The sequence below is a fragment of the Varanus komodoensis genome, unplaced genomic scaffold (genome assembly GCF_004798865.1).
Source record: "Varanus komodoensis strain SLA01 unplaced genomic scaffold, ASM479886v1 scaffold11, whole genome shotgun sequence".
NCBI lineage: Eukaryota > Metazoa > Chordata > Lepidosauria > Squamata > Varanidae > Varanus > Varanus komodoensis.
The window spans coordinates 18,981,270-19,113,666 of record NW_025335317.1 but is presented as its reverse complement, the minus strand read 5'-3'; the positions used below and the strand labels follow the sequence as shown (position 1 = coordinate 19,113,666).

The following is a 132,397-nucleotide window of genomic DNA, read 5'->3' as shown; positions in this document are numbered from 1 at the left end:
GCGCTGCCCCCACGCGCAGGCGTCCGGCGCGGGGCGGGGGGGGGGGGGGGGGGGGGGGGGGGGGGGGGGGGCAGAGATGCAGGGGGTGACTGGACAACTGCATCCACCGAAAAGGGATGATGATGATGCCTTGTTTTCCTGCTGGAAATCAAAGGCAGCTCATGTGGCTTGCCTCCTCTCCATTTTAACTTCACAACAAACTGGTGAGGTGTGTTGCGCTGCGAGTCTGTGTCTGGCCCCAGATCACCCAATGGGCTTCCTGGACTAGCACATGTATCTCTTGAGCCTTAATCCAACGCTCTAGCCAGGATGCCACAGCAACTCTCAAGTGTTCTGCGATGTTTCCTGATGATCAGGACTTCAACTTTTTGTATAATTTTCAAGGGTACGTGGGCAGAAAACTCAGCGTGAAGAATTGGAGTGGCCCTTTTGGGGTCTTCGAAGCAGTAAGTGGAGTGGCTCCTCTTGGCACAGGCTATGCAGGCTTCAGTCAGGAGCACACAAGCCTTATGGCCTGGCAGGCTGCAACACACACTCCTCAAATATGCCACACTCCCCTCAGGGCCAACAGACTCAGCGCAGGAGCAGCACCAAGTCCTTGGAGCCTCCTCCTCATACCAGCCACCTTAGCCTGATTGCCAACAAGCAACGGGGAACAAAATTGTTCTAGAAAGAGTCACTCCTGCCATAAAAGTCTGATTCTTAGCATCTTCTGGAAAATTGGAGGTTCCATCAAGAGTGCTAAGATTAATTAAAGCTTTTTCTCCTCCTCAACTGACTTTGTGTACAATTCCTCCCTCCCTCCCACAGATACTAGGGTAGTGTGCCAGGTTCTACCCCAACCAATTTGTCCTTATAAAAACCCTATGAGTAATGGGTCCGAGAATGGTTGGCCCAAGGCTTCCCAGTGAACTTCATGGGAGAACAAGAATTACCGCCTGGTTCTCCCTGGTCCTGACTGAACCCTCGAACTCAGCCTTCCGCAAGCTGGTGCCTTCTTAATGTCTCTCACTCTGGCTCCTTTGCTTCCCAGCTAGCAAGGCCAATGGGCAGGAATGAGAGGAAAGATTTGCAGCTTACTGGGAGGGCACCAGATGGGAACTCTTGCTGCAAGCCCTACGTCCCACTGGACAGCCGCTGCCTTGGATGCCAGGGGCCCGCCGCACCAGTGCACAGGACAGCTGTGTGGGTCCCGTGCTTTCTGGCAGCTCCAGCAGGGTGGGGACTGGCTCCTGGCCAAGCGGCCAGCCCGAGAGCCAAGGAGCACCCTCGGACAGCACTTCCTCGCCATCCAGCTCTGCCATGTAGAAGCTGGTCCCAATGCAAACATTCCATCATCACCCAGCATGCACAGGTTGGCGCCCAGCCACTCGATGTCGTTCCAGCAGAGCTGCTCTTGAAAAATAATTTCCATGTTTTTATTTCTGTGATGTACCACCATACATGAAACCCTGTTAAATTCTTGGCCCCTAGTGCAAGAAAGCCATCTGGGTTTCATTGAACAGTGAAAGAGTATGATAATTAAGAAGCATTTGTGGAGCCAGGGCTTGGAAGGCTAAAAATAAAATCAATTAGTGCATGATACTATACCTCTGAGCTTCATCAGCTTTCCCCCCTCTGCCCCCATTTCGTTGTTCCAGTCCCCTTGACACCCCCGCCCACAACACAGCCTCCCTTCTCACAATAGGACACCCCTGCCAAGGCAAACATTTCATGGTCTTGGGAGTAAAATCTGCCTCCTGGGTTAGAAAGCAGGTTTGCTTTCAAAATGCATAAAATGTGATTATGGGCTCGAAGAAATGAGAAATGAAACTGTGGACGCAGTGCGTTTCCCGTGCAGCCAGCGCTTCAGCATGCATGCATGCATTTTGGCTAGTTTTTGCTTTGGAAGCAGTTGTACGTAGAGGCTAGTTCATGAGCTGAGAACTGTTGGCTCCGAGCTGGTTGTGGCCTCTCTGGCCACCCGATTCAGCCTGCCGTGTCTCTCCTTCTTGGACACCCACTGCTCCCATAGCAGCTGGGCTTAGAAAATGCCTTCCACAGAGGCCCACAGAAGCAAGTTGCGGGGACAATCTTGGGTGAATTGAAGCGGGGTGGGGTGCAGCTGGATGTGTGCGGATGCATGTGACACTGACTGGGTTCAGACAACCTGTTAATTCAGGTTTCAACAGCAAGGCTTGGTTCAGCAGCAACCCGCACTCAACCCATACTTAGCCCAAGAATAGGTTGGGTGGCCACTTCCTCTTGCCATTTGACCCAGCCCACATTTTGCAGGAAGCAGCATTCCTTGGCATGTGTCCCCACCAGAAAGGAAAGAAAAGCTGCCCTTTAGTTGAAAAAGGTTCTTACCCCATTCTGGTTCAGCTTCTCTCTGAAGTGACCAGCCCATGTTTGGGCTGTACCACTTTGGCCTGCCTGCAGTCTAAGTGCAGATGTGCATGCGTGAAGGTTTCTGCATACAAGCACAACTACATGGAAAAATAAATGCCAGGGAGAAGAGTCAGAGGAAGCAAGTCGTCTGATGCGCTTGTCTGGACATAACAACCATGGTAGTTGCATACTTAATTTATAATCACTTGGTTCCAGGTCAAGACATCCATTTTTACCCAGACATTTAATTTGTAGTAATTCTCACTGTGCCTGCACTGCAGTTTGAATGTATCAGAACCTGGCTGAAATGCGCTGTAGCTGAAAACAGTAATTAATTTTTATTTGTTTGCATAAACAAGAAAATAATATGAGAAGCATGCAGTGATGGTTGCTGTCTTTTATTATGGCTGTGGCTATGCATTGCATTGTGCTGTATTATGACTGAAAATAATTTCTCAAGCATACCCAGGATTCTCATGCTACGGAAGTGGTCTGGAAATGTTTTAAATAAATGAATAAAACACATAATAAAATGTGTGCTTACTGAAGACAGCAGCTTACTCATAAAACCGCCTTGGATGAAGTGTTTGTGCACTGATGCACATTTTATGAGTCTTTTAAAGCACACCTGTTTTGTGCTGCAGGGTTCCGTTCCACCCCCCCCCCGCCCCAGATGCCAAAATGAGAAAGTTTCACTCCTCACTGCCACGCAGATAACATCTCAACTGACAGAAACATCTTTGAATGTCATGCACCACAGCCTGATTTCATGAGTCTTCTCCCTTGGGAAGACGGGAGACGTAAGTCCGCCACACCATGGGCTTCCACAGGTAGATCTTGTCCCACCTGAGATCTTTGCCTCCCAGGTCCGTTAACGTGGGAGAACCAGGGTGTCGTCTGACATAACTCTTCTTGTTTGGTATGTACGGCACCTGAAGAAGATGCAGCTGCTGTGAAAATAAAAATGCTCCCATTGGACCTTGAATAATGTGAATTAGGATGACATCGGTAGCGGTGATGGAAGAGCATTTGTCCTTAGCTGGTGTGATCAGTGTGCAGAAACAGAAACCCTTCTAGAGGGGTTTTTGAGCACTCATTTCACAGAGGTGTAGGAAACCTTATATCCAGCACCTGGGTCTGCATTTGAAATGATCTGTGCAAGTGTGAGTCTTTCTTCACTTTAACGGAACAATCCTTGGCGTCACACTCCATAGCCCAAACAGGATCACACCCGTCAAGCGGCACACATAGCTCCTTTAAAACACGGAATAAAAGCAGCAATGGATAAGGACAAGGTCAGCTCCTGGAATGGGTGACCTTGCACACTAACCAAGCAAACCAGGAAAAGTGAACACGCACACACACAAAATACATTTCTCTAGTGAAAACATGGCCATTGCAAATACTGTTTGAATGCAAACTGTTTCTGGAAAAGCAGCATATCTCCTTTGTAGTTAAAAGAAGGAGCCATTCTAAGCTTCTCTCTTTGAAACTTCTTCCATACATTGTATTCCACTCTGATAAGCAAAAATCGCAAGAACAAAACATAACGATCTGCAAATGTGCTAAGAGGCTTGGGGGAGGTGTGGGAACGGGTGGCCAGAGAATAGATACGTGGTCCAGTCTTTTTTAAATACCAGTTAATGCTCTCATTTCCTCCTCCTCCCAACTCCTGAGTCACCCCACACACTGCAGACTGCTCAGCTCAACCACGAAAAGGGTCTTGCACATTGACATCCTGCTTTATTTTCTTGGGTAAGGAAAGATGATGAGTCTTGACTAGCTGACAAGCTGACCAGCAGACCTTGACAAGTAAAAGGAAAATTTGCATCGTGTCCCAACTTCTGTAATTAACATAGTCTTCAATAATTTCTTTGTCACTATCATATTTGATAAAGAAAGGGTTGCTTTCAGATGGTATCTTTATTCCAGGGTGTTTGCAATCATCACAAGATGTTCTACAACATCTGGCAAAAGTGACAACATGAAAAGAAAACAGTTCAGCAGCTTCAAATTATTATATGCCTCAGTCAGGGAAAAATCATTCAGAAGTGTTCCTCACTTTAACTGAGCACTATGTGTGTGGAAAGTGGGGTGGACTAACTAACCCTGCCGTTAATATCATAAGCAAAGTGTAGCCCCATTCCCTGGTATTCACACATGTAATCACCTGATTATGGGCTGTTGCCTTACCCAGAGATTACTCATGGTTGGTTTGCCAAACAATTGCACAAATTGCAAATTGCTTTTTCAAGTGTTTGATTTCCTACTCTTTTACCAGCTCCTTCCCTGTACATAAGCATTCTATTCTGCAGCCGTTATAGCTTAGTGAAACAACCCATGAGCAACCCATGGTTTGGGGTTAACATGTAATGAAAACCCATTAACAACCCATAGTTCCAAACCCAACAATAAACCATGGCTTCTTTTCCTGGGTTGTTCATGGTTAATAACCCACAGTTAACTCATCATTCTGGGTTCACATGTAACAGCAACCCAGGATTCAACAGCCTGTAAACAACCCATACTCTGGGTCATTGTTGTGTGCAAACTAAGTGTCAGTCTCTGACTTTGTACAAACAGCTATAACTTCAAACAGCCTAGAGCTGTTCCAGTGCATAAGTGCTCATCTATCTTATTAGTGAAATAAGGGAGACTTTATTCCATTTAAAAAATATTTTATTAAGACCTTGGAAAGCCAGGACCTTTACCTTTTTAGTAGTGGACTGTGCATCTTTTATATTATTTACAAAGTGGTGAGCAGAGATAAGGCAACGGAGATACTTTCTCCATTTTGTTCTCTGAAGAACTTTAGACTTCTGACATTAGATCTATGTGGGCATGAGTATCCAGCTAACAGTAAAGGATCAGATTTCTAATTATTCAGAACAGCCTCCCAGAATGGACACAAATAAGCATAAGCTGTGAAGTGTGAGAGAGTTTAGGCCCAATGACAATGACATCAAAAAATTTTCAGCCTGGTTATGCTGTGCACTAACCTTAAGGATACGAGTTATCTGGAATCAGCATTATTGTTTCAGTGGGACCATGACTCCTGGAGAAAATAAATTTTGGGAAGCAAAAGCCACTCTGAAAGAAACTGCTGAAGCTTCCTGTGCTCCATTCTTTTTGAGCATCTGAATATAGAGCACGGTTTGATGCTAGGCTATCGAGACAGATCAACACCTTTAGAACAAAGCACTCTGACTTCGCCAAATGGAAGCAGAGTTCATCTCCTACTTGCATGTTGCCATTTCTTCTTCTGCATAGCCTCAATCTGATTTCCATTTTTTTTGGGGGGGGGTCATCCTTGAACATGCCTGCTCTGTTTCTGTGGGTATGGACCAGGACTGTAGAACTTGGGGGCCAAATCTGGTCCTCTGAGTTTTCCCAGAAGGCCATGCCCCTTTCCCCTAACCCCTGCCATCTCCATCTGGTTGTTTGGAAGTGTCCTGGCTTTTATGAAGCTTTCCCCAATTCTGAAAGGCTGACGTGCCTCCCCCCCCCCCCCAAAGATCTGTTAATGGCAGTAAGTGTTTTTGGCCCTGCGCCTTTTGCTTTCATCCCTGCTCACCACTGGAATGTGGCTTCCAAGAGCTTCTCCAAGTTGGAATTTGAACTGAAAGACGTCCAATATTCCCAGTGTAGACTGATGGCTGGATCCGGTGTAACATGAAATGGCCAGCGTGGTGGCTTTTAGGAGTCCATGCGCGCTTCATAGGAATGACCAATCACTTCAGTCTTGGACAGCACCTTGAATGGAGCATGGATTCCTGAGGGCTAAAAGCGAGGTACATCTGGGTGAGTTTTGTCTGTAGTGCCTGGCAGCAGCTTTTCAGGGTTTCATGCAGAAACCTTTCCCAGCTCTACCTGAAGATGCTGAGAATTGACTCAGATCAGTGAGCCATCTCTGCGGCCCTCCTGTGGATCTAAAGTTCCAGGTAGGGAAAGGTCCTAAGAAATGGGAAGCAGGCAAGCGAGCAAGTCTGGGATATATTTCTCTTTGACATGGGACAGAGGTTGCTCCCCCGTTTGCCACAGGCATGTCTACAAACAAAAGGCAGACTTAGAGAGGGCTATTTACCCAGAAAACCCTCTGCAATTGACCTGCGCTGAACAGTCTGCTGGATGTTGTGGTGGAGGTTTTCTTTGTTCCTTGCTTGCCCTAGCATTAAGGCACTGATGACTCAAGGGTGACTCAGCATAATCATAGCCATGAATTCCAAAATACCGAGGGCTAGAAGTTGGCCCCTGTGTCACATTTCCACAGAAGTTCATTTATTACTCCATGGCAGTCCCATTTCCTTATTCATTCAAGTCAAAGAATGTAGCCTGGAGATTTTGCTGATCAAATTTGTGGCTGGTACAAACCTAAGAGGGATCTTGGATTCCTGAGAAGATAACAGCAGGATTAAAACCATGGCATAAATACCATTTCATTAATGAAAAAACCTCAAGTGATATAAATAAATCTCTATTCATGTAAGAGGTTTGTACGGGGCTGAATTTCAAATGACAAGCACAAATATAGGATAGGGGAAAAGAGCCTAACGGTTTTTAGACAAGCATTTCAGGCCATGATTGGTAATAAATTGGACATGAATCAACAGTAGGAGGCCATGTTCAAAACAGTTCCCAAACAGTTACACTGGATTAGAAAAGTAGGACGTGTTATCTGCAAAATAATTACTCTGTAATGCTCAGTTCTGGTAAATGATATTTTGAACACTAGAAGAGAAAGGAGGACCGAAAAAGGTCATTTAAATGTTTAAAGCAAGTGCAAAGAAGAAATATGTAGGCTTCAGATTTTTAGGACCAAAACTGATGTCCTAAATTAAATAAAGAACTGCAAATATGTGGCAGAAAATACCATCGTTTAAACAACTGCAGAAAAGCAAAAGTGTTTCAAAATCACTGACTGTGTAACAGTATGGAAAATGAGCTGGTGGAGTTGCACTGCAGAAGTAGGATTTTGCTGCCAGATAAGGTTGCCAGCTACCTAGTGCATACTTATTTGGGAATAAATTCCTTTGAATTCAGCAGGACTTATTCCAGTGTAAGCTTTCAGAGGATCATGTGGATTTCCCAATGAGCATCACAATTCCCTTTCCTTCTACAACTGCCTGAAAAGGTGGTCTGAAAATACTTGGAAAAGCCAGTTTTTCTCTCCTCCCTGGAGGTATAATGGGATTATTAATTATTTTTCCTCAATTACAGACCACCTGAGAACTTTTCAATCCATATTGTCAGGAAATTGGTTGCTAGATGTAGGAGCAATTTCTTCTCAAAGTTGTGGGTGGCAAGGGAAGAAATGAGTCCAGAGGTCCTTTCATTTCCTGTGCATTACTGCTTCTCAGCAAAGGAACCTCAATATCTAATGGTAATTACAAACACTATGGCTAAAAGGTCGTATGTTGAAGAAGGAAGCTCACATCCCCAGAGTGGCTTATTTTAGCCCTGTGACTGAGTGGGCAGCTGTTCCTTTTCTACTGTATAGGCACTGACTCAGCACCCCGGCACAGCTCCTCCTGATGCAGGCAATGGAGAAGACAATATTGCCTTTGAAACTGTTGGCCGGCACCATGTCAGAGACTTGCCACTGAGTTCTGCATCAGAGAAGGAGCTTCAGACAGTTACTTCCAAGACTTCTGGAGCTTCACAGCTGCATCAGACAGTGAGTTGTGTCTTTATACAAGTGACCAAAGCGCAGTTGACCAAGAAACCTCATCATGCATTTCAGATGCACAATGTCTCACTGTGCAGCCTTCTCTGACTTGGTGCTCTACAGATGCTTTGGATCGCACCTCCCTGGAATCCTGACCACTAGACCATGGGAAGTGACAGTCAAAGTATCCGGGTTTGAGAAGCTGATTGACACTGTTCCTATGCTGATCTGTGAGGGCAACTGAGCAGTTCCTCAGAAGGGTTTGCTACTTGTCCTCAGAGAATCTGTTCCTAGAAGGAGAGCAAGCCTCTCCTTTTTCTCCCCGTCTCCAACCCAGAGCTCTCTCATGAAATGTTTACAGTAAGGTCTGGAAAGCATTCCAGCTTGTGAATGTGATTCCTACTGACCCCATTTCAGTATGTCTTGCTTTGCAATCAAGTTTCCAATTAGCTGGGTTTTGTTCCCACTCTTTCTTTCCCCCGTGGCCTGGCCTCTTCTTGCCAAGACCTTCTGTCTTGTTAGGATTCACCTTGCCTCAGGGGTTTTGTCTTCACTGGGCCTCCCTTCTGCCTTGAAAGGGAAACTGAATTAGAATGAAGTTCGCAGAGAGTGCATGTAGGCTGCAGTAAGTCCTACAACTCCCAGCATTCCCCTACCAGCTTGAGTGGCTGGGGGATGCTGGGAATTCAGGAATTAGCAATGTCTAAACATGCATGGGATGGCACACCCAGTATCTTCCTGAGATTCCTTTCATATTCAGAAGCCACCAGAACTGGTTATGAACAAAGGCCCGATCCTGACAAGCTGCATGAATATTGTTTGCTGCAAAAACCATTCCAATATCAGAATTTCTGCCATGCACTTTGTACCCAGGGTGGTAAACCACCTTGGGGAGGTCTTGTTTCAGAAAGCAATACAGAAATATTTTGCATAAATAAAATTTAGTGTAACAGCATTTAAGTGCAGGGAGAAATAGGCAGAGTACCAGGCATGGAGTAGACTTCTTTGCCATGATATCACTTGACTACCCACTGTTACCACTAAATGGCGGATATGCAATAATTTTCTTGCATGTGGAAGGCGGATCATTAATGTGTAAATCTTAGCACAATTCCCCATAAAATCTGTGCTGGTAACTTCTTCAGTGTAACAGCAAAAAAGTTGGAGTATTACAAACCTGGAATAACTTACAAAATTTGGAGTATTACAAAGGGCAGTTGAACAAGTGTAAAGTCGTCTCCCACACTTTTTAAATAAGGTCCCACTCTTCAAATACAATCTAATCAGAAGCAGATTCAATGGGGCTTCCTCCCAAGAGAGTAGGCAGAACATTGTATCCTGTGCCAAGTGGCAATCAAAAAGCAAGAATGGAAAAGGCAGAAGAGATAAAAATTCCCCTATCTACGTGTTCAAGAAGCAAGAGTGATCAACACTTTCTAGGCTTTGTTGGATGACCAGCACATTGGGTACATTTTCATGTTATTTCTTTTTCCATAACCCATTCAGGGAGAGAATGTCTCTATTCAGAACAGAGAGGCGGTTGTAAAGAAAGTGCATCATAATTAAAGCATCTTGCAGTGCAAAGGCCCACTGAGGTGTTCTTGGCAATGGTCTGAAACAAAGCCAAGAATTTCTTTTTATACCCTCTTACCTGGGAGCAAGCCCCACGCAATTCAATGGGACGGAAGCGCAGAACTGTGCCGTCGGAGTTGGAGTCAGCCATGGACGGAGCACACGGTGGGCTCCAGCGCGCAAAGCAAAGAGAAGGCTGGCAAAACCTACATGCTAGTTCAAGGCAGCTGCAATAGTTTCCTAATAATATAGCCTTCCACAGGAACACATGCAGTTCATTAAATACAGTGGCATTTTTTCATTTTTCATTTTTTGCATTTGAAGCTCAAGGCACTCATTTAGTAGCAGATTTACGACTTTTGGGAGGAATCTGCCTGTCACCTGTATGTATTTTATTCCTAAATCTTCTTTGCCAATACTCCATTTCATGGTTTCTAAATTACTGGTTCTAGTCCGTGTAGCCATGAAATCGCTCACTGTAGAAGATGGGCTGATCTATGGATGAAAGGGAACATCCCCCCATTTCCAAGGAGCAGGGTGAGAGGCGAGGGGGCAGAGAAATGACAAAATGGCAACAGCTCTGTAGAGAGGACTGCTATTGTCACAATGACGACAATAACCACCGTGCTGGCAGAGCAGTGCTGCAGCACACACACAACATCTATTTATTCATTCATTATTTTATAGGCCCCTTCAATGTTTCTGGATGACTAGATACATTCTGCCTGGACAGGATTGGTCAGAGATCTTTTCAATATGATTTTGTTCATCAGGCCTTACTCATTTTACTTATGCATTGCTACATTCATATCCTGCTTTTGCTCTGCTTGTGAGGCACACCAAGTGGCTTACATGCTCCCCCTCCATTTATGCTCACAACAACCCTGTGGGGTAGGCTAGGCTAGGAGTCTGTGACTGGCCCAGAGTGATGACATAGCTTTGAAATGGTTTGGGCCCAGCTTCCCCGACCTGGTGCTCTTCAGATGGCTTGGACTATCAACCCCAACATCGTCGACCATTAGCCATGGTGGATGAGAGCTGATGGGCATCACTTTGAAAAAGGCTGCTTTGACCAACAGTAGGCTCCTGAAAATACTGCATTTTTAAAGTCAAAAACAGTATACTGAACATTAAGCTGTAACTGGTGTAAACTATGTTTGAACCATTTCAGAAGCAGCTAAAGTTACGTGTAGACACAAATCTACATTGCTCTTTCTTACAGACTCTAGTCTGCCTATTCCCTGCTGAGCTGCACAAGAATGAAATCGATAAAGATAGGAGAAGGAGAAAACACACCCGCATCCAAAATAAGAACAGTCAAGGAATGGCATCCAGTTTTTGCAGCCCACAAAAAGGAATTGCTTAGCATATCAAGAATACAAGAACTTATTATGGAGAGTCAAATGTATTTCTACCCCCCCCCCCCCCCCCAGGGCAGCACACCTGATTCTCACCTGCACCATTTAATGCTCTCACTAAGCTTGTGAAGTCAGGTCAACGGATATAGTGGCAAGCCAGCAAGCTTCATGGCCACACAGGAAACCAGTGCTTACTTTTCATCATTACATGACATTTCTATTCTGCATTTGTTCCAGTTGCGAGGAACCAGCATGGCTTGCACGACTCCAGCTTTATTCTCCCAACATCCCTGTGAGGCTGGATGAGAGCTGGGCTGAGAGTCTGGGGCCAAAGTCACCCTCTGGTGAAGTGGGGACCAGAAACCGAATCTTTCAGGTGGGCAGCTGATTCAGCTGCACCTCTGATTCCTGCCTTGCCTGCTGGTGGGAGGGGACCACAAGGCCAGAACAGTGACTCAGCTGGACTGTGGGCATCTCCCCTTGTGATCTGGAGCACCGGGTTTGCATGAACTGCCTTCCCCTTGGCATGCTGGCAGCTCTCTCAGGGTCAACTGCTGGAAGGACATCTCCCTGGCCTTGGCAAGCTTCCCTCCTCAGCGTTAGCATGCTTGCGAAAGCTGCAGCGTGGCTTCCTGAAGCCTAGAAGATTCCCTTTCTTCCCTTTTGCACAGGCGAACTTTTGATGTGGGACCCTTCCCTCTTCGTTGTTGGGGCAGCAGCCATAAATATTTTCCGTTCTTGTATAATCCCGGCTCTGCACGTCTGGGGCATGAGATCATTCCCATTCACGGGGATACTGCTGGCGGCTTCCCTCTAGTCCCTTTGGAAGGGATATTGCATTAGGCTGGTCAAGGCTAGAAGACCACAGATACTGCAGAGAGCTTGGCAAGAGGGACTGAAGGGAAAGCTGCTTTGACAACCAGTGTGACCATCCAGAGACCGGCCACAGGAGACCTGAAAGCAAAGCAGATCTCATGGCCTCGCCTCCTTTTGTCGGCTCCTTGCTTTTCCTTCCCTGGACGGGGCAGCCTGAGCCCTCTGCAGGGTCCAGCTGATGGCTGGTCATCAGTGGGGAAAGGTGGGTAGGTACCTCTGGGTCTCCACGGGTTGCGGGTTGTCCCCGTGGGCTGGATGGCAGACCTCTCACCCTTCTGTCCCCTGGCCGTCGTGGCCCAGAGTCTTAAGCCTTCCCAATCTACTTTGCTTGAGAGGATCACGCTTAGAATATAATAGGCATTTGCTAATTTAGATGCAAGGCTGCAAATTTCAAAAGGATTTATAATTTGACTAGAAAGGGGATGCATCTCTCCATGCTGTGAAAGGCTGTGACCAAGTGGGAGCAGTCCCCTTTTCGGATGCTGCCGATGAGCATCCTTAAGGCCCATCTCTTCCTCCTCTTCCTTCAAAGAAAGGGCTCTTCTCTGTACAAAAAGGGACACACTTAACACATTCAGGCCCACTTCTGGTATTGAGACTGCCTTGGTTGCTCCGAAGGATGACCTGTGCCAGGCAAGGGGTGCGTGTCCATGCTATCGTCTCAGTGGTGTCCAATACCATCTGTTATAGCACCCTTCTGGCATGGTATTTTTTTAAACCAATGAAGATAATTGTTAATGGATCTGAAGACTATTTAGGGCGAAGGGGGAAGGGATGCAACAAATCACACACAGAGACTTTCAAATCAAGCCCACAGGGCAACCAAAAGTAGCTACATTTTGCCTACATGAATAGCGTTCTAGGCGTCACAGCATGTGCAGAGTTTCTTGCAGGAAAGATGGTCTGAGAGCCATCCAATTCCCATGATTTCAAATGAAACAAAGGGACCTCCTTAGATAGGAGCTACTATGAACCCTCTCTGATATGAAGGGTCCAGTAACCAATCAGAAATTTACTTAGAGAATGATCCCATCTTAGTGATTTTGGACTTCCCTTACAAAAGGGCCCAGTTGGACTATCGTGAAAAGGGATCAAGCTGAGAAAGTGGATTAAAACCAAGTATATTTGTCTGTTCAGAGGGCTCTCCTCAGAGGCCCAGTGGCTCTAGATGGTACTGCTGATCTGAATTCTAATATAGGAGCTTATCACATCTGACCACTTCTTGCTGCAAGTAGTGCCCAGTCCCATTTCTTCCTTCTCATTTCGTGCCCGTCCTCCTTTCTCCTTGGCTTCCCCTTTCTTCAGTTTCCAGTCACCACCAGCCATTCATTCCTCGGGTCCTAACTGCTCAGGCCGCTCTCTGCTTTGCCCCATGTTGGCTAACATTGTTCTTGGGAAGCTTCTCTGCCCCCGTTCTTCCTTTCTGCCCTGTAGAACCACGGTGGGCAGCTCCTTTTGGCCTCAAGAACTGGGATGCTGCTTCTGGACCTCCCCCATGCCTGGTGCCTTCTTCCAGCAGGTCTCCCTCTTCATTGCCCTTTCCTCAAGTCTTACTAGTGTGCTAGTTGCAACCTTTCCTGAGTCAGTCGATTTGGCAACTGTTCCCATTCCTAAATCGCATCACGTCTAGACTCTGGTGACGCCCTCCATGGAGGGCTACCCTTGAAGAGCGTTCAGAAGCTTTAATTGGTATAAAAGGCTAGGCTGCCAGCTGGCGCACAGTATGGGGGTCATATTTTTCTGATATGCAAGCTCTTCACTGATTGGTAGCAGTTTTCCAGACTCAATTTAAGGTGTTGGTCTTTAAAGCCCTAAATGATCTAGGACCTGCCTAGCTAAAGGATGGCTTATGAACCTTTCTGGCTGTTAATAGCTGCAGGAGAGGCCCTTCTGGGGACGCTGTTTGAGAGGCATGTGTGAGAGAACCTTTTCCCCGCATCTCTTCTAATTGGGAAATGCATTCCCTTATGGTGGGTCCCCAGTCTCAGCTTTCAGAAAAGGTGTCCAGACACATCCTCTAAATTCAGCCTTTTAACTTTTTAAATGGGTGCAATGATGGTTTTAGTATTACTTGTAAAGTAGTGATATTTTTTGTTTTTGTTATATTTGATATATTGTGTACCACCTTGGTGCGTGTTGCGCTGTGTTGTGTTTGCAGAACAGCAAGATAAAAATAGTACTAATAGTAATTATTCCTATTGATCAACCCTTCCTTCTGGTTCCTGTTCCTTGCTCTGTTGGATGCTCTGTACCCTCTTCCACCTCCTTGCCTTGGGAATTCTCCTCTGATATGTAACTGACATGCTGGATCATTTGGTAGTCCTCCACCTGCCACTGAGATTTCAGTCTTAGCCACATTGATCCCGGTCAACCTTTCCCTTCCTCTCAGAGGCTGGATTGCCAACATGAGCAGTTGAATAGTATTTCGCATCCGAGAAATTTTTCCCCAAACCCTCAAGCTCAATACTGACATTAAACCAATAGCTAATGAAAGAGATTCCAGGTGTTTAAGTAACCCATTTGACACTTGTAGTGATCAGTGTACAAAATAGACCCAATCCACCATAATTAGGTAGGCTTAAGTCCACTGAAATGCATCCAGGTTGAGTGTTGGTTGTGGCTTTCTCATAGGCATCTCAGTTGGCAGAATTTATTTATTTTTTAAACAAGCTGTTATCGTCCACTACAATTCATTCATTCAGTAATACGCAGAAGACTTTCTGAGATACAAGAGTGCACTCTAACGTGATGCATGGGCACCAGTATTTTCAAAGATCACCAAGGAGAGATTCTTGAGTTGCCAAATGGAAGCAACTGCTTTCCATCTCACCTTGGAGGTCTTAAAATACTGGCTCATATTCATGAGATGCTTCCAGATAGGAAGTCTATTTTTGTAACCGTTAGAAAGATGTCTCTAATTCATTCTTTGGAGCTTGCACAGCTGGGCTTGCGACAATTTGCACTCATGGATTTCACAGATGAGGGTGCTTGGGGGTGTGAGGTCTGTGGAAAACCAATTAAAATTTATTTTAGAACTTTGGCCAACATTTCTAAAATAGGCTTTGGTAAAAATGTGGCCTATGCAAAATGCATTATAGCACTGGGTGAAGGACAAGTTCACACTCATTTGGGATACACATTTGTTCAGATGTCCCAAATTCATGGCCATGAAGACCCTCCTCACAATATCCCAACATATGAACTATAAAAATGTGGGTGAGAGAGTATTTGGTATTTATAGAACTATATTTCTATAAATGCAGTTGAGTGCTCAGGACAGAAGGCATTTTCTGAGAGCCAGTGTGGCATTGTGGTTAAGAGCATGGGACTGGGACTCGGGCAATCTGGGTTCTAGTCCCCGCTTGGCCATGGAGCCAACTGGGTGACTTTGGGCCAGTCACAGACTCTCAGCCCAAGGGTTGTTGTTGTGGGGATAAGATGGAGGAGGAGAATGATGTAAGCTGCCTTAAGCCCTTTGTAGGTAAAAGGCAGGATATAAATCGATAAATAAATAAAAAAATATTTACCAATGCAGAATGGTGGCAATCTATTAAAATGAGCACACACAAGTATGTGGTCATTTTGCTGTTCAGAGATGATCCTGCATTTTGCACGCTCCTGAAAATGCTCCACAGACTGACTCAAGTCTTCAGACAGCAACAGAACTTCCTTAGCCGATTGTTTCATCCCATATGCATTTTTGTTTACATGATGCCCTCTATTATGCCTCTATTTACACCCTAAATTTGAATTGTTTTTACCTCATGATGGACAGTACCCCTGTCCAAACATTAACTTTCCAATTGGTGCGGAAATCCTCCAACCCTGGGATAAGCAACCCAGTACAGTCCAGATGTTCTGATTTATAACTCCCACCAACTCCAGACAGTATGGCCTATAGGGAGGAAGTCTGGGAGTTGTAGTCCAAAACATCTGGAGGTCACTAGGTTGCCTACCTCTTCCCCAGCCATTTTAAGATCCAGTTTTAAGTCACTGGATTAAGTACATGTGATGTACTGGATTAAGTACATGTGATGCTAAACATGTACTTAAAACTATGCCTAGATCGGCCACAATGTTTTGCTCACACAAAATAGAGCTACTTTCCCACCCTACCTGAGTTGGGGCCACCACACGGGGGGAATTTCTGTACCTTTTTTTCTGTTAAATATTACCTCCAGAAATGATTTGCTCTGATTTTAGCAAATATTAAACATCAGGGAAGCAGCAGGTATGGCAGGGATCTGGTGGAAATCTGCAAAGGGGAAAGAATTGAACTCTTTCTCCCCCATGCAATCCTTACAGTCCTAAAAGCACATAAGCCACGCTGGATCAGATCATCGCCTCCAGCATTCTGATTACACACCGAGTGACTAATCAGCTGCCCAGGAAAAGCCACACGTAGCACATGAGCACAATAACATCACCCTGGTCCTGCTCCCTAGCAACTGGTGTATACAGGCATGTTGGTTTTGATCTTGCAAGCCGAATATGGCCATCATGCCTTGTAAGCAACTCCTGTATAAATTGGTCTTATCCCATTTAGGGCGATCTAAATTGGTGGCCATCATTACATATTGTGGTAGCAGATTCCATAGCTTAAGTATTTTCTACGTGAAGAAGGACTTTTGTCTGCCCTAAATCTCCTGCCAGTCAGCTTCATGGGATACTCCATGTCCTGGTACTGTGAGATATGATGTTCCAAACTGGAGCAAACCCCTTCAGCAGCTGCTTGCTTGCTTCCTTCCTTATTTATTTAATAACTGAGACATTCATAGTCCAAACACATTTTTGAATCACGTACTTAAAGTCACATCTAGTTTGATTCTGACTTCCTTGTTTTCAGTAAAAGGTATATTAAATAAACACTCACTTGTCAAATTTGTTCCGACATAATTGTCTATCCATTGCCCTGAGAGTAACCCCTATGGGCCTCAGTGAGAAAAACTTCTGAACAGACATGTCTAGGACTGTATTGTTAGGAACTGAGATGTTCTGTATTGTTTGTGAATCAAATGTCAGCTTTATAAATCGCATGTTGCATGCGGAGCACACAGCAAATAGGGAGAATGCTGGGAGCCAGTTTGGAGGAAGTGCAAGGTAATGGATGACTGTGGGCATTTATTTGGAGGTACATGAAGCAACATTACTTTCTCTTGCTTTGGGAAGCTTGCATTTCGGATGTGACTTTGTTCTGGAGGGACAGAGCCAAAGCATCATTTGAAATGAGACAATTTCAATAATCAAAAGCCTGGCCAGTATTCTGTGTTAAATAAGGGTTGAAACCAATGTGTAACTTTTATCACATTACTTTCAGTGGGATTGCAATGGGACTAATTTCAACTCTAATTAGAACTAATGTCAGCTACAACCCTAAGAATGTGTCCAGGAGCAAAGTGCCTCCTTGACTGCTCAAAAAATAATCTATGTAATGCTATTGAACAGGAATAATGATAATTCAAGAGTATTTTTTTTACTTTCAAAGTCACCGCAGAAATTGTTTTAGCTGATAACAATTAATACATGTATACAGTGAAATTCAGACAGTTATATTTCTTCCTGTGCAATACCAGCTTTGAGCATTAGGCTTTTAAATATTTCTTTTTGTGTGTTCAATTTGTTAGTAGTGATGTTTTTATGATTAATTTTTGTTTCTATGGTAGTTGACACGAGAAGGAAATAAGTAGGAATTGGACCACAGTCATATGCTTCTTGTTCCAATGTGGCTATTTATGTTGTCATAATGTTCCGCAGCTTCCTAGGTGATCTTGAAGGAGATCTGTACAAAATTTCTGAGTGATTGATATTGAAATACCTCAATAATTTTAGGGTATATATGCCTTAGGATAACATCTCAGCCTCAATTGTTCATGGAAAGCCCTATTCTCTTGGCTTCTAAGTATCAGCTGTAATCACTACTTCCTGAAAGTCTGGTCTGGTGTGCCATCCTTGACCAGATCAGCCTGAAATGCTCTTGGACATCAGTTGCCTGATGGATCAGATATTTAGGATAAGGTTAAGAGATCTACATTGAAATGTGAACTTACCGAATTTCTCACTTTCAGACATATTCCTGAAGTGAAATCCAGTTACTGTTTGAAATATGCACTTCTCCAAATTTTGTGATTGAATTCTCAAATCAAAGAAATGTATACAAAACATGTGCCTATTAGGGAAATGTATACTCCCAAATTTGCATCTCAGTGAACATGGGATTAAAAATCAATCATACTCAGGGAAATGGCTTGCAAAAAATTATATCTCGTTTATTTATAATGAAATTTTAAGTTACCTTTAAGGATTGAAGCTTCTTCACATTGCATTGAAAAGTATGTATTAGGAGAGATGCATACAATTTTTCATGCAAATATTAACAAAAAAGAAGACACAGGCTGATGTGAAACAGGGATGAGCTGGATTTAAGACTGGAAAATGAAAAACAGAAAGAAATGGAAATGGACAGATCTGCCCATCCCTAAGTTAGAATTCTGGCTCCAGAATCTTGTCCTACCATGATCAGGACCAAACAAAGAATGATACAGTTGCGGTGGGTTATTTCCAGAGACAGATCTATTCTAGACCATCTGAGTTCCATAGTGCTCACTTGGTCACACATATATTTTAAACATTTGCTTCAGTAATCCTAGGAGTTGCCAAATTCCTACTGGGATTCCAGGGACCCTCTCCCCCCTGGAGATTCCTCTGCAGACAGCTGTTTGCATTTAAGATCATACGGTGGTTATGGTTTACTGCTCATCATTTGTATCATGCAGAACAGATGTTGTAAAGTCTAATCACCGAATTGTACATGAAGATCTCAGTAGTACTGAAATGGGGGGGGGGGTCTTTAACTTCCTTGCAGCTAGCCTGCAGTGCATGTGGAAGTGTATGGGGATGAAGGAAAAGTGAGGGCCAGGATCATACAGCTTAAGAGCCCATATTTGAAGGCTGAGTTAGTGTGTGATGTCACTGAACCATGGGCTGTTGATTAACCATGGGTTGCAGTGCTGTCTGAACCAAGCTGAATCAACAAACCATGGCATGTTAGCCATGAACAATCTACACTATATTCTTTTTAGCATCAGGTGAAGACCTTATTTTCCCAGGAATTCTCCCAGGAGTTTTATTTCATTTTGTTTAAAATTTTGTATTGTATTTTATGTCTTTGTACTGCTGCTAGGTTTTAGTTTAATTTTCACTCTTATTTTATACTGTAGTCTTAACTTTTAAGATACTTATACTGTATTTTATGTTTTAAACTGTAAAGAGGTGTGGTTACTGGATTGTATAACAATGTAATAAATCAATAATTTAAGGAAGACATTGGTTTGCTACTGGGTTGTTAACAATGGATTGTTCACTGTTATCTTGGCTGGTTTTGGATAACATGATAATCCATGTTTCAACAATAACCTCTGGTTCAACCACAATGCACATTCAACCTTTAAGTGTCGAACCCAGTGTTGAACAAATTGTGTTATTTGAATCCAGTCAGTTGTGCATCTGGGCCTTAAATGAGTGCACACTATCACTGCAATCCTCAGCAAGTTTGCTCAGAAATAAATTTCCACGTTCCACTGAGCTCAACTGGAGTTTGCTTTCCAACAATATGTGACTTAGAATGGCAGCCTTTGTTTAGTGAAGCTTATTCTCAACTACACATGCATACACAGCTTGAAACTTCAGTTGCCATCTCGACAAATGTGAGAGGTGATACTATGCCTAATTTAATCAATATTGCTTTAACAATGCACCGTTTGGTTTATGTGATACAGAATGCAATTTTTCCAAGTGTGCATTTTTTATTCTTCACTTACGCTCATAATCTTATTTTCTAAAAAGCCATCAAGGTGGCACTTAACGATGATCAAGATAAGGTATGTGTAAGAGCATATAAAAAGGGAGAAAAACCTTAAAAGCATTTCAGGGGAAATTTGAAAAAAATACGCATTTGTGAGGGAGACAAACATTACTCCAGCGCAAAACTAGAGAAGTGTTTTCATTCCTTTTCCCCGAGTCACTGGAAGTTCAGGGCAGACTTTGTAAGGGTTCATTTCCTTCAGAGGAAAAGGCACTGGAGTCTTTATGGTTCCTATAATCATTTCGTTTCCAAATGTTTCAAACGGAACATGAATGGAGGCAGGAGGGGGCGGGGGCTGCAGCAGGAGTCACAGCTGCCTACCTTGTTGGAATTCCATACCAGATGTGTCAAGGAAGGCAACTTTTCATGGGTTTGACGATGCTTTGAACAGCAGCTCAAATAATATTCAGGTTTTTCTGACTGATTAAAGCCTGTGGCAGCAACTGCTGGAAAACTTAGGCAAATTCATTTTGAAGCTAGAATGTTGCCAGTATACCAATTTTGCAGAGAGACGGGAGCTGCAGGGAGGTGGCGATCACTCTGCTATATGTAGGAAGCTGGGAGACTTAGAAGCATGGACGATGCAACCCATAGGGTTGTGCTGTGAAACACTAAAAGGTCTGGGAAAGTAAGGTCTTCACTTGGCACCAAAAAGGCACCAGATCGGCACCTAGAGAGATGGGACTTCCTGTTGGAATACTAGTTCTCTGGTGTTTAAAATGAGATTGCTGACTCAGGGCTACAAATCAGTATGAACTCCTGTGGGTAATGAATGGCATACATGTACATACCTGCTGTTATATGGTTAGTGCAAGTGGGAGTATCTTGCACCTGCAGTGTTCACACTTGCAGGACTGTATCCATGATAAAGAAGGGGAAGCAGCATCAAACGAAAGGAGGATTTTATCTATCTATCTATCTATCTATCTATCTATCTATCTATCTATCTATCGATTTATATCCTGCCTTTTTCCTACAAAGGGCTCAAGGCAGCTTACATCCCCTCCTCCATCTTATCCCCACAACAACAACCCTGTGAGGTGGGTTGGGCTGAGAGTCTGTGACTGGCCCAAAGTCACCCAGTTGGCTCCATGGCGAAGTGGGGACCAGAAGCCAGGTCGCCTGAGTCCCAGTCCCGTGCTCTTAACCACTACGCCACACTGGCTCTCCAGCTTGGCTGCAGAATACAGGGAACAGTCTAGATGCCTCCTTTGTACCACAGTGCAAATTTGAAGAAGCCGCTCTTGTGGTCGCTATTTCTCTGCTTGGACAGATGAAGTGCACTTGAGCATTTAATATATTTTATAATTTAGCCCAGAATCACCCCCTGTTCAGGGCTACTTTTCACTGCCAGATAGGTTTGAGTCATCATTCCGGTTTTGCATTCTTTCAGCTTCTGTATTCAGCGAATGAAAGGTATGATTCTGTCCTTTTCTTTCACTCACCGACTATTATTCCCAAACTTCATGCCCATGTTAGCGTAAGGTCTGTTCCAGGGCCAGTACGAAGGACAGCCCCAGCTGGATACCTGCCAAGGGACTCGCTCCTTCTCTTCACCACTGCAACCCGCTTGTCCACCAGCCTCACTCTGGCCTGGGGAACCATGGTAGGGAGCAGCAGATCCTTCCACTGCTCCAGGTCTTCTGCCTTTCCTGGGGCCAAGTGGCAGCCGCAAGGAGAAAGAGGTTGATAAGCAGTGGCTTGTTTTCCAGGAACGCTCCCAAAACCTAGAGCCAGCTCTGCTTTGCACCATCTTTTAACAGGTGCAGAATGCAAGATGGCCATTCCAATTACTCAGTAAACTCTTTCAGCTTGTGTGGAACATGGGACCTGTAATCCCTTTTCTGAATCTTTTAATCAGGTGGCTGTGATTAACCTTAACCCTTTCCTGCCCATGGTCATGTTTTATGGCACACTTCCTGGCATAAGTTAAGTCTAGATCCACTGCTTTGCTGCAGATGTTTCTGTGATGATAGAAAGCTAACCCAGATGTGGAGGAACTGTCCCTCATGTTCCCTGCTAATGAACGTTTCATGCAGCCTCCTCCAATCTGGCACTCTCAAAATGTGATGCACTCCCATTGCACCCAGTTAGCAAGACTAACAGAAAACAGCAGGAAATGTGCTCCAACACATAAGTGCCCCAGAGTGGAGAATATATGCAGAAAACTGTGCAAGATGCCTGCCTTTTTCTAAGGTATGAGAAAATGAAAAAATTCTGATTTTTTTTTTTTTTTGAGAAAAATGTCTTCCAAGAAATTTTGGCTCAATTCTGCTCAGTGATAGTGAACTCCACCTTCTTGGGACTCGGTTTTACCCCAGTGACCACTTTCATCCACTGGAGCAAGGCCTTCAAATATTTATGCAGAATGAGACACCTGCTTTGGGCAGTTGGCTTGCGACTTCGTGAAAGGGCAGCACATTCAATGGATGAAATTTATTGTTATTGTATTAATTCTGCCCAAGAGAGAAAAGGGATTTTTTGCCCCTCAAATACTCTGCGCCTTGACTGAAGTGGGGTGGCCTCAAATACTCTGCGCCTTGACTGAAGTGGGGTGGGGGTGATGTGTGGCGCCATCTCCCCCCACGCCTTTCAGGTAGCAAAATGTTTTGGTCTGGCTGCAATTATGACAGCAGCTCCTGGGTTGATCAGTTAATTAAATCAGTATGTGTCAGGGACACCTCCAGATCCTCAGATCATCTCACTCTGCAGCTTATAAAGATGTTATGCACTATCCATGATACAACCGATACTGGTAGAACCCCACATACCAAAGTTCATGACACTAAGAAGGCAAACCCAGTGGCCCAGTCTACATGCCAACAGACAAAAATGAATGCAACAACAGGAGGTATCTCTTGCACATATCAACTAGATGTTCTAAGTAGACCATCCAAAGGCTTGGTCCTGTGCACTTAAAGACATAAAAAGCCCTGGGGAACTGTAGGATATTTTTCTGTCTAAATATGCATAGAATTACGCTCTGAGGTAATTGCGTTATGCAGTGTCAAAAACTGCACCCTTAAGAACAGTGGTTCCATTTGCCTTTCTAGACTAAGATCATCCACCAAAGGGCTACCAAAACCAGTACCATTTCAACCCCAGACTAAAATGAATTGGGAAGGGATGTGTCCTTCAGGTCTACAACAGCAACAATTCAATAATGCATTTCATCAGATATGCTTGAAATGGCTTGACAACAATACACTTAATCACTTTCCATAAAAATAGAAGACTCGAACCCTAAGACTAAAAAACAGCCAGATCTTATCTATTGCTATTGTGTGTGGATGAACGGCAGCCTCTTTGGAAGCTTGAGGGATCTTAGCCATCCTTCTGGAATCACTGACCACAAGTGTCCATCATCTTTATACTGGTTGCTCTTTACAGGCCCTGATGGACATGCGTTCTTGAGAGACAGCAGATTCAAGTGACCCATCCTCTGATCATCAGACACTGTTGGCAGATTCATACTGTTTTTTGGCTTTCGTTTTTAACGTAGTCTGCAATTCAACATTAGTGTAGCAACGGAGGAAGTCATTAGGGCTTACTTCTGAGTAAATCTCAGTTTGCTAGGGCTGCACATCTTCCCGGGAAAAGAAAAGTCTATTGAACTTCCTTTGTCTATCAAACCAGACGAACCAACAAAAGTAGCAGCCTGGCGTCTGCTGGACATGGCTCGCTCCTCGTGAAGTCCTGCTCCTCACAAGTCTCCCAGATGCGCAGCTCACAGGTGGGACTTTGCAACGTCCGTAGGGGAGTGGGGCGCGGGCGCGCTTGGCACAGCAGCCAGGCGAGGGGCGCCCGGGAACGAGGGGCAATTCGTGGAGGCGCCGGGCGCTGCGCTTCCGTCCGAGGGGCGCTTGCCGCGCCGACAGGAGACCATCGGCGAGGCGCTTCTGGGACCCGTCCCCGGCTGCCCAGGAAAGAGGGCGGAGCTTGGCCCTGGGCTGGCCAATGGCAAGTGGAGCCGCGCTGGAAGCGCCACGTGCAATAGAGCCCCCCCCCCCGTGCCTCCCGCGGGAGGGGAGGAGGGGAAGAGGGAGGTCTCCGCAGCCCCCTCGCCTTCGCGCTCCCCCGGCTGTCACTCACGGGCGGCGACGTCACGGAGCGCGCGGAGCTCCCCGCCTCCTCCCGCTCGCCCGGCTCCCCCAGCTGGCACCAGCCTTGCCGCGGGACGCGGCTCCTCCCCTCGGCGGCCGGCCGCGGTGCCTTTCCATCCGCAGTGCATGGAGGGGACTCGTCCCAGGTCGGGCGCAGTGCAGCGACGGCGGGGCCAGCGGGAGGACCGGCGCCGGCGCTCTCGGCTCTGCCGCTGACCGTGCAGGCGGGAGGGCGGGCGGGCGGCCGGCGAGGCGCGGGGAGGGGCGGGCGGGAAGGAGCCAGGCGAGCGCGGCGGCTGCCCTCGCGCTCCGCGCCGCCACGCGCCCGAAGCAGCCGGGGAGCGACCCCCGCGCCGCGCGCTCCGGGGCTGGCCGGCGTCGCGAGCCTCCCCAAATGGATTATCCTCCTCTGTATGTGATGCTGTCTTGCCTGGTGCCGCTGCACTGCTGGCTCGCCGCGGGCAGGGGAGCGAGAGCCCAAGGTAGGAGCGGCGCTCCTCGGCCCCCGGGCGAGGAGTGGGGGGAGCCAGGAGGGGGCAGCGCCGGGGGGCCGAGGAGGACGCCCCGAGGAGGGAGGCAGGAGGAAGCGGCGCCGCCGGGCGTCGACCGCCGCGCCGGCTGCCCGGAGTCGCGGGTCTCTGCAGCCCGAGTGCCGACAGCCGGGGCGCACTCCCGCCCGCCTTCAGGTGGGCTTCCAGGGCGCGCGCGGCGGGGCGGGGGGCGCACCCCGGCGGACCTCGCTCCGGAGCTCGGGGCATTCTTGGCCTGATCCGGAGTGAAGCGCTTGGGACTCCGTGGGACTTACCAGTGCGTCCAGCTGGATGGAGGGCTCTTAAGGCTTCCTATCGCAAGGCGTTGTGTAGTGATCCGGCCTTTTCTCCCCTAATGGATGCGCGTGTGTAAGCTTGCGGGAGGGGAAAAAAGGCAAACAGGACGGCGGCGACGAAGTTATAGACTTGGAAGACGTCTGCGCCCCGCCGTAATATTCCTGGAATGATGATGGCGTGATACCTGTCTCACCTGGAAGTACCTTTCCTTCTGAGCAAGTAGGCATATGATCTGGAACCGTCTGGCTGCAGTCCTGTGCGTGCTTGCTCAGGAGCAAGTTTTGTGGGCATCAATGGGGCTTTGTGCCAAAATAAACATGCTTAGGATCCTGGTGGCAGCCTGTGGATTTGCATGCTGCATCTTGAAAGCTTGAATTAGATGGATCAGCTGGCCGGTAAGAGGGCAAAATACTGCTTGACTGCAGTGAGCCACAAACCAGTCTTGTGTCTGTCATCGATTGTACATCCAGCCAGGTACCAAACTGCTGTACAAAACACTGCTAAGCACCTGCTGTAGGCAGAGACTTCAAATTCCCAGGCAGTTGTTACTGGGATGTACACGGATGTGCGCTAACCACTTCCTGGTGTATGGTTGATTTGGAGCAAACGTTGGGGAGTTTGTTCATTTAGTACATTTTATCTGTGTTTAATGCTGTTAACAGTGTTGAAGGTTCAGAATATGAAGCAGAGCAGACATATGAGATCCTATTGCAAAGCTCTTTCAAAGTGTGTTATGATGCTGACACACCTTTTTATTTGAATAGGATTCTCTACTTTAGAGGAGAGGTGTTACATGGAAGCTGCACAATGAATAGTTTGGATGCTTTGTGTTAGCTGGGCTTGGAAATGTGTGTCAATGTGAATTTCTTCTGCTGTGTTGAACATACCCAGTTGACACTCCATAAACCACAGTTTAAGAGGAAGAAATAAGAAAGGTTCTGCAATTGGACTTCACACTTTCCGCCTCATCATCAGACACTTAAAAGCTTTTTGCCTCCAGTGTTTGGGCTACTGGGGGAAACAAATTCTAAAGGTCTAAAGGTTTCTCTGCCAGCTTAAAACATCCATACAAATGGAGGGCAGGTCAGAGCAAACTCAAAAACAAAATGCTTTCATCTTTCTTGCAGACTAATACAGTATCAGCTGCACCAACAAAATATACTCTGACATCCATATGTGTGCATTGCTATAATTAATAATAATGCTGTAATTTTCCAAGAGCACAAAAAGTACAAAATGTGGTTTTGAGCACAGAAGTTTTGTTTCATTTGTTTTGTGCAAAAGTCTGTCCCTTATGACTGCAAAGTTATGTTTCAAAGATGTGGGCAGTGCCTCCCAGAAGTGATGTGTGTAGGAGGTATGGCTGAGTGAGATCAGGAGGCTGGACTTCAAGGACTGCTTGGCTTTCCAAATTGTGCAAACCAGTTTTGTATTTGCGCGCATTAATTCACATCCTGAAATTCATCTGTTTTGGTGCAAATTCATTGTTTGTTTATTGTGGTGCAGAGTACACGCAGCCTTCCCTCTGAATTACCAGGTGACTTGAGTGACAGCTTCTGTCACTTGGAAGGTGGTGTGACTTGCTGTGGGCGAATGACTAACAGTGGGACAGAGCTCCAAATTCTGGAGTGCCAGGCATGAGAGTTTCGAGAAGCTTTTCTTGCACAAAAAAGATTTCTGTCTGCTTTGAATGTATTGAAGTTTGTCTATCTGTATTTATTTCCACTAGAGCTGCTCCTGTCTGGAAAACTAAGTGAATATGGTGTGATTGTGCCCTTCAGTACAGATTGCCAGGGACGGTTCCTCTCGCACGTGGTGTCTGGCTCAGTCGCAGCTCAGAGGCAGGAAGCTGCCTATCCTTCTGCACCTCACTCAGGTCGACACAGAGTGGTCCGCAGCACCCCTCTGAATCGAGACATGCCTGGGAATCGTTTGCACTACTTCAATGTTACTGTTTTTGGGAAAGAACTGCATCTGCGCCTGAAGCCCAACCGGCGGCTGGTGTCCCCTGGTGCGCTGGCTGAGTGGCAGGAGGATTTCCAAGAGGTATTTCAGAAGCCACTGCAGCAGGAATGCATCTTCACAGGAGGAGTCTCGGGTATGCCAGGGGCCACAGTAGCCATCAGCAATTGTGATGGACTGGTAAGCAAAAGGGAATCGCATCTCACTGTTCTTCTTTTTTTGGTCACTGAAGAGGTTAATATTCTCTCTCTCCTGTTTTCCAACTAGTAGAACTGCCTTGCTGAAGTTGGAAGCAGAAAGCATGAGTTTCAGGATGAACTCATATTATGCTGAATGTGGAGTCCCTTTATAGTCCAATAAAAGTAGCAAACTTAATTGCAAAAGAAACAAGTTTGAGACAATCATCAGATTGGCATAAGAAAAAACACACTAGGATTTGCTGCATTCGGTTTGATACAAAACTGTTTCTTCCTCACTTATCAGGCTAGCCTCTGTTACAGGACAGAAAAATGTGTCAAGTCCAGCCACCACAGGGCACTCTCCTGTGGGGTCTTGGAAAGCACCACGTGCTTGCTTGCTGAGACCACTCCCAGGCTTTGGGGAGTGCGGGGGCTATGCTCCGACCCAAACGGAAGTGACCCATTGACAACACAGGACCCCGTCAAGCATGATGTGACCATGCCAATAATAATCAATGTATGTAGAAATGAATAAGGAACTGTGTGTGTGCACCTGCCCCCAAAACCTTTGGACCTAATAAGGCATTGCTTCGCATTTGAAAGATTTGGGGCACCGGCCTGCAAGGCACAAATATGCATAACATTTGCCCATAATAACTTGCATCTGTATTCAGAATTCAAAACAGTTACTAGGAATTATTTACATTTCACAGGAGTCAAAGCCAGCTGTTTCCCCAAATAAGATAAACCATTCAATTAAATGGTACATGATTACAATCGATTTGCAATGGTTGCAAACAGGTCTTTGTCACATACATGCATGCCCACAGACAGAGAACTAAAAATGGCAGGTTTCACATGAAAATCAAGTTCCGACAATGTGACAAAGCGTGAATTCAAATTCAAAAGCAGGCCTCCAGTCCCATTTCTCTCCCAACCTGTTCCAAAATTTAATCAGTTTCCCTTTAATTAGCAGGCTCATTACAACCATATATTTAAATTCAAAATAAAATAGGATGCACAATTCTGTTTAGAAGTGAAGGAAAAGTTAGCGTTAGAGAGTGAGGTAGAGGAAAGGGGCAAGGAAGGTTAGTAAGGGGGAAAACTAGAGGGGGAAACTAGAAAGAAGGAAAAGGCAGGTTTGGAGGTAGGGATTAGATGAAAGAGATAGATGGAACAATGAATGAGCAGAGTACACCCACAGTAATCCAAAACCGAAAGTTATTAATGTGAAACATTAAGCACCATGAGTTCATTGGTACTAGGCACCAGATAGCAAACCCAGGCTAGATGCTGGGGGTAGGTCTCCCCCTCCACACATTCAAGGCGACACACCATTCCCTTGCAAAAGCTTTTTATACTTCAGGATGCACAGTCACCACAGAACGAGTCTCTGAACATACACAGAGTGGTTTGTTGAACCCAGTCCAGCAACTTCTTCTGAGAACACTCCTTGACCCCCTCTGGGAGGCCCCTCTTGAAGGCAGGCAAGCCTCTTTTCTGTACACGGCCTCTTTCTTTGGTTAGCCCTTCTCTCCCAATGTTGAGTCATGGGTCAAGAGTCATCCTAAAGCTCCTGTTCTGTGCCCCGTCCCAGGAGCTGTAGATTCGGAGTCTGCTGGAGCACCTGGCAAGGGCAGCCTTGAGATAAGCCCTTCTGCTTCTCCCATCTCAATGTTTGGGAGCGCCAGTTCCCAGGGCCCCTCGTCTGACGAGGCTAAATCTGCCTGACCTTGGTGCACACGTCACAAAGAACTGCCCCTTTCATTTCCAACAGATGGAGAGAAATAAAGCACAAGGATGGCTATGCAGAAAAGGCCCAGATGCAGGACAGAATGGGCATACACCACTTTCCTCTTGCAATGGCCATGTTCTTCTGGTCTTTTTGCTACAGTGTTACCCCTATGCCAATAAAAGCTGATGTATGTAGAAAGGGATACAGAACCATGTGTGTGAACTGCACAGTAATCTTTGGACCACACAAAAGCATGTGGCTGGTCCTCCAGGACGGTGTGTTCAGTGAGATGGCATAAGAGTTGTGTTTTGCTTGTTCTTGTTTTGGGTGTACTGTATACTCAAGCATTCTGGGGTGGCTGAAATCTTAGTGTAGGGAACACACTCCAAGTTCTTTATTAATGTCAACCTATAGTGGCTATTATCAACATGCCCGTACCATACTTGACTACGTCTTAGCCCAAGTTAACTGGTGAGCCATGACTGTAAGCCAAAAGATTATGACGGTGAATACTAAGAGATGTCAATGCTGAAAAAGCAAAGGAAAATCCAAACTAGAAATATTAGAGAGGTGATCTCAGTTATTATTGTAGTGGTATAATTTACTATTATATTTATGAAAAACTGGTTTGGAAAAAAGGATCCATTTGATACCATAGAAGTAGGGAGGAGACAACATCAGGTGAAGGTCACATTTCTGGGAGCACCATTTTCATCCAAATGGTGATGAAAGAATCTTTTTCAAGTTAAGCTGGACATTGAAATCTTTAGTAGGTTTTTCCTTGTGCTAGTTCCCTCTCTCTTTCTCTTTGGAATTATTTCCATTGGTCTATAATCTTGTTATGTATTTTGAGGTAAATGAGCAGCTTCAGATTTCCAAAAATTCTTTTTCCCGATTTGAGCTGGGCAAGATGGAAGAGCTGAACAGGTAAGCAGGTATGATGGGAATTGCTTCATAGCCATTGCTGCTTTTATGAGAAACAAAAGCCTATGCCGGTAGATGGAAGGGAACTACATACACGCATGTTGCAGTCACAAATGGGGTGATGTGAGAAACTGGGCACTAGCAGCAATTGCAGTAATCTGGCACTTTCATACATAGCAAAAATGTTGCTTCTTACAAACAGAAAATTTATCTTTACTCCAGCAGTTTTGCTAACTTTGGAGCGCCAATGTGCTATGGTAGTTAGAACTTCTGAGTGGGGCTCTGGAGAGCCAAGTTCTAGTCTCTTACTCAGCTCACAGGATGGCTTTGCCCAGTCACCTGACTCACAGGGTTTTTGTTGTGAGGATAAAATAGAGAGAAAGGGGGCTAGGTGAGGTACCTAGGGTTCCTGGCAAAAGGAATAAAGGAAAAGGAATAAATAAATGTAGAAATGAACACACAAAAAACTAGCCTGCTTTTCTAGTTTTTATACGAAACTAATTCTTGGAACTGGTCCAGGACAAACAGCTGGTCAGGCTGCTTCCCCATTCAATTAACAGGATCAATTAACCTGTTTTGCAATGTTGTAGCTATGTTAAGGGCTAGCCAAATGACTGCATTTTGTCGTAACAAGGGGAACAGGAGATTCTACAGCTAATACTCAGAAACTGGCTCAAAGAAGTGATGCGAAACTTGACAGTGTATAACGTCAGTGCTGATGTTGTGGTAGAAAATTTATGAACTGATTTCTTTGTAAGAGTTTAAGTCCGATGGATAGCCTCCAACAGTTTGACATGGATTGTCTGTTTTCTTTCTCATAGACCAGGCTTCCCCAGCCTGGTGCTCTCTGGATGTTTTGGACTTAATTTCCCATCACAAGCAGCATGGCTGGTGGTCAGCAATCCTAGGAGCTGTAGTCCAGTATACCTGGAGGGTACCATGTTGGGAAAGCCTGTCTAATTTGGCTGGAGTAAAATGTCTGGGCCCATTTTCTCTCCTTTGGTAGCAACTTTTGGGAAAGTACTTGTTGTGTCAGGTTGTGGGGAAAGTTGGGTCCATGCTGTGACCTAGTAGCATTGTGACATGGTTGTTGGTTTTATTAAAATACACTTTTGGTGAGGATTTCATTCAATGGGTAATTTAGAGGTCAATGTCTTTCCTTGAGTATACTCAGAATTCTGCATGAATTGTCAGACAAGATGATAGGCAATTGGGATCCACTGAGGTTTTGGGGTTGGGAACAGAAGCTGTGCAGCATTAATCCTACCTTAAACCTTTAACGTATTTATGCTATTTCTGTCAAACTGCAGGAATGGAAAACTGAACTGTGGGCTTTTAAAAAATGCATTCTGAAATCTGGCTTTCCCAGTTTTCCTGACATATGCACTCTCCAGGACAGTATATGGAACTAATGTTCCAATAGCCCTTAGTTCATGCTGGCATTTTCTGTGCATTGCAAGGAGCCATTTCTGCTGCTAAATGTATGCGCAGCAGAAGGCCCTAAAAAAAGAAAAAGTAGGCCCAAGGGGGAAAAATAGTTTTGGGCCCCAAAAGATGTGGGAAGATAAGATAATCTTAATTTAGAGGACAAGATTTATGCTGCTGTGATTTTTTGAGAATTCTTTTTCAGAATTTTGGCAATTGATATAGTAGTGCTAAATTTCCTGGATTAATAATAATCAGAACTTGTTAAAAATACATGGATCATACTATTTCTTTTTCTTGGAACAAATATGTATTTTGAAAATGTATGGAGAAATGCTTCTTTGTGAATTCTTACTTTCAAAATGATATACAGTAAGTCCAAAGCAGACATTATTTTAATGTCTACCTAGAAATTGCAGCTGTTTCATTTTTACTCTACAGTATGTGCAGAAGGGCCGATAAAGCCCAGGATCCTAGTGTGGCATATTGAGGCTTTAGCCCTCCCTCCCTCTGTGCCCCTGAGCCAGATGATGGGAGGTGGGAATGCCTGCCATTTCTTTTGCAGCACAAATGACAGGTGTGCCTCTCACAGCCATATATGGCCCAGGGCACGCAGGAGGCCCTATGTCCCCACTGTTAGATCAGGCTTCCTGGAGTAAAAATAAAGTACTGCTTCATGTAAGCATGGTGAAATAAAGCTTTGACTAATTCCACTTTGCCCCAATTCTTATTAACTGTACTATTTCTCCTTGGGCAATAGACTGGGGACATTGTCCCACCTAGTGATACCTGCCGGAATTTCTTGTTGATGTTCATTTTCTGTAAAAATACGGCTATCACATGCAGAACTTTAAATATTTAACACTGGCAAGGATCTGAAGACTTGCCTGCGCATCTCAGGATGTGCTGTTGCCAGGTGGGATAACTTTCTTTCTAGGGTCATCAACTGCTGTGGAAAGCATCTTCATTTTCAAACTTTTCCATGTGGGATGTGGGGCTTCTGTTGAGAGAAAAGCAAATCCAAGGCCTGCTAGCACTCAGAGTTTGTTTCAAAGGGATTTGTTGCATTTGGACTGGCTTCTGAGTATATTTTAGAACTTCATTATTATACCATATAAGTGCAGAATTTTATATTGGATCCAGAATACAGTGCTCTGAAATTGTCAGCTTTTTAATAAGGGTTGATCGAAAGCTCTGTAGGGGTTTTAAGAAATATGCAGGATTGCAAAAGGCTTTCAGTGTCTACATCCTGTACAGTCACCCTCAAATCCACCCAGTATTTGTGCATTAAGTGTCATATTTGTAAAGGGACCCATATGTGTAGAGCCCACCATGTGTAAACTCGAACCTCGCAGCTTCTAGGCTTCTATACAAACATGATTCTCGGTAAGCAGATGCCAGCAGGCCAGGGATGGGTGTATCAAAAGGGAGCAGATTGAGTTGGTATAATCCTGATTTCATATTGCTGATTTGATTAACCTCAGTGTGGGTCTTAGATTTGACAGCTTAAACTCAACCCTGGTTATTTCACATGTACAGATTCATCAAGGTTTTATCAACATTTTCCTCTGTGAAAATAGTCCTCTATAAATAGCAAACATATTTATATGTTTTCCCACTGGTATGAAAACTTGGAAATGCTATATTCAGTTGTTCTATAGCATTTACTTTTACTTGCTTCTTCATCATCACTGGCATTGAGCAAAACCTTTATGTGCCACTGTTTCCAATGCCCTATTATTAGTAGTTCAAAGAATGGACAACGAGGAGTCTTAGCAGCTAAATTTCATTTTCCATCTCACATTCAAACTGGAAGTACTTGGTGAACTTTTGTTCATTGCCTTGTGGTTACTTTTGGTCCTGTAGGACCTCTCTGCATCCAGATAGACCCCACCCAGCCACCTTCAATATATTGATATTTTGCTTCCAAAGAAGCAGGAGGATGGAATCTCAGATTTTTCCCCATCTGCATAATTTTGCCCGGTGTTTCTCAACACATTTCCTCTTAATTGGCAGCAAGGCAGATACTTTTTGATGCAGGAAGTATGTGCCCACTTTGTGCTATACTTGTAAAAATTACAAAGTTTCTCTGTATTTAAAAAAATTGTATCTACTGAAGTGTAACATCTGCCCGTAGATGAGCTATGGAAGTTCCTGGGGGTACTTCTGAACAGGATAAGATCCTCATCAGTTCAAGATACCCCCTTTTAGTTATGTTTAAATGGGTGAATTTTCCGCTTCTGTCCATGCTTTTGGTATGTAATACTGCATTTCTGGCATGTAATATAATATATGCCATGCACAACATTTGGTCCTTCATTGGCAAAATACCTCTTCTTTCACCTGGAATCTGCCCATTTCTCCTAGTGGCTGAGGTGCACATGCATTCTTAATTCACACCAGGTACTTTGAGATTGTTGGTGTTTAGTTTATTAAAGTGTCACTGTATTATAAAGTATTACATAATTAAAGCATTACAGAATTCAGACAGTAAGAAACCTACTAAGAGTTTACAGTCATATTGTCCAAAGGCTATGACAGACTCAGGCTTCTTTCTAACCGAGTTTGCCCCTCAAACAAGGAAAACTTTTAAAATGAAGATTAAGATACCTAGGATTTTGTGCATTGGATCTTTCAGTCCCAGCATCTTTCTCTGCTGTAAATCATTAATGTCAATAGATTAATTTTTGATAGGCAATCTATCACAAATTTTTCAAGGAGAGTTCACTGCATTAGGGGCCCTTCCAGTTGGTATCAGGAGCTTCTGTCCTAAATAAATGGAGCTGCCAGCATGAGGCACTGTATAGAAACATGTGTGTAGATGCTTGCTCAGAAGGGCTAGAGACGGCAGAGCTGTCCAGACAGTGAGGTTATATGGCAAGATGTTGTCATTCGTTAATTTTGAAAGTACTTTTCACAGAAAGTAAGCCAAAATAAAGTCTGATTAATATCTTTCTGAAGTGCTGTTGGTTGGTTTTATTTGGGTAGGCATCTACTTGCGCGGTAGAATCAAGATAGCTTTTTGTTATTTTTCTTCTATAAAGTTTCACACATTGTTTTACTCATGAAGAGCCTCAGGGTTATAGGGATGTACCCAAACAGGGAAATCCAGTTCATTTCCTGCTTGCTTCCAATCTGATGATCAGAAATTGCTGAGTCAGATTTTAAAAGACTTCCATTTCTAACATGGACTGCAATTTGTACACATTTATTTTTACTGTTACTGCTGATGAAATTTGAACGAATAAATGCCCCCAAACTACATAGCTCTAGAATGAGCTGTGCTGAAGTGGGTAATCTGCCTAAAATCATGCTAGAACTACATGGGGATTTGGTGCTAATTTGCATAGATTTATTAGCAGGTTAAAGAATGTGCTAATTGTAGTCACTCCACAGACAGACGTCCATGACATGGCTTAACTTGAAGCACAGTGAGTTGGCACCAGCACAAGTTTAAGGGTTGGGGTTAAGCTTCAGGTTAGGGTTAGGGGTTAGGAAAACCTGGGTTCCTGCACATGTGAAGGTGCTTGAAAGTAGCTTTGACTGTGCAGAAAGAGTCAGTGGTTCAATTGGAACACCCAGAATGCTACTTTTGTGCATGTTGTCTGAATACATTGAGATTATACCTGGGTGCTAGGTTTAGGGTAAGCTTCAGTTTAGGAAGAGAAAAACCTGGGTCTCCATGCATGTCCATAGGCCTAAAATTAAGTGGAGTCAGCACTCAACAAGAACATGTAGTATACCTCACACATACGTAACTGTATATTAAAAAATACAGTTGGTTTCATTTTGGAGATAAAATGTATATGGTGAAAACCAACAGTGATTGTAGGATATATAAGAACAAACATTGTTAGGCTGATTTTTTCCTTATGCTGAGATGTTTTTTTATTTCTCAACCATGTAATTATGCATAAGGGATCAAATCATCTGAAGTGATTTAGGAAATTAGAAGTTCTAATTCCTATGCAACTGCAAGCTTAAGTCTTGCATCAATTTGAAAACAGCAGTGCAGTTGTAATTCATATGTCCCTCTGCCAGCTACTTGTCAGTGTCTTGGAAAGCGAATAAGCAGGCCGAGAAGATGCCCTGGAGTCTTCATCGTGCCAGAGACCTAGATTTTCTTCTTGGCCCATATGTTTCATTTCACTGTCCAGATGTTTGCTGAATTTTCCACCCGTGACAATCTGCAGGGAGAATCAATGGTGATTTCGCACATCCTAAGCAGGCCTCTATCACTGAGCTAAGGCTTTTTTTTTTTTGCCATTTAAATATCTGGTGGTTAGTAGCCTTCACAAAATTGCTGCCTCATCTTGGCATGCATTAGCACCATTGGACATCTGCCTGGTCACAATAGGCCAGTTTCTGCAGGAAACAGGGAAGCTTTTGGCAATTCAGATGCATGTGATGTGTGCAGGAATGGGATGAGAAGGAGATGCTGAACAGCGGCATTTGACGTGGACTGGCAACGTGTTTCAGGAAAAATCTTGCACTTTGTTTTTATTTTGTGTGACTTGTATGACTTGTCCTATGAAAATCGGTGTCCTGAATGCCTTATTGCACATGCTGAACATTTTCCTGCTCGTGGAAGAGAATGATGAAGCCTGTCTCTGGTATCTGCATAAAAGGCCGTCATAATGATTTTTCAGGTCTTGTCACACCTTTTAAGTGCATTGTAATGCAATGATACCAAACATGTAAAAGCAAATGATATTGAATATGCTTTTTATCAGGTAGAGCCAGATTCCCCATTGCAGTGTCTGTGTGCCTCCAAGTACCCTTTGGTTTTTATTTTTCCTGTTTTGATAGATGTACATCAATTTGTGTAAATCTTAGTAATGAATACATATGGAATCCATACATTTTTCTAACAATTATACATAAGCTTCAGAAAAAATATTGAAAGCCTTTTAAGGTGCTTAATCCATTGTGCGATATCCTCTCTTAGTTGTCAGAAGGGCAAAGAATCCATTTATGCTCACCATTTGTTATTCTCTCTGGAAGAAGGTAAATAATTTGAAAAAGTACTATACATCAATAGATATCAATGAGTGTTTCAGTATAAAGTTTATTTTTGTAATAACCTCCCCCTGCCAAAAGAAGCAACTAGAGGATATTGCCAAATATACTTTTAAATTAGTTGGATTAGACAAACCCTTATTAAAGAGACACCACGGTGTCCAAGAAATATGAAGTTTTGCTGAACAAGATATATAAGATCCATAGATGTGACAGGCAGAGACCAAAGCAGCAGTCCTCTTTTTAAGCATTTTGTGGTGACACCCATAGCAACACAAAATGCTTTCTTTCTTAAATTCCCAAATTCCCTTTCTTAATTTCTTAAATTCCGAAATATGCTCGTGTCCAAAAGTATCGTGCCCTCCAGACAAATTCTTTTGTTAAATCTGTTGCTTGTACTTGGAGGAACTTTACTTTGATATCTAAAAAATGGTAAATTAGAGTATCTGAATAAGCACAGTACTGGAGTTAACCCAGCAATGGCAGCTTCATTTTCACTGTCCTGCCTATCATTGCACAAGAAAGGCAAGAGAGTTTGAAGTTTCATTCCCTCTGTGCTCCTTCTGCCATGTTTTTTAGCAGAACCTGCTGCTTGATCACACTCGCTTCTTCCCTGAAGCTTCACTGATGCTTTCCAGCATCCATGACATGACCATTTTTTTCAGCTCTCACTTCCACATGTCTCTGGTGAAACTGATACGTTAAGCAAAAGTCTTGTCAAACTTTCCGGTATGGTGGTGGTCTGTGGTTCTTTTCTGTCTCCACCATTAATCTTCATGGCACCATGGCTGGTACACATAATACTTGCAATTTTGAAACAAACACAACAAAATGGTGAAGTCTATTCTTTGAGTGTTTTTACTACTCTTCTAAGCAAAAAATGTTCACAGATTTTTCCCCCTGATAGATAGAGGAAAAAATGACAGCTCCTGCTCTTGGGCATAAAATCTAAAAGTCATGCCATGAAAATAAAAGATACTGGGAGGGAGGAATGTGGGAATTTTAGGAATTAGATCGGGTTGGGCAATCACAACATGGGGACAGGTGACCACTATTACTCAGTCCTGTGTGAGCCAAACGATGTTAAAGGGGCCCCTCTGGAATGGAGGGGTGACCTTCACTCCTATGCCAGCTCTGCTGCTGCCATAAAGTAGATCTTAGTTATAGAGCTCTTGTAATTAACTGCTGGAATGGGAAACAGTTCAAGGAGGGAAGAAGCCAAACCAATAATAATGTGCATTAACCAAACTGAGCAGAGATTCCAGAATTATCATGAAAACAACATGCAATGCGCATGTGATTTCAGTCTCTTACTACTATCCTAGCTCTTCTATGTTGGGAGGTTCCATTAAAGAACAGTTCCCATTTGCTGCGTGAAAAAGGCTCAGCCTTCCTCTAGAGGGCAAGAGGAGCATAGTCTACAGAATTCATTTTCTGGGTGATAGCTAGATTAGGCTGATCATTGTGGCCTTTGAGAATGTCTGTCTTCTTGAACACCTCTCTTCCTTTTCAATCTGACTGAAATGTTAGCTATCCTGGACTGTTCTTTGTCTGTCAAGGTTGCTTGCCTTGCTCTCTGAAGGTAGGAATTTGATTGGTTTGCTCATATTTCAATATCAGCATTTCCCACCTTGTGTGGAGTGTCATCCTCTTCTCCCTCCCTTCCTCCTATTGATTTATTGAGGACGCACAGAAAGGACAGTAATTTAATCTGTGGCAGAATGAGTAATGCCTCTGCCAATTGCCTGACTTTTCATTAAAGGATTGGCATGCATCCAGCTGGGTGGATTTCACTCTTACGTATCAAAACAGACAATAAGTGAAGGTTAGGCACTCCCTCCTTCCCATGTATTTATTTTAAGGGTATACCATGCTCCAGTCTAATTTCATGATGCCCCCTCCCCATTAAAACTATGTTTGAAATAGGTTTGTTTTATGTTCTGGATAAATTAGAAGTATCTGCCACCAACTCTTATTAGAAGAAAGTGCTGATTTGGACAGTGCTTGTTTTGATAAGCATCCTTGATGACTGCTTCAAATTATACAAAATAGTGCTGAACTGTTTTTCCAAAGCATACCCAGTCACAGCACCCTGTCGCATATTAAAGTGTTCCCAGTATTAGCCTTACTTAGGGTAAAATTACTGAAAAGAATGGGACTTAATTCGGACTAACATTGGATGTAACCAATTGGAAAACCCAAATGAGATGCACTGTTCTCAGATGATGAGGATGAACGGACTCGGTTCTTAAGTGGTGCTATCGGCATCTATGGTGTCACTCTGTTGGAAGGACTAGCATCCTATTCTAGTGTCCAGTGAGCAGTGCTGCTCATGTGGAACTGGGAGCCGAACAACGGAGAACTGAAGCAAAGGGATACATGGACATTTTTTGCAATCCTACTTGGGCATTGTAGTGCATAGATAGGGAAAAGTAACGCACTGCATAGGCTAAGTTTAGGATTTTAGGATTCACCAGATTTCCATATTTACTTTTTTGTTTTGGTGTGACTTTTCTTGCATGATTGGTTGGCACACTGCAATATTTTCAAGCCAATTTGTTTGTTTGGGAAATAGGACAAAAGCTAAATAGGACCCTGAGTATGTAAAAAACAAAAGCAAGCAAGCAACCCCACCCCACAAAAAAGCCAATGTGAACAACAACCTCTTTCTCTAACTCCTTTTCATAAATGTTATGAGGCAAGGGATTTAGGGTTTTTTTCTCAGCATTCAAATTGGCACTTTTCATTTTTGTAATAGGTAGGATCTTTCTTTAGATTTTGTCCTGTTTAGGCTGCATTTATGGGATGTATGCCCTGCTGTACATTAATTTTTTCTAACTTGAAAATTCTCAGCCAAATGGCTTGCTTGCGCTAGGGCTCAAAAGATAGGTTATTATTATTTGACTTACAAATCCATTCTAACAAATTAACATCTGTTTTAGCGATCAGGTGACATTACAGAATTTCTTGTCCAAATCTCTTGGATGACCATGTATTGTTTCCAAGGTGAAACCAGTGCATTAAGATTTCTCCATTTTATTTAGTTTTCCTGAATTTTAAATAAAGCACACGGCAGTTTATGGCAGCTTCCGGTTTCTTGATATTTTAAAAAAAGTATCCTTGTGTTTCTCTCCATATTCCCCCTGTGTTTTTGATAAAATGCAGCAGCAGCCCCTCACCAAAACAAAAAACCATATGTGATTGTATTGTGTGATTAATTGAGGCCCTACCTTGAGTGATTTTATGCAGATGTATACTTGTATTTGTAAATGCAGCTATACAAAGATCCTTTTGTATAGTCCTTTAACAATGTGGAGGGTATGTTTGCTTTGGCAAAGCACTACCCAAAAATAGTCTTGTTGCAATTACAAGATTGCTTAAAAAAAAAAAAAAAAGAGTTTTCCCATTGTGTTGTATTCATGCTATTTAGTTATGTTTCTTTTATTTATTAGATTTATATTGCACCTTTTTCTTATTTAAAGAACTTAGAGAGACTTAGGTCATTCTTCTCTTCTCAATCTTATCTGCACCACAACAACCTTGTGAGGCAGGTTGGGCTGAGAGTCTGTGACTGGCCCAAAGTCACCCAGTTGGCTCCATGGCTGAGCAGGGACTAGAACCCAGATCGCCTGAGTCCCAGCCCTGTGCTCTTACCCACTACACCACACTGGCTCTTTGAATGGTGTTAGAATCATTCATTTCAGTTGGTCCATTTTAAGTAGGCCTAACTTGGTAACATTATGCAAGTGAAGTGAAGGAGACAAAATTCTGTGATTAATTATAAATGTGTGGGTGGAATGAAGTTTAAAGCACAGTACAGAAACAATAAAGGAAACTTCTCTCACTCCCTAAAATGCATCAAGATAGAAGCAGCCTTTTAATCACTTGGACAGGGCAGATGGGCCATGCAAGTGCAGAACTGGCATCTAAGCTCATAATGTTCCCACTTTTAAATTAGGATCAGAAGATATTTTAGGTGTGCAAGGAAGCTTGCCTTAAAATATAAATATGATAAATTTCTCTTCTGGGCATAATGATTTCAAACTTTGATGGTATTGCAGCTGAGCACATGTCCTGTATCTCTGTCAAGACCTCCCAACACTTTATACGTTGATTACCATTTCTCTTTAATATTCCTCACTTCTGAGCAAGGCCCCCTAACATGGCAACTTTAGTATTTGATCATCTGCTGTCACTTAAACATGGAAACAAGTACTGGGAAAGGCTGTAGCTTCCTGTTCCAGCCTCAGGTCTGGAACAAGCCTCCGTCCAAAACCATGGAGAATCTGAGCTGGTCAGTTTGAACAACAGCAAGCCAAGTGGACTAGTGATTTGGTTTGGTATATGGCACCTTCCATATTCCTATGTCCCTCCCTGACTGCGTTGCTGATGTTGGATCAGGCATGAAGAAAATGTTCTGAAACAATCAATAACCTCATTTCTTCCTGTTTTCATTTGCACACAAGCTGGCAAATGGTGTAAACAGAGCTCGCCTTCTTTACGAAGAAGATGAGCATATTTACAAAAAGTTAAGTGCCCAATTTGCCTGGCATGAGTTGAAGGGGTTGTTCTGAGGTTGCTCGGTTTTTTGCTTTTTCAGAATGCTCTCACTGTAAGCGAAAAGTGCACACCAATCATTCCATTTACAAGATAATGGGTACTTTTTGGATTTTGATTTATTAATGGGGATATGAAGTTCCAGTTAAGTTTCCCAACACTGCTGTGTCTGCAGCTGGTACAGATGTTGCTTAATAACTACCTTAAGCAAAACTCCATATGAACTGCTGTTACTTTGCAGGACATTAAGGGCAAACCTCCTTCCTTTAGAACTGAGTTGAAATGGGGCTGGATTGCGTTCATTAACATTTTCAAAGGGACAAAAGTTTCCCCTCCTTTTAGCGACTGTTCTTGGGGGTGTGATAGTGAAATAGGGAGGAATGTTAATCCCTTTGGTAGTGGCAACCACTGTCCTAGTAGGAGCAGAGGGAAGCAGTCTAGAGCCAGTATGAGGCAGCAGGTGGTGAAGCAACCGGCTTCCCTCTCTGATTTGTGTGATACTTGTGATGCTGTTCCATGCTATTTGATCCCTGATGGTTTGAGATCACAGTCTGCAGGGAGAAGACAACCCAGTTAAAAAAATGGACTGGTGCTTTGGTGCCAAGAGGCAGCAGACGCAATGAGGGAGGAGGAAGGAGCACATTTACTAAAGCCTGTGAGAAATAATTCTCTGGACATGAAAGTAAAGTCCAGACGTACACAGCACACCAATTGTCGTTGCAGCATTGCCAGCTCTTGAAATAAGTAATAGTGGTACCTGGGTAACACTATGGGAGGAGTCCAGTTTTTTTTAAAAAAAAATGGATCTGAGGCTGGAACCAAGCTGTCTTGTCACCTTAGTGTATTGGGGTTTTTTTTTTAAGCAGTAGCATGAAAAAACCCCTTGGGTTTTGTGGTAACAAAATGCTGAAGGAAAAAAAAACCTTACAACTTTCTCTCCCTCACCCAGTTGATTGGCATCCCTAATTGGCTTCATTGACACAGTAACCTCACTCAAGTGTTGAGTATGAGTTGTCACTGAATGATGGGTTGTTGTTGAAACATGGGTTATTGTGTTGTCTGAACTCATGTTGTGAAGCTGACACTCCTTCCCAACGAAAGCAATCACTCCAGTTGATACTACAAATGTATTTGTTCTACACAGTATTACAATTACAGTCACATAGGCTAAGAAGTTGTCCTCTCGTTCTAAATACGTTCAACTTACACTGGGTTTATGAACCCTTCGGGGCAGTCCTTCTAAAGGTGGGGCGCTATGACCTGCTTCCCTGCATCACTCAATCAGTCTCGATTCTAGCTGTCCCAATCTGCACCTGCACCCGCGATCCTTGAAAGTTCCTTCCCCATTATCTCTTAAGTTCCCACGGTCCATATCGGCAACTTATGAGACTGTTTCCCCATCAACATCCAAATTGGTCTCTTGATGCTCCTCTGTTATGACTTCTCCCTGAATCTCCTTATCTAGTTTATTCTCATTCCCATTGTCTGTGCAGCTGGGGAGTACAGATTGTTGTCCTGGAAGCAGAAATAGCTCTTCACCAACACTCTGGTTCTCATGGGAAGTTTCCTCCTCTTGTGCGTACGTCCAGGACCCTCCTGAGTCCGTGCACACAACTCAGCTGAGATAACAAACCATGGTGAACAACCCACAGTTCCCAACTTACTAACAAATTGTGAGTTCTTTTCATGGGTGATTCATAGTTAACAAGCTATGGCTTGTTAGCACAGCTGGGTTGGGACAACACAATCACTCCTGTTTTAATGACTATGCAACACTTGAATGTGGCTTATCATGTTTCAACCCAGTCACTGTGATCTTTTAATGGTTCCCAGAGTTGACAGATTCCTGCCCACAAACACAAAAAGTTAAGTTCCTGTGGATAGAAGATTCCTAGATACCAACCTGCAAGTCTATCCTTCTATAATTTGGAGCCGTAATTTATATTAAAATAGCTACCGACATATTTATCCTACTTACAAGTTGCCATAAATCTGAGCTCGTATAAATGAGCAGCTAAGGTTCTATCCTCCCCTTCACGATACATGAAATTTCTACATGAAACTGCTGTGTCGGTTCATCCAGAGATGTAGAGAGAAGTTTCATTAGGATGCTGATCAGACAGGGCCCTCTTTCTTTTCTTTTTTTAAAACAGACCCAGGTAAAACAGTAGACCTGTTTAACCAGGGCTTGGCTGTGGTCATGGACTGGATGAGTGCCAATAAACTGAAACTCCAGATAATGCAGAGTGCTTGCGGGAGAGCAGCTCATCTTTCCGAGGTATTGGTATTTGCTGGGAGAGCTTGCCTTCTCATTAGAGGATCGAATTTGTGGCTTGAGGATACTTATGGATCCAGCTCTGTGCCCTCTACATCATGGCATGTCTTTTACCATCTCTACATGTGGCTGGTGATAGCCTGGCTTCACCTTCCATTTGGATTACTGCTGTATATTGTAGGTGAGGCTGCCTTAGAAAAAAGTCCAGAAGCTTCATTTCATATAAAACACAGCAGGCATACTGAACAGAATCGGACATTATTGGAATCCTATGCCAGTATTTTATCCCCTTCACTGATTTCTAGTTCATTTCAGATTGCTAGTTTTAACCAAAAAGATCTTCAACCATTGGGGCCACAGTATCCGAAGGACCACCTGTGTTTGTGTGTAAGTTCTGAGGTCGTCAGCAGAGTCCCTGTTCAGAGTGTTCCAGAGATTTGTTTGGTAGCTACTTCTGAGCAGGCCTTCTCAGTAGTAGCTTTCCAGTGAGGAACACCCTAGAGAGATCTGCCTGGCTCCTTCTTTGATCATTTTTCTGCACTGGGCTTTCAGCCTGTCATATCATCTAACCTGCTGTATGTTCTATTGTCAGCTGTATTGTGAACTTGTGTTTTGCAAGATATTTTTCTTTCTCCTGCCTGGTATTTTTAGATCCTTTGCGATGTTTGTTGCCTTTAGTATTTATTCTCTGTTTTGTACATTCAGTTCAGTTGCTCTTTTTATAATGTGTGTTATAGCTGATGTATCTATTTTTATGTGCATTGCCCTGAGAGTTTTGAGTTAAGAAATACTAAAATAACTTGTGATTACCAGGTCTTTTCTGATTGGAATCTCACTTCTATTATGAATTCATAATGTGTTTTTAGGTAGGAAACTATCTTTTCTCTGACTACACAAGAAATAATAATTTTAACCTATCTTACATGATTGCTGTAATAATTGAAAGTGTGTAATAATTGAGAATATGCATGCAAAATACATTGAAAGCTGTCGAGTTCTATAGACATTAAGCATTTCATTACTATTTTCGGGATAGAGGTGAAAAGCTAATGCATATTGGGAAATCAGGATGGCTTGGAAACTAAAATTTTGGACTTCTGGCCTGGGTTCAGAATGGTTGGCTCAAATTTGTGCTCAGACATTAATCTACTGGATAATACTGGATGAGTTTTGTTTTTTCAATCTCTGTTTATACTCCTCAGTATAAAGGTGACAGCTAAGCCGGGCCTACCTAGAACCCCTGACTAATGCCAGATACATGGAATCTGATTGTAATCACTTGTTGCATAAGCTCAGACACTCACTTTTGTACTGAACTGCGCAGAGCTAGCTGCAAATACAAATAAATGTTTGGGTTACCACTAAGCTCTGCTTAGTTGATGGAAGGGTTCAGTGAGACAAAGACTGATAGGTATGCACAATATGGCAATAAAGGTAATGGAAACTGTTAGAGATGGTCACAGCACGGAGAAAAATAACCGTGAGGAAGGAAGATAGAGCATATTATTCATACTGTTCCAAGAATGAACCCTGCTTGATTATTGGCCGCTATATATTCAAAGTACAATGGCGGCCATTTTGAATATTGCCTAGGTAGGGAAACATTCAGTTCTGTGGGCTGGCTATGCTGATTCTGGATGTTGGTGGTTCTGATGATCCCAGAAAATAAGAGGAAGTTAAGTTGCGTGCTTGAGTAGTCAGGAAGATAGGCAACTCTACATGTTAGGAACGAGAATGGGGTACCCAATTCTAAAGGTTTGGCTGCTTCCACGAGGCTAATGGGAGGTCCCACTATAATCTTACTCTACTCAGAACCCTTCCATGTTCTCCAACAGCTTCTTATGTCTTTTTGGGGTCGTTAATTAAAAATGGTAGGGCTGCTACATCATGCCTTCTGATTGTTAATTCTAGGAGCCCTCCACCCAGAAGCACCTTTACTGTTAAAACAAAAGAGCAAAACTTGTTGAAGCTTACAAACAAATGACTTATTGCATGTATCTGGAAAAACAAAACAAAACAAAACAGGCTCTGGTCTATGAAAGCTAATGCCACAGCAGGCATTTCTGCGCAGCAGATTTCTAACCTGCTGCATTAGTGATGCATCTGCCTCCAGTGTCTTTCCAGATTCAGAGCTCACTCGCTCGCTTGCTCGCTCTCTCTCTCTGCCTTCCTCTATGTTCAATTGCACAAGCACCAGGTGGCACTGTGGTATAACGGAATTATGCAAATACATGAAGGTTTTTTTTCTATCATTCAAAAATAAGACTAGACTTTCTTCAAACTAAAAACAAAGAAGTGAACGCACACCATGGAAATGGTTGCAAAGGATGGGAGAGGATGAGGAAGTCACTGTGTCGAACACACGCAGACTACTGTGAGTGAGGAATCATGAGTGCACAGTAAATGCCTCATGTGGAAAGACTTGCTAAACGTCTTAGTCTTCATAGTGCTACATGATTCCATTGCGCTTATGGATGGGTATCACTTCTGATGCAGGTGAATGGTGTATTGCATAATGATTGCAAATTTCCTCTCTTCAAAAACTAGGTTGGACTGGAAACGTTCATATGCTGGCTTTCCATAGGTGCTGTGTGTGTTGCGGGGGGAGTTAATATGAAGAACCATTCAAACGTATAAAAGTTGAGTACATGCTTTGCACTCATAAGAACCCAGGTTTAATTCCTGGCATCTCCAGGAAGAAAGTGACAAAGTTCTCCAAATCCTACCTTGAACTCACATGACTACAAGTCATTACTGATTTTTTACTGTGAGCCCTCCCGAGGCTATGTAGCAAGGGGACGGCATATAAAAACTTTAAATAAATAAATAAATACTGATTACAAGTTTTATTTTTTCTTGCTGCATGAAACTCTCCCTCTCTCTCTCTCTCTCTCTCTCTGTGTTCTTGCATTTTTTTTTCAAAGTATGCAACAGTTCTGCAAATCTTTGAAATCTATGCATTCTTTCCCTATTAATTGAACTGGGTTTATGTGCATTTTCAAAAGTATGCATTTTTCATAGCCTGCATGCTGTTAAATGCATTTTTGGTCCACAAATCATATTGCAAATTTGGAAATGTATGGAGTTTCAACACTGAATGTGTTTGAGTCCAGTAAGTGCAAACTGGTGAATCCTGAATTGAAACATATTTCTTATACCTTACTATCTCTAATGCTGGAGAAACACTGCTAGTCAGAACAGACGTTATTGAATAAGATGGACCAATGATTTGTCTCTACATAAAGCAGCCTCCTGTGTTTCCCACCTCTGCAGTGGTACATTCTCAGGACCCCGTGCTATTTCTGAATTTTTTCATTAGCTTTGGTCATATCTGGGTGCATGAGGCGCTTCTGAATTTCTATTTGAGTTTTTAATATTGGCAAACATCTGGCAAAACCCAGAGATTTATGAGCTAACCATAGGCTTATTGCTTCTGCTCTAAGTAAAATGTTCAGGAGTTAACTTTACCAGATAGCTGGCAAGCACTTGCAGGCATTGGCAGGGACTACTGGCGCACTCCCCCCTGCCCTCCTGTGCTGGAGGCTGCCAGGAGTTGCTGCCAAGCAAATCCCTCTCGGCTTGGAGCGGACTCCAAACTCCAGAGCTGCTCAGCAGACAAGATTCCAGAGGAGAAATGCGCTTGAGTGAAATGTCTGGTGTCAGGCTCACTGGGAGGAGTGAAAATAATGAGATTAGGCTTCTGTTTGGGTTCATTTTGGGATATTTTGCTTGCACGTCTATGGCCCTGGCCCTGCTCCAAAAGAAATCTAGAAATACAAGGGCAATAAAACTGCATTTATTTTTGAATAAGCTGCTGTTTATTGTTTTCTGGAGTTTTGATGTGATGTGTTTCAGCTGGCATGGAGTAAGCCAGGTGAATACTCGTGTTCTGCCTCTGTCATTGGCTTGTGTCAGCCTTCTCCAGCCTTGCGACAACTTCCATCATCCCCAGACAGCATAGGCATTGATGGAGCTGTGGCTTGGTACAATTTCAGGGCATCATGCTGGGGAAGAGAACTTGGGAAGGGGAAGGGAAGGGGAAGGGGAAGGAAGCGGAGGACTTTAACGCTACAATTCTGTGCGTGCTTGACCAAATGGATACTGCCAGGATGCACTATTAGTGTACCATTTCCTCACTTTTAAAATAAATTGCTTAGTTTTCAAAATCAGCAACAGAGAAGGCACCCAAGCTGAGGTACTCTCAAATATACACATTTTAAAAGGCTAGAAAGAACATAATTAATCAACAAATCAAGCCATCCAAAATGTAGCTCTATAATATTACTGCACTGAATAGCAAATTACTGATGTTTGAGAAGGTGGGGGGATCTTTAGGGGTCTTCCTCCCCTTTTTGGAAGGGAGGGTTGAACTACTGCTAGAGATGTCCCCCAGATATGCTTTTTTTTAGGTTTAAGCCACATGTAACATGGAAAATTGGTGATTTGATTGCCTTTTTTAAAAAATGGAAACCATGAAGGAGGAACGGTTAAATGCTTTTCCCCAACAAAGAGCTTGGAAGATCCAGCTGTGGATCTCATGCTACATCCCTTGAAACTTGGCGTGGATAAACGTGTCTCTCGCTAGCCACTTGTTCCTTGGGGTGCAATTCTGTGCATGTTTAGACAGAGAAAGGCCCTAGGACAGAACAGCTGCCTGGGGAATGCTGAGAGAGGACGGGGTTTTCGGGTCTAAATAGGAAAGTTGCCTTTAGTCCTAAGAGAAAAGTTTTCTCTTTAGACCCAGCTTGTATAGATTTAGCAGTGGTGACTTTATTGATGGGTACAGGTAAAACTGGCATGTACTGCTGCTGGTCTGAACTATTATTTGGCTTGTTTGTAATAGACATGTTTTCTTTGTTTGCTCTGAATCACTTGAGGCATTTTATAGAGATCTCACTGATGAGTTTTATACCATAAATGGGAACATGCATATCTAGCATCTTTCAGGTCTCCAGAAGTGGAACTTAACCACCTTTGTTGTCCTGGAGATCACAGGGCTAGTATTGGTCATAAATGGGCAGGTCTGCATTGAATTGCGTTCCTAGACAGAACAGCAAAAGACTACACACGCCCATGGGCTCTGCACTCTTGTTCAGTCTTGCAGATAATAACAATTTTTTAAAGCAGCGCTCATTGGCTTGCTTGCATGGATCAGTGTATGTCTGGTTGACACAAGGTATTTTCCTGGAAGTCATGACTGCATCTCAGGTGAGTGGAAGGAGAACCAGAGGAAAAGGAAAGTGAGGCTGACCGGTAAAAATACAGAACTGAGTTTTTCTAGCTGCAACCTTGGAGTGGGGATGTGGGGGGTAATTTGTCTTTGTTTTATAAAATATCTGATCCTGCATTCTGTTCTAATGTTGCAATTGCACTCATTAGCAGAGACACCTCACCCCCTGTGGTTCTGTGACCTTAATCTGTTGAAAGGCACAACTAATACATGGAAAAATAGATTGTCCAGCAGGATACAGATCATTAAAATCAATTGTCTAGATTAGCTTTTCAATTTTTTCAGGAATTTGACAGTATAAAGCAGTATAAATGTGTGCCAGTATTGAACATGGTTTGCAAAAGTAATGAAATACAATTTGGCGCAGAAGAGCTGATGTTGTTATGGCAGCAAATAATAAGCCCACTTTTGCGTGGTCAAGCCCTATTTAGTTCAACAGGGAACTTAGAACTGGTAAACAAGCGTAGGACTGAGCTGCAGTGGCTGCAAGAGAAAGTTCAGCCTATTGGTTTTGGCAGTGCAGTTTTAAGATATATATCGAGGTCCAAAGCAGCTCCACGTCTTTTGGACCTGGGCTTGTTGGATGGATCCCCCAGAAATGCATTGACACTTGCTAGTTCATGGGGGAGGCTGCAGTGCCAAGCAGAGCCCTCAGCCCACTTGGCACGTATGCACTGTTGCCTGTGTTGCCCTGCTAATGATGCCATCTCTGCCTCCAATGGGATTACAAATGCCTTGACTTGGTAGACTGGCTGCTGCACATGCACCGAATGAGCTTGGAGCTCCATTGGATGCATCTCTCGCCCAACTGACCAAGGGACTCGCAGGAGTCTCCTCCAGCACCACAATTCAAGGGCCTTATTCCTTTTGCGCTCAGCCTTCCTCATGGTCCAGCCATAAATTGCAACTGGGAAAACCATAGCCTTGACTATACGCACTTTTGTTGGCAGGGTGATGTCTCTGCTTTTTAGTATGCTGTCTTGATTTGCCATAGCTCTCCTCCTCAGTCTTTTAATTTCTTGGCTGCAGTCCCAGTCTGCGGTGATCTTAGAGCCCAGGAAAATAAAATCTGTCACTGCCTCCATTTCTTCCCCATCAATTTACCAGGAAGTAAGAGGACTGGATGCCATGATCTTCATTTTCTTAATGTTGAGTTTCAGGCCAACTTTTGTACTCTCCTTTTTCACTTGCATCAAGAGGCTCTTTAGTTCCTCTTCATTTTCTGCCATTAGAGTGGTATCATCTGCATATCTGAGGTTGTTGATATTTCTCCCAGCAATCTTAATTCCAACTGGTGATTCATCTAGCTCCGCCTTTCTCATGATGTGCTCTGCATATAAGTTAAATAGACAGGGCGACAGTATACAGCTTTGCCGAACTCCTTTCTCAATTTTGAGCCAATCAGTGGTTCCATGTCCAGTTCTCACTGTTGCTTCCTGACCCGCATATAGGTTTCTCGAGAGACAAATAAGATGGTCAGGTACTCCCATCTTTTTAAGAACTTGCCACAATTGGTTGTGATCCATACAATCAAAGGCTTTAGTATAGTCAATGAAGCAGAAGTAGATGTTTTTCTGGAACTCCCTAGCTTTCTCCATGATCCAGCGTATGTTGGCAATTTGATCTCTAGTTCCTCTCCCTCTTCGAAATCCTGCCTGTACTTCTGGTAGTTCTCGGTCCACATACTGCTGGAGCCTAGCTTGTAGGATTTTGAGCATAACTTTGCTAGCATGTGAAATGAGTGCAATGGTGCAGTAGTTTGAACATTCTTTGGCATTGCCCTTCTTTGGGATCAGAATGTAAACTGACCTTTTCCAATCCTGTGGCCACTGTTGAGTTTTCCAAATTTGCTGGCATATTGAGTGTAGTACTTTTACTGCATCGTCTTTTAGGATTTTGAATAGCTCAGCTGGAATACTGTCGCCTCCACTAGCTTTGTTGTTGCTCAGACTTCCTAAGGCCCATTTGACTTCAAATTCCAGGATGTCTGGCTCGAGGTCAGTGACCACCCCATCGTGGTTATCAGGGACGTTAAGCTCTTTCTTGTATAGTTCTTCTGTGTAATCTTGCCACCTCTTCTTAATCTCTTCTGCCTCTGTTAGGTCCCTGCCATTTTGGTCCTTCATCATGCCCATCTTTGCATGAAATGTTCCCTTCATATCTCCAATTTTCTTGAAGAGATCTCTGGTCCTCCCTATTCTATTGCTTTCTTCTATTTCTTTGCACTGTTCATTTAAGAAGGCATTCTTATCTCTTCTAGCTATTCTCTGGAATTCTGCATTTCATTGTTTGTATCTTTCTCTTTCTCCCTTGCTGTTCACTTCCCTTCTTTCCTCAGCTATTTGTAAAGCTTCCTCAGACAGCCATTTTGCTTTCTTGCATTTCTTTTTCTTTGGGATGGTTTTAGTTGCTGCCTCTTGTACAATGTTGTAAACCTCCGTCCATAGTTCTTCAGGCACTCTGTCTATCAGATCTAATTCCTTAAATCTATTTGTCACCTCTACTGTATATTCATCAGGGATATGATTTAGGTCATACCTGAGTGGCCTAGTGCTTTTCCCTACTTTCTTCAACTTCAGCCTAAATTTTGCAACAAGAAGCTCATGATCTGATCCACAGTCAGCTCCTGGTCTAGTTTTTACTGACTGTATAGAGCTTCTCCATCTTTGGCTGCAGAGCACATAGTCAATCTGATTTCTGTGTTGACCGTCTGGTGATGCCCATGTGTAGAGTCATCTCTTGGGTTGTTGGAAAAGAGTGTTTGCTGTGACCATCGTACTCTCTTGACAAAATTCTACCAGCCTGTGCCCTGCTTCATTTTGTACTCCAAGGCCAAACTTGCCTGTTATTCCAGTTATCTTTTGGCTTCCTACTTTAGCATTCCAATCCCCCATGATGATAAGGACATCATTGTTTGGAGTTAATTTTAGAAGGTGTTGTAGGCTTCATAGAACCGGTCAACTTCAGCCTCTTCAGCACCAGTGGTTGGGGCATAGACTTGGACCATTGTGATGTTGAATGGTTTTCCTTGGATTCGAACTGAGATCATTCTGTCATTTTGGAGATTGTATCCCAGTACTGCTTTTCCTACTCTGTTATTGCCTATGAAGGCTACTCCATTTCTTCTGAGGGATTTTTGCCCGCAGTAGTATACCTGATGGTCATCTGAATTAAGTTCACCCATTCCTGTCCATTTTAGTTCACTGATTCCTAAGATGTCGATGTTCAGTCTTGTCATCTCTTGTTTGACCACATCCAGCTTGCCTTGATTCATGGATCTTACATTCCAGGTTCCTATGGAGTATAGATCTTTGCAGCATCGGACTTTCCTTTTACCACCAGATACATCTGCAACTGAGTGTCCTTTCGGCTTTGACCCAGTCGCTTCCTTCTTTCTGGTGCTACTAGTACTAGCCCTCTGACCTGAGGGGCTCATCTTCCGGCGTCATCTCTTTTTGCCTTTTGGTACTGTCCATGGGGTTTTCATGGCAAAGATACTGGAATGGGTTGCCATTTCCTTCTCCCATGGATCACGTTTTGTCAGAGCTCTCTGCTATGACCTGTCCGTCTTGGGTGACCCTGCACGGCATAGCTCATAGCTTCATTGAGCTACGCAAGCCCTTTCGCCACAACAAGGCAGTGATCCATGAAAGAGGGGAAGCCTTAATCAGTCCATTAAAACAATTCTTGTGCAAAAACATTCCACTGTTTTTATTAGTACCAACTATGGGTTTCCTTGTATTGTATAATTTCTATTGTAGGCCTAACTTAGTTCAAATGTAGAATGTCGTTCTAGCCTCATATTTGTTCCTGCAATCATAGAAATGTTTGATATGGGGACCCATTACAGGTAACTGACCTTGGGTTTGGATACACACTTGAAAGGCTTATCAAAGCCTGCCACAAAGAAAAGAAGCTTTCAAGTCCCCAAATAATCTGAGTTGGAGAAAAAATTCCAGCCCTCCCTGTCACGCTCCTCCACCCCATCCCCTTTCAATACAACTTGCCCATCCAAGGCGGCAGTAATGGATGGCAGCATCCCGATGCAAGAAAAGGGGATACAGGAGATCCGATCCTTCTTTGGCGCACTCCTTATGTGTGCCAGAGAACGGAAGGAAGGGGAGGAAGGAGAGAGCAGGTATTGTTTGTTTCCTTTTTCTGCATCAGGACTGGTGCCGCTGGTGCTGCCTGGGAGGGATAAGCTGTGTTGAAAGGGAAGAAGGGTGGGTTGGGAGGAGGCGTAGGTGGGTGGTTGACTTGGACCATGGCCCGAGTTATATCTGATCCTTTTGGGAAATAATTTGGGTCATTTCCAAGGTGGATTGGCACGAGCTTGCCTATCTGGCATTGGGTCAAAACTGACCTAAATCGGACCAAGTTAGTCAATGCAAGTGTAGCATAGAAATATGTTTGTATATGTTTGTGATGTATAACAGTAAAAAAGGAGAAAAGGTCTGCATAAGTCCTTTGATCCCACCTTAGTTACAATAGGTGTATGGAACTAATTATTCTTCCCAAGTCTGGTGGACCATAAGCCGTCTATGCTGCACAGGTGTGCCTTGTTCATCTGTTTATACCAGGTGAGGCCACTTAAACGTTCACCAAAATGATTTGCAATGCATTCCTATGAACTACTGTACAGCATTGTGCTTGTCCAGGATTGGAACAGGTGATGACAGTGCAGTAAATCCTAAGGCACTCGTGTTGAGCATGCCTAGCAGGGCGAGTATAAGCAGTCAGTTGATACGCAAGCAGTTGCACCGACTTGCAAAGGAGGAGAGGAGGCGCAGAGGTCCTCCTTGGTAATAGCAAATGGCCGACATGAGTGGCATACAGCATCTTCTGTTGTGGTGTAATTACAGCATCCAAGGCAGTTTCTTATCACAGCAATGGTGTAGAAGGGATAGGACTGGGGAAACAGGAGCCTTCCTGATACCATGTCAACAAACTTGATGTGCCTGAATTGTTGAGCTCAGCAGATAAAATGGGATTCACTGGATGGGCCATCAGGTGTTTATGAAGTGCAGTTGTACAGCCTGCTTGATAGCAGATACGTTTGTCTGAATGTGCATGATAAAAGAGGGGTGGAGCTCTCGGTGTGCACTCCCTGCAAGCCAGCTAGCCATAAACTGTGAGCCACGCGCTGTCAGTATGGCGACAGATGGGCATGCAAGGGCAGCTCTGTGGCAACAGATGAACCTGACGGTATGATCGACTGGAAGCCACCAAACATGGCAGAAGGGCTGGTTTTAGTTTCAAATTCCCAACGAGTTTGTTGATTTAACAGGGACAAAAAATATTTCTTAAAAAAATAGTCTGTATTATTACAGAGCTTCAAAGGATACCGCTAATGTGTGTTACAAAAGAGCCCTTCCCTAGCCAGCAGATGAAGTAAAAATGAATGGTGATCAGGCAGACGCTGTAACCGCTAGGTCAATATTATCATCCTTGCCAAAAACCCCATCAGCCATCAGTGTGTAATTTTATTTCCTTTTGAATTCCTTCATCAAATGGTATTTCAGAACATAACTGATGGGCAGTTTCAGCACAGCTTTACTGCAAGCATAATGCCTATTTCAAACAACTGGTATCTGAAGCATTTCGAGTAACATCTGTTGTTTCTTGCATTTTCTTTGGGGACATGAATCTCTTATGTCCTGCATTTTCTAAACTAGAATTTGTCTAAAACATTCAAAGTATACCCCGAGACAGAGAGAGAGAGAGAGAGAGAGAGAGAGAGAGAGAGGATTAATTGAAAGAAGGAAGAAGCTTAAAGATGGTAAGGACACTTGCTGGAGAATGTAAGATTTGATAGCCGGTCCCTGCTAAGCTCTAATGCATGTTAAAAATAATTTAGATACTTTGGGAAAAATATATAGGATCCAACTGAGAGACCAGTGGTGTGAATAAGAATTCACACAAAATCCGTGAGGTTTAGTTATTGACAATTTCCTAGTGTTGTCCCTAATACCATCTGCTGGTGCGGAGCACATACTAGCACTCTGAGAGTAAAAACTGCTTTTCCTTGAAATGGTGTTTGCGGGAGCAGCAGCAGCACCATGCCATTTCTGCTGTTCCTTTATTGCTAAATGAACGTTTTCATGTTCTTGATGACCACTGAAGAAACTGGGAGTTGTCTGCATTGCAAGGATGGCAAAGGGATATATTGAGCTTTTCTACATGCAGCTGTTACATAGAAACAGAGTGAGTCAGAAGGGGTCTCCCTGGCCATCTAGTCTGACCCCCGGCTCCAGCTGGCTCCACTCATGACGTGCCTACCAGCTATTAATTGGCTGCTTTTGGTTTCATTGCAGAACTGAGATTTGCACCATGCAAAGAGCATTTATTTTCCTACCCTTCCACTGCATAACCTCTGGGTGGTACTGTGGTATAGCAGAACAGCACAAATACACAACAGAAATCATACTTTCTATCACTTTTATAAAAAGTTGCATTTCCCTGCTGTAAAGAAAACATGCTGAAAGTGTTTGTTAGACACAGAAGCAAAATAAGAGGGTCACAATGTTGTTGAAAGAACCTATGAACAACCATGAGTCGGGAATTGCACAAATGCCTTGTGTAGGAAAGCCCTATATTTCATTCAGCGATAACATCAGAACACTGTTTTTCTTCTTTTGTGACATGAAAAGGCCCTTGGTGGTGTCCAGTCTTGCAAAAAGTAAATTAGATAATCAGTGGTGTACCTGTATTTCAGTCCAGAAAGTGGGGAATTGCAGTGCATAAGATACTGCAGTGCATAACATTATTATTATTATTATTATTATTATTATTATTATTATTATTATTATTATTAACATTTCTATAGAGTGCAGCAAAAGCAAATAGAGTGCAGCAAAGCAAAAGAAAGAAAACGAAGAAGAAAAATGCGACGAGCTTTCTTACCAGTACTGTAAATGCATAGTTTCTTAGTTTTCTCTCATATTTCCTTTGATGGTTTTCCAGGCAGGTCTGATTCGGATAGACAGCGGTGAGTTTTTTATTGAACCCCTGGAGAGAGGACAGTGGGAGAAGGAAAAGACCGGGCGAGCTCATGTGGTCTATCGCAGGTCTACCATCCACCAGAAGAGAGCAGAAGCATTCAAGGATCATCATAACGAAGGTACAGCCATGTCTGCATATTGGTTAAGTTGGTGTGGGCAACATGTAGACGCTGAAATGTTTTGTCCTACAACTCCCGTCAGCCCTAGTCAACTTTTGAGGATAATGGGAGCCGTAGGCCAAAATATCTGGAGGGCCATGCATTGCCCACCCCAGTTTAGGAGTTTGCACATCAAATAAAGCATCTTGAGTCTTCCAGTGTCTACTTCATACAGGGCTGACAGAGAGGAAATACCTGCTATCTTAGTGTCTCCAGGGCAGAGAGACATTATGCGCCCCAAATGACTCTTGCTTAGGTGCAGCAGTGGTCTCTGAAGTGCCTCACGTCCCTCATCTAATAAAGCAAATGAATAAAAATGTGCAAAACAAGAGCCAGAACAGGGAACGGGAGGCTCCATTTCTTATAAGGCTGCATTCCTTTTGGGGCAATGTGTCAGCTGCACAGCAGCAGCAGGTGGGACAAAAATAAGGATTGGCTGCTCTCTCTCCCTCTCCCCCTCCCTCCCTCTCCCCCTGTTTTTCACACACACACACATGCACACGCACACACCAGTTTGCATTGGAGAAAAACCTCCTATTCATCTGGAAGGAATTCCCACCCAAAGCAAAAAAACGAACCCTGGGGAGCATGGCTGATCTGGACTGGGACCCAGGCATGGATTCTGGGGGCTGTAACTTTTCGATCCTCCCACCTTCCAGCTTGTCTTCCCCCACAACACACGCATCTTACATTTGCAGGCGCAGGCCCTCTGATCCAGACTGTGACGTGTAGAGAGTGGGAGGGCTTTGACCCTTTACCCTCCGCTGTTTCCCAACCCGGTTCCCTGCTAGTCGGCAGTTGTTAGAGGCCGTTCCTTCATGGGCCTTTGGAATTGCGGGGTGCTTGACCACTATCTCAGGATCCCACTCCAAACGGAGCCTGAAGTGCTCACAAGATGGGCTGGGTGGGAGGAGGAAAGGCCCCTGTGTCTGCAGCATGGATGGGAGGCCCTTGGGGCTGGATGGAGGACAAGGGCAGCCAGATCTATCCAATGAGCCAGCGGTTCCCCTTCCTTGTGCTACAGAGATTAGTTCTCTCTGGATGTGAGAGCACTGGAAATTGATATTGTCTAACATTTGTTTTATTTACAAAAATGCATTCATAATATAGTAAAAACAGGCAACAAAATTACTTATCCTGGCTGAGACAAGCCAAGCAACATGAGAGGGCTTGTGAGTTCCACTCCTGCCAGCTGCTCTGGGTCTAGCTAAACTTCATCTTGCTCTAGTCCGCATCCAAATTCAGTCAGTGACCTCAAACCCCATTTTTGTGGTTTCTTTATCTTTGCCCCAAATCTCTGGTGATGGCTGGATTCTGAAAGCCAAGACCTCTGGGAACATTGGGGCCTGTTGATCCAACACTCATTCCTTATCGGGTGACACTTTTAGGAAAAAGGGCCATAGAGCTGCTTGCAGTCAATTGATATAGCCCAAGTCAACGCAGTATCATTTGTGTATGTGTGCGTGTTTGTGCGTATAGCAATTTGAGCATTACTTGCATGTACTGGCTTGCATTTTGGCAGGTAGGAGTGTTGCAATTAGAGAAACAAGGACGGTGTTTGAAACAGTGCTTCTATGCTTGCAGTCATTTCTTAATCCCTTTATATGTGCTCTTAACTTTTCTAGTTCCAGGCTTTAGCCTGGGTCAGCTCCCCAAAACTCTGAACCTGATTGAAGACCAGTTTGGTGAAGCGGATCGGAAGCGGCGCCACGCCAAGAAAGAGGACTACAGTATAGAGGTTCTGCTGGCAGTGGATGATTCAGTTGTGCGGTTCCATGGGAAGGAACATGTCCAGAATTATGTTCTCACCCTCATGAACATAGTGAGGCTCCTTGTTATCTTTTGACGGCTATGGAGGAGGACAGGAAGGGAGAGTGAGCTGGCTGCATGTGAAGACAGTCTTCTTGGCACTGGTGTGTGCTCTGGTGTGTCTCTGCATGTGCAGGCACACACATGTATCCCAGCAATCTGTGTGGCTGAGGTCATGTTATGGGAACCCATGCGGGATTATCGTTCTCTGCTTTAGACATCGTGAAGTCGTCCAGTAGCAGCTGGTGGGGACACACGCCACATTTGTGTAGGATGCAAGCCACTTCCCGTTTCCAGTATCAAACTTTTGATGCTGCATTCAAGGGTTCTTCAGTGCCAGGATCCATGGGTTAAGCGATGAATGGGACTAGGGTTAATGGGATAGACAATCTCCGGCTAACCGAAGAACAGCCCATGGGTTAAATGTTACTAGAAACAGGAAGCAGTCTGGGTGCGGCTTGGGATCATTCTGCGCTCCCACAATCCGTAGGTTCATTAACCTACAAATTACTGATGGATGCGGCTGTTAATGTCCGGACAGTCCTACCGTATACAGAATTTTGCATTCATGAGGAGAAGCCTGCCTTAGTAAACAATAGCTGGGTTGAATGAGGATGGAGGAATTCAAAGCAAACAAATATTCTGGAGCAGAGAAGGCTAAATAACCATGACGATTCCTCCACTGAAAAAAATGTATATAAATAGGGTTGTTTGCATTTTTAGCATAGATGTAGCTTTGAGAATTCCTGTCAGGTCTTTTGGGGAGTGTCTGAGGGACTTTAGAAGCCTAAGACAAAGCTGCTATATTAATTGTTGCTGTCCAGAGCACCAGTTTGGTTAACAGGACAAATTCAGGTTCTAGGCAGGTATTCAGATACAATTTCTTTAGCGTTTTCTCCTGTTGTTGTTCATTGTTATGCACCATCAAGTTGCCTCTGACTTACAGCAACACATGCCCTTCGAAAGGTCCTGCTCAGCTCTTATAAATGCATAACTCCCTTTATGGAGTCAATGCATCTTATAGCTGACCTTCCTCTTCTGCTTTTGACTTTCCCTGACACTATTGTCTTCTCCAGTGAGTTGTGCCTTTTCATGGTATGTCCGAAGTATAACAGCCTCACTTTTGGCTCAGGTTTGATTTGATCTAGAACCCACTTTTTCACTGATCACATTTTTTGGCTGCAGTCTCCACTTGACGGCATGACTGAGTCAAGATACGCAAAATCTTTCACAATTTCAAAGAAAATGCCATCTCTCTTTTGCCTTTTCTTCTTCTTCTGCCAACATTTAATTATCTGTTTAAAGCTTATCACACCTGAGGACAGAACAACATTTTTCATAGACATGCAGGTTGCAGAACAACCCCTAGCCACATTTTGGAGGGGTCTGACACAATTAGCCAGGTGCTTTTCTTCTACTCTTGGCTGAGTCTTTTTATTGTCTTATAATGTGTTTATGCTATTTTGATTTTAATTCTTGTTAAATCTGTTATATGTTACTGTTTTTATACTTTGCTATAAACTGCCCAGAGAGCTTTGGCTATGGGTGGTACAGAAATGAAATGTTGTTGCTGCTAGTCACAAAGTTGCGTCCAACCCACTGCGACCCCATGGACAACATTCCTCCAGGCCTTCCTGTCCTCCACCATCCCCTGGAGCCTACTTAAGTCCACTTAAGCTCACACCGACAGAGACTTGAAATAAATAAACACAATAAATAAAGAAGCATCTCTGTAAGAGTAAACATTTGTATGCTGGAACCCTCCAGGAGAAAAAGCAGCTTGATGGAGAGGATTTCCTAAGGGATGGTTAAGCAAACTCTTTTGCCACTATCCGTCAGTTCCAAATCACCCTCTCCCAATTTTTTTTTTTTAATTAAGCAGTGGATATTGAGGCTTTGTTACATGCATTTCTGTGCAAAATATGCTTCTGCCTTTCAGGGGTAGATAATTCTCATGCATTAAGCTCAGGTATAATGTTTCCAATCTCTAAAGAAGAGCTGTGCAGGACAGGGCATTTCAGAGGGCGTTCACTGTAAGTCAGAGACAACATGACATCACATCGCATCACAAGAAGCCTCCTCCCACCTTGCCAGGTGTAAACACTGGGCTTTTCTTCATGAGCACTTACTATGCTCTTGTGATCCCTTACTCATGGTGGTTTCACAGATGTTATCATCTTCCCATGACCTTTCCTGTGTTTTCTAGCCATTGTTGTGACTATTTTTTAAGAGCAAGAATAATCTCATGGTTTCCTAAATGCTGCTGCTTTTTGCTATGGAAGCCTTTTGTAAAGCCTAAATTGCACTCTATACCTTGTGTTGCATAATGGAACATACAGAAACCCAAAGGAAGCTAGAGGAAAACCCCTGGGGAACAAAAACTTATATTAAAGGATGTTTCTCCTCCTGGAAAAAAAGAAAAGAAAAGAAAAAAAAGCCCTCAGTAAAGCACTAGGTTGTAGAGAAGTGAAGCATCATGTTGAGAAGTGTTTGCTGTTTTTCTGTCTCACTGTTTCCTCCCATCCTTCCCTCTTCGATGGTTCATTTATTTAAAAAAAGAAAATAAAAAAGAGGAAAGGCAAAGAGATGTTTCTTAAATGCTGGTGAATGTGGAAGACTAATATTGAGACTGCCCCTAATTTGTTGAGTATTTGCTTTCCTGTGCTTCTGGCATCTAAATGTCGCTAGTAAGACACTTTTACAACTTCGTGTCGCTGACCTTCTGATATTAATCCAGTGATTTTTCTCTTTCTGACTGGATAAGGAAGATGAGATAGTGGGCTTGGGCACAGATGAACCTTGAAGATCTTCTCTTATGAATATTTTTCTTGCTTCCTGATTGGCTTCCCTTTTGTCTGAAGCACCAAGATTAGGTTTCCATGCCTGGAATTTTGTTTAAAGAATTAAGCAACAAAGGCATATTCACTGGATGAGCAGAGGACAGCCAGCCATTTAAGGCTGCAGATGTTGGTCACTTAATCTGCAGGCATCCCCAAACAGGATCACCATGGTGAGCACCTCTGGCGAGCAGGACAAGCTTGTACCCCCAGCTTGGCCTTTTCCAAAGTAAAGGCCATGCAAATCAGAAGACTGCAGTTGCTGCTGCTGCTGCCGCCTAAAAAGTGCTGTATGTATGTGCAGTGGGACCCAATAGTACAAGCTTCCATGCACCCATCACTCATCACAGCAGGCTGGAGAGTGCTGGGGACGCCTGCTGATACTGAATCAATGAATTAATGAATTAATTTCTACACCGCCCAGCAGCCAAAACTCTCTTTATGGACACCTCTTTCTTGCTGTTATGACAGCAATTGTTCCCAGAGATCTTGACCAGCAGTATTAACTTTGTAATGAATCCTGCTATTCTCAGTAGGAGAGGAATAATGTATTAAAAAATAAAATTTGATGATTTCAGGAAAGAAAGGGGCTATAGATCTGGAAAGTTAGGACTCTGCTGTGTTATCCCAAATGGACCATCTGTCCATACCATAATATGAGACTGATATGAATTTTTCGGATGAAAATGTGCATAACGACAACAAAAGCTATATAAAATTAGAGGACTGGATAGGTGATCCTTTATTTGTAACTTATTTTCTTCTTTTTCTGTATTTTTTCATTTTCAAGGAAAAGAAATAAGATACAAATAAGATATGAATGAAAGAAGAAGGATGCATAGGGAACATAGGGATCAATTCTTGATTAAGGTTTGGCAACAGATTGATTTAATTTATCAAAACAAATGTATGTAATGTCATAACTTTAGCATGAAGTGTAACTTATTTTCTTTGACTCCCTTTTTATTATTATGTTGCATTTACAAGTATCCCATGCCCTTTTTCCTCTTGTGAGGGATCCAAGGTGGTTTGCATAGCTCTGTTTTACCCTCAGAACCACAAAGGTTGGGCCGAGAGTGAATGACTAGCCCAAAGTCACCCAATGAGCGTATGACAAAGTTGAACTAGACCCTAGATCAGTGGTGGAGAACCTATGGCACGCATGCCACAGCGGTAACGCAGCGCCCGCTCTGTGGGCACGCGACCCAAGTCGCCCCAGCATCGCCCCAGCAGCCGAGCATTGGATAATGGCGCACATAGGGGCCATGCGCGTGCTCAGGAAGGAGTAGCGGCGCCAGGCGATGACATCACGAGCCACGACTCATTAGCTGTGGGTCGTCTGAGCTTTTGCATGGCTGATCAGTGCGCTTGTGAGTTGTTTTTTCTAAACTAAAACCTCAGTATTCAGGTTTTATTGCATTGTGGCCACACTGCAATAAATATGTGGGTTTGGGGTTGCAGTTTGGGCACTCGGTCTCTAAAAGGTTCAACATCACTGGGTTAGGGTTAGAAAAACGAGGTGAACTGGCATGATTTTGATGGTCGGAATGTGTTTAGAATGGGCAGAAATGTTGAGCTGTGCAGAAAAAGCTACTCAAGGAAGGCTTTTTCGAACTCGCCCTCTTTTCATGGAATTTTAGCCCTGTATTAAGGTTGGGGGTGTACCTCAGGGTAGGGTTAGGGTTAGAAAAACGAGGTGTCCTGGCATGATTTTGATGGTTGGAATGTGTTTGGAATGGGCAGAAATGTTGAGCTGTGCAGAAAAAGCTACTCAAGGAAGGCCTTTACAAAATTGCCCTCTTTTCAATGGAACTTTAGCCCTGTATTAGGGTTAGGGGTGTGCACCAGGGTAAGGTTAGGCCAGTGGTGACGAACCTAAGGCACGCATTTCACAGTGGGCATGCAGTGCCCTGTCTTTCAGCATGTGACCCAAGTCACCCCAGCATAGCTCCACCAGCCGAGCATCAGATAACAACACACATAGGGGCCATGCGCATGCTCGGAAAGGTGTTGCGGCGCCAGGCGATGACATCATGAGCTGCTTCTCATTAGCTGCAACTCGTCCAAGTTTTCACATGGCCGGTCAGTGCTCTGTCAAGGATATATTTTCTTGGCCTGGCTGTGAGTTTTTTTCTAAACTAAAACCTCAGTTTTCAGGTTTTATTGTAGTGTTGGCACTTTACGATTGGGTTGCAGTTTGGGCACTCAGTCTCTAAAAGTTTCACCATCACTGCCTTAGATCTTCCAGGTTTCCAGTCCAGCACTGGGATCTTCTGGGTTCCCAGTCTAACCCTAACCACCACTTCACACTGGCTCTTGATGTAATTGACTGACTGTAATTGACTTGTAGGGACAATTCTCTTCGTAAGGTTTAGAAATGAAGTGGGCCCAAACAGGTGCATCCATGGCATGCTAGCATCAGGAGTTTCCAGAAGGAGCATGTGTCAGTGTTCGAAGAAAAAGGCAGGGGCATGAGAATTGGAGGAATTGAATGCAGCAGGAGTGCAGAGGGGTGGAAGGCATCATGTGTCCCCCAACATCATCTCCATTTCCCTGCCAGATTTCATGGGGGAAATGTGGGTGAAGTGATAGGAAGTTGCTCAGAAATGTTCTACAAAAGAAAGCATGATTTTTGATCAAAGGTTTTGATCAGCAGTTGGTAGCAAAGAATGTTCAAACTGTTCTTTAAACCAGGCTTGCCATCTTTTTGGCATTTATTATAGTTTTAACACATGGAGGCTTTCTTTAAGACTCTGTGTAATGTGATGTGACTGAAGGTTAAAAGTGGCAAACCAGTTTAAGGATTTGTTGGAGCTCAGGAAAATCATTGGTAGGGCTTCAGTAAATAATGGAGCAGCGTTGAAGTTATTTCAAAGGACTTTCTTTTCTTGAAGTTCCCATTGCAACAGTTACACTCAGCAAATTGTGCTGCTTTTGAGATACATTCAGAAGTGCTTCGAATTATTATTATTATTATTATTATTATTATTATTATTATTATTATTATTTGGTGTGGGGAGACACGCATTGTGGAATATGAAGTCTTATGTGAGACACATGCATTTGCCCTACAGATTTATCTGTCATTGTATGTGCCAGTTGCCAGGAGCAGTTCTGTGTTCAAAAACATCTATGTATAAATGATTAACATCTGCATGCACACTTGCACTCCATATATTCAGATTGTAATACTGGTCTGTAAGAAAATGTAAATGTGAAGGTATTGTGTGTATGTGTAAACTTGATGCTTGAGGCAAAGTATTGATGCAAACCTGTCCACAAAACCCATTAATTTGCTTTTGAAATCAATCCAAACAGTGGAGCAGCAAGTGGGTTTTCCCTCTTTCCTGACTCTGCAAACTCCCCTCTTGCACTGCTGGTGTCATAAATGATGTCATCTTTTCCCAGCTTGTGGGGAATGGCATTAGAAGCTCAGAATTGTCAGGTTTAATCAAAAGCTTTATTTTCAATCCCATTTCATGGTTTATACTCAGCAGGGAATGTTTTTCACTTTGTGAATGTTCAGGATGCTGTGAGGGGAACTAAAAGAGGGCCAGCTGCCTTTTCAGATGGAAAAAAGCCTTATTGGAGAGCTTAATGAGGTAAAAGAAAAGATCAATAAAAAGGGAAAACATGACCTCTTCAGCAAAATGGAATAGTTTACCAAAGCATTATTTCCTTCATCAGTCTTTGGGGGCCAGCCTTTTTCTTCCCTTTTCCTTTGTTCCTGCTTCTAGTTCTGACACTTCCTTTTTGCAGCCTTGTCAAGGCTCCAGCACTCTGTGAGCAGCACCCACAGTTTAATGGCCTCACTGCTTAGTTATCCATCATTGGTGGTGACCTTTTGAGAGTCTTCTTTTTTGGTTGAACTCCCACTGTGCTGTGAAGTTATCTTGCGGGCTGTAGCACATCAGAAGGTGTTTTGGCCTAGCTGGTTTACCAAGCAGCCTTCCCCAGAATTTGACAACTCTGTCTTCTGTTTTCATTACTACTTCCCTCATTAGTATTACTCATTTACATTTATATTCACTTACACAGTCTTCCTCTTCTCTGTTTCATCCTTAAAACAACCACCCTATGAAGTAAGGCTGAAAATCAATGAATGGTTCAAAATCACCCAGTGAGTATTCTGACCAAATGGGGACTAGAATCTAAATTTCCAAGGCCCTAGTCCAGTGATGGCGAACCTTTTAGAGACCAAGTGCCCAAACTGCAACCCAAAACCCACTTATTTATTGCAAAGTGCCAGCACTGAAATAAAACCTGGAAACTGAGCTTTTAGGGTAGAAAAAATAACTCACAGCCAGTCCAAGCAAATATATATCATTTATCCTTGGCAGTGCACCGACCGGCCATGTGAAAGCTCGGATGAGTCATGGCTAATGAGTCGCGGCTCGTGACGTCATCGCCTGGCGCCGCTGCTCCTTTCCAAGTGTGCGCATGGCCCCTGTGTGTGCTGTGATCCCACGCTCAGCTGCTGGGGCGACTTGGCTGGCATGCCAGCAGAAAGGGCTCTGTGTGCCCGCTGCGGCACGCGTGCCACAGGGCCGCCACCACTGCCCTAGTCCAATGGTGTAGCTTTGTTCATTTCATTTGAGGAAGAATCAAATTATAAGGACTGAAGAGGTGAAGGCCAACATAGCAGGTAGTAAGAGAATTAAAGAGAGTTGCTGTAGTTTAAAGTACAATCCTATGCATGTTTATGTAGAGAAAAAAGTCCTATGACTCCCCACATATCCCAGTCCATATGGCTGGCTGGGGCATGCTGGAACTTATAGGGCATTTTACTATCTACATATGCCTGGAACTGCACCCTTAGTGGCTGAGGGGCTGCCCTGGGCGTCAGGTTGTCCCCACATAAAATCTTGTTTCTACTGGGTGCTGTTTGGCCAGCCTTTGCTATCTCAGCCTCATCCCCTGCCCTACGTACCGTCTCCAACATGGATCGAAGAATAATGGTGTCCTGCCTCTGTTGTTAAAGACGTCTAAGATAATACTTGTAAAACAGGGCTGCCCTTGAACACTGTCTGGAAATTTTGTTTAGTTTAGGCTGCCATCTACTCCACCCAGCTCAGCAGGTATGAGCATAACAGACCTGTGCTGAGAGAATTGTGTTAGTCTTCAGTTTGTTTCGGAGACTTTTAGGGTGCTTTGAAACCCTAAATGACCTGCAGGTTGGACAAGTTCAAAGTAGCGCTTCCTCCATATGAGCTTTCCTGGGCACTAAAGTTTTATGGAGGGCACCTCCATTAAACAGAGGCCGAGTTGAGGCTCCTTTAAGCAGGGAGCAGCTTGTGACTTTCAAAATGTTTTGGCGTACGATGCCATGATTGCTTACCATCGGCTATGCTGGGAATTGTAACCTGAAAGCTCTGAAGGACCCCTAGTTGTCACTTCCTGCGGTTGTATTTAAATGTGTTCTTTAGCGGCTGCCAGGCCAGCTTCTGCATGCAAAGCACACGTTCTGTTCCTGAGCCAAGGGTTTTTCTAAGGATATTTTTGAATATATATTTTTCAGCTCCAAATTCTTTCTTTGTCTGGTATGGTTAGTTTAATTTGAATAAGGGGCAAGACCTTCCTGGTAATGGCACCCAGGTTGTTGAATTTCCTTACAAGGGAAATGTGTCTGGACAGCCTAATTTTCATCATGAAATGAATCTTGAAAACTTTGACAGGCAGTGTCAAAGTTGAAAACTTTGAGGGCAGTGGACATTTTAATGTCTTATCAGTGACTGAAAGTTAGTTCATAAGATATATACACTTTTTTCTGCTGTAGTTTGTATACTTGTACATAGGAATGCAGTGCCGCATTTGACCTATCATAAGGTACCCCGTTTGTGGAATAATAATGAAAAGTGGCTAGTAGATGCTGGCTGGCTGTCCATAGGAAAATTTAGGGGGGCAGCTCCAAGCGCGCCAAGACCCAAGCTGAGACTCTAGGCTTGGAGTACCTTTATGCCCCTTTTGCTGTGGCTCTATATACTTGTACATAGCTCTGTGGTTGTAAAACCAGTCTCACAACCAGCACTGAAGGAGGGGTGTCCAGTGGGAAGAACAGCAATGAGGTTCTTCTGGCGTATGATGTATCCTGGTGACCCGTCGACCTCTGCTCCTTGTGAGCAGTCACAAAACACTTAGACATCTTTGCCAGGGCAGGAGAAACATGGACGTGACCTTTGCCACCACACACTTTCCATCCTCCGCAGGATACCTGTAATCCTCTGAGTTTGGAGGGTTACTAGTGGCCACATCAGCTCATGCTACCCAGTATTTTAAGTTGGTCTATAAATGCTGCATGCTCTGTGCAAAGACAAACGCCATTGCATGAGGGAGACTTAACTAGGGAATGAAAGATGAGAGGATGCTTCAGGTTAGCCTTATGGAGAAGTAGTTTATTCTCTCTTTTTCAGACAGGAAGTAAGTTAGTGGAATGCACACTTAAACAGAATGGCCTGTGATTTGTGGGGGTAGGGGACTCAGAAAGACTAAGACGGTGTTCAGAGTTCATCAGAAAGCCAGCAACTGTAAATCACAGCCTGGCCAAGACCACGCAGATGAATGCCCAATAGTGCAAGGCTGAAAAGAAGAGGCATGGTTATGCTATTGTCAGATGGAAAGAAGAAAGGATTTGATGAACTGGTGGCTAGGGCAATCAGAGACCAGTGCATGGATAGAAAGAGAAGAGGTAAGGCTTGGATTGAGAACTCATCAGTAAATAAATCACAGGGTTTTTTTTAAAAAAAACTTCTTCCCTCATTGTTATTTCTGCAACAGAGTTCCTGGGAAAACTTGTAGCTTCAGATGCATTGTGCCAATTGGAGAACCTCACCATGCTGTACATTTATTGGTAGATTTCTTTTGTTCCCCACTCTCCCTCCAATTAGTACACAAGGTGACTAACTGTAATAAAAGCCAAAATTAAAATAAACTTAGGGCTTCTCTGCACAAGGCATTTATTATGTGCTCATCTTTCCTAGTCACGGTTATTTACAGGTATGTTACACTATGTTGTGACCTGCCATTTTCCCCCTGAATAGAAGGAGCACTTTTGATGAGTTTTTTTTTTTAGCAGGGGAAATGCAGGATTTAGTTCTGCAGGATTCTGCTTTTTTCACTTGTTTATTTGTGCTGTCTTGCATATGCCACGGTGCTGCCTAGAAGGTATGTTGAAAAAAGGAGGAAAGGAAATGCTCTGCATGGAGCACAGATATTGGTTCTGTGGTGAAACCAGAAGAGGGCGAACCTTATGGAGAAGTAGTTAGCAGCCGATTAGCAGCCAATGAACAGCCTTGTGTAGGAAAGCTGTTCATTAGAAACAATCATAGAAACAAATAGGTTAAAAACACAACAACAGCAACAGCAGCAGCAGAAATAAAACAGTGCCTGAGTCAATGAAAGCTGCTTCAGCAACTGCTTAAAAGCCAAAAGTCTACAAGAGGAAGCCAGCCTAGCTTTGCTTGGCAGAAAGTTCCAGAGTCAGGGAGAAGCCACCAGGAAGGTCTTCACTCACCTTGGACTCCGGCAGGGGCCCAAACATTGGCTTTGCAGATATAAGGAGTTCTGCTCCAGCACGACTGGAGATGCGTTCCATGCAAGCACCTAGACTTTGTCAAGGGCTTAATTGCACTTGGCATTGATGGCAGTAGTAAAATTTTTGGCTGCCGCTGCTGCTTCCCCTTTTGTGATTGTTTACAACAAAACCAGCTTTACAGCAAAGTTCATGATGCTGACTTTTTAAGGAAGCCACTTTGCTCCTCTGTTGTAATGAAATTTGCATGGCCATTTCAGATTCTCCCCAGAGAACTTTTCCCGCTGCGTTATGCTTTCCACTACACAGGAGGCAAATGTTTTGTTCTTTTAAAAAGACACAAAGGACCATGGCTCTGTTTCCTACATCACAGCAACACATCTTGCTCAGTCCGTTTGAATTTATATACTGCTAAACAGAAATATAGAACAGTTGCATACAAAACTAAAATCATCATAATAAAATACAGAATAAATATGAAACAATCACATAATCAATAAAACAGTATATGTAGCTAGATCATATTACAGGGGAAGCCTGAGTGGAACAGATAGGTTTTAAAAGGGGTCCTAAAATGCAAACAGTTTCTGCCTAATACTACCAGAGAGGGAGATCCACAGGACAGGAATTACAACACTAAAGCTCTGTCCTTAGTAGTTATAAGGCAGACCTTTACAGCATGTGACACAACCCAAAGTGCCTCTCCTGAGGATTGCAGTAACTAGGTAGGGATACAAAGATCCAATGACCTTTACGTCTCAAGGTTTTTTCTTTAAGGTTTGATATCCCAAAAACCAAGTCCTGAATTTGACACAGTAGCATACTGGCAGCTTGAGTCATATTTTATTTTATTTTAAACTTTTGTATACCGTCCCATCACAGATGTCTGTGGTTTTTTTAGCAGTATGAAGTGATGCTTCTCTCAACAGCATCACAGCTACATTCTGCACATGCTGCAGTTTTTGCAGCAGTCCCAAGGCTGGCATAGCACACGTTACAGTGGTTAAATCCTGAGGTTACCAGTGCCTGGACTATTGTGATCAAGCTATCCAGCTCCGAGAACCGCTCCAGCTGTCATGCGGGCTGAGGCTGGAAAAAGGCTCTCCCAGGTACAGAAGGCCCCTGGACTCCAAATGGCACAGATGGATCCAGGAGCACCCCCAGGCTCTGCACCTGCTCCTGCAGGGGAGTGCAGCCCCTTCCAGAGCAAGCAACTAGCCTTTGCCCCGGTCCCACAAACCACTCGCCCACAGAGCCGCAGCTTCTGCTGTGTGCGCATTCAGTTCCATTTACTGGCCCTTACCTTACCCAGCATAACCATGTCCAGACACTGGTCCAGAGCATGGCCCATGTGGTCCAGGTGTTGCAGAGAAATAGTGCTGGGTTTCATCAGCACGCTGAAGAAACTTCATTCTGAATCTCCTAATGACCATTCCGATGGCGTCATGCAGACGTCAAACGGCTGTATGGACATTATCATGCCCTGTGGCACCTTAAGCCAGGAGGCTGGGTATGAATACCTACACAGCACTCCCCTGGTGCCAGTGTCTCAATGGACTCTGTAGGCAGGAATGGAATTGCTGAAGCTCAGTGCTTCCAGTGCCTTTTCCGCAGACCCAGTCAAAAAGTATGCTGTGTTCCATGATATCAAAAACCACAGAAAAATTGAGCAGAGGAAGCCTGGCCATACTCCACTTCTCCCTTTCTTGATAATGGGAGTCCACCAGGCCTGAAACAAGGCTCAAAGAAGTCTAGGAGACCGTCAGGATCTTCCCAGAATGTCTGTACATCCACTGTGTAGATATATTATTTTGCTATTGGAAATGCAAGGAAGTACCATGCAAGGGGCAAACGGCAGCTGTGGCTTGCTTTCCGTGATTGTGTAGATAAAATATTAGCTTTTTCCAGTTCAATAGTGTATACAAAACTAATGTCAGGTTCTTCCAAGCAACTAAGTGCACAACATCTTTTACTGTGTCTTCTGTTCATATGTTACAGCCAACAACTCATTCTTATTCTTCCATAATAATATAAAGAGGTGCACATATTTCAGAACCTTGCACATTCTTATTGCACTGTTTCTTGCCCACTGTACCCATTCCTTAAAATACCTGCTTCTTTCTTACATCATTATTTTCCAATTATCCATTCTTGAGTCCACCACAATATTTGCTACAGTATTCTAGACTGTGAAAAAAGACCACATTATATATTAGCCTTTGAGGAATTGAACAGGTATTTTCTGCCAGGCATTTGCTTCCTCCTCTCCAAGCTGTAGGAACTTAAGGGCAATCTTGGTAGGGTCAGTCTGTTTTAGAGGAGAGAGAACTGGGAATTTATGGTGAATGGAATTCATCCATTCTGTTCATGGATGTGTAGGATGAGATGGAATTACTCATCTTCTCATCTCTCCAGCAGTTCATGGTGCTCAAGCTGGTATAAAGGCTGCATATTTGATATATGCTAGGATTTGACTCCTGTCTTAATTAAAGCATTTGAATTGCATTTGGCATCAGTTTTGTTTCTTTACCCTGCATTTTCGCTATGCTATCAGCCTGTGGCTGCTGATGTTTGCCAGTTCCCCACTCCCACCCCATGTTTCTTACAATTAAAAGTAGGCATCAGAAACTGGAGGTGCACCCTAGTGCGTGGGTTTGGCGTGTCACAGGTTGTAGTCCTAGAAGAGTTATTTGGATGACTAGGTTGGGCTGAAATGCTTCTTCTGCTTCATCATGTCCTTTAGAAGTGGAGAAACAGCGGGGTCAGTATCAAAGGTGGGTATGGTTGGGCACCTGCTAAGGGCCCACACTCCAGGAGAGAGCCCTGGCAAGAATCGCCTGGAATTTATTTATTTATTTATTTAAACATTTCTATGCCGCCCCTTGCCGAAGCCTCGGGGCGGCTCACAACACAAAATAAAATACAATAAAATACAAAAATAACAATATAAAATTCACAATATAAAATAAATAACAATATAAAAGAAGTCGCCCTGGCCAGATAAATAAGCAAATATTGTTAACAATTAAAATGCTGCTTAAATAAAAAGGTCTTCGCCTGGCGCCGAAAAACAAATAACGACGGCGCCAGGCGGACCTCTCTGGGGAGCGCATTCCATAGATTGGGCGCCACTGCAGAGAAAGCCCTCCTCCGAGTACCCACCCTCCTAATTTCTTTCACGGAGGGTTCCCGGAGAAGGGCCTCTCCCACAGATCTCAAGGGGCGGCTGGGCATATATGGATGTAAGCGCTCCTTCAGGTAACCAGCTGCTCCTCCTCCGCCTCCTCCTCACCATGTCAACCTGCCTCTTCTATTTCTTGCTCTGGCCCAGAACACTCTGGCAATGAGTAGAAAGCACAGGATGCCTACTGGCTCTCTACCTACCAAGCAAGGAAGTGGTATCAGGGAGGAGAAAAGGGCTGGGTCACACTGGGAGCTGGAGACAATGCTGGTGAGAAGGCATCTTGCAGAGGGACCAGGCCTGTGGAGGCTGTCTTGCCCAGGGGGTCCTAACAGTTTGGAACAAGCACCAAAACACAGGGTGCCCAGTGTGGCTATTTTTGATGCTTGGGTTATTCCTCCTTCTCCCAGATGGCAACAGCATCTATGCTATGGCTTCATGTAATTTTGCTGTCAGCAAGAAAACATAGTGGCACCTTCAAGGAGTTCTTTTGTTTTCTCTTTCATTCTTTCTTTTTCTTTCTTTTCTGTAGCGTGTAAGAACCTGTCTCTGAAGGACTGAGGGCCCTATTTGCAGTAAATAGCCTCTTTATCGCAAACCATGCAGACTTACATACTGAGTTCCCCTTTGTATTCTACTACCACTAGGAGAGAGGAGGCAGAGGGAGGGGAGGAGCAAGAGAAAGAATCCACATTCCAATTTGTTTGCTGCACCTTTAAAAAAAAGCAACAACAAAAGCCTTCCCTGAAATGTTTTGGGATATTACCTCAAAAGCCCTCTCCCCAATTCTGTTGCCCTTTCAACTGCCTGAACTGTGCTAAACAGTTTGATCTGAACCAATTTGGCCCTCCTTCTGGAATGCTGGAAGCTGTGAAGCCGCAAACAGATCCACCTAGAATTAGAGTCAGTGTAGGCAAAATATGAATCCCCGGGAATAGAATATGCCAGATTTTGCTAAAATGCAACCGAATCCCAGTGCTAGCGATATTTTCCAGACAGTGAACACGTGTGATGTGCAGCACAAGACCTTGTTTGGCAAGAAACAAGCACTGGCTGCAATGGGATAAGACAACTGCTGCCAAAGCGGGAAGAGGAAAAGAAGAGAGGTGTTGAGTGTTCGTTGGTTTGTCTGCTATGCAGAAAGCAGAAAAACACTGTATAACGACTGAATGTGTGCACAAGTTGTGAATTTTCAGGTTGGTTTAATGATTTATTTAAAGCTTCATAAGAAGAACAGTTCATCTCCCAGCCCTGCAGAATTCTCCTCCTCCCTATTACTAAAGCACATGACCTTTATTGCCTGTGTATGATCCCTTTCATACACAGGCAATATGTATGAAAGGAAGGATGAGGGTGGTGTGGGGGGTGAAGGTAGGCTCTGTATTTCTGGACAGTGGCAGGGCATCAGCAGGGGAGGATGAGGTTGCTTATTATGGTGTGAGGCCTGCACACTTGATCACTTCCGGTTCCAGCACTTTGCTCAGTCACGTCATTGCAAAGCAACCTCCTTGATCGCCAGATGTCTTATCCTGGTGGCACTGGAACCAAAAGCTGGTTATCAAGTCTGGTTGTGACACTTACTGGGTACAGATGTGATATTTCTCAGTTGGACTGTGTTACTGAACGCCTAGATACCATGTGTTTTCATTTGCAGCTTGATCTGTTGATTAGTAAGATTAGTAAGAATGGAATAATTAGTCAGAACTTCTGCAACTTACTATAAGTGGAGTACAGTGTTTCCTACCGTTCTGTGACCTCTACATGGGTTAAACATTTTCCCTTACCTTGGAATGATACATTGATTGCATGGGTGATTAGACATATTAAATGCTCATAATGCTAATACAGGGTTTGGATGCTTCACTCCGTGGCATGAATTTTGGAGAAGCTATTGTCCCTTCATCACTGTAGTCCAAGCCTAGCGTGTCCTAATGCTGCAGGGACTTAGGGCCAACACACTGCAGATTCTAGATATCCTTGTAAGTCCAGCCCTCAATGGGCCAGAATCTCTAATACTAAAGTAGAAAACTTGTGGTAGAATTTGACAGTATTTTCATTCTTATTTAAAGTAAGCAACTGTTATCATATGCTATTGAATAACAACATGAAATACAGTACTATTATCCATTTCTCAAACTCTCCCTGTTGCACATTGTTTCCTAAATGCATTATTCCCAGCATTTGTAAAATAAATTCTTCTTTGCATAGAGAAAAAATAGTAGGGAGAAGAGTTCTAGTCTAGACTCTAGTAGTCATGATGGCTCTATATATTACCTCCATTGTTGGAGATATACTCCTTGGAATGCCAGATACTGGGGAACTCAAGAGGGAGGGTGCTGTGGCGTTCATATTCTGCATGTGGACTTCCCATTGGGCACCTGGCACTTGGTGGACAAAGCGATGGACTTAGGCTCTAGCTCTTCTTATGCTCTTCGCTTTCTGTGTGTAGGAAATCCCTTTGTTCCCCGTAAGAGAGCATTCAGTCAGGTGAGCTCTCACCTGAGGCATTACAGACTAGACACAGTTTTACCGCACAGACAAATGGCATTAAGTTCTGAGGGAATGGACATTGTCAGTGTGGATGGGGGTTTGCGGATGCAGAAAGGACTCCCCCGCTCTGCTTAATGCCTCCCCCACCCATTCAACTTGACAGGCCTTTAGCTAGTTACATTATAAGCATGAAGCAAGAGTGTTACTTGCATCACTGATTAGTTTTGCCTATTGAAGTTGAACACAGTCTATTTTCAAGGATAGTAAACTATGCAGAGGGGTGGGAAAAAGCTTCTTTTCATTGATGGAAACAGGCTGCAACCTATGCAACTTCCCATTGTATTTTCCTACTGTTGCGGTACATTAAACTTGGGTGGCAGACTCCCCAGTAAATTTAGTTGACAATAGAAAAACTCTTAATGTTTTCCTGTTTTGGGTTACCAGGGAAACATAATTGCAGATGGAGATCCCCCAGGGGAGAATGTCTTTGATCCAAGTCGCTCGTTAGTCAAGACTTGAACAAAGCTGAATTTCCCTGTGTCTCACTATCCAGCCAAACTAGACACGCTGTTCTTCCATTGTGAACCTACACCTGACTCCTGCATGACAGATGAGGACGTTTGACTCAGGCAGAAACCCATCCATGGAATGACTTCATTCGTTGCGACCCACCTGCAAGTTCCAGTTCCTCAATCAGATATGAACCTCACTTGCCTGTTTTTGTCCTTGGCAGTCTAAAACCTCGAATTAAAATAAGAATTAGAAAGGTACCCCCGTTCTGCTTTTGCGAAATCCCATTTCAGCTGTCAGGAGCTTAACAGGATTGGACACACAGACTGCCTCAAAAGCCTGCAGACGGTGATCTGCTTCCACAAGGTGTGGCCCTTTTAAGAAGCATTCATGGAGCAGTTCTTTGTTATAACTTGCTGCCCACATCTGCGTGGAAAAACAGGGACACCAATTTTCTCCTAGCACTGAAAATATTCTCTGAACAGCATAGCAACAAGTGTATCTTGCATTGCTGCCAGCAGTAGCGGCTCTGCTCTTTCCTTCAGAGCAAGCTTGACAATGCTCCAGGATACTTTGCCCTCTGCTCTGTGTAACTCTATCTTTCCTGTTAACTGGGGGAAAGAGGGCATAACATATCTTGCTGCAGGCTAATAGCCAAAGGTTTCTCCTGCCCACTCCTTTAATGTTTTACTGAATTCAAACCATATGCATGTACAGCAAATGCTTAATTCCCTTAGAGGTGTGGAGAGATGAGGAAAGGGATTGATTTAACAATGTAGAGTGAAGTGCTACTGCTTGGCAGCCAACTTTTGTTTGCTTAGTTTTTAAGATTGCATAGTTTTTGCTCACTCTATCCTTGATTCTTTCTCCCTTTCCTTGACTCAGGCTGAGGCCAACCTGCTTGAGGTTGTGTTTGTAAGCTGCCAGAGTGTCTCTGAAGGCACTTCAAGTCAGTGCTGTTGGGTTTAGGGAGGTGCTAGTGACATTTTTGATCCTGTCCTCTCCTCTTCACCAACAGACTTTTTCTTTTTTGCATCTGAGAGGTGAGCGGTTGGCTCACTTGCCTTTTCTATTGCAAGTTATTACTGTCTGCAACCAGATTTATTGTGCTATCTCTTCCTTTCTTCCTCTATTTGTAAGTAGGCATCTGATTTTATTCATCTGCAAACTTATCTACTTGTATCATTATGGACCCAGTGCTGTGGAGTACATAGTGTGGAACTCCCATGCCTTAGGAGCTGCCTCCTTCCTATGTTTTATAGCAGCCTCTCACCTGGATCCAGAGAGATGTATGCACAGCTGTGAGCCACCCACAAACTGCTTTATGTAGCATGCTAGCATCCAACTGTTCAGCAAAGAGTGTGTGAGTTTTGGCAGTGCTGATCATTTGTTAGAGAAAGAAGGGAGGAAGTGGGTCTAGATTTAGCCTAACTCTCCAAACAAGTGGTTGGCACCACTCCTGCTGATGCTGCTCACAGAAGTTCGCTGCGCACAGAATTCTTGGTGCAAAGATCCCATCCGGGGAATGTTGTATGCCCAGATATTCTCGCTGAATAAGTGCATGGCATTCTGTTACTGAATATGCATCGTTTTATCTCGATCTTTGCATCTGTACTTCCCTGCGAAAAATAACAGTCATAGTAGGTGTTGTTGTTGATGATGATGGTTTAATATAGCATTCGATTATATCTCTGTGCTGCAGGTTAAAATGGCTAAAGTGCAGAAGAAGTGGACCTCTTGGTAGCTGCTCCCTAAAACTGGAAGACCTTTCCCCTAGAAGAGCCTCAGTTTTAATGTAGATTATTGATACTAAGTACTCAAGGAGTATGAAAAATTATGGCTCTGGGTCTCTCTTTAGGCTTATTTATCAATCACCAAATGAAATCTAGCTCACGTATTTACACTAGTCAGACTGGAAATTCGTGATAGTGCATAGGGAAATATTTTTATCCATGATTTTGGAAAATTTAAGAATTAGTTTGTTTACTTGCCCATAATTAGGGCTGCTTTCTCTCCCTAAAAGAAAAACCATTAACTTACATGTAGTAGTGATATTAGTAGCATACTCCATAGGAACCTGGAATGTAAGATCCATGAATCAAGGCAAGCTGGATGTGGTCAAACAAGAGATGACAAGACTGAACATCGACATCTTAGGAATCAGTGAACTAAATTGGACAGTAATGGGTGAATTTAATTCAGATGACCTTCAGGTATACTACTGTGGGCAAGAATCCCTCAGAAGAAATGGAGTAGCCTTCATAGTCAATAAAAGAGTAGGAAAAGCAGTACTGGAATGCAATCTCCAAAATGACAGAATGATCTCAGTTCGAATCCAAGGAAAACCATTCAACATCACAATAGTCCAAGTCTATGCCCCAACCACTGGTGCTGAAGAGGCTGAAGTTGACCAGTTCTATGAAGCCTACAACACCTTCTAGAATTAACTCCAAAAAATGATGTCCTTATCATCATGGGGGATTGGAATGCTAAAGTAGGAAACCAAAAGATAACCGGAATAACAGGCAAGTTTGGCCTTGGAGTACAAAATGAAGCAGGGCACAGGCTGGTAGAATTTTGTCAAGAGAGTACGATGGTCATAGCAAACACTCTTTTCCAACAACCCAAGAGACAACTCTACACATGGGCATCACCAGACGGTCAACGCAGAAATCAGATTGACTATGTGCTCTGCAGCCAAAGATGGAGAAGTGCTATACAGTCAGTAAAAACTAGACCAGGAGCTGACTGTGGCTCAGATCATGAGCTTCTGGTTGCAAAATTTAGGCTTAAGTTGAAGAAAGTAGGGAAAAGCACTAGGCCACTCAGGTATGACCTAAATCATATCCCTGATGAATATACAGTAGAGGTGACAAATGGATTTAAGAAATTAGATCTGATAGAGTGCCTGATGGAGGTTCGCAACATTGTACAAGAGGTAGCAACTAAAACCATCCCAAAGAAAAAGAAAAGCAAGAAAACGAAATGGCTGTCTGAGGATGCTTTAAAAATAGCTGAGGAAAGAAGGGAAGCGAAAGGCAAGGGAGAAAAGGAAAGATACACCCAATTGAATGCAGAATTCCAGAGACTAGCTAGAAGAGATAAGAATGCCTTCTTAAATGAACAGTGCAAAGAAATAGAAGAAAACAATAGAATAGGGGGACCAGAGATCTCTTCAAGAAAATTGGAGATATGAAGGGAACATTTCATGCAAAGATGGGCATGATAAAGGACCAAAATGGCAGGGACCTAACAGGCAGGAGAGATTAAGAATACATGGCAAGATTACACAGAAGAACTATACAAGAAAGAGCTTAACATCCCTGACAACCTCAGTGGGGTGGTCACTGACCTCGAGCCAGACATCCTGGAATGTGAAGTCAAGTGGGCCTTAGGAAGTCTGAGCAACAACAAAGCTAATGGAGGTGACAGTATTCCAGCTGAGCTATTCAAAATCTCAAAAGACGATGCAGTAAAAATGCTGCACTCAATATGCCAGCAAACTTGGAAAACTCAACAGTGGCCACAGGATTGGAAAAGGTCAGTTTACATTCCGATCCCAAAGAAGGGCAATGCCAAAGAATGTTCAAACTACTGCACCATTGCACTCATTTCACATGCTAGCAAAGTTATGTTCAAAATCCGACAAGCTAGGCTCCAGCAGTATGTGGACCGAGAACTACCAGAAGTACAGTCAGGATTTCGAAGACGGAGAGGAACTAGAGATCAAATTGCCAACATACGCTGGATTATGGAGGAAGCTAGGGAGTTCCAGAAAAACATCTACTCCTGCTTCATTGACTATGCTAAAGCCTTTGATTGTATGGATCACAACAAATGGTGGCAAATTATTAAAGAGATGGGGAGAAAGAACACAAGAGCAACCATGCTGGATCAGACCAAAGGTCCATCTAGTCCAGCACACCCTACACAGGGTGGGAAACCAGCTGCCCAGAGGATCTCTCAAGCAGGATTGGTGCGAGACCTCCTCCTGGCCAAGCTCCTCAGCGGCTGGTACATGCAGCCATACCACCTCTGGTGAAGGACGTAGCACAGTCAGCAAGACCAGTAGCCACTGAAAAACTCCTCACTCATGGATCTGTCGAATTCCCTTTTAAAGCCATCCAGATTGGTGGCCATCACCAGCTCCTGTGGCAGCAAATTTCATAGTTCCACTCTGCATTGTATGACAAGTACTTCTTACTATCTGTCCTAAACATTCCACCAGTGAACTTCATGAGATGATCCCGGCTTCAAGTGTTATGGGAGAAGGAGAGAAATAAGGGAGGATTATTTCAAACACCTCTATCGTATCTCCCCTGCCTCACCTTTTTTTCCCCTGAGCTAAACAGCTCTGGTCGGTGTAGCCACTCCTCATAAGGGAGTTCTTTCAGCCCCCGGATGATTTTTGTTGCCCTTCTCTGTTCTTTTTTCAACTCTGTAATGTCCTTGTTCAGCTGAAAGAGAGAGAAAGAGAGCGAATGGAGTGTCAAAGCATGTGCATTACACAACTCTTGTTTATGCAGCGTCTGATCTATGTTCAGCAAAGCTTGTCTTGGTCTTACTGGCCAAGTAAGGTTCTGGTGATCTTGGGCTGAAGGGATAGACCTTGTCTGTGGGTGGAATGAGAGGGTAAGATGTTTCCCTCTCTCTCTTGTCCTCCACCAGCTGTGAATTTTGTGTGTGTGTGTGAAAGAGAGAGAAACAGAGGAAGGGAGGGGGTGTCCTAGTCATTCTTTTTCCCCTTCCTCCAAGCAGACTTGGACAAAAGCCTTCCAGTTAAAAGGTTTTATTGTGTTAAAGCTGACCAGTCAGGCTGACTTTGTAATACAAAAGGAGAATATTGTAGAAAACAGTAACAAAAGAACAAGCAAAGTTAGAATACTGGCCATTAGGGAAATGGGGCCTAATGATAAGAATGATAGGATTCCAGACAATGCTTCTCCTCTCTTCCCAACTAAGAACAAGCACACCTTTCAGGTGGGTCCTCCCAGTTCAAGGCCCATCACTTGAAGTGTCTGATGCTTCTCAACCTGTCTGCTCTCTTAACCCACGTTGCATTCACAGATTAATGATGTCTGTCTGCTCCTCTCCACATTAGTATGCTCACTAAACTTTCCCACAGAATTTGAAACTAATTCTTAGCAACTGCTTGGCTTATCTTTGAGTCCATTGGCCTTGGCGCCTGGTAGATGCTGTTTCCTCTGTGCCCTTTGGCTGGTTCAGAATCTGCCTCCACATGCTTTGAAGGCTCTTTTACAGGAGGATAGAGTGAGTGAGACAGAGGTTAGCCAGGTTTCTTTTTAAGGGAGTTTTACTAAGCACCTTCAGATTTTGGTTTTGGTAGGTTTCCCAAAAATGAGTTGGAGGAACTAAACAGAGCTGGGTGCAAATGAACAGTTTTCTTTGGCTGGATGAATTCCATCTACTTCTTGGCCACTGCCTCTGTTAAATTCTTGCAGGATGTTCCATGACTGCCCATGGGAAACCCAGCTGCTCTTAGTTCCTTTTGGTGATATCATATTCTAGTCTTGTACCCTTATTAGTACATTTTGTTAATTCAAGATTAACTTGTTTATGGTAATGGAAGATGTTCCTTCAGCAGCTGGCAAAGCAGAGGAGGGGCAGTGAGTAATGTCTGCATGTTGCCACTGAGAATATTTTAAAAATATTTAAAGCATGTATGTCTAAATGCATGCACATGAGTTATATATTTAATCTACAGCCACATCTTTAGATTTTTCAATAGAAAGCAACAACCATTCCATTGACCTTCAGAAATAGAAAGTATTTCCATGTGATTTTTTTAAAAACAAAGGCATTAAACCAGTTTTTTAAAAAATTGCAATCCATTTTGCTCCTAAATAGTCCTTTCCTCTTCAGTAAAGCTGATGAAAGATTACTTTAACCTTCCGCTAGATCCAATTCCCACAACAAATGGTAGGTTCCTACTTAAAAATGGAAGACTTATTGAATGTCTGAGGATATAGAAGTGGGACTAAAAGGATAGCGAAGGAGCAAAAGAAGAGGAAGGGAGAGAGCTTTGGTGAAAACGCTTACAAATCAGCCAGCATTTATTCGGGATTCAGGACTGTCTGTAGGAAGTTGTTTGTGCTTGGCAGGTGGAAAGACGTAAAACCACCCTGGGAAGTTCTCTTGGACGCAGTATTAAACTTGGTTTAATTAACTTTATTAAGATGGAGTGGGCTATAACTGTACTCTAGGGCTTCTTTTATACTTTACAAGGAGAACAATGTATTAATCTCATGTTTATCTCAGATTTCTTATTCTGTGAGTTGCCAATTTATGCAACACTTCTGGTGACTAAGTCCCTGTGAAGTGATCCTTTTATTGCATGCGCTTGCATGTCATGTCAACCCACCCGGGCAATCAGCCATGCCTGGTTGGTTGTTGCCTGAATAACCCATAGTGTGCCGAGCAGGTGATTGCTCTCCCCTTGGGTTGTTCACCCCTCCCTCCCATCCTTCCCTCTCTTCTCAGGGGCCCTGGCGGCACACTGGGACAGGACCCTCCCTGCCACAAGTGTGATCAGTTTTCAGCTCACTGTGGCGTTTTTGTCACTTTAGCTTTTTCTTTTGGAGATTGTGAGAGCCAGTTTGACACCTGGCTTTTGAGATCTTCAGTTTGACATCTGCTGAAATTCCCTTCAGAGTGCCCGATGACACCTTGGTGGGGCTGCCACTGCTTAGGAATTCACCTTTTTTGCTGTACTTGTTCGGATGCAGAGTTTTATATTTCTCTAAGCATAGAACTGAAAGCTTGGGTTGAGTCAATGTTCTGAGTGGTACTTGTAACCTAGAATCTAGGGAACAACTGGAACAGTGAGCTCACCCTTAGTCAAAGCAAAGCAAAGCAAAGCAAAGCAAAGCAAAACCAAGCAAAACAAAACATGCTGTGATGATGTTATGAAGTGGATGTAAATTCTAGAACCAATTTTTTGCAAGCCAATATCACCGATGCCTTTGGTTTCCCTTGATAGCTCATCCTTTGACAACAATCAAGACAAATCTAAGAGAAAAGGGCCAGCTGGAGCATCCTTAGGTCAATGCTCAGGTTGGTACCTGTTGTGCTGTTGGATAGCAGGCACCTCTGAGGATATCAGCCCAGCTGAGACTTACAATTACCGCACTCACAGAGCCGCACGCTTCTGCAGCTCTGCAAAGGCCTTTTTTTCAGGAAAAATGTTTTAAATGCTTGTTTCCCAATCATTGACAGCCCCTCCAATGTGTGGTGACTAAAAAATAGGCTGTCAGGCCAGATTTCTCAATCTTTGAAAAGGAAAAAGTTAAAATGACAAAAACTTGTGGTGAGTTGAAATAGTTCATGATCATGGCATCCAGTCAGTGAGTTTGTCCCAAGTACCGTTTCGATTCTTTGGCACTGGTGGGTGTCTTGACAAGGCTGGCAAGAGCAGCAAGGGGGTTTTGCTAAGGGAATTGCTGGCCAGTTCCCAGTACCTATGCTGGGGTCGATCATCTGGAGTCAGATGGCACAGCACCGTATCACGGGTACAACAACCCCTAGAACAGTGGATCAGGTGTGTTGCCTTCAAGCCAGCCACCCTGTGGGAAGCAGTCTGCATATGCACGGCACAACAACCCATTGTGGGTAATGGAGTGCTGAGTTGTGTGAAACCAGTCACAGTGCCCTGAATACTATTGAAAAAAATAACATCTTCTTACCTGGGGTGGTTTCAATTGCCCTCTCTGTTTCTTGTGAAGGCTACAGTCATTGTCCTTATGACAAGGATGTCAGACCAAGGGAATCCCACTTGGAATCTAGTTCAGCATGGAATTCTGAAGTAGATCTGGGTGTCGTCCACTTTTTAGAGGCGAATTTTTGTCTGTGGTAATAACCACAGTGTTGGTGTGAGGATGAATGAGGTGAGGGATGGAACATACTTTGTGCCTAAAATGTCCGTATGTTTTCCTCCTCAGGTAGATGAAATTTACCATGATGAGTCACTGGGTGCTCACATCAACATTGTCCTGGTTAGAATGATCATGGTCGGATACAGACAGGTAAAATTCTAGTAGCACCTCCCTCCCTCCCTCCCTCCCTCCCATGTAGTGGGATTTAATGTGCATCTGTGCATACATCTATGCCTATGATTTAGGCAGAGGACATAATAAACTTTCAAAGAGGTTGACATCGGTGATCTTCCACCCCCCACCCCCCAAAAAAACCCTTTTCACACAAGCTGCCTTCTGATAGCTTGAGATCAACCTCACTCATGCACCTATTGACAAACTTTAATTTTAAAAGAAAGCTTCCCTGAGATGGGATGGGTGGTGAAGGTGGTGGGGGAAGAGCAGAATGGCTTTCAGGACAGAAAAATTGTGTGGAATTAGCCTTGGCGGGTCTGTGTAATATCATTATGTCTAGGGCGGTCCACTGTTCTAAATGCTATACATAAAAACAAACAACACTCTGCTTGAATACACTGATCTGTCTGTCAGGGAGAACAGTGAGCAAATGCAGGGCTCTGAGTCTGGCTGTCCTCTGGCTCGTCACTAGCGGTGTAGGGGGGGTCCCTCTATGCAGATATGCATGTTCATTCCATCATTTGTCAAAGATGGAAGAGCCTGTCTGGATCTTCCTGGCTTCTCTCCCTTGAGAAACTTATGAGCTATTGACTACCCATTTATCATTTAATCTTTGACTGATGATGGCAGAGATGGCAGAGCAAATTTCTGATTAGCTGTAAGCCTTTCTAGGTCAAAAATACGATTTTGCGCTTTTGGGAGCTGCCGGCGAAACTCTGGCATGCTCTAAACTCAGCATCACTGCTCCTGAAAGAAGACCTTCCTCTTCTTCTCTTGTTTTCTGAAGTCCATCAGTTTAATAGAGCGAGGGAACCCATCTCGGAGCTTGGAGCAGGTCTGCCGCTGGGCCCATTCTCAGCAGCGCTCAGATCCTGAACATGCTGAATACCATGACCATGCCGTGTTCCTCACCAGGCAAGATTTTGGTCCCGCAGGTATGCAAGGTACTGTATTTATCTCGATCAGGTATGTGCAGTTTGGTGGACGTAGGAGAGGGAAGCAGCGAGACAGGAAGGCAGTACCTTCTTTTCTGTTTTCAAGAAAACAGAAAAGAAGATATTGTCAGGTGCCTGAAGACCCTTTTTAGTATGGCCAAGAAATTTCAGAATGGAATTCCTTCCTCGGGGGTTGCTTATTTTTCTCCATATATACTGCAGAAACTTTTACTGATGCTTCCTTCTGCTTCAGTATTTTGAACTAAGGCTATGGCATATTTGAAGAAACGTAAGTGGCCCCTGAGGAAGGAAATTCTTTTCTGAAATGCACTGGCTGTAATACATTTTTTCAGGCACCTGACAATATCTTCTATCTGTTTTGAAACTGAGGAGAGGGCCATCAATGGGAAAGAGCTGCCATTGCCACAGTCTGTGGGGCAGCCCTCTTTGTTCAGGTGTTTTGGACTACAGTTCCCTGATTGCTGACCATTGGCTATCCTATCTGGGACTCATGGGAGTGGAAGTCCAAAGTAAATGGAAGGCACCAAGTTGGGGAAGGTTGCTGTCGGGCTTTGCTGAAGCGGCCGCCTGAAAAGGCTATGCAAGCTGGGTTTTAAGTGGGAAGCATGGAAGACATACATCAGCCTAGTTCGTCCTCTTGCATTCTTCATGTACCTATGACTTTCAGAGGTAAGAGAAAGGCACGGCTCCATTTTCACATGCATAACTCGTATCCCACCAAGCCAAATGCAACTCACTGCCATCATGTATTGTGGCCTCCTTGGACCTTTGCCACCCTGTTTTTTCAATTTATTTACTTTCTGTACTGCCCAATAGCTGAAGGTCTCTGGGCAGTGCACAGCAATTCTAGACTTGTTGCAAAAAGAGGAGGTTCACTGAATCCCTGGCAGACTGTCTTATATGCTACTGAAATCCGTCTGACTTGGTTGGTCACAGGTTGTGCCCACCCGCTTGCCCATCCACCTGAATTGCAGCCATGCAGAATAACAAACTAAACCCGCATCTCTAAACAAGTGCTTAGGGTAACCTTGCTTAAACAGGTGTCTTCAAGACGTCTTGGCTTGCAACGCCCTCCATTCCTAGCCAGCAGTCTAACAAATCTAGAGGGCAGCAGGATGGGGACAGTTGGCATTTGGGGAGGTGCTAAACTGACAGATGGGTTTCCAAAATCCCACGAAAGAGAGGGATTTATGGGGAGGATCTGCAGCAGGGGCACTTAATGCTTTTCATGCCTGCTAATTCTTTTCTGGAAGTACTAGGCCTGCCTCTGCTATCCAGAGACAGGGGAATCAAGTCAGGGTTGCACCTGCCCTCCATTCCGTGTACGGAGTCCTAGTGAGCTGGCAATTAAATCTTAACTTTAATCTTAACACACAGCAGCGTCCTCCGTCACAACTAGCTTAGCCGGTGCAGGGAAGCCATGCGGCACAAACTTCCAGCTCTTTCCCACCACTCTGAGTCTCCCAGTGTTTTTCTGCCTTCATGGTATGGGTGCCCCCCCCCCCACACACACACATTGATTTTGCCTGTAGCCTGATACTGGATTTGGGCTGGGGAAAAACACTTCAAAAAATAGAGGTCATGGGGCTATTTGGAGGAGAAAACTGGCAGATGGAAGAGGACCGAACCCCCTTGCAGTCTCTGCCTTGCAAATGAATGCTTGCATTATCATTATGAACGGGAAATGGGTGTGGGAAGCCTATATTTTCCCTTCTAATGTGTAATTTGACCAAAGTTCCTCTGAAATAGGAGGGCTTTACATATAAAATGCAAGTTTCAGTGAGCAGTCTCCAACTTCTGTAAAGCACATCTGGGTTTCTCTAAGGCAAAATAAAACATTGACTATAGTGGTCCAAGACTTCTGTGAGAAAAATGTTCTTCAGCAGAGCAACACAATTTAAACTTGGCCTGAAATTACATTCATTTCTGGCTGCTGTTTTTGCTGTGAGCAAGAGGTGAAGTATTTGAAAAGAATCTTGAATATTAGCCAAAATCATTGCTTCCCCCAACGCCACTTTCCAAAGAACAAATTTCTTGTAAACAATAGCAGGTCAGTATTTTCGACTTGTCTGTACCCTTCTTCTCCCCAAAGCAATGCCCTGGACTCCAGGAAAGAATGCTAGCTTGCACTTTTAACTGTACTATCCTCAGAAGAACTTGCACAGCAATCCAAAATGGTTATATCTTTTAGTCCACCCAAGAAGACTTAAATAATATGCCAATTCAAATGATGTAAAAAACTTTAAAAAGAATAAAGTGCAATTGGTTTACTGTGTCAGTATCAGCTTGCTTACTGAACTACCATATATATTGGTGTATAAGGCAACTTGCATATAAAATAAGGTCAATATTTTGGGCTGTTATATGGGTATTTGTCAGCTGGATGATTCTAGGCTCTTGTGATGCCACATTACTGTATTCTAGCTAATAGACACGTTCTTCTCTGAGTTGGAGGCTGATGGCAGCCTGCAAAGGGGTTGACTGGCTGTGGTCAATCATGGGAATGGCTGATGTCAGTGCCACAGATGGGCATGGGGGGGGCAGACATGGGGGGGCAGTGAGAGGGAGAAGGTCCGCATGGGCAGTAATGCAATGCAGGATAAGCTCCTTTGGGACCAGTAAGAAGTTTTGTTTTTAATGATTATTCATTAAAAAACAAGTTTGTCAATACAACTGTCTTTATTATCTATCCTTTTAAAATGACGAATTTAATATGATAAAAAATGTTCACCTGGCGTATAAGAGGACCGCCACCCCTCAATTTTGGCTTTGTTATTTCCAATTTCAAGGGTCGTCTTACATGCTGGTATATACGGTAGGCACCTGATCAATCTCCCTTCATTTGAAAGTAAGAATAAAGTCTGCCACCTCTTGTCTTTTCCATTGTTTTCGCAGGAACAGCAGAGGAGTGGCAGTGCTGGACCTCTCCACTTCCGATGTGGGGAGACATCTTAGGGTTAGCTTCCATCTCAGGACTTAGCCTTTACTAGGTTGTTATTGTTTGTACTTTCAAGTGTTGTTATAACACTGCATTTATTTATATATATATTGCTTTTTGCCTTGACTGGACTTGGCCTAGAAAGGTGTCTTACAAATAGTTTTTATCTGGGGCTCCCAAAGTAGAACGACAACGCTCATCCCCTGCCATTTTCTATTCCAGCTTGGGATGATGGCTCTTGTAGTCAAACAGCATCTGGGGACCTCAGGTTTGGAAGTCTGTTTAAATATACATAGGACTAGATCACTTGAAAATTATCTGAATATTCATGTATGTTTGTTTTCTCAAATGCTGAGGAATAATCTAATAGCAAGAAATTGTTCTTTGGAGTCCAGAAAACAATCCTTTGGGTTTACTTTGCATCAAATCTTTCTTGACAATAGTGGTTACATGTGGGTATAATACCAATTTTTATTTTATTTTTCCAGAATGTTCTTGGTGTAGCACTTTTGTCATATAAATAAGGCAAACAGAAAAAAAATCATGATTATTTGGGTGCATATAAATAAGGAAAGGGGAGTACCTAGAGACTGTCTTGCTGAGAAAACACCTTTGAGGTGCAACAGAAGATTCCAGAAGGAATACTGTGCATGTTTAGACAGAAAAAAGGTGCTACAACTCCCAGCATTTCTTGGCCAACCACTCTTACATTACTTTTGATTTTTGGTCCATGTGCCCACATAGTCTGTAATAAAATATATAAAAAAGGGATGGAGTTTTCAAATGTTGCTCTGAGGATTTGCAATCTGATGCTGCAAATTTTTCTTTCATGTTTTCAGGTAGAACAAAAGAGACTCATAGAACCACTGGCTGTTTACATAGAACATGTGCACCCATTCATTCCCCTCTTCCTACAAGTATCTTGCCTAGTTCTGCTGTGTGGCAAATCTTGCTATTCGAGGAGCATTTCTCTTCTTTGTTTTCATTTTGGGGGAGGACTGCACTCCAGAAATAGCATGAATTCTTCAAGAAGAGATACATTGCTTCAGGGCTGCTGGTGTTGCTTTGGGTATAATGAGGTGCATCACTCCTGCTTGAATTGTTGTTGTTGTTAGTCGAGAAGTCATGTCATGTCCGACCCATCTCAACCCCATGGACAACATTCCTCCAGGCCTCCCTGTCCTCCACCATTCCCCGGAGTCCACTCAAGCTCACACCGACTGCTTCAGCGACTCCATCTAGCCACCTCATTCTCTGCCGTCCCCTTCTTCTTTTGCCATCTATTGTTCCCAACATTAGGCTCTTCTCCAGGGAGTCCTTCCTTCTCATTATGTGGCCAAAGTATTTGAGTTTCATCTTCAGGATCTGACCTTCTAAAGAGCACTCAGGGTTGATCTCCTCTAGGACTGACCGGTTTGATTGCTTTGTAGTCCAAGGGACTCACAGGAGTCTTCTCCAGCACCACAATTCAAAGGTCTCAATCCTTTGGCGCTCAGCCTTCCTTATGGTCCAGCTTTCACAGCCATACATTGCAATCGGGAAAACCATAGCCTTGACTATACACACTTTGTTGGCAGGGTGATGTCTCTGCTTTTTAGTATGCTGTCTAGGTTTGCCATAGCTTTCCTCCCCAGGAGCAAGCGTCTTTTAATTTCTTGGCTGCAGTCCCTGTCTGCAGTGATCTTGGAGCCCAGGAAAATAAAATCTGCCACTACCTCCATTTCTTCCCCATCTATTTGCCAGGAAGTGAGAGGAGTGGATGCCATGATCTTAGTTTTCTTAATGTTGAGTTTCAAGCCAGCTTTGCACTCTCCTCCTTCACCCGCATCAAGAGGCTCTTTAGTTCCTCTTCACTTTCTGCCATGAGAGTGATATCATCTGCATATCTGAGGTTGTTGATATTTCTCCCAGCAATCTTAATTCCAACTGGTGATTCATCTAGCCCTGCCTTTCTCATGATGTGCTCTGCATATAAGTTAAATAGGCAGGGTGACAGTATACAGCCTTGCCAAACTCCTTTCTCAATTTTGGACCAATCAGTGGTTCCGTGTCCAGTTCTCACTGTTGCTTCTTAACCTGCATATAGGTTTCTCAAGAGAGAAATGAGATGGTCTGGTACTCCCATCTCTTTAAGAACTTGCCACAATTTGTTGTGATCCACGCAATCAAAGGCTTTCCCCATCAGCCCTAGTCAGCACTGCCAACGGTGAGGGATCCTGCGAGATTCAGTCCAACAAATAGGTGGAAGTGCATATGTTCCACCTCCCTGATCTAAATTATGGGAAGGACAGGCTTAAAAAGAACTTTGTTGCTGCTGCTGCTTTTTAAAATAGCACGTCCTTTAATGATGAAAAGGGGAAGGGAAGGGAAGGGGTGATTCTGGGCAGCATAATTTCACCGGCACTGTCCAGGAGCTATCCTAATGCCTCTGTGATGGATGCCACACTCAGGAATAAAGCGGTGGTCCCTGCAGAGAGTGAGAGACTGAGGTCTACTTTTCTCACATGTTTATGCTTTGGGGACAGAACAGCTTCTTGGTATAGGATGTATTAGTGGGGAAAACATCGTGTGAGTTCTGCCCGCCCATTAAATGAGCATTAAATAGTCCTTGTATAAATAGAAGTACATCTGGAAAGTCCCTTATTTGAGAGGCTTTGTGGGTGATTTGAATGCCTGATAAAGAATTGTGACAAATCTGTGCTGTGCTTCTCCAAAGGTATCTAGATATATTTCCAGGTGTTTGTGCTCCAAGTCTCACTCAGGAGCAATTGATACAGCAACCCTGAGAAAACAAGTGTGGGTGTTATCTCTGGACTGGCAGGTGGGGTTTACCAAAGCCTAATTGCTTACTCTGGTAGCAGTAGAGATCTCTTGGAATGGTAAAGGCATCTAATGTCCTCCTAGAGAGGTATTGCCTCCACTGACCAGCAGTGGCTTTACAGAGGGGTTCGACCCAATGGCCTTCTGGCCCTTCCAACTCTGCTATGATGATGTCAGTCATCATAGCACTATATGATTCTGTACAGCATCTGCAAATAAATGGTGATTTCATTCTTGGAGTGTGTCTCGGCATGCAGTAACTAGCAGCATCCACACACAGGCTCGGGAGAAGCCCTAGATTTACAGAACTACACCAACACCATGAAGAAAAACCCCTAAAGTGTGTTTGTATGTGTCACACAAACTAGCCTAATGAGAATTGAACAGGTCCCACTCACCAAGCTGACCATGGACTATGTGGAGAATATTGCTGAGCATATGCTGCCTGCATTTTAGGCAGTGAGCTTAACGTGAGGCTTATTTCAGTAACGGGAGAGGGTTGGTGAGGACAGTTTGAGCATTCTGCCTCTTTGGAAGGCAAAGAAAATGATGGTGATTGCCAAGCGCTGGATTAATTAATGGGATATTAGGCATTTAGAAAGGAAGTCGTAGGACTATGCACATCCTCCTCTGCTCAGAGAGGCCAGTGGGCTCTCAAAAGGCGATTAACAGCAACAGAATGTGGCCCTTATACACAGAAATGAGCTCCTTCCATCTACTATAATTCATACTGCCAATTTGGAACCCCTCACAGTCTCCATGCCAGTGGTGGTAGATACAGTTGGGAAATAGTTTTATTGAATTTAAATATTTAAATTGCCTGAGTTGCCTCCTTAGGAATCTTGGCCAACTACCATTTCCTAGTTGAATGAGCTACCAACAATCTTGGGAATTGCATTTGGGAACCTTTCTATGGAATTATTTTATATGTCCCCATCCGTTTGTAGCCTTCGCTCAAGACAGTTCTACCCAATCTTTTCGTTTATAAATACTTGCCGGCATGATCATATTGGGCGGATCAAGCCTGGTGCCTGATTCACTCAAATTCATTCTTCTGCTGGGTATCCGTGGAATGAAAAACTTGGAAAGGCCTTGGCATTGCACAGGGGACAGGGCAAGTGCAGGCTCCTTGGAAAGTGCAGCGGGTCCGCAGTGTTTGGGCTCAGCGTGGGGATATCAGCCAAGGGAGGCAGTCAGCAAAACTGAGACGGTAATTGGAGTGCGCACGCAGGAGGCTCACCTTCCCCAAAAGGGCCTAGTGTTGATCCTGGTAAAACCATTTATTTTAATGGAAACTGCTCTGGGCCTTTAAACCCAGTAGCTATGTAGTGTATTGTAAATGAAAGATCAAAGTTACAAAGGTGGCCATTCATGACTTTGGCAGTGTTCCCTCACTTTCCAGTTCCATTTGGCAAGCCTGCCTGGTTTAAAATGCTGAGGCCTCTGTTTGTATGGAATGTGGGGCTTGGGGTTGTGTGTGGGGTAGTTCATTATGGGGAAGGGAGAAGGTTCATTGCTCGCTCTCTCCCCCTGCCCCCCTTGCAGAGCAGTTTGTGTGAATTTTTCCATGCTGTTCCACTGAGCTGCGAAGGCAGCTCAAACCTGACCCTGTAACAGTCTCCGGAACAGATCTGTGTCCCTTGTCCTGCCATGCCAGCATTTTTTCTCCACTGTTAGTTGGCTATCCCACTGTAGCCTCTTCCTTCCTGTCAGGGCCCCGGTCACCTTCCCTGATCGGTGTCCTCTGCCCTAGACTGCTGTGACAAGCTTGATGTGAGACTGCCTCTGAAGATCTGGCAGCCAAACCTTGTGCTGTTGATTTCTTCCATCCTCCGGTTCCTTAGGATGAACCATTCATTTCTTCCATTCTGATTTTTCATGCTGGTTTCCACTCTGGTTCTTATCCCAGTTCAAGTGGGCAGTTACTTTTTAAAGTCTTGGGCTCTTCATAACTTAGTGGACAACCTAATTCCCTCCAGATATCTTGGAGTGTTAGTTCCATCAGCCCCAGCCACCTGACCAATAGCCAGGGATCATGGGAGCTGTAGCCCAAGACATCTGAAGGGCACTGGATTGCCTACCTATGTCTTAGAGAATGCCCGTGACTTCTGATATTCCTTAATTTCTTAGAATTGTGTATTCTACTTTCTCAGTCCAATCAGCTCTCAAGCAGCTCACAACATCTAACACCACTACAAGCAAAATAAATCTCACTGGCAAACCATGTCCGGGGCTCTCTCTTTGTTACTTGACCAAAGAGCCATTCCTTCCTTGGACAGGTCTCGAACCCTTGCTCCAGGAAGGTGCTATGTACTCTCTGAGGTGTCCTGTACAAGGAAGTATGTGGGGTGGAGTGCTGTGCTGTGCTGTGCTGTGCCTTCATCAGACATGGTGCTTGTCTGGGGCATAAAGCGCTCTGAAGCCCTGCCTGAAGAACGTCAACACCGAGGTCATCCGTGCCTGGGCCAGGGCTGGGGGCGCTGCTGGCTGGTGCTGCTGTCGATCATCGTGTGCGTTTGGGAGCACTGGTGTGTCCTCATGGTCATTAGTCCCTTCGCTCCTGCAACATATGTGTTACATGTGGTCACAGAGGCAACATGGTCCTTGACTGGGGGGCTTTGCTGGTGTTTCCAGGGATGCTGGACTCACACCTGCCTTTTTATACCATGTTTGGGATTTTCTGGTTTCATGTTCTCCGCTTTTCCACCCTGAGCTGAGTAGGTAGAGCAGCCATTCCAGCAAGGAAGCTGTGGCTCTCTCTCCCTTCCACCCCATTTTTTTCTTCCTCACTCACGAACTTAAAATATATGATTTACATACAAGACGTTTTGATTGCTTTAGCTGAAGAGCGTTAAGCACCTGATGGGTCGTATAAGTTGAGCTGAAACTAATACCCAGTGTTTGATCTTAATGGTTCACAGTTGTGCTGTTTGAGTGTACCATTTGTGCCTGTCCTTCCATGAATGTAAATTCATGTGCATGTGTCAGGAATTGAGCCTTGTGACATCCAGTGGCTAATCTTTGAAGAAGCTGTGTCCATTTCCTATTAGCTTATTTAAGGGACGATCCGTGGATAAGCCTAAGAGCTACGTGTTGTAAACCTCTCGTGGCCATGAGCTTGAGTATCGTGTTGCTTCTGTTACCCTCCCTTGCCGAGAAGCTCCTGTGTTCTCCACTGCAAGCCTGAACAACTGGGACTCATCAAACTGAATGTAGTGGCCCCCTGGAGAACCGATTAACGTTGTGTGTTTGCTGCCTGCCTGGGAATGCCGAAATAGCAGTGCGCTCAGGTGCTCCCAGTAGATGATGCATAGACTGCATTTTGCTTGAGAGAGACTTTCTGCTAGCCTGTCTGAATGTTGTCCCTTCTGCGTCATCCTGCCAATGCTAAATGGAAATGAATTAAATGAAGTTATTGGTTAGCACGTGTCCGTGTGTGTCTGCACGAGCATGAGATTTAAACCATTTATCATTTTAATACTTTCCAAGAGTAATTGCTTTCTGAACAGAAGTGATGGACTGTCCTAATGGGGTTCATTTGCATTCCCAGGCAGCTGTGGGGCTCATGTCCTTCTAGAGGGACCTGTGAGCGAAGGACGATCGAAGCAGCTACAGCATCTGGGTCCTTCTTTCTCATGTGTTCTTTGTTTTCTTCCCCCTCCGCTTTCTATCTCTCTGCCTTTGTTCCTGTTCTCTGTTTGGTTGCTCTGCCTTATTCCAGGATATGCGCCTGTCACGGGCATGTGCCACCCTCTCCGCAGTTGCACCCTCAATCATGAAGACGGATTCTCCTCGGCATTTGTGGTTGCCCACGAGACCGGACATGTGTAAGTTGCTGGGGCAGGCTATTCCCTACTTGTCATGCAACTCGTGTGACTGTTGCCTCTTGGATTGAACCTTGGTAGGGCTTGCAATGCTTTCAGATGCATTTGTTCTTAAAAGCTGCCTGCTTAATGAGAACTTTAAATACCAGGCCTTTGTTGAAAAAGCTCTCTACTTCTGAAGTTGATTCCCTGGCCATCTGCCATCTAGTCTCTTAACCTTTCCTTTTTGGGTAAGGTCGTAGAAGTGTTCATCACCTTGCAATCTCAGGTGTACTTGCAGAGCATTAGGTAGTTGGGTCTGTGCCAAACCAAGTCCTGCAGTGGGCTGAAAATCAGTAAAGGAAACGGTGCGCTGCTGATCCTTTGAGACCATTCTGCTGCCTTTCATACTAGTAAGTGTAGCGTGTGGATAACTCGATTTTAGAACCTGATTATCCTGGAACTCATTCCTGTCAGGATGATCTCAGAGGAGAGTTAAGACCTGTCATCCATCATCATCTGGCCATTCCCATATGGCAAGCACATCCTGTTCTTCAGGCGTATTTGACTGCAGCTTCCACCTGCTCCAGCCAATATGACCAATGGTCAAGAACTGTGGGAGTCATAGTCCAAAACATATGCAGAGTACCACGTTACCTACTTTGGTTCTATGGGCTTATGCAAATCAACATTCAGCTCCTTGCCTGTACAGGGTGTGCATAAATATATATGTGGGTAGCAGAAAGTGGTGTAAAATGAGCTGCTCATTTTATTAATACTGTGCCCTGGAGAGGGATGGGCACCTATCCTTGATGGGTTCCCTGATAAACTTCATTGGTAGCCTTGGGGGATAGTCTTGCACTTTGTGCCTTATGCAGAAAGCGAGGCCAGCTGGTAATGACTCATGCTGCTTTCATGACAGTCCTGTACGTGTGGCATTGAACATGTGGGATGTGTTAACAGCGGTGTTCGAAACGCTGCTGATCTTAAACCGTTCACTTTTGTTTCATATACCTCGGGAAGCACAATGTATGGGCCTTTTTTAACAGGTTAGGTATGGAACATGATGGTCAAGGTAACCGATGCGCTGATGAAACGAGCATGGGGAGCATCATGGCACCACTGGTGCAGGCTGCCTTCCACCGTTACCACTGGTCCCGATGTAGCAAGCAAGAGCTGAACCGTTACATACAGTAGGTCTTCTGCCTCTTTTCTTTTGCTTTGTTTTCACTCTGGACTTGTGAACTGTTGTTTCTGTATAGAATGCATGGGTAAGGAAAGTATACACTGAAACGACAGACGGGAATAATTTGAAGTCAGATTAAATTACAAAATCCCATCTAGAGTGTCCAACTGATCAAGAATATAAGACCCTTTGGGGCCCAATAAAGATTGCAAAGCTGCTAGAAAAATATGGCCTCTAATGCAATGTGTGTTTTCCGATGCTACAGCTCCTATGATTGCCTCTTGGATGATCCCTTTGAGCATGATTGGCCCAAGTTGCCTGAGCTGCCAGGAATCAATTATTCTATGGATGAGCAATGTCGCTTTGACTTTGGTGTGGGCTACAAAACATGCACAGCTGTGAGTACAGAGATCCAGGTGGCAGGGCCCAGTCTTTCTTCTGTCTGCTTGCTTTTTCCGTAAATAAAATTCAGCTCAGCAAGGGCTGCTTCCCACAATGGGCTGTTTTATCCATTGGTGTTTTTGTCCCAGGGGAAAGTGCCTCCCTTTGTATGAGTCAGAACATCTGAGTTTTGCTTATGTCCCCTTCTTTCCCTTTATTATTCTATTTCAGAGGGTTTCCCAACCCTTAGGAGAAGCTTTTTAGGGGACAGTGTGGAAGGTTTACATTTGCTGGTGGGAGTATCAGTGAAAACATGGTGCCCTTACTTGTGCATATGAGTGTGTGTTCTGCTGAGGCAAAGCCTCCAGTTATTACATTTCTTATGTTTGTGTAATTTACCCCTATACATACATGTAAATGAGACAAACGTATGCCTTATACAGGAATTCTGATCAGAAAGCCAAGATTGGCCTGAATAAATGTGAAGGATAGAAGCATTTGAAAGGCCTTAGTAATTTCAGTTCAACTGATTCCTGCTTACATCTGGAACTGGTTCCTACTGGAATTTGTTTATGACAACAACTAGATTCAGTATAAAGGAAGATGCCCTAAAGCTGTCACATTTCTAAACATTGCAAGCGACAAAGCTATATTGTTATTTAACAGCTTTAACATGACAGGCTTAAATCAGAATTATAAATCAAATTATGCAAAAATTTCAGGACCGTTTACTAATGAAAACAGGACTTATGGAAGGTGTACATTTCATATGAGAGATCAAACTGGGAAAGATAGGCAGTGCCATTGTAAATGACTCTAAAATCAAAAAGGGTGAAGGGATAATATATAGATACTTAAAATAAGATATAATAGGGAGCTAAGAACCATCTAGGCTGGGATTACTTAAAAGAACATTCAAGCAGGCCCCAGTTGCTGTGGTTTCACAGATAGCCTGGAGAGCAGTTTAAAGCCACTGAATCTTTTCCTGGTATGTATCTCATAGATAAGGTGATCAGAAAGGCTTAACTTGCTTCATTCAAGGTGGGCTTCTGTTAAATGCAAAGGGGCATTTATGCAAAGGATGGTGCACAACCTTGGACATGTCCTTAGATTAAGAAGTTACTCTCTGGTGGCTGAGAGCTCAACCCTGTGCCAGCTCAGATAGAAAAAGGCCTATTATAATGCTATTATTACATTGTTATGCTCATCATCACCACCACCATCCAGACACCAGCCAGCTGGACATTGCAGGTTCTTTTTCTGTGTTAACTTGCATAAGATTGCACCTTAAGATAGGTTTCTTTAAATTGGTTGTAACTGTGCTAGATCAGAAGTTGAAATGCTGATATGTATGAGAAACTTGACCTTTCTGCTGAAGAAACATACAGAGATTCCCCTTTTTGTGTGCATGCTTTTTTCTTCGTCACAGTTCAGAACCTTTGATCCTTGCAAGCAGTTGTGGTGCAGCCATCCAGACAACCCGTACTTCTGTAAAACAAAGAAAGGACCGCCCTTGGATGGCACTGAGTGTGCGTCAGGCAAGGTACCAATGTTGTTTAATAGAATATGGACTAGTTTCATTTTTAGTAAAGGTCTGGAATGTTTCGCCCCAGCAAAATATCTTTGCATGCACATGAAGGCAAAAAGAAACACTTTGCCACATCATATAAATACTTAAAGCAGGGGTCTCAAACTCGCGGCCTGCGGGCCAATTGCCGGGTGGGTGGGGCACGGGGGAGGGGCCCTGCAGCCTTCACAGCGCCGGCGGCACCCAGGCCGGCCTCTGGGAGCCACGCGGGATGAGCGGCCCACCACCACCACGGGGGTGGAATACTTGATGCGGCCCAGCCTCACCCAGACTGCCCCCAGGTAAGTAGAGTTTGAGACCCCTGACTTAAATCTTTTTTAAAAATGAGTGCAAAAGTACCAGATATCTTGCACAGCAGTAAATCATAACAGGGCGTTAGTTTGTTAACACCGATATGCTGAGATTTCACTCAGAGACCCCAAATTAGCCTCAGGAGCAGGAGGCTTTACTTTTGTCATGCTCACAGAACCCTATCAGTGTGGATCGTATTGCCACTGCTTCTATCCCTTTTGCTGTCAACCTGAGAAGAAAGATCCAGCCCAGATACAACAGGAAGACTTACATCATGTCTTAACCCAATCCTTCTTAGCAAATCTCATCACAGTTTCCTTCCACACTAACCTCAGGCTTCAGCTTGACCTCTTAAGACCTATATGGTTGAGTCATGAATACCCTGGGCTGTGGAATGCCTTCTCTCCCCGCCACATCCAGCAAACACACACACACACACACACACACACACACACACACAGCCCCTCACCAAGTTGGTGAATTAAGATCTACAAGAGAAACATCACTGTCACTAGAAACTGACCTTTTTCTCCTGGTGGCATTCAGACTGTAGACCTCTCTGCTCAGATGGGCCCACCAGACAAGCAATCATTGAGGCATTTCAACATCTGGTATGAAGTACCGTTTGTTCTGCCTAGCCATTCCATGACGTTTTTATTCAGATGCTGTTATTATTCATTCTTAACTGGTGGCTTTAAAATGAAATGCTTTCAAATTAAACAGTGCCATATTTTAGGATGATGTAATTCTTTGTTGTAAACCACTTTGAGCATCTTTGAATGGAAAAGCAAACTATAAATTAAATATCAATGCATAAAATGAACCCAGCACAGGCCTTTACTTTTCACCACTCGGTAATTGTGTTTGTCTCTGCTCTGCTGTCCTTGAATTGATGTTTCCTGCAGGGAAGTGTGACAGTCAGCTGGGCATCACCAAACCTTCAGGGTCACACATAAGGGAATCTTGATTAGCAACAGCTCCCTGGCATATACCCACCTGCATTTTCAGGAACAAGAATGAGCACTTCTTGCTTTCTCTTTACTGGAGTCATGGCAAACACAATTGCAGGTTTCCCCCTTGCTTTCCTTTGCAGTCTTTTAAGTTTTCCAAGAACATACTGCAAGCTTCTGACATGTGGGTTGGGAAGAAGGGTAGGGATAGAAATGTCGACCTCAATATGGTTTTAGTTTGTGCCAAACTATAAATTTGGTGTTCCAGAGGCATTTTTTCATGAATCTACTGTGCCACCCAGGCCCCCTGAGACCTTTCTTTATTACTTTAAGGTTTCGTGACTTCACAGTCGTCACTGTCTGCCTGACCAATGAGAGTGGGAGAAACAGATTCCGAACCCTATTGTAAAGCCGGGTGCTTCCGTGGCAGTAGAACTGCCCTCCTCACTAACACTGGACAGTTATGAAGAGGCAGGTGTTCAGGTAACCCCTGTTTCTTCTCCTGTTCCAGTGGTGTTTCAAGGGTCACTGTATCTGGAAGACTTCGGAACAACCTTACAGCCAGGATGGCAGCTGGAGTTCCTGGTCCAAATTTGGTTCCTGCTCCAGGACTTGTGGGGGTGGGGTACGCTCCCGCAGCAGGAACTGTAACAACCCACCGTAAGTACAGCCTTCAGCTAAATCAGGCTGCCATTTGGAGGATGGTATCTGGCAGGGGGTGGAAGAGCCCCTTTCCTGTATATATATCTGGTAATAAAATCAGGGCAGAGGATGAGGTGGCTGGATGGAGTCCCTGGGGCAGTGGGTGTGAGCTTGGGTGGACTTGGGATGGTGAAGGACAGGAAGGCCTGGAGGAATGTTGTCCGTGAGGTCGTGATGGGGTGGGCACGACTTTGGGACTAAACAACAAACTGAAAATCAGAAGGGTGTTCATGGGAAGACATAGGCCTAGGAAAAGTTAGGGCAGTTTATTGAACATGGAAAGAAGATTCTTTCCACTTTCCCTTTACAGCCTTTGGGCATTTCATAGTTTGCAACTGAGAATCTTTAAAATGAAGTTGCCTTTTTATGCCATTGAGTTATCTCTGACTTAGGGCAGGCCTATGAATGAACACCCCTGAGAATGGCCTGCCTTTGACAGTCCTGCTCAGCTCTTGTAAAGTCAGTGCTGTGGTGTGGAGCTAATGCCAGCAAATGGAGCTAGTGCCATTCCCCTGAATGGTGGGGGGAACCTTTCCTCAGGGCCGGCTCTGACTCGATGGGTCCCTCCTGCCATGAACCCCTCCTGAGATGTGTGCTCCGTGAGATCTTCCCTATGTCAGTGGGCTCCCTCGGTGGTGGTTAACCTGGTGGGTGCGGTTATGAGCTGCCCTGTCGTTATGAGCTGCACATGCCACAGCGATCCATAGCATGAGTTACAGCATTGTAAATGGTGGTTCACAACTGTGGCCTGGTGTGGGAACCAGGGCAGACACCCGTGTTGGTTGTGGGCCCCCCAGCAGCTGCTAGGTGCTCATGTGGACATGTCTGGCACCCTGGGAATGAAGTAAAATGGAGGATATTTGCACTCTTTAATGTAGAGCAATGTGTAGTATAAAAATCACAAAACCTGCATTTTCAGTTGCTGGATTTACACTTTCAGCATGAGCTAGAATGTTTGAATCCTTCTATTCATAAAACTCCATCCTAGATATAATTGCACCATGTCAGGGAGCTGGCTAGACTGTGATGCTTCTCCTTGTTCTTCTCATCTTGAATTCACTGTGGGAAGTGGTTCAGATGTTTGATTGCCACCTGGAGTCCACAGTGGTATGGCCTAGCAACAGAGGCCTCACAGGAGTCAGCTGAATATGTGCTCTAACTCTGGGAAGAGACAGGCAAGGGACAGAAGGAGAAAGGGGAGAGCCTCGAGAATTCTCTCTACCCATTAGTTGGATTTAATTCTGGCCTTTCGAGGGGCCCATGCCCTGCCTTTCCAATTCTTGGGCTTGGCCAAGCACAAGCTATTATAAGCACCTGATATAACGAATCAGAAGTATCAGAAATGAAAAGAATCAAATTACATGCAGTTCTTGCTTATGGGTGTTTGTGGAATGTGAGTACACTGCTTCCTAACCAGTCCGTAACTTATTTTCCAGCCCAGCCTATGGGGGGCGTCATTGCCCAGGAGCCATGTATGAGTACCAGGTCTGTAATATGGATGAGTGCCGGGGCCCCTATGAGGATTTCCGTGCCCAGCAATGCTCCAAGCGGAACTCGTATTATACTCACCAAAACACTAAGCACACTTGGCTTCCCTATGAACACCATGATGGTAAGTCAGCGAGGCATTCCGAGGACCCGCTCCTTTGAACAGGGGCTGATCATGGCATGACTGCCTTTAGGCCCTAAGATCAGGGTGGGGAGGTGTGTGGCTCTCAGGCGTTGTTGGACTGCAGATCCCATCAGCCCCAGCTAGCAGGGCCAGTCATCTGGGAAGATAATCTAGTGTGCCATGTTCTATGTGCATTGGATTCCCCTTTTCAGAGGTCTGTGCTCAACACTTCAGGGTGGGCCAGATGTGGCATGTGATTTTGGGGGGTGCCAGCTCCATGCCTTGGTCTTGATGCGTGACTATAAAATGATGCAAATAGTGAGATCCTTGAGGACTGAACTATTAATGTTTAGAAAACTGCTGTAAGCTGCTCTCAGCCATAGGCTAGAAGTCAAATTAAATGATTGATTAAGCATCTTTGCATATATTTACTGAGCAGCTTTGCATAATTACACTAACATGACTCAGTTTCTTAAGCTGTTGGAACATGGCATGTTTATTTTAGTGGCAAATAAGGAAGGGTTGATAGAAAGAGGAGACCACTACAGAACCTTTTGGAAGCATTTCTTAACATCCACGAAGTCTAGAAAGAATGCTTTAGTTCTCAGGAAACTGAATTACAAAATACTGAGTTTCACTTTTGTCTAAATCATCCATGCACAATATCAAATATTTTTCTCTGTGTTTATTTTACTGCAGATGCCCAGAAGTGCGAGCTGATTTGCCAGTCTGAGGAAACTGGAGACGTGGTCTTTATGAATCAGGTTGTTCATGATGGCACCAGGTGCAGCTATAGAGACCCGTACAGTGTCTGTGTGAGGGGGGAGTGTGTGGTATGTAACTGAACCTGCAGGTTCACCAGTTTTCCTATACTTTTTGTGTTCAAAGGGGAGAAAGCAAGCAAAGGACACTTTTAAAGATATCGGTTCAACTACTGACTTTAGCTTCTTTGTTGATCTTTGTGAAGGAGGCTTAAAACAGAGTTGTACCAAATGCACTGTAAGGTCATATTTGCTTCCAAAGTAGCATGTTCAGGACAGCAAATAGACTGCTGGAAAAAAATCACCTACGTTTTTTTTTGGCATTCTCTAGCTCCTTTGGAGAGCTTCTTGGCATATCACTTCTCTTCTTTTGGTGTCGTGGTCCACAATTGTATTTATCCACACTTTTCTTGAATCCACTTGGTTGTGGGTTAAGGATATGCAGATCAGCAGAAGTCAAACTCACCAAACTTCTCCAAATTTTGTTTCAAGTCTTATTCCAACTTGAGTCCATATCAAATTGCAATCTTTGTTGGTTTTTACATGAATATCCATCTGTATTTTTGTGCTTTTCCAAATGTTCATATCAGTTGTATGCATCTTTGATATATATAGATTCTTTCCGCATTGATTCAAATTATGCATTCTTTTCCCATTGATTCAAATGTACTCATGTGCATTTTTAAAGTACACATTTTTCATGCACACTTTTCAAATGTACATATGCTGTGGAGTGCATTTATTTTGGTTTGCAAATCACATTGTATGGACTTCGCAAACAGATTTTGTACAGTTCTGCATTTGATGCAAAGGGAGTGAACTTGGTAAATTCTGCTAAAAAACAGCGTGAAATGAATTCATCATACATCCCTAGTTGTTTATCACACATCCCTTCATGGTTTTGTTTGAGTGTCCTTGATGTCCTTCACAAATCACATAGGTTGCCCTGGCCACCAGGATAAAGCATGGACGTGGACAAAGGGAGCTGAGGATGGTGAGAGTGAAGAATGTGAAATTATTTGGCTCAGGCGTAGTTTAAAATTCCTTCAGAATATAATGTTGATTTGAAGAGAAATGAACAATAAGTTGTTGATGCCCAGTTTCTTAGACAAACTATCTTAGTGGGTGTTATTTAAATAGGACATAGGAAAACAAACCCCCCCCCCCACTTCTGCTGCTGGTGAGCACTCGAAGTATAGGGAATGCCAACCTATTAAAAAGTCTGAGCATCCCTCAGCCATCCATGTTAGCTGTGTCTTGAGGATTGTGGCCTTCCATTTTTGTGCTCTCTGTCTTGCCATTCTGCAGATCCAGATGCTAATGTGCTCCTACAGGGCCACCCAAAGAGTCTGTGGCTGCATGAGTAGGCTAGCCTCTGTGGCCGCAGTCCAAATGCTGCAAGTGCCAACCACCCTGTCTTTTTTATGGATGGCAGCAATTTATTTGCAGCGCAAATAATGGCTGTAATTGAGGTGACAACAATATATTTTCTAGCTTACTGCGTTAGCATTTATAGCTATCTGCTCAGTAAACAGAATGATGCTTGCTAGATAAAGATTGAAACCCTGGACAGTTCTTGCTGCCTGCAGGATAATAGAAAGATTCTGATTCTGAGGATTAACAAAAATGATGCTCTGATGCAATTTGAATACCATTCTTCCTCCTCAAATATCTTCTAAACCAGTTGGATAGCAGATTGTACAGGTTATTTTGATGCTAGATAAAGTTGGTATTTAACTTGAGACAGTTGTAGTTTTAATGTATTCAATGTTATAAGCCGCCCCGAGGCCTTGGCAAGGGGCGGCATAGAAATGTTTTAATAAATAAATAAATAAATAATGTCTTATGATATTCCAGAACAATACAATGAATTCTTCTTATGCCAGGAACACTAGTACATGCTTAGGTTGTTCTGCATAAGCAGTTCTTTACAGTTTTAAAATCTTAGGGCTATTCCATTCCCTTGACCAGTGAATTTCAGATGTGTTCCGGGAAACCTCAAAACCTTACCTGAAGTTCCTCAGAATAGCAACAAAATTCAAGCTTGCCTTAAAGGCAGCCAGCCTGCCACTATCATCTTCTCATGAAATGCGCAACTGCAGAGGAGTGTTGGTGGTATTCTAAGACTCAGTTCAAGTGAGGCCTGGAATGTGCCCCACATGAATGGGGTACATGAACTAAAGAATGCTGCCAGTCCTCAGTAACAAGCTGGAGTACTATGGCTGAAATGCAGGGTATCCTTGGCTGATGAATCAATGTGAAAAGCATTCCATTAGAGGAAGAACATTTGAAAGCTACTAGACCGATGTTCTTTGAACTAGTGCCCTCCAGATGTATGGGATGATCAACCCCATGATTTCTCTCTGGCTGAAGATGTCAGGAACATTTGGGGGGTGGGGGGGCACCAGGTTATGGAAGTCCGCCTTGAACTGTTATACAGTTACTGGAAGTGCACTTTATCTTGCAATCCAACCTTGTCATTGACAACATGACTGCTTGATAAAGCCTCCAAGTAGCTATCAACCAGGTCATTACATACAAAATCCTAAACATCTTTGTCACTCAGATCCTTTGGGAAATATTCCTAAGAAGAGAAACTGTATGAGCAGATTGATCAAGAAAGAAGGAAAGACAGAAAGGGTTTTGTTTTATTCTTGATAGCTGAAAGAATCAAGAGACATCTGCGATGGGAAGGTATAGAAAAGTTTTAAATAATAAAATAAAAGAATGGAAATACCAAAGGTACATGCTAGGACCAGCAACAATATGTTGCACTATATTCTAATAGAAGCACTGCAGGGCTCTTCAGGTGGGATGGGATAAGGAGGTTTTGCAAAAGAGGGAAGGAAATGCAAGCAGTTTCTCCTTTCCTATTTTCCTGGAGCCTCCCTTCACGGTTCTGTGTTGCACCAAAGTGCTAAGGTTTGGGGCTTTAAGCAAACGCTTTATTGCTTTGTCACTGGAGAGGGGGGAAGTTTTCTGGTCACCAAGGAAAAAGATGTATCCTTTCCCCCTCTTTCCCATTCTTGATACCCCCCTATATAATTCAGGGAGGAATTTTCTGGTTTTAAAAACTGTCATGGGACACAGCCTCCATTCCCACTCCAGTGTTCAGAAAGCTGTAAGGTGATGAAGCAAACCAGTCCCCTCATCCACCATTTCCTCTCCCACTTCCACTGATCCTTGTGATATTCTATGACCCAACTGCCTAAACTTTCCATTGGTCCTGAAAGCCATCAAGCATAGCTTGTCAGACCATTTTTGCTCCCGCATCCTTCCCAAGTTTACAAATACAATCTTCATGCCCAAGGTATACAGAAGCCACTTAATTTTGGATGGTTTGGTTTTACTTGTTGTATTGAACATTTGGAAGAGAACAGAAGAGAATCATGGAATGTGTATCTGGGATATTCTCTCTTTAATTTGATGACGAATCCTTTCTAAAGATTCTTCTACAGCCAAGCAAGTTGAGTGGGGTTCTTATTTGTTCCTGTTAAGGGTGCTTCCAGACAAGAGTTCTATTGTGCGATTGCCCTGCTTGCATTCACAGAATTTTATGAGGGCACTGATAGTTGCCCAGGCATTGTTGTCTGCCATTTGTAGCCCTCCCTTGCCTTCCCACTGTTCTTCTGTCTTTTTTTCTCCCCACAACAAGTCTATTAAGACGGCCTGGGTGAAGCAGTTGCCCCGTTCCTTTAGACTGGTAGTGCTTGGATCCCTTCATCTGGAATCAGTCAATTAATCAGCTGCCAAGAATCTCTCAGGAGCCTTTGACCAAATAGAGACTGGTGTGTGCTTATATGAAAGTTGCACTCAAGAAACCAAATCTTAGCCTTCCTCTCTTTTTTTTCAGCTTTTTATCTTATTAGTATATTATCCATGTAATGTATGATTAGTAGTTTAATTAGCAACAGAGATATTTGTGACAGCTTATAATTGTGGTACTGTAAACTACCCAGAGAATCTCAGCTATTGGGTGTTACACAAATAAAATTAGTAATAAGAAACACATTTTCCAGGTTTTGATTTATTTGAAAGTATGTTTTGTTTACTGATTTGTAAGAAGTCTTAAAAAAACATAAATACAGCAACTATTTTATTTTATATTGTGTGTTTTAAATTATTAAATTATTATGATTATCTATATGTATATTTTAACTTATTGGTTTTATTTATTGTTGTAAGCCGCCCCGAGGCTTCGGCGAATGGGGCGGCATAAAAATGTTTTAATAAATAAATAAATAAATAAAACTAAGGAACTGTGGATTGGTTTTGCCCACCTGATGGCCATCCATCCCATATGTTAGCCTGCTCAAACCTGGAGCCTTCTAGATGCTTTAGGCTTTAACTCATATTAGTGCCTGTCAGCATAGCTAATGCTCAGGAATCCTGGGAGCTGAAGTCTTGAACATCTGGAGGCCAACACATTGGGAAGGCTGCCAGATGTCATTGTCATCCACCAACAGTAGTTGGCATGCTACATTTACAAGATATGACGTTGTAAGGAGCATGGGTTTTATCAAGGTGTTATCCTATAAGCATAGCAAGAATCAAGGATCAATTGACTCCTTGAGGCCTTTATTGAAAGATGAATAGGACCTAAAGTTCCACATTGGCTTCACCACTTCATGGAAAATAATATTGCTGAGCAGAATACAAAGTAAAGTACTATGGAGAGGAGGCTGATAAGGCTGCCACTTCAACATTCTGCCCTTCATACCATTTTCTTTGTATTTTTGTGGTTTTTCTTCTGACAGCATGTTGGGTGTGACAAAGAAATTGGCTCTCTGAAGGAGGACGACAAGTGTGGTGTTTGTGGAGGTGACAATTCCCACTGCCGGACAGTGAAGGGGACTTTAGCCAAAACCCCAAAGCAATCAGGTGAGAATAGAAAGATAACATTGACTTGGAAACAAGCAGAAAGCATCATACAGTGCTTCCAAGCACAGAGTGCTCTCTGCAATATACACAGCACCTGAATTAACATAGGAGGTCACACAGACCAAATTATTAGTGCAGTACAAAATTTGACTGTGCAATCTATGAAGTGTCTTGTTTATATAATGCCCCTGGACATGTTTTCCATTCAGTTCTCATTAATTACAACAAGTGCACACTTTTTGCTACCCAAGAATGACTCTCTGTACACAGAATAAAAAATAGCATTATAATTGACCCTCTACCTAGTAGCTCAGGAAGACTTTTCAATGACTTAACTATACTTACGATCTGTAGGTTTGGATTGTGTTACCAAGTCCACAGGGGATATCTCCGTACCTTTCAAGGTGGTTTGTGCAGGAGAGTTCCCAAGGCATTAAACACATTCTTAACTTAATATGTTGTAGTTGCAGCAAAACAGAAAGCAGTTTTTTAAAAAGCATTTCCTCCGGTTGTAGCTTTCTGCAGCTTGCAAATCCAAGAGGAGTGTTTTTGTGGACCTTATGTCTGACTGGAGTACTATCCAGTTTAAGAATGGCTTCTTTTCTTTGCAATTTTCAGTGGGTGCTTTGAAAATGTTTGAGATTCCGGCTGGTGCCAGGCATGTTCAGATAGAAGAGATGGAGCCTGCATCCCATACAATTGGTAAGAACCAAACGTGGGCTTAGGTGGACTGCAAGTCAATCTTGCCTTACCCTGTTTATGTAGAGAGGTGTTTCACAGTCTAATCCTCCAAAAGGGTTTGCTGAAAAATTGCAGGGTTCAGTCTAGCCAACATTTTGTACTTTACAATCCTGCTTATCGTAATGGAGAAAAAGAGATGCTTAACTATCCCAGTTAATTCAGCTGGACTTCAAAGGGCTTAATTCTGAATGAATCACACAGGGTAATTTTCCAATGACTTAGCTTGATTTTCCAGTGAGCCCATACGATCCTAATAGTGCATGCCAGTGTATACTGGTGTTTTCAGAGTAATTTTCTCTTTGTTATCTTGTGCCAATTTTATTAGTCATCATTTCCATAGCATAAATAGGCATTACAGGGTTGATTCATGCATTTGTATATATTATATATGCAGAGAAAAAAATGGGAGCGACTGCTAACAACAGCAAAAAAGCACTGGGGTACACAAAATATTCATTGAACTTTTGCTAAATCCAGAGCTGCAAATTATTGCATGCGATGAGTGCTAGATCTGCGTTGTCACTGAGTGTTTGGTTTTGTCATGCCAGCTGCTTTCATGTGGCTTCACAGAGCAGCAAGAGCAAAAAGGCCAAGTCCCTGTGCTAGCAGGCTTGCAGCCATAAACGTTGACAGTGGGAGAGACAGCAGAGAGAGGAAAGAAAGGGGGAGATGAGGGGAACTATGGCTAGGCTTGGGCAAATCCGGTTACTTGTGTTTCCATTGAGTTTAGAAGAGGGTATTGACTCAGATTTAAGCCAAGAATTTCACAGAACGAGAATGTAAAGGAAGTGAGAGAAGTGGCAACGTGTTTCTATAGGACCATTTGAGGCACAAGGGGTAGCAAAGGGTTAGATCGGCAGACCACCATTTTTCTTGTCCGCTATGGATAAAATATGTCAACTGCAAGTGAATATTGCTCGTCCATCTACACCTGACGGCGTGCTGATAAAATGCAGTACCTTACAACTCTGTCTGCAACAGAAGTCTAGATAGCATTCCACCCATGCTTCTAGTAATCTGTGATATTGATGTATTTAATTTTGCTTTGCAAAGGGTGGTAAATTTGAGCCAAGCAGATGTATACACATGTGTAAGTGAGGGAAGAGAGCTTCGGCACTTGGGAATAAGACATGAATCTGGATATTAGAAATGGATGGTTCGTAATCAGTTGATAACATGGGCAGTTGAACCAGTTGAAGCAACTGCGCCCTCTGTTCTGAGCTCACATGTCTGTAAAATCTATTACAGTTGAGACCTATAATGGAACTGGCAAGTGAATTGCGAAGGCTGAGACACTTATTGGTGTCCTTACTGTGTTTGTCCAGGTGTGGTTCAAATATGGAGAGCTGATCTGCTGATCTTGATTCCTGTGTTCACAGGAATCAAGGAAGGGTGTGTGTGTGTGTGTGTGTGTGTGTGTGTGTGTGTTTCTGTTTCTGTTCAGGAGTTCTATGAATTTAAAGTATGACTTGGAATAACAGGCAAGACTTGGTATGTCAGTGGTATAAGAAAAAGCCAAGTAAGCATTTAGAAGGAAATGAAAAGTAAGTTTAAATTTCAACCAGACAGCACGTGGACAATGAGGAAGTTAAAGCAACTGGATTGGCTTCTGCTTCTCCTCCTCCTTTCCGGCAAAGAAAACAAACAAACTAAAGAAAAGCCAGATGTATTGCTAACTTTGAAGCTTTAAGCATCTCCGTTATTACACGATAGAAATCCATCCTTATGGATGGGGTGCATGTAAGTAGCAGGACTTCTGTACTGCAAGGACCCTTTGGTGTGTGTTCCTGTGTGCATGCAAGAAAGACACACACACACAGAGGACCACGTTTTGCTGCAGTTCATTGTATCAGTTTCTCAAGTGAGTGGCAACAATCCCTTTATATGGCTGAAAACTGAGGAGTGATTCAGGGTCACTGCTGGGATGGGGGCAAAGCTTGCTTCTTAGTAAGCTCAGTAGCAAACCACAGTGCAGACTTGCAGAAATGTGAACAGAGTAAAACTACCTTCTCTCAGACAAGGCAGGATGAGATCAGTGGAACTCCTGGGGAAAGGCACCCACAGCTGTAAGCAGCAGCGTCCCTGCTCTAGACAACAGTCAGCTCAGCTTCCTGGGGTAGCAGTGTTGAACGTGAGGCTTGCAGGCCTTGCTGGGTCCTACTCTGGCCTAGGGTGTTCCCCCGAGGATCCCAGTCTTCCCATTGCTTGGCCGTTTGCTGGCTTTTGAATGCTGCTTCTCTACCTGCAAAAGTTGGACCCCCACCCCTCCCCTTAAGTCAAAGAATTGCTAGCAGTAAGAGAGTTGGGATGCCATGCATGGGAGCTGCCCACGACCCTTTGAACATGGAGGATTAGGGCATTCAGTGGAGGGCATGAGGAGCAGAGAGGTGGCAGGGGGCCTTGAAGAGCATCAGGTCCAACTGCCCGCTCAATCCAGGGCTCAAGTCTCCCATCCAGCTTCTAACCAGGGCTGGCTCTGCTTAGTTTCAAAGGGTCAGCTGCTGCAGGATCAGACACCAGGCTGTGCTAAAGTTCAGCAAAGCACGTGGAAGGGGATGCTGAGCCATCTCTGTGTTTTGCCCCTGCTCACAAGGCAGAGGGCCCTGGGCGCCACTGGGATTCCTTGTATCCCTGCGGCGCCTCGCTCTGCCCTTCTCACTCCCTGCTCCGGGCTGCAAGAGTGGAGGAGAGTGCTCTAAATTCAGGCCCGAGCTGCAGCCTCAGAGTCAGAGCCGGGGCCTGGAATTCTCCAACGGCCAGCTCAGAGCGCGTCCTTCAGTCCAAACGAGCTGCATAGCTCCTTTTTACCTTTGGCCCTGCCTGCCCCTGGAAGGCACATCCGGAGTTCCTCAGAAATGGCCTTTGGCCTTTGTGTTGAAAGACGTTTGACCCCGCGCCGCCCTAAGAGGAAAACTGTGTGTGTGTGAGTTGTGGGGAAGGAAACTCCTCATGCAGATCCATGCAGAAATGCACGCACAATGAATTTCGTTAACAATCTGTTAAAAAGCAGCAGCTCACCAAAATCATGGAGCTGCTCCCTCATTGAATGCCAAACTCAGAATTTCTCAGATTATGAATTTATTGCATTCTTATACAGGGTTGCAAGGATATGAATGGGGCTTTGTGTTGCCCTGGTGAAGGTATTAATAACAAATGTTTATATAATGATTAAGAGCATTCTGCATAGTCTCTGCAGTCCGTACGATGCCATTATAATATGGGGTGCTCTTGTGGTTGCCACATCGCAGATGGAAGTGGGGGAGAGGGGTTAAAGCTAAGCAACAGTAGCCTGTTCAGGGCCTTCTAGAAGATTCTGGTAGGGCCAAGATAGGAACATCCTATTTTGGACTTGCAGCCACTCGAGCACGCTGGCTCTCACAGTTACAAGCCCGTGTCCTTTGGGCCATGGTGTGTGGGTGAGGGCGCTTGGTCCAAGGAGCCACTGACATGAGGCCAGTCCATTACACGGACATTTTAAAAGGGAAAACACTCAGTGTAGCTGACGTAGACACTGCATGCAAAGGGTGCGGATGTAAGCAAATCACCTTATGGACATGTTTCCCCAGCTGTGAAGAACCAAGCTTCTGGCAACTTCATCTTTAATCCTAAGGGCAAAAACGCCAAGAGCAGCGTCTTCCTGGAGATGGGCCTGGAATGGGAGTACACAGTGGAGAATGGCAAGGAGAGCTTGAAAACCTGTGGCCCGTTGCACGAAGCCATCAGTGTTCTGGTGAGCCCTGGAGAGACCTGAAGGGTTGATGCCTATTGTGCATGTAGAAATGCTTGAGTTCGCATAGCAGCACATTGCCCTGTACATCGTTGGCTGATTTTCACCCATCTGACTCCTTTTGGTAGATTTACTTTAAGAGCTTGGCTCACAGTCATTGTTGTGTGCAAAATCCATGCAGCACTGGAAAGCTGACACGACTATTTCTGTTTTATAAATGGGGAGCTGAGGCTTAGACGAGGTAGGTTATCTTAGCCTCCCCAACTGAGCATTCTCCAGCTGTGCTGGACTTCGGATCCCATCATCCTGAGACAGCATGGCCCATGTCTGGGGTAATGGTAGGTGTAGTTCAACGGATATGGAGGGCACAAAATTGGTGAAGGCTGGGCTGGGCTGCTTGCAACTTAGTTGCCCTTTTTCTTCATTGGACCATTTAAAAATTCCTACTGGAGTTGAAAAGGAAAAGTGGGAGATGCTTTGTTTTTCTGAAATTTGTCATCCTTTTGAAGCTCCTTTGAAAGCTATATTGCAGCTATGAGGTCTGTGGAACCTGGATCTGGTAGAAATAACAGATGTGTTTCATATCTATTTATTCCTGGAGATTTGTGCAAAGAACGGGGAGACTATTTCCTCTTTCAGTACAGTTTCTTCCCTTCCCTTGGATTTCAGGTCATCGCACAAGAGGATGATTCCAAGAGCAGCTTGATGTATAAGTACATCATACATGAAGATCTTCTTCCAGTCATTGGAAACAACAATGTCCTCCTTGAAGAAATGGACACCTATGAGTGGGCTCTGAAGAGCTGGTCTCAGTGCTCCAAAGCTTGTGGAGGAGGCAAGTTCTTACCTTGTTCTTCTTTTCATGGTGGGTCCTGCACACCCTTCCAGGGGGTGGTCCACCATCCGTACAGACAAGACAGGTTCACCTAGGCATGCACTAAATGTGTGAACAGTCTGTCTTTGGAAAGCAAAGTGTTTCAGGTGATGTGGAGAGAGGGTTCACTCTGTGACAGTCAGTTCATATATGCAAGTCCACACTTGATTTTGCACTCGGCCAGTCATGAGAGGGATATCTCTGGCTGGTGAGATAGATCTGGTCCTCCCTGAATCCCAGGTGAGGCTTCCAGGGCTCTACCACACGCTCTTTTGTGCGCTGCAGTTACTTTCCCCCAAACACCAATCAGTGGGTGGCATCTTGGGTTTGGAAAGTGTTTCTCCTACTCCAAAAGGTCAAAATGCCTCTCCTAAGACTTATGCATTGGGTGTAAGAACATTACGCTAAAACCTGGTGGTATTTTAGTATTTTGGCCCCATTCCTTTTGCCTTTGCCCCCACCCAGCACTGGAACACAGCTCCTATGAGCTTCTCCAAAACAGAAATTGGCTGAAAGAGCTTCCTTGGTCTATCAAGTGATGAGCATGCCTCGTGAAACCAGTGCTTGAGTGTCAAATCTTGAGAAAAGTGAGAGCACCTTTGGCAGTGACTGTCCTGCTCTGTTGCAGGATTAGGAAAGGCTCCTCCACACATTTTCCCCCTGGGATTTATCTTTCCTTGTCTTTCTAGTTGCTTCATTACAAAAGCACAAGGTGGTGCTGTGTGATAGTGGAGCTGGGCCAGTGCATTATGGTTCCATGCCACCATTCACAAATATAACAGACTTACCTTTGTTAGAAAAGAAAGATCCTCTGGACTGGTTGCAAAGAATGGGAAAGGCCCTGGAGGATAATGACATTGTGCAGAGCACCCGCAAACTATGGAGTGAGGAATCACAAGTACACAATAAATATGGAGTGAGGAATCACAAGTACACAATAAATAGCACATGGAGAAAGGGTCTTAGATATGCTAATGTGGAATTGCTTTCTGTAGGTTTTTTGATCTTACCCACAAGATAAAAGGAAAAAAGCTGGAAGTATCAATATTCTCATGTTGATCATGTGTTAAGATCACTTTTTAGAGAGGATAAACTCAAACTTTAGCTAGGGCTGCAATACTTCACAGTTCCCATTTTGGAAGCAAGTGGAATAATAAATATTGAGTTGCATTAATACAAGCTTGTGTCCAGAGCATTTAGACAAGCAAAGCAGGTTTTGAAAAGCCCAGTAAGAACTTGCTGACTCAAGTCTGCGTTTCTACTGTTGTTGCTACATAAGCTGTATTTCAAGGGATATGGGCTAGTAAGAAATGCGTGCTACCTCCCAGGTTGTGGTCATGATTAGTGTTGCTGCTTGGCTTTTGCTTCTCTTGCCGGGAAGTGAGAGTCTACTAAACTGACGCTCTTTCATCCCTCACCACAGGGTCACTGGGAACAATCATTCTGATAAAGCAGCAAGGCCAGAACTGTTTGCATTTTGCAGGCCTCACTCCAGCACCAAGTGGAAGCTTTTGATCAAGTCCGTTTCTCTTGATCAGAAGACAGTGTGAAGGAGCTTGTGGGGTGACTATTCTTTGTGGGACAGGAAGTGCTAGAGCAGCATGGCCAGCCCAGAAACTGCACAAGGAAGGGTTGCAGGCTACAGAACTACTCGAGAGAAAATCTCCCCCCATGTAGGCACTTGCAGGCAATTGCTGTGTTGCCTGTAGTTGTGCTGAGCAGAGGCTGGGGAGAGAGATAACTTTAAGAGGTGGAAAATATTCTGAAAATAGTTTTTCTTCAAAACAAATAAACTTGAATTGATAAATGGTGAGGTTTTCTGCTGACCATTTTGCAAGTAGAGATAATCATGTATAGAGATGTGAAAGAACTTGGTTTACTTATGGTAATTAGATTTACGGATGGGACTCAAAATAATCTTTTTTGTGCCAGTTCTGTTGTGTCAACTAACTCTCATTTTTTAAAAAATATGTATGCGAGGGTGCATTTTAAAGCCATGCAGTCTGGGCTGGAGCCACACTTAGTCAAGTCATAGTTAAAGCAGACCCACTGAAATCCATGGGATGTTAGTTGGTCCGAAATTAAGTTTTTTGAACTGTGCATGAATGGATCGTGTAAACGAGTTCTGTTTTGCCTTGCTGCTGGTAGGCTGCAGAGCATTCCCTCTTGCAGTCTGTGGCATAGGTGCACTATTCCAGGATCGATCTGTAATATTGGGATCAATACAACGGACCTCATATAAGGTTCCCAGGCATTCTGCAGGTACTGTCCAGGCTTCGGACAGCTTTCTTTCAAGGAGAAGTCTACGACAGATTCCTCCAGTCCATTTCCCGGGCCCCTAAGTCCAGCATCGTGCTGAGCCAGAGAGGTGTGTTGAGGAGCATGCAAGGCAGACAGCTGCGCACTTTGAGAAAGCTGGGCCCAGACGTGCTCCTTCCCTTATCGTGCTTGTTCTGGGTTCCGCTGCTTTGCAGGAATACAGTACACCAAGTACGGCTGCCGAAGGAAGAGCGATAACCGAATGGTGCATCGGAACTTCTGTGATAATGGAAAGAAACCAAAGCCAATCCGGAGGAGATGCAACATGCAGGAGTGCTCTCAGCCAGTGTGAGTGCTGCTCCTTTCCCAACGCGCTGAATGCCAGCTCTAGCGGAATCCGTTGCTGCATGTTAAGATAGGAGCCTCGGGCCATGTTAACAGAGCATTATAGTTGCTTCTCAACCGGGGGCAGGTAGGGGGTCTAAATGCTGATAAGTCAATAAAATAATGTTCCTAATGTTTCCAGGGTATTTCAGTAACTAGTGAATTTGCTTTTAGAATTAGTCTGGGCATGCACACACACACAGAAACACGCACGACTGGCTTTGACTAGGTCACGGAAGATACAGCTCTGCATGTTCAGACAGCAAGGAGTTCTGCAGCTCTTGGCTTTCTCTACCAGCCTGGCTAGCTGGGGAATGCTGGGAGTTGTAGGTCTTTCTTCTAAACCACATGCTCTGGCAATGACTCTGAGAGAGCGCCATGATTTTGTCCTCTGCGTGCCGTTGGGGAGCTTGGTAACCGAGAAGACCTGGGGCCTTGTTTGTGTGAGGGGGAGGCAGGCACACATGCACGAATGTGGGATCCCTGGCCATGCCCCCCAAGGCAGCCTCACGTGCAACCCTCAGGACTGCAAATATAATGCAACCTCGCCTGTGGGCCACATTCATGCACTGTTTGGAGGCGGACAAGTTGTCATTTCCCCCCTCATTACTCACATGCTATAGAGGTCTTGTGAACAGTACTTCTGTGATAAGATTGCTAGTTTCCACAGCCTGAAAAACTGGAAAAATATTGGCAATATTTGCATTTTATTTGTCAGTATTGAAAGCCACCAGGGCCACCACTGTATCTTTAAAATGGGGATGCCATTGTTGCCCATGACAGAAGCTTGGGTTTGGCCATGGCTAAAAGTCAGAGCCCTGCTTCCTCAGTTCCATGTATTCGGGCTCAGGATGGTACCACTAAGGTGATAAGACCATAGAAAGAGTCATGCTGTACTAGGAAGAAAATCAGCTCACTGAAACTCTCCAAATGATGCTTCAAAGCTCAGCTCAGCTCAGCTTGCTTCTGTTCTCATTTGCATTCTGTTTTTCCTTGGTGGAGAGGGTTCTTTGAATAGAGAAAATGCACGTTTTGAAAGGGGAGAGAGAACATTTCTGTGTGCATTTTTCAGAAGTGTGCTCTTTCTGTTCATTGAAAGCATGAAAGCGTGCATTTTGTTGACTGCCTAAGCAAGTCTGGGAATTTGTGAACATATTTGGAGAGCATCAGTGCTTGTTCACAGCTGCAAAGGGAAACAAACTTCTTGCACATATGGCTTGACTGGCAAAGGGCCTAAATAGCCCAGCATTCAATTTCCGTTTCATCTGTGGACAGCCGGAGACTATAATCATAGTCTTGCAGTTTGAACACTTAGATCCTTCAGATCTGCAAGGCCTTATTCTTCATGAAACAGTAAACCTAGATAGATAGTTCTGTTATCCTGGATAAACCTGGATAGTTCTGTTTCGGATGGTGGGTGATGGCTCACATTCCAAGCAAAAACACTCAAAACCTTTGCCCATGGAAATCTGGCATGTCAGGGTGAACCTAGGCTAGAACTTTTCCCCGATCTCTAGCTTTCTGTGTGGTGTTGTTGTTAGTTGCAAAGTCGCGTCCAACCCATCGCGACCCCATGGACAACATTCCTCCAGGCCTTCCTGTCCTCCACCGTCCCCCAGAGTCCACCCAAGCCCATACCAACTGCTTCAGTGACTCCATCTAACCACCTCATTCTCTGCCGTCCCCTCCTTCTTTTGCCATCTATTGTTCCCAGCATTAGACTCTTCTCCAGGGAGTCCTTCCTTCTCATTATGTGGCCAAAGTATTTGAGTTTTATCTTTACTATCTGGCCTTCTAAAGAACAGTCAGGGTTGATCTCCCCTAGGACTGACCGGTTTGATCACCTTGCGGTCCAAGGGACTCGCAAGAGTCTCCTCCAGCACCGCAATTCAAAGGCCTCAGTTCTTCAGCGCTCAGCCTTCCTTGTGGTCCAGCTTTCACAGCCATACATTGCAACTGGGAAAACCATAGAGCTTCCTATGTGCAGGGATTTATTGTGTGCTTTCTGTCAGCTCAGGACTGCAGGTTGTACCCTGGACATAGACTTGCCCCTTCCATGGGAACTAAGCCAGTGAGTCTCTTTCTTTGACTGGACTAATGATGCAGGGCTGTATTCTTCCCCTTGCAGCTGGGGGGCTGAGGAGTGGGGTGCCTGCAGCAAGTCTTGTGGCAAGCTGGGCGTCCAGATCAGAGTGCTGCAGTGCATCCAACACCTGCAAAATGGCACGAACAGGACCGTGCATACCAAGCACTGCACGGGAGACAAGCCGGACACGCGTCGGCCGTGCAGCCGTGTGCCTTGTCCTGCCCAGTGGAGGACGGGGGCCTGGTCCCAGGTAACGCAACACTGCTAAACGGCGTCTTTCCCTGCATCAACAGAGCACAGCCAGGCCTTCTTGCCCAATTGCCTTCTCACTTTTCTCTTCCTTGGGTCCTCTTCCCTGCCACCCTGCCCCAGCTAAAATTATATGTGCCTCGCTGCTGCTTGGACTGTATCTGAGGAGAGGGGAAGACCCAGGCAAGGCTCCCTCCTCAGACTGAGCCCTCAGGGGCCTTCAGGGGCAGCTGAGATGACTCCTGTTCTCAGTGGGGAGGCAGCTGCAGAAGTCCTGGGTCCGTTCATGCTGAGCAACCTCCCTGGAGCAGCTCGCCAGCCGTGGAGGGAAGGAGGATGTGGGCAGTGGCGTGTGTTCCACCTGCGGCATAGAAAGAACGAACCAAACATGCGGGTTTAGTCTGGTTTGAGTGGTCGGCAGGACCGAGAGAACACGTGAGGAGAGCTGTGCTACAGTATGGCATCCCATCAGCCCCCTTTTGCTTTTTCTCAGCTCCGGTTTTAAATGGTAGCCATGCCGATCACTCTGCTGTTCTTCCTCTGTGGCAGTGCTCCGTCAGCTGTGGAGAAGGCACCCAGCAACGCCAGGTGGTCTGCAAGTCCAGCGATAACAGTGCTGGTCATTGCGAGAGCGAGAAACCAGGGACCAGCCAGGTCTGCAAAATGGCAGCATGCCTAGGTGAGAGACGCTCGAATTGCACGGGGAATTGATTTTTTTTAAACCATGCAAATGTATGGTCTGAATAAATTGGCTGCCATGTTAAAAATGAACCACGTAGATCTGTACAAATGACATTGGCTTGATTATGCATAACCGATGCCTTTGTTTCTCAAGGGTTTATTTGCATGGAGTGCAATATGTTTGTATGGGATGGATTCCAAGGGGATCTTGACTGTCAGGACAGGGAAATTACTGATCTGCACAAGGAGCCCCTGTCATGAGCCTAGTGGAGGCCCTGAGACAGCAAGTCAGAGGTACAGTGGATTCAATGACAATTGTACAGAGTAAAGTTGCTTCTGGATGAGGCGTTTATCAGTCCTGCCAGAATTTTACAGGGGGACCAGACAATGTTGTCTTCCACGGATCAATCTCCTGTGCCTTCCCAGAGTTTCCCTCATTTTTTTCCTTAACACAGGAAATATACGAGGGAAAAATGTTGGAATTGCTCTGCCCTGCATCCAGGATTATGGCAGCACGCACACTCTGCAGGCCAGGTCAGGGTTCACTTGTGCATGCTTTAGTCCAGATCAGCTCTGTGCACCGCAGGGGACCAAAAACCCCAAGAAAATCCCCTCTTGTTTATTGTCTGACCATGAGAAAGGCAGGCAACACCAGCCAGTAATTTAGATATATAAGGCTCTTTCTTGTAGGTGCGCACTGACAATAGAGAGTCTCCAGTCAGGATCAGTTGCAGCTCTCATCATACACGGCGAATTGATATGCTTAGCTTTTTGCAGTGATCAGTATCGGAAAAGCCTCATAGCAGAAAACATTCAGTTACTTTTGTCCATGGTTATCTTGATCTACACTTCTGGTGTCAAAACATTTGCCTCCAGGCTTATCTTTACACATTCTGACCTTCTTGACAAATGTCTATTTTACATTTTCCCAATTTTATTTATTTCCACAAAGTACATTATAAAAAAGAAGATTAATATATGGGGAAAAAGATGCCAAGGGATATTTCACAAATATAGCTTGTAATTTTGGTATTTGAACATGTTCATTAAAAGGCAACGGTTTCTGTCTGCTGTGGTCCCATGTAAATCATTCAGTTCTTAATCAGAGATTAATCTAGTTTATAAAACTAATTGTGAATTATAATGTTGCTTTAATATTAGAATAAAAATCACTGACATTTGTAAAGATTCTATTTTCTTTAGCAGTTAGTTAAATTGCTCACAGAAAGCTTTCCATCTTTCAATATATTCTTCCGCTGGTCTTCTATGAATATAATCAGTTAATTTTGCCATTGTTGCATATTCAGCTAGCTTGGTTTCCCAATCTTTGACAATTGAACAGCCTTCAGCTTTCCACTTTGAAGGCATTGCTACTCTTGCCTCTGTTATCATATATCTGATTAACTCTAGCATATTTTTTGGAATAGTCTCTGGTACAATGCTCAGCAACATATTCTTGGCATTCATAGGAAAGTCAGTTTTAAGTATTTTCTGCATTTCCACATGTATCAGCTTCTAAAAGTGTTTGATTCTATCACATGTCCATCACATATGGTAAAAGTCTCATTTACCTCTTTACATTTCCGACATTTTCCATTGCAATTCTTGTCCATTTTCTGTATATCTTTTGGGGTAATATACCACGAAAAGTGCATTTCATAGCAGCTTTCTCTTAAGACTTGACTTGCAGTGAATTTATGTCCTTCATTCACAGGACTTCCCATTGAAGGGACCATTTTTCTTCTTCATGATTCTGCATCCAACTGTTCCTGCATTTTTAACTTGCTGAGTCTCAGTGTTGTATTGAAACAGTTGCTTATAGATACCGTGTTTCCCCGAAAATAAGACACTGTCATATTTTTTTTGGCTCACAAAAACATACTAGGTCTTACTTTCGGGGTAGGTGTTATTTTTTATTTTACTTTTTAATGTGTACTACAATCCACACTTATTCATGTACAACAGCATGAATACATGTACATTTGGCACATTTGGTATCACTCCGCCTGTGACGGGGGCCGGCGCTACAGAGGAAGCAGCGGCTTATGCAGCTCTGCTCCCTCCGCAGGGAGCAGAGCGAGCAGAGCTGCATAAGCATGTTTCCTCCACACAGTGCATTAAGTTAAAGTTAAGTTAAAAAACAAAGCTTAAAAAGGCTCTTCATGTTCCTCACTGGCCCTGGGAATAAACACAGCTAGGTCTTATTTTCGGGGAAACACTGTAGGTCCTAGTTTGATGTTTGATTGCAGTTTCAAAATCTGTCAGATTTCTTCTTGTGCCTTTTCCTGTTTGAATTTCCTTTTGTAATCTTGAAACCATTTGATTGTAAAGGAGCCATTCTAAGTTTTTTCCTTCATCTTTGAATTCTTGCCAGATTATTTTACATTTTTGACCCTCTCGTGTCTCTCTGAGAGAACCCTAAATAACTGATCCTTGTTGTTTGGTCATCAGGAAAAGATTATATTCTTCAGCTGTAAGCAAATATTTTATGGCACAGCTGCTTTTAGCTCATGGACATTTACATGTTCTGTGTGTTGTGAATGTCTTCCTTTAGCCTTCTAGAAACCAGATGCTGTTGATGGTATTTCCCGTGAATTGTCTGGGACATCTTCTGAAGCCGTTCTCGGTTTCAAAATTTTTATTGTTTTCCACACTCTAAACAAATAGTTATTCCAAAGACTTCAGACATACTGAGTACAAAATCTTATTCTCTCTACAGTTACTATATATTTCACTCTCATTCTGAAGCCATTCTTACTGTTTGCCACCACTGCATCTGATCGACAGGGCCTCTCCAACAGGAATGTATGGATAATTTAAAGTATTCTGAGGTCTGCTGTGTGATACTTTCCAAACATTCTGATTGGTAGCCATGCTTGATTATTACAACACACACGGTTGCATCTCAAGGACTTGCTGATGGACCAACTGTGGAGACCTTCTTGGAAAAAAGGAGGCGGAACAGCTTCAGCAAGCAACAGGCTCTCTTAGGAAACCAGGCTCCCAAGGGACAAGAGGAAGGCTGCGGTGCGTCAGGTGTGAGAAGCCAATGGTTACTGCAGTCACGGGAAGTGTCAGTGAACACTTTGACATGGAGCTGCCTCTGAAGGTGCGGCATCCACAGAAATGTATTTCTGGTTTCCAAGGGTCCAAAAACACCATCTTGGTTTTTTACTCAAAGCATTTTAATTCATGTCCCCGGAGATTAAAGAGTAACATCTGTAGCAACCTGCCTGCCCTCCAGCTATTTGACCTGTTGTTTGGCATGACCCAGATAGTTTGATGTACCGCTCTATTTCCTTTCAGGAAAGCTGCCAAGTGCCACAGCAAGCACAGGCACCAGTGAGCATGTGACTCCAAAGGTCCAATGGGTGTCTCAGGAAAGTGCCAAAGCTCCTGTTAGCAAGGTATCATCAAGTAAGTGCACTTCTGCATTTGAGTTTTGCACTTTTAATTGCTCAGCAGTTTCTCTTTCTACTCTTCCGTGATGCATAACGTTGCTCAGAAAAAAACCCTGCCTGGCAAAATATTAGAACTACTGTCAGAGCTTTGATGGGCCATCCAGTCACACAGTCAATCACTGTGTGGGCAGTGGCAGGGAAAGGGAAACGAATCTGTTTTTTCTTGGAATGCTTCTTGGGTTTCTCATTGTGTGTCTGAGTCCCAGACTAGGAGGATGGATAGCTGCCCATTCAAACTGCCTGTATTCCAATCCTTTCCTTGGAGAATTGCAAAATAGCACAGACAACAAAAGCCTGAGATATGCCCTGCCTAGTTCTATAGGTAAGTAAATATGCTAATCCTGAATCTATAGGTTAGCCTTCCCTGGCCTGGAAGCCTCCAGATGTTTTGATCCTCAACTCCCCTCAGCCACAGCCAGCATGGCTAATGAGCAGGAATTCTGGGAGGTGTAGTTCAGAAGGTCTAAAGGGCACCAGGTTCAGAAAGGCTGCCGTAGGTCATAAAATGGAATTGGGTGCATCTCAGCAGAGGTTTTGTACTTGGTTGATCAGAGCTGTACAATTCATGACACACCAGGGCTGGTTGCAGCCCACCGACCTGGCTTCTTGACACTCCAGAGCAGGTTGCAAGTGGCTGCAGCTGCTGGCGAACCACCATAGATAGCAAGATGGTTCCCAAGCTTACAGGCCTGCTGTAAATTAAGGATGGCGAAAGGAAAAACTTCTTGCATGAAACACTAATTATAAAAGGATCTATGTACAACAAGATTCAAATTATGCTGCTGAGTAATTTTAACCTTTTTGAAATTAAATGAACATCCATTAGAAGGAATGGCCCATTCTGGACAATGTGGAAGCATTCAATCTGGCACAATTCATTCAGGTGTGATTCCAGTTCAGACATCATTAACAGTTAATGTCCATCTAAAAGCCATACTATGCAATCTTATATGTGCCTACTCAGAAATAATTCTGAATTCAGTGAGATTAATGAATCCAAGTGCCATCTAGTGTCCCTTTATTTATCTGCATGAATCGTGAGTGATGGTGCACTATAAAACACCATCTTTGCAGAACTCTTTAACAAATGCCTAGTGGGAACTCCTTCCTTCCTGTCTGCCTGTCTGTCTGCCTCTGTATCTCTTACAGCTCTCTGCTCACTTGTATTTCACTGACTTTTCCGTTCCTTTCCTTGTCTTCTCTTCTTAGGCTCCCGTGCTGACATTCTGCAGTGGCTGACATATCCACAGGCCTAGTGCCATTTGGGTACATGCTCTTACACATCTGTTGTCTCTTGTAGACAGTAAAGAACAGTGGTTGTGACTGGACACCCCTCATTTTGAATCTTAAGGCTTTTCTTCTCATCTTCCAAAGATGTTTTGTCGCACTTACTTAGAGAAATAGGACAAGGGGTTCATAGTTCTTCTGTATATTGTAGCGGCTGGGGTGTGGAAAAGGACCATTGCTTCACAGAGAAGGGATAAGAGGAAGGGGAAATGACCTGCAGCACCGTTCTTTTGGCACTTGATTGAAGCAGTCATATGCAAGCAAGATCATAAAATGAATATCTGAGTGGAAGGGAAGGGGGCATGGAATACCTCCACCCCATATATATCTCTGGTATATATCTGCACATACAATTTGCTTCTGATTCTGTGTGCCCCATAGGACAAGCTTCAACTAGCAGCCAGCCTATAGCACTGGAGCCTGTAGACCTGTGACTTCTTGTTTCTGTATTCCTCTGCACCCCCCTCTCTCTCTCTCTCTCTCTCTCTCTCTCTCTCTATTTTTTCTTCCACTGCCATGTATGTTGGCCTCATTCTGCTTCGGCTTTCCCCAACCTACCAGCCTTCAAATGGGCTGGACTGCAGTGTCCGTCAATTCCCAATGCCTGTGCAAGCTGGGAATGATGGATGTTGCAGTCCAACACATTTCGTGGGGAAGGTGGTTCTACCACCATACTCAGGGAGATGTAGAACAGGTAGACTTGATTTAGACCCAGCAGTGATGTATAATATGTGAATATGGGATCTGTTCTCGTAGCTTTGAAGTGCAAATGTTGAGACATCTGGAAGGGTGGATTTGGGTGGCATTTTGCTTATCCTAAGGAGTATCCCTCCTCTTAAAGAAACGTCTTTTCTTGTTGCAGAGGAGCCTTGCCTTGGAGACAAGTCCATATTCTGCCAGATGGAAGTCCTGGCTCGCTACTGCTCGATCCCTGGCTACAACAAGCTCTGCTGTGAATCCTGTAGCAAAAAGGCCGCCACCAGCCAGCCTTCCACCACCGACCAGGATGCTCCTGAGACAGGGATGCCCGGAGGCACTGTGCTTCCCAGCCCCTTTGCACAACGGCCTCCCCATCCCACTGACGTGGGTCTTTTGCAAAGGATAAAGGGCACCGCTCCAAAAGAGACAGAGGCGACCCGTGGCTTTCTGGCTACCCTCGCGGGCTCCACTGCCCTTGGCACCTGTCAGTCTCAGAGCAATCCAGAGCACGGCACGTCAAAGGCAGGGGTGCCAAAGCTCCCCCTCCCTCCCAAGGACCTCCAGGGCAGCCCAGTCTTCCAGTGGCTGCCTGCTGTCTTGGACAGGCCTCTTGCTGGGTTGCAGGAAGGAAGCGAGTCTCCTCCTTTCCCTCAAGACAGGGGGCAACAGAGAAAGGACAACCTGGAGTCGGAACAGTCACCCACCAATCTCAGGACCTCCTCCCCAGTTGTGACATGAGTAGGAGTGTCTCCTTCCAGAACCTTCTGTTATCTCTCTCTCCCTACACAGTTTACATGGGGCAAAGCCACCAGATTTCCGGGCCCCATTCTAAAAAGGAAGTACTACCCATTTCAAATGCCACCACGCTCATTTAACAACAACAGCAGTGTTGCTGTTGTTCTGAGGTACTTCTCTTTTAAAAAGAATATTTTAAAAAAATCAGAGAGGCCAGCAGTTGTGACAACAGCTGTTTTGCTGTTGAAGAAGCCGCTGAGAGTGGCTGAACACGGTGTGCTTGTGCAACCCAGGCTAGGTTACCTCCGAGTGTGGCTTTGAATCAGCAGGGCTTTTCTTCCAGGGTGCTAACGAGAGTTCCCAAGTAATAAGGCAAACAGGGCAAAACCCCCAGCCCAAGGACCATGCCCCCCACCTCCCCTCCTCAGTTTCCATCCATTGCTGCTGCTTTTCCAGCCACCCGGAGCATGGCGGATTCAAAAACGGTGCTGTGGGCCATGTGGTCCCGGTTTGCAACTGGTGGGCAGCGTGCGGAGCATTTCAGGCCATGTGGACCGAAGCAACTTGTGTAGCAGGGACAAGAGGAAACCTAGGTTAGGAAGGGAGAAAGGTGTGCTTGGATTGGAGCATTGGCCCTCTGACTCACAACAGGTCATCCTTACATCGCCGAGCTGCTGAATTCCACAGCTCACATTTTAAAACACGCCTCTTGAACCGTGTCTGAGCAATGAGCACCTCTCCTTTGAAAGCCAGTGTTCCGATCGTGTGGCAGAAAGCTTTTATTTAGCATGGCAATGACAAACAGGGAGAATGTAAGACCCTGTTCAAGGCTGCCTTGTGGAATCGGACCAGAGCGCCATCTGTTCCAGCACTTTGTCTGCTGCAGTGGCCAGCTAGCAGCTTACAAGCAATGCAGGAGGGCTTTGCCATTTTAGCAACTGGTAGCCAGAATATGTTGCACTTGAAATGAGAGGACTTGAGGAACAAACCAGGGAATCAGTGACAGAAACATGCTGCCAAATGCCTTTGTGTTTGAATTAATGTTATTGCTGCAAAGACGTTGCGGAGAATGGCTTTTCCGCCGAAAGCAACCAGGCAAGAAGGATCCAAATCCCTCCCGGTGCACTTCATTTCACAGCATTGGCAAGTCTGTTTTGGGCTCTGCTTGAAGTGGGACATGACACTAGTTTTAATAAATTGTGCCCACTGCAGGAACTCTGGAGAAGTTAGGTAATTTAGTCCAGGTGCCTTGAGAAGGGGCTCAGCAGTGGCATTGAACTACAGTCAGTGGCTTTGACCTTGTCTGAAGATGCAGGCTTTGTTATACTGAGGAAGGGATGTGGGTAAGAGTCAGGGGTTGGGAGAAGGGTATGAGTTAAAATGAGGAGTCTCTGTCTTTTGGGGATGAAGAATGAGGAAGCCACCAGGCTGGTTTAATATTCAAACCCTTTCCTTGACTAACTCCACCCATTCCATCTGTGCACGTCAGACTCTTTTTTCAGGGGTTGTGGTTTGCTGGTATTTTATGGCAATCCCCTTTTATTTTTCTTCTAGACATGTTTACATCAAATGGAACCTAAAGGGCAACCTGCCCTTTCTCAGACTTTGAAATGCCACATGTGTAGTCTCAGGGATCCAGACAGCTTTGTGTAGTGCCCAGTTAACTGCTTTAATCTCCACTTTGCAATTTGCTAATCTGTTTGCTCTTCTTCTTCTTTTGTCTGAGCATCGCTTCCTTTATTACTTTGAAAAGACAAGAGTCCTAACATTTAATATCTAGGAAAGCAACAACAACCTAAGAACATGGGAAAGGTATCATGCAACTCTATTTTTCTAAGGACAAAAGAACCCGGGGCAAATCTCTGGAAAGTCTTGGCGACAGATCCAACAGCCACATGTTTGCATTCAGGAAAGGAAATGTGTGTATTTTTAAAAGTCCATCTTTATTGAATGTCTATAAAACACATACATGATACTCTCCACACTGCTTGTTTTAACGGGGTTGTATGGAAACGCCTGCTGTGAGAAATTGGGGATGAGGGTACCAAATGGAAGGAGGGAAATGTGGCATAATAATTCTGTTTCATATAAATGCCAGAGAGGGTTGTATGAATACAGATTGCATAAGCCTCTCACATATATGGGAGGTCAGCAGCCAAAAGGTTTGGGTGGCCATATTTTAAATCGGCACGTACAGCTGGGTTTCCCTTGCCTCGAACTGCCTTCTCCCCACCACGTGCAGACAGCTGCCCCTCCCAGTTCGCTCTCCTGTGTGACCACCTCTTATTCACCTCACTGCTTCAGATTAAGCTTCCTTTCCTAGACTTTCCTGCTCTGTCTGACCTTCTGACATCTAAGCTCCTTGTCTCCTCCCTCCCTTGGGCGTGCCAGGCCCTTCTGCAAACTCAGTAGCTTAACCAGTAGCAACCTGAAACCCTGCAGGTGAGAAGAGCTGAGCCAGTGATCGCCAAAACACCTTGTTCCTGCTCTGCCCCTCTGTGCACTCCAGATGGCACCCCAGGAGCCTTCATCACTGCCCTTTCTTGAGCCCTCCATTGACTCCAGTATAAGTACCATGCCTTGTGCAACATTGGAAGAGCACTGGGGAAACCCGTGTCTGACGCCTGGTGTCTCTCTTTGCTTCTGGTGTGTCTGTTGGCCTGAGCAGGTGAGGCCAAGTTGGAGAGATCCTTCATGCCCTGTGCAGACACAAATGCTGTTGAAGCAAGGGTGGGAGATCCCAGGCTGCATGCAATTAGACACCCATTCAACACATTCTTCAAGGCTCCTGGGAACCCAGGGAGGGTGATACCCGCAGGATTCATTCCTGCAAGGCTTTTGGTCCTATCAATCAGCCTCCCCTTGGTGGGACAGTCTTGCTGTGTATCCACCCTGGGGGCATTACGTCCCTCCTGATATACTGAGCTTGTCTATATGAGGCATTCATTGTGTATGCCTGAGACTTTATACACAGTAATTTGTGGGGGCTTCATGCAGCAGTATCTTCTGCAGCTTCACCCAGGTTCTGCAAAACATGTTTGCACTTGCTTCTGGAATTAGGATAATGCGCCACCTTTACTCACTGTGCCAAACAAACCCAGGTCTTCTGGTGGTCCTGTAAGAGAACAAAGAGGGCAGGAGAGAAAGAAAACTTGAGGGGCAGGTGAGAACTGTGACATGCTCTGTCTCCTGCAAGAAAACTGAGGAAGAAGCCATGCTGAACAGCTGGTGCAAACATCTCAGTGTGGACAAGAGGATCGGTGGCTCTGAATTGCCTGCCCTTGAAGGAGGCTGGTTGGCTGGGACACCTGCTGCTCCAGGCTCAGCTCCTTTCTCTCAGGAGCCCTGCCCAGGATGCAGAGAAATGAGAGATTAGGCTCCATGGAAGTGGTGTGCTGCTAACGTGTGTGTGCGCGCATACACACACACAACCTTCCTGGGATGTAAGAATGAAGTGTGCCTCCCACACTTAAGTCCTTGAGGCATTTCATATGGAATGGTAGTTTGCGCCAGTGCTCCAAGGGCTTCTCAGTCCCAGCTGGAGAAGAGATATTAGGGCATTAAGCCATCTTTGGCTGGTAAAATTCTGGTCAGTTGCCTGGTAGAAACATAGGAATCTGCATGCCAAGTTGGAAATGGCGTTCCTCTGACTTACCCACAGTGGCTCCCCAGGGTATCAAACAGGTCTTTCCCAGCCCTACCTGGGATTACATTTGCAAAACATGCCCTTACACCTTGCCCAGTGGTTTCGGCCTACAGATCAGTGGTCGGGAAAAGAACAGACAAGATAATGAATATTCTTGGTTCATAAAGGCACCATGAGACAGTATAGAACTTACCAGGTATTAGATATAGTTCTGAGTACATAAGCAACTGGTTTTATTTTAATTGCCTTTCCATCGAGCTGTTAAGCACTGCAGTTAAGCTCTGTTCCCATCAGGAATGGAATTGCACTCTGGGCACCAAGGCCTGCAGCCATTTTGATCTCTGTTGTAAACTCAGAAGCTCCTGGGTGCAAATTGGTAAAGGCACTGGATTAAGAAGAGGAAGGATGGAGAGGTGAGCTCTTTCAAACGTACGCCCTGGGGCTTGAGCTGTGCAAGCCTGGCTTTTGTGGAGCTGAATGTTCAGTTCTCAGAGGGGGAGTTGACAAGCCCATTGAAAGCCAAAGGGCCTGTGTGAATTGAGAGCTATGATCAGGACCAGCTACTGTTCCCCAGAAAAAGTCTCTCCTGGAGATAAATTAACACACATTTGCAGGTAGGTCTAAGCTGGAATGGGTTCTTTCCCCTTTAAGGTGGGATTCCCCTGTAGTTGGGTGCATAGAATGCTTTGGCCTGATGCCTGATCAGCGATGGTTCGATGTACAGCCTGCCAAGGAACTGTGAGAGGCAGGAGGGGATTCCCAACTCATCTTTCACCTCAGCCCTTCTTTCCTAGCTGCACAGTGCAGTGCCAGACTCTCCCTTTGGAGCTGACCCAGAATCCCGTGTCCCCACAGCAGGGCTAAGCACTGAGGGAAAAGTGCTGCAGGGAGAACCAGGAATACCACCTACAGTTCCCTTGGATGTACAAGACCCTTCCAGACAGAGAGCTCTTAGCACTAGCAGTCAGGAGGCATTAAACACCATTCCATTTCCTTCTCTTTAAAGGGTTTTCTGTGGTAAGAAAAAAGATGAATAAACGGTGAGAAAGCATTGGCAGATTTCCATGCTCCAGGCTGAGCCACGGACCCATTAACACTTGCCTAGAAAGACCCACCAAGACAAATGCATTGCAGAAATGTTGGGGGATAGCCTTTTCTGGCTACAGACTCGTTTGCTTAGAAGGGCTGTACTGCAGCTTGCAGCTGGCTGGGAGTGAGTGCACCCATTGACAGAACTTTGAAAAAGAGTCCGGCTGGAATGCTATGCTGGGCAAACTGTGAGCCAGGTTTCTGCCTCACTGCTATAAGGTTTTGTTTACCTCACAACTGGAAAATGTCTGGTTGCCATAGCAATGGACCATCCAATCACAGATCCATCCAGAGTTGTCCCCCGGTAACTTAAGGGCCATTTGCACTTGCTGCAGGTTGCATGAAGACGTTGGACATAAGGTTCTCTGCTGGATCAGGAAGAAAAGATTAATTTGTGGTACACTCCTATGCACATTTGGACAGGAAAGAAGTCCTGGAGCTCCCAGCATTTCCTACCCTGTTTGCTATCTGGTGAATGCTGGGAGTTGTAGGACTTTCTGGAGGCATGCATAGGTTTCCACTCTTAGCCTAGTATCTTGCTTCCCACATTACAGGCAAGGAAGTCAGCCAGGTGCATCTTACCAGGGAGGAAGGAAAGGTCAAAGTTAAAAGATCCTTAGGTAAAAATGCATTGGCAGGAGCACAGGGGAAGATCCACTCCTTTAGATGACTTGCTGGGCCTTCAGAGTGTTAGGGTGCTCTGAAGTGGGCCTGGAAACTCCCTAGAACCACCATTCTCAGTATGATCTTTGCCAGTTAGATACCCATCAGGAGGAGCCTTGCTGACATCCAGCGTTTTTCAAAGGTATGTGAAATCTATTGCAGAATATATGCCTGAGATTTCTGTGAGATGCACCATCCTTGTCCAATCCTTAGGCTTCAAAAAAGGCTGCCATCATAGAATAGTTGGGAGGAGCCATGAAGGCCATCCATCAGGTCCAGCCCCCTGCTGTGGCAGGATGCATCATGTTCAGTGATACAGACGTACCTGGAATAAGGTTCTCCCACCCAAGATGACACTTGTCCATAACTAGCCAAGCCAAGCGAAGCCATGTCTGGGGGCACCTCGGAGCTCCATGTGCTCCTTGTGCAGGATAGGAGGAGTGTCAATTCTTGTGCAGGAGCTAGGAGGGTGTCAATTCTTCCTGGAGTTGACAGATCACCTAATCCTGCTGTAATCCCATCGGTAATTCCATTTCATCTGGACTGAGCCACAGGGGTGGTGGTGGGGATGAGGATGGTTACATTTACATCCCTCCTTTTTCCTTCTTCCTTGGAACTCCAGGCAGCTTATGTGGCTCCCCTCCTTCCCAGTTTATCCTCTCAAAAACCTTGTGAGAAAGGATAGGCAGAAAATCAGTTGCTGGTCCAAAGCTGTCCAGTGAGGTCCATGGCTGAGTTGTTATAAGAACCTTGGTCTTACATGTCTTAAGCAATACATAATAGTGACCCTCCATTATTAGTCTGCATATAACCAATCAACCCTTCCACATAAACATTCAAAAAGCTCACTGGGATCTGAAGGGGAGGAAGGAAAATTTAGTTTCATTAGTAAATTTCTGGCAAACGGCTCCATAACCACTCTCAGAAGCTTCATAAGCATGGGTATATATAAATATAGCTTTTATGTCCATGGAAGTAATTTATATGAACAAGGCCTTCATTGTACGCTTCTCATTCCCTACTCAGTCTACAGGATCTTTAAACTACATAGCAACTCTTTAGTTTTTGCTTTTTTAAACAGCCCTTTTAGAGAGGATTTTGTTTTTTTGTTTTTTTGTTTTTAAGAGCAGGGAAAATGCATTTTTAAAAAGCAAAACAAAATTGTTTTTTCCACTTATGTATTCCACCACACCATAGTGCCACCTAGGGGTGATGTACAGGAAAGGCAGGAAAGGAAACCCTTTTGACACAGATTTCAGTTCTGAACTGAAATTGAAATCTAACAGATTAACAGCCTTGTGTAGAAAAGCCCGCGTGTTTGTGGTACATTGCATGATTACTCCATGGGATAGACCAGAACAGTCAGAACATGTAGCCTCAGTGTAGTTCTCTCAGCGTGGAGCAGGAGGGCGAACTGTGGTCCTTAGCCCCATGACGAAATCTCTCGACACGTGGTCTGTTCCTTGCCTGGCCGCCTAGTGTGTGGAAGGGAAGTTGGAAGGAGAAAGAGCTGAGCGAGAAAAGGTAGCAGGCAGGGGTTCTCAACATGAAGCATATGAGCTGGCTGCTCCACAAGGCTCCTGCTCCTGCTTTCTTGGCAGGATGATTAAAGGGTCATTTTGCATAAGGTTTTGCTTCTGGGGATTTCCTTTCCGACCTTCTATATGTCCCTGTATATTCCATGACACAAGACACGGTGGTGCTGGAGTATAGGGTGGAACTGGGAAGACACATGAGGCCTCTGGGGTGACCTCGCCCAGCGGAAAGGCTGGAAAGCACAGCAGAGGTTCTGGGAGGAGGGAGACGTGTGGAAAGGCCCTGCAGGTGTCCATGAGTGAGGGATCACGAGCACCCAAGAAATGCTTCTTGTAGGGAAGCAGAAAGAGAGAAGTGGGGAGTAGCGGGGCAGAGAAGGCAGAAAGAGGAAAGGAATGATCCACTCACTTTTGGCTCTGGCCACTGCAGACTTGCTGAGGGGCTGCCAGGATACATCCTCCCCTCCCCTCCCCTCTCCTCCCCTCTCCTCTCCGCACTTGCTGACCCCAAAGTTCTATAGCAGCTCTAAGACTGCTGATCTGTCAGTTTCATCCAAAGGCTCCTCGAACTTCATTTCAAACAAAATAGTGATCAAGGTTACTTTCTGTGTGGCTTAAGCACCTCAGTGGCAATTAGGTAAAAGCCCTCTCAAAATTTGTAATGTAGCATAATTCTGAATATCATTGGGATTAGTTCTGTTCAAGGACTGCAATGGGCAGGCAACCCAGTGCTGTCCAGATGTTTTGGGCTACCATTTCCCCATTGCCTGATGATTGACCGAGCTGGATCAGGTAGCCGGTGTTAGTCCAAGACATCTGGAAAGCTCCAGGTTGCCTGCCCCTGATTGCTGAAGGGATGGCGAAGAGGCACTGCCCAGTTTGGAAAACAGTGGCTACAGTGATTGGACAATAGTTAGCATCCACCCCGACTTTGCTGTGCTGTGAGGTGATGCAGGCAAGTGTCTCCTCGGCTGCCTAGCTCAGCTTATCAGCTGAGCAAAGCTGGAAGGAAACGGCCACACTCCTAGACGGCTTTTCCCACGGAGCAGCCATCCAGGCAGGGTGCGTAATGCTGGCTCCTCTGCCCAGTGCAGAACACAGGATCAAACGGCTGGGTGTCTGAGCTCATTGTGGCAGGTTTGGGACACAGGCCATCCCTATTTCTCTAGTGGGGTGGGGGCTTGTGAGGAGGAGGAAGGCAGATTTGTTAAGGACTGGCTGCCTCTGCTAGACTAATGTTCCCCCATTTTTTGGTAACTGCAAACCTTATCCTGGCTCTCTCCCACAGATGCAAGATTATCTTCTCATTCTCGAGGCTTGCCCCTTCCGGCTGGCCAGTCTACCTAGGAAGGGTTCTGTGTCTTTCAGCCAGGCCCTTCTTCATATCCAGGAAGCAGGACTTAAGTTGAGCTCTCCTGGAGTGCCTGCTTAATAATAATAGTAATAATAATTTAAAAAAGAGGAATACATCAGCAACAAAGAGAACACAATTTTCTATGAAACATACAATTTTATATTTAAATTAAATTCTAAAATTGAAATCTTTTAATTAAAATACAGGTGCTAATTCAGAAATCAATGTTACTGTCTAAATAGAAATACAGCACACCTCACCACAGTGTGGAAGACCAGGTGATCTTTGTGCCTACCTATCTGGTCTGCTGTCCTGGTGGGCAGCAGTTTTTTATACTATTTTTAAAAACCTTTAATCTTTAAGCCCTGCAAATAGCAGAGTCCCTTCTCCCAGAGGACAGTCTTTAGCAGCAGCCCTTCGAATCCAAGCACGTCTTTTATAAAAGAGGACACTTGGCCCCCCTGGCTCTCACAGGTCTGTCCTTCCTCACATCTCTCGCTCTCCTTCTGATTGCATTTCTTCACATTAGGCACCCTAAAACTTCACAGGCTAAAGAAGAAAAGATTCTTCCACTGACTTCTCCTCTGGGGAAGCTGGAATAGAGCAACAGTTGCTCCTTTTGGCTGTAGCAGCAGCTCTTTGGGGTGCCGGTGTCTCTGTTTGCTCCAGAGCTCAGTGCTAAGCCCAGCCTCGTCCCCAGGACATTTCCACACCACCCATAGCCAAAGCCCTCTGGGCAACTCACAACATGTAAGTCACCCATCCAGCTCTCAACCAGGCCAGACCCTGCTAACTGTGAAGATTAGGCAGGATCAGGCCCTGCAGGCTATATGGAAGCAATTCAGAAGGCTCAGGGGCAAGAGCTACTGCACCAGAGCAGGCCCCCAGGAGGCCTCCACAGCCCACCCTGCAATTCCTTCTGGACAAGCAGAGCCCCGAATGGCAGACCAGCCGACCGCAGGCTTCTTCATCCCTTCCTGACCGGGATCGAGAGGGGTGAATCCCAGGCAGCACGAATGGAGCAACCCACATGCAGGCAGTAGAAAACTCTCCTGGAATGGCTGTGGCCATTTCAGGTGGCTGGAAACAAACTATTTGTCTCCCTAAATCTGTGGTCTGAAGCCTGTTCCCTCCTTGCTCACCCTGCCCCGCACGAAAGCAGAGTCCCACCTTAGAAGGAATTCGTTTCAGTGGCGTACACGGTGTCACCACTAGAGGGCAGCTATGTCTTGCACAATTTCACAAGTCGGTCTCCTTTAGAAGGTAAGCCACTCAGCGGTTCGTTCGCTCAGCTTTGCCAACCAGCAGGTACGGACCATATCCTATTGCAACGGCTGGCAAGCTTCCTATGGAGCTGAATGGTGGTGGGTTTTCAGCTTAATAATGTAATATGGCCATTAAGCAGAGTGAAGCTATCACTTCAGTTGGCAGCTGCTGGGAGATGGCAAAGAGGTGTTGGAAGAGAAGGAGAGTTTTGGAGCCTGCTCAGTGCTCTCTAAGCTATTGCTGTCTTCAGATGCAGCAGAGGATGCTGTCCCGTCTTGTGGTTGAAGACGCCTTCATAGGCCAGTCCAGTTTCGGTAAATCGAACATTTTTGTACATTCAGCGCATTGATCCTCTGCTGAATCTCACTCAGTGCTTCCTCCTAGCCTGATCAACATTGCACTTCCCTTAAAAAACCTTCACATTTTAATTACTCTGACACTCTGTGACGGGCAAGAGTTGGTTACGCGAGTAGAGTGGGAAGACACATAGTCCAAGGCCTGCTTGAGGCCTTCGTGGCCTTTTTTAGAAGGCATTCAGGGAGGTATTCGGGGAGCACAGGCCTTGCTGGAAGCAGAATTACATTCCTAGATACAGCTGTGGCAGTATGTACCAAGCACAGCACCTCAGCCCTTGAAAACTTCTCACCCTGAATGAGTCTGGGAGGGCGCCTTGATCCTTTTTTGTCACTTGAGGACCAGGTGGCCTCCCTGGCATGAAGTGGCTTCTATTAACTTTGGCAGGTGGCCCGACTATAACCTTAGTAATCTAGGCGCTGGTGATCTCAGATTACTACAGTACTTTCTACGTGGAGCTTCCCTTGAAGTCTGTCCAGAAACTGCAGCTTCGACAAACTGTGGCAGACAGACTAATAACCAGGACCAGACAGCCCAGACATATAGCTCCCGCTTACATGGACTGCCTATATGCTTCCAAGCCCAGTCCATAATGCTGTAGTCTATACAGCCCTGCACATCAATCAATCAATCAATCAATCAATCAATCAGAATTAACACATTAATTTTAATCTCTAAAGCCAAGTACAGCCTGGCCCATTGGAACACCTCTCACAGCCACAAAGTAGCCAGATACTCACTCAACACCTGCGACCTTCCTCTGAAAGCTTCTGCCAAGGGAGGCTTGACTGGTTGCAACAAGGAGGGCCTTTTTGTGGTGGCCCCCAAATTATGGGATGATCTCCCCATTAAAGCCCACTTGACACCAATTTTACTATCATTTCAGCACCAGGTTATGAGTGCCCTCTTTGCTGAGGCAT

The 132,397-nt window shown here is 44.4% G+C and overlaps 1 protein-coding gene across 1 annotated transcript; it reads left to right on the top strand.

Moving 5' to 3' along the window:
* Nucleotides 1-24,223: 24,223 nt before the first annotated feature.
* Nucleotides 24,224-123,545, top strand: ADAMTS14 (ADAM metallopeptidase with thrombospondin type 1 motif 14). The gene is made up of 21 exons (XM_044420508.1): nt 24,224-24,287; nt 26,362-26,774; nt 54,902-55,058; nt 56,729-56,919; nt 81,411-81,494; nt 82,306-82,462; nt 91,954-92,059; nt 93,085-93,228; nt 93,487-93,619; nt 95,032-95,145; nt 96,943-97,091; nt 98,570-98,745; nt 99,445-99,578; nt 104,264-104,387; nt 105,006-105,089; nt 108,695-108,858; nt 109,525-109,690; nt 112,204-112,336; nt 114,501-114,708; nt 115,257-115,386; nt 120,999-123,545. The coding sequence occupies exons 1-21, from the start codon at nt 24,224-24,226 to the stop codon at nt 121,571-121,573; spliced, it is 3,606 nt and encodes a 1,201-aa protein (XP_044276443.1). The 3' UTR covers nt 121,574-123,545.
* The last annotated feature ends 8,852 nt before the right edge of the window (nt 123,546-132,397 follow it).

What these genes read in the sequence shown, in the direction of transcription:
- ADAMTS14 (XM_044420508.1), top strand. Translation starts at nt 24,224, where the DNA reads ATGCTGTCTTGCCTGGTGCCGCTGCACTGCTGGCTCGCCGCGGGCAGG. An exon ending in GCTACAAAACATGCACAGCT is followed by an intron (nt 93,620 to 95,031) that starts GTGAGTACAGAG and finishes TCTTCGTCACAG; the next exon opens with TTCAGAACCTTTGATCCTTG. An exon ending in CAAAATGGCAGCATGCCTAG is followed by an intron (nt 115,387 to 120,998) that starts GTGAGAGACGCT and finishes TTCTTGTTGCAG; the next exon opens with AGGAGCCTTGCCTTGGAGAC.